We start from the raw sequence: 105,000 nt of genomic DNA on the forward strand, positions 1-105,000 counted from the left end.
GCGCTGGCGTGGCTGTATGGTAAGAAGCTTGCTTCCCGACCACATGGTTCCGGGTTCAGTCCCACTGCGTGGAACCTTGGGCAAGTGTCTTCTACTATAGCCTCGGGCCGACCAAAGCCTTGTGAGTGGATTTGGTAGACAGAAACTAAAAGAAGCCCGTCGAATATATATATGCATGTATATCTTTATGTATGTGTCTTTATGTCTATGATTGTTCCCCCACCATCGCTTGACAACCGATGTTGGTGCGCTTACGTCCCAGTAACTTAGTAGTTCGGCCAAGAAGACTGATATAATAAGTACTAAGCTTATAGATATTAAGTCCTGGGATCAATTTCCTCAACTGAAACCTTTTAATGCAGTGCTCCAGCATGGCAGCAGTCAAATTGCTGAAACAAGTAAAAGAGTAAAATATATATATATACATACCGCAGTGATGTTATACATAAAAATTAAATAACATTTTTTGTATTGCTTTATTTTTCAGAGTCTCTGATATTAGTAGGAGAAAAAGAGGAAGTAATGCACAAACCGAAAACTTAAACCCGACTGCTTGCAACAGAGTAAACTCTACTCAAGGTGTTAAGTGGCGATGTTAACGCAGACAACAGGTTAAGTTTTCCACCCAAGAACTCAGAAAGAAAAGCGTAGAAACAGGTACCGCAAGACATCTTGCTCGACGCGCTGACAATTCCTTAAATCTACTGCCTTAATGTATCGATTCCAAAAAGGATCAAGGGTAAAGTTGACCTCTACGTGATGTGAACTCAGAGGGCAGAGAACCGGAGCAAATACCGCAAGATCCTCTCCTCCAACGACTCTGCTATTACGTAGCCTAAGATTTCGAAAATTCGGGCTCGTAACTAAGACACTGAAAGTTAGTGACTCCTAGTCACAGAGTTTAAATGTTTAGAATTATAGATGTTACTTGGAATTGTCAGGCAGCTTCCTTATTCAGCTCCTTTCTTCCCTTTTTTTTTTCTTTTCTATTATTGAATACGGTAAAAAGTTCTTCCACATAAACATGGTGACAGAAATTGAATTTGCACTTGTATAGCATATGTGCTTTTAGTAAGGTACTCCATTAATTATGCAACCCCAAATTTTGTCAGTTCAACTTATTAGAATTTTTATTTTGTAAAAAATCTGTTGTAATGTATTGCTGCTTTCTTCCCGTGAAAGATTGCTTAAGTTTAACACGGCAATAATTGGGTTGTCAGCCCAATGTTGTTTTTCAATTTTAGCTGGGGAATGCAGTTATTGATTTACACATTCCAGATAAACTTTACAAAACTAAATCTTTTGTATTTTGACTAAAAAAATGTGGTAGAAAAAATATACTATGGTTCTCAAAACATTCAACATCATACCTAGCTACACGGTCACCTCAAAGTTTTAGTTGATACGTAAGTGCATTCATTTTACTTTAAACTTTCAAAACATATATTGGCACACTGCAGTTATATATATGATAGAAAATCCTTTAGTTTAGTTGAAAGTTCAAAAGGATGTTTTGATAGAAATAATACAATTTCGTCACGCAATTCAAAAAACTAAACCACACTTTTATATTCGAAAACCAGCGTTCTTCAGTATTCGGCAGTAAAGTTGCATAATGACTTCCCATATCTCTATTTGATAAAAATAACCAGTTTTACAGCAACATTTATTACTAATTTTGGATCTTACTGCATATGTTTCACTGCTTGTAACCGACGATGAAGACAGTGGATACTTTGAACGCTTTGATTTTATTTTTTATTTTTATTCTTGCTTGTGAACTGGACAATTTCCCTAGTATGGTTGTAACTCCATCAGTGTAAATAACTGGATTCAGTTTACACAATATTTAATTTTTCTTCAATAAATTATGTCTTCATTACTATCGTCATAAGAACGACTTTTGTCTCTTTCATCATTCGCATCGATAATGAACTAATTCTAATCATTGTTAGTAACAAAGAACTTCTTAAAGCTTTGACTTTTCATGAACAGATTTTGAAACTGTCCTTAGAAACCCGTATGTATTCGATATTTTTGGACATATTTTATTTTTACCATTCGTTCCATTAAATGTTGTGCTTATGGTTTTAAATGTTTTTAAGTTGTATGTGCTTCTTCCGATTTTTCTTGTTGATTGTCAATGTGACATGAAACAAGTATGGCACTTTTTTTATATTTACATAAATTACGAAAATTGGGCTTTTCTATGATTAAATTTTGAACAGTTTCTTTTAAAATATTCTGGATATTTAAAAAATTCCAAAGGTTTTTCTCTAAACGTGGCTTCAGTTTCGTTGTATTTAAGCTGATATTGCTTAACACTTTGCCACGTTCAACACACACGAACAAAAATACCACTTCGTTCTTTCTTATCACCAGCTCGAAACCGTAAGTAATTATTTTCTAACATTTTCATATTTCATTTTCATTTTAGTTTATTTTGCTATTTTGATGGTGAAATTGCTTTAAGCTCCAGCTGAGTAACACCGCTTTCGATCGTGTTGCTTGGATATGTGCTTATTAACATGACTTATTGATTATTAATAATTTATGTTGAGGGTGTAAACAGAGTGCGATATATTGATTATAGAACATTATAACTAGCCAAAACATTTATCTTCACTACGCATATACCACAGAAGTCACTAAGCTATTTAACGCTAATATTTTGCACTATTTCAACAACCACTTTATATTTATTGTAGCCTAAACTGAAAGTGATCGAAAATAATTGCGTAATATTAGTTTAAGTTGTCAAGTTTTATCAGTTCAGCAGAATATATCCTTAATTAATATTCTTACATCAAAAATAAAGTAATTATATAATTCAAGCAGAAACTACTGTGAAAATCCTGTGTAAATTTGTGGTGTGCGTGAGAGTACGTGTGTGTGTCCTAGAAGTCTATACTGAACAATTATAATACTTTCCTATACCTGTGCATGTGTTTGCGCATGTGTATATGTATGTATGTATGTATATCTGTTATTTTGAGGGGATTTGTTTAAGACGTTTTCTTTGCAGAATTCCAGTTGGTCACTAAACAAAGTAGCAAGGCTCTTTTGTTTAATACGCCTCTTGGAGTCTAATGGATATACGAACTGATTAGCACATGCATGCGAGGGGGGTACCCAAAAGAAACCGGAATTTTGCAACATTATTTCATTCACTCAGTTTTGCATCTTTACACTTTTATGCCTTCAAAGTATTCTCCATTTAAAGCAATGTAACGGTTCAGGAGTGTTTTCCCCTATTCGAAGCAGTGCTGGAACTCTTGCGAAGTGATGCCTTTTAAAACACACACCACAACCCCCGTCTTCTTTTCTTCACCTCTTTCACATCTGCAAATTCCGTAGCACCGTCTTTGGTCACCAGCGTTGACCTTCGAAAAAAGATCCGAATCAACTTTCAACTATTCTTTCAGTTCACGACTCGCATTCAGTCGTGGCTGCTTTTGATCTTCCGTGAACAAGCGAGGCACAAATTTTGCTGCAACCCTTTTCATTCGCAATTCCTCGCTCAAAATTCATTGGCAGGAGCTCCATGACACACCAGTCTTATCAATAAGTTCGTCAGTTGTTTGGTGACGGTCCTCCAAGATTAGTTCATGATGTTTTCATTCGTTCGGGCGGTCGACGGTCGCCCTGAACGAGGTTGGTCCTCAAGCGACAAGTGACTATTCCTAAAGCGTGAAAATCACTCGTAAACTTGTGTTTTGCTCATGGCAGTGGCCTTGTAAACTGTTTGAAGCATGACAACTGTTTCGGCAGCCGTGTTCCCCACCAGTAAACAGAATCTCACGGAAGCACGCTGTTCCTTCGTTTCAGCCATGGCAAAAATCGACGGGCAGGAGAGAAGCACTGCAAAACAAAAACGCAGCTGACCACTACAACAGAGCATGACTTGTTTCCTGTCCCACGGTACAATATGGTCTGTTACGTTTGCAGCAAATGTGTGTGTCACTACTGACTGATTGCTGGATGTGTGTAAAGTACTGCATGTTGTGGTAAGGGGAGATAGTGTAAAGAGAGAGAGGGTGAGTGGAGAGGGTTTTGGGGGAGGGAAATGGTATGTCCTGCAGCCCTTTTATTTTCGACTTTGTCTTGTCATGTCATGTTCATATATTCATATTTAGAGCCAATCACATGACTTTCTAACTGCAGAAGTTTGAAAGGCACATAGCTTTTAGAATCATCGGCCACGGTGATTTTTAGTAGTGAGGATTGATTTTCTGTGTGCCAACAGCTCTGGTATTCAGCCATATTTTGATATAAGATAGTGTTTAATCAAAACATTTTTAATATTCTTGCATCCAAGGCGGTGAGCTGGCAGAAACGTAAGCAGGCCGGGTGAAATGCTTAGCGGTATTTCGTCTGTCTTTACGTTCTGAGTTCAAATTCTGCTGGGGTCGATAAATTAAGTATCAGTTACGTACTGGAGTCGATCTAATCGACAGGGCCCCCCTTCCCAAAAATTTCGGGCCTTGTGCATAGAGTAGAAAAGAATATTCTCTCATCCAAGCAATTCTTGCCATAGTTTAATTTTTCCATTGTGCTATGTTTAGTTCATTTATGGAATAGATTTTCAAGGAGGTGAGCTGGCAGAATTGCCTAACAAAAGGTTCAGCGGCAATTCTTTCAGCTCAAATTCTGTCGCGGCCGACATTGCCGTTCATCCTTTTGGACGTTGATAAAAACCAGTCGAGTACTGGGGTCAATGTAATCGACTAATCCCCATTCTTAACTTAATGAGATTTTTCTACTTACGTTATCTGTAATGTTTCCACCCTAACTTTTTATTTTTACTCGGTGGCTTTTCCTCTTGTTTTGTTGCTTAGGTGGTGGAGGTGCAATCGCCCATTGGTTAGGGCATTGGAGTCGCGGTCATAGGATCGCGGTTTCGATTCCCAGACCGGGCGTTGTGAGTATTTATTGAGCAAAAACACCTAAAGCTCCACGGGGCTCCGGCAGGGGATGGTGGCGAACCCTGCTGTACTCTTTCGCCACAACTTTCTCTCACTCTTTCTTCCTGCTTCTGTTGTGCCTATTATTCAAAGGGTCAGCCTTGTCACACTGTGTCACGCTGAATATCCCCGAGAACTACGTTAAGGGTACACGTGTTTGTGGAGTGCTCAGCCACTTGCACGTTAATTTCACGAGCAGGTTGTTCCGTTGATCGGATAAACTGGAACCCTCGACGTCGTAAGCGACGGAGTGCCAACAACAACAGTTGCTTAAGTTCTTCTAAAAGCTACGTTTCATTACGAATTATTTTATTGGTGGAGGCGACTATCCAAGCATAAAGCATTTATAAAGGATTCACTGAAAAAAATAACAAAAATTAGTGTTTCAGTTAGAGTACTGATGTATTTAAGCATACTAAACATAATTTAAACAATGAATATTCTCCTTTGATTTGAGAAATATTATTTCAGTGATTACTTTATCATGCTTATTACCTAAGTTGATTTTTATATTGTTTTCATTGTCAGTTCTTTCTACTATAGGCACAAGGCTTGAAATTTGTAGGTAGGCAGCTTGTCGATTACATCGATCCCAGTGCTCGAGTGGTATTTACTTTATATCAACCCCAAAGAATATTGAGGCAAAGTTAACCTTGGCAGCACTTGAAGCCAGAACATAAAGCAGGAAGAAACGTTAGAAAGTCTTGTATCCAACGCTCTAACTATTCTACCAGTTTGCCACCATTTTTATATCTGTCATTGTTAACGAAATGAAGCGGGCCTGTGAAGTTATTTACAACGCAGGTCAGTTGTGATGAAATACAAGACTTTTTCAGATAATCTCAAAAATATCCGCATCACCCCGTTCGTATTTTATACAGACATACATACATACACACACACACACACACACACACACACACACACACACACACACACACACACACACACACACATATTTATATATATATGGGAGAATTTACGAAAACAACAGACGAAGACAAGTGGTGTAAACAACAAATGGATGTGTTAGTATAACGCTCGGGAATAGAGAAAGTATTTAACGTTTCGAGCCTACGCTCTTCAACAGAAAGGAACACACAAAGAAACAAGGAAAGAAACAAAGAGAGAAAAAAATATAAGTGTAGTGGTCATCGAGTGTGTGTAGTAGCTTCATGCAGGAATAGCATGGATTCGATCCTCAATCGCCAAATTTCACTTAACAATACAACGGACTTTTCCTATAGAGAAACATTAAGTTGACAGCAGTTACATTTGTCAGATGCCTTAGCTACATAGAAAAATGTCTTTGCTATTTGACCTCTGCTGACCTTTTTGTATGGGGTGGAGGGTTAAATTGACAGAACAATAGACCTCCCAAAATTACCCATTGTTTAGATAACGGTATGCCTTTATTGCTGGCGATCTTACGATAATTATATATACAGAAGATTACCAAGCAAAAAGTTAGTTAGTGAGAAACTAGTTGGCAAAAAGGAGATGACAAAGAGGCGACCACAGGCAAAATCCAGTTTGCGAGATAATTCAACTGAGAAAAGGCCTTCCAGTGAGAATGTCAACTATGGTACAGTGTCTTATCACCACACCACTGCTGTTTAAATGTCAGGCGCCATGAAGGTATCATTTTATCAACTCCCCTACATTTAACATTCACTCTATCTTCTTCTAATTCCCAGTTGGGCAGCTAGCAGTTGACCAAACATAACCAGCAACAACATACAAGAAAAGATAACTATTGTTTTTATATGATACAAACATCTTCCCGTCGAGTCAAGACATTATACAAAGTAACGGTAAATAAATATTTCCTTAAAACTTCGATTGCTGTTCCTCTTCCGTCTTGCATACTGGCAACCAACACCTTTACAACACAACCGTTACAATCGACGACCCTCGACTGCAACGAAGAACTAACCGTTACACACACACACACACACACACACACACACACACACACACACACGAACTGGTATCAAAAAATTCCCAAACAAGTAGTTATGCTTAATAAAAAAAATAACTTATTTACCTGAGTTTTTTAACATCAATTCCTTCGAAATAGTCACCTTGCGCAGCAATACACCGGTTCCAGCGTTCTTGCCACATTTGGAATCCGGCCTGGAAGTCGTGTTTCGTAACCGAGTCGAGGACCTTCTGCGATTCGCTCTTGATCTCGACAACGGCGTTAAAACGGCGACCATTGGGCTGCATTTTCATCTTGGGGGAAGAGATGAAAGTCCACAGGTGCTGAATCTGGTGAATAGGGTAAGTGCAGAAGCGATACCATGTTGTTTTTTGGCGAGAAACTTACGAGTATGAAGAGCTCGGTGACAGGGTGCATTGTCGTTGTGAAGAATCCAATTCTTCGCGCTCTACAGATCCGGTTGCTTTCGCCGAATGTCCTCCTTCAAACGCTTCAAAACGTCGCAGAAGAACTCACGATTGATGGTCTAGCTCTGGGGGACGAATTGTTAATGCACAATACTGCGGATGTCGGAAAAACCGATGAGCATGCTCTTGTTTGAGCTGCGACTCTATCGTGCCTTTTTCGGTCGTACAGATGAAGGCTTCTTCCATTGTGACGACTGCTGCTTCGTCTCAGAGTAGTACTCCTAGGCCCAACACTCCTCCCCAGTGATAATCTTCGACATAAAGGATGTGTTATCAGCGGCATGCTGACGGAGATTTTGACAGACTTAGACGCTATGTTCTTTCTGCCCAGTGGTCAGCAGGCGGGGGACAAACTTGGCAGAGACATGCCGCATGTTCAATTCAGAAGTTAGGATTGCCTGCACGGACGCATACGACATACCAACAACATTGGCAATGTCGTGGATTGTCCTCAGACGATGTTCACGCACAAGATGATGAGTTTTCTCCACATTTCCAGGGGTGACGCTCGTGGTAGGTCTTCCAAGGACGTTCTTCCGCTCATTGGTTAAAATTACTGCCCATATACGAATTCTAAACTTTCGTCAAAGAAATCTTTCACGAAATACGATTCTTAGAATTCGGATTTGAATTGTTGTGAACTCTAGTAGTTAGTATGAAGGATTAGCTAGAAAGCAAAACGCGGAGTAGATGAAACAGGGACAACTGACGAAGGGGTATACTCTTTATGTTGCATGTCTCGTTTCTCTGTTTGTTTTTCGTTGTTCGCAAAAAAGTTCGTTTTCTATGTTTTGTCTTTGTTTTCGTTTCTCATTGTGATCAACGTATTTTTGATTTCCTGTACCCATATATGCATGTATATATACATATATATGTAGGTATGATATCCTGCCTCCTCATGGCCTTAATAATATCGGTTTCAAATTTTAGCTCAAGGCCAACAAGTTCGGGGATTGGGCTAAATTTATTACATCAATTCAAGTGTTCAGTTGGTACTTATTTTATCGACCCAGAGAGGATGACCGACAAAGTCGATCTGTGTAAAGACGGATAAACTGCAGCTAAGCATTTTGCCCGTCGAGCTAACGATTCTGACAGCTCGCTGCCTTATATGTAATAGTAATATCAAAATAAAGTAAATATAGCTTTGTAGCATTTATTGTTCAGGTGAGATTTAAGCGTTTCCCTTATTTTCGCACGTTTCATTAGGACTAATAGCAGAGTAGTAACCTGACAACCATTTATATTAAAACACAACAGAATTAATCCTTTCTCGTTCCTTTAGCATGTTGTTAGCTCTTGGTTTCCTCCGAGAGTATACAAATTGTCTCAGCGACATAGCTTTCTTCGGTTTTCACATCCATAGGACAGACATCGAGAACACAGAACAGAATCATCGGCTGTCTTTAATTACGAGATACATAAAAGGATAATCATACTTACTGCTAAAAACACGTACGTTATCTGCTTTTCTCTTTACCTCAGGTCAATTACACTTTCCACAACACATTTTAATCAAAAAAATTTTTAAAAACTTTGTAAAACACAAATATATGTAGGAGTGGCTATGTGGTAAGTAGCTTGCTTACCAACCACATGGTCTCGGGTTCAGTCCCACTGCGTGGCATCTTGGGCAAATGTCTTCTACTATAGCCTCCGGCCGACCAAAGCCTTGTGAGTGGATTTGGTAGACGGAAACTGAAAGAAGCCTGTTGTATATATGTATGTGTAATTGTATTTGTATGTGTGTGTTTGTCCCCACAACATCGCTTGACAACCGATGCTGGTGTGTTTATGTCCCCGTAACTTAGCGGTTCGGCAAAAGAGACCGATAGAATAAGTACTAGGCTTCCAAAGAATAAGTCCTGGGGTCGATTTGCTCGACTAAAGGTGGTGCTCCAGCATGGCCGCAGTCAAATGACTGAAACAAGTAAAAGAGTAAAAGAGTATATGTATACACATTTTCTATAACAGTTTTATGTAAATTTTGCTTTGACGGATGTGGTAAATTGAAAACTGATATTATGTCTTTGAATTACTGTCCTAAACCATATTTAACTTCTGTTGAATTATGATCGTTCTACGAGTTCGACTTCTGTAACAGGAAAAGAATAGGAAACTGTTTTTGCAATATATTATCTTCAGTATATCTGAATATTCCTTAATTTTCAACAATTTTTAAAAAAATTAAGTCAAAACCTACTGATATGCTATACGATTTTGTTTCTTTTACAGACTTAACAATTTTTTTATAGCGGACTAGTCGAACTGACGCATGCAAGAGAGAAGTCTACCCATATTTTTGGTTTGCCATCATTGTCATCATTTTTCTCCACAGCTTGATCAACGCAAGATGACAAAATCAGAAGTGCAGAACTCTGTAAAACGTATCGTGCTGTGAAGCATCATCGATTATATATAAATGATGGCTGTGGAGTAAAAATTGTCAAAGAAATATACAATGACTTATTGATAGTAAAAACCATGTGGCAAAAATTAAAGCAGGAGTTCTATGTGGAAATATGTTAGTGCTGTATTTTGTACAAAAACGTGTAGGATATATTATAGAACATAGCTTACTTTTTCAATAGCCTCTGATTTTCAAAATATTTCCAAATAATTCTGAGATTGTGTCATTTAGAGAATGGAGAGCAACGCGTGTTATTTGACTTTTACAATAAAAAAATAGCAATGAATTGCCAAAGAAAATAGCATATCAACTAAAAAAGGAAGTAGAAACGTTAAGTCTGGATGAGAATAAAAGGACTGCATACACGGCTGACAATGGAAACTTAAACTATTGAAAACACAACAGTTTTTGTAAAATAAAACATTGATGAACAAGATCAAGCACAACTCGGTAGTAGGTCACGATAGGTTCCCGGCTGCTGTCTTAAAGATGTGTCGACATCAAATTGCACCTCCTCTGGCTGAGCTCTGAAGGAACTTACTTGACGCAGGCTATATTCCTGATTATTTTCTTTCTCAATCTGTCGTTCCAATTTTTAAAAAGGGAAATTAATTTCTTGCGGCGAAAGATTTCACTCACCTCCCATATCATTAAAGCATTTGAGAGGACGGTGAGATCGTGAATAACCCACTTCCTCGAAGACAACAATCTACTGAACCCCAACCAGCATAGTTTCCGTGTTGGCAGGGACGTCTGTCGCAGCTTCTGGACCGTTTTGATGACATTTTAAAAACTTTGGGACAAGGCTCCAACACTGATGTCATATACCCTGATTTCAGCAAGGCATTTGACAGAGTGGCCCACGAAATCCTGCTGAAGAAGCTGTCCAACATTGGAGTCCGTGGAAAGCTGCTGCGGTGAATAAAGTGTTTTCTGATGAACAGAACCCAACATGTTGTGGTTGAGGGGATCCGATCAAGCTCAACCAAAGTCAGTAGTGGTGTCCCACCCTGAATACTGTTGCCCACTGTGGTCTCCCCACACGAAGCAAAACATCATGAAAGGGGAAGCACTCCAGAAGTCAATAACAAGAAAGATAGACGGCATGACAGGCATTGACTACTGAAGTCGACTAAAAAACTCAATCTCTACTCTCTCCAACGCCGCCGTGAGCGCTACATCATTTGTGTGACATGGAAAATATTCCATCAATATTGTACAAATGATGTTGGCATCAATTTTAAAATCCACATAAGACTTGGCCTCCATGCTATCCGCCCACTACAAAAATCGAACTCGAGACGTATAACAACATTACGACACAACTACTTTACCTCAACCGGTCCAGCTCTCTTTAATATTATACCAAAATACATCAAAACGGAAACGAATCCCATAAAATTCAAAAGTTCTCTGGACAAATTTCTCAAAAAAAATCCGAACCAACCTCCTACACCCGGAGATGTCTCCAACAGTAATAAGTCTTTGCTGCTGCTACATTACGAAACCTCACTTCCACTGCTCCAAATGTTGAACCTCTTGTCAGGTATATTATGTCGTCCCAAATCTGCCTTAACGCCTTTTCTACTTGTTCTGCCGTGACGACATCTATTCTTCCTTTATTTATCGAAAAGGTTCGATAGTTTATCGTTTTTTTCCGTTTTTAACTTCTTGCTGAGGTGACAGCTTCACTTCGAACCCATCTCGGTTCATTTCTCCTTCGTGTCTTCCGAATTCCCCGATATTCGCTTCTGTCTCCTTACACCTTGCTGCATCAGCAAAATTCGTCTTCTCTGTTCTCAGTTTCTGGTCCATTGTCTTAACAGCCTGCAGTAACTCCTCCTCGGACGATGATATGTCTGAGTAACTATAACTGTCTTCAGACGTTCTTTAACCAGCTATCCCTTCTCTTACGAGAAGAGAAAGCACAAACAAGTACACGTAAACACCCAAACCGCTGGAAAGCAGCACAAAAAACTATTCAAACAAAAACCACCGACACAAAATTACAACTGGCACGAACTGATTAGATTTTGGAATCGATCCAGCACCGGACAAGGATTCTGGATTATTTTCTCTGCTTTTTTATTTTTTTTTTTTTTTACTTTTTGAGAGCATTCGGGTTCATTTTTAGTATTTTCGTTTGTAGGAGCAGCCGAGTTTATTTCAGATATTCTTATTTTTAAAATTATCTCTGGCTAATAGTTGAGAGGACATTGGTGTTGCCTTGGTGGAGGTTTGCGCTCTCTGAGCGCTCTTGTTTTATTATCATTTTTATAATTTGTATATATTTATTTTATTATAAATACAAAAGAACACCACAGAGGAATTGGCGTAAGCTTAAATAATAAACCGCGATAGGTGAACCCGGATATGGCGAGGGATTATTGTACTGGGAAGTCCAAAAATTTCATTCTAAGAGTCTTGGTGGGGAGGAATGTTCCTCGGTACTCTACTATAGAGATAAAGGTCATGCCTGCAAATTGTCGGAAATATATTTCTTCTTCCTCAGTCACACGCTCAAATTGTTCGCAGAAATCATTCTGTATAATCCGAATATTTAAGTCCATGGTTGAGGAGAGAAGCAAATTTTAGAGAAGAGAAAAAGACTTGTTTTTCTTGTGTGAAAGTTTTCTTTTATTTCGTTTTTGTGGAGATCTTTGGTAGGGATAGGCTCAAGTTTTGCAGTGACCACCAAGCTTAACCAGCTTACTCCTGATGTTTGTAAAAATGTGTAAAGCAGATTTCATTGTTGTCTATGAAAGACCTATAAAGTAATTGATAGGTATGATTTCTCTGAAAACAGCTTTTTGAATAAATCGTCCGAACTTAGCTTATCAAGTGTTGTACATTTTGAAGGATCTGGTGATGGATTCAAGGCCTATAACTTTTAAGATATTCATATAGATAAATTATATAAAGTGTAGGATATTATAGGGGCAATTATCAGTACTCCTGAGATAGTGATAGCCAGAGTGAAGAGTGTCATCTTAAACTATTCAGTAAATCCGATGTGTTCTTTTACAAGCCTGGCAAATGCGTATATCTTTTCTGCTCCATTCTATACCCTCACTAGAAGAGTTTTTTTTCTTTTCTTTTTCTCTTTTTTATTTTTTTCCAATAATGATGTCGACTTGGAAAAAACGAAAGAAACCGCTTGCAAATAGATTCAGTAAAAGCAGAGCCTCAAATATGAAAAACGTTCTCAGAAGAATACTCAAACCTGTACGAAATAGAAAACACCTGGAGATAGCAAGTAAAGGACAGAACAGATGTGTGTGTGTACACGACGACCACCCACACCAAATTCGCACACAAAGCATCAATCTGCCAGCAGCTATAGTAGAAAACACTTGCCTTATAGTGCCACGCAATGGGTCAGAACCCGAAACTACATGGTTGCAATATGAACTTCTTAACCGTACAGACTCGCCTGAGCCTATATCGTAATGTGGCACAATGTGACTTTAAATGCCTTCCTCATTAACATAATAATCCTTTCTACTATAGGCACAGGACCTGAGCTCTGGCGGGATGGTACTGGTCAATTGCATCAACCGCTGTTCTCCACTGATATTAAAAATATCGACTCAGAAAAGATGTAAAGCAAAATCGACCTCGACAGAATTTGAGAATTTGAACTCAGAACATACAACCGGGGGAAAAAAATGCCGCTAAGCATTTTTCTGAGGTGCTTACGATTCTGCCAGCTCAGCTCATTTCTCAGTAACTTAATAACCCTTTCTACTGTTGGCACAAAGCCTGAATTCTGTGGGCGAGGGAGTAGGTCGTTTACATTGAGCCTAGTGCTCAACTGGATAAAATGCTGCGAAGCATTTTGCACACCGGAAAATATACCCGCGAAGTATTTGGTCCGGCGTGCTGACGATTCTGTTAGTCTGTCGCCTTTCTAAGTAATCTGAAATTTTGGTAAAAGGCAAGCAATTTCGGAGGAATGGGCAAATCGACTCCAGTGCTCAACTGGTTCTTATTTTATCGACTCCGAAAGGATGAAAGGCAAAGTTGAACTCGGAGGAATCAGAACTCAGAACGTAAAAACGGACAAAATGCCGCTAAGCATTTTGCCCGGCATGCTAACGATTCTGTTTGCTTGCCGCTTTTTTCATAGTAATCTAACAATCCGGAACAATTTGGTTAAACTGGACACTTAAACAACATTGTAGTCTTTTCTTATCGGTAGCTTCCACTTGACTCTCCAGCATTCTCATAAAATGGAGGAAAGAGGTTGTTTGACATAAACAAAGAAGCACCGCACTAAATTGCTTTTTACATGTAGTGTTAGTCTAGTTTCTGAGTTCTTACTCGCTTTTCATCACTTAGTGATAAAATAAGTAATAGTAATTATGGTGAGCCAGCAAGGAGGCTCTACACCAGGTATGACCGACTTTTGCGAGAAGCGGGCCGCATAAGACATGAATCATCAGGTGGGCTGCATTACTAAAAAATTCAAGGTAATTGTTCGTTGGCGTGCCATTCAAAAGCTCTCGTAGGCCGCAGCTTGCTCATGACTGTTCTCTATGGTAGTTCGACTCGTTAGAAATAGCAGTCAAATATTCCAAAATTCCTAAAGAATACATTGGATAATGTAGTTTAAAGATTAAATAAACAGATGGTCCCGGCTGACATGTGGCTAAACGATAATATCCAGCACTTCAGAAAGGACTCTATTTAAATAGATTCTGTCCTATAATTTTTTCTGTGTACAGAAGAACGGGTCTCTTCTTTGCCGCTCGACTCACTTAAAATATCAGGCAAATCCCCGAATACTGTTATAAGGAAGAAGGTAACATTACATAATGTGACTTTGAATAAATGTTGCTTTAACAAAATACATAGAATGGTTACAGTTGCAACTCCTTTAAACACAAGTCGGTTTGACTTGAACACCCGTGATGAACAACCAATTACATTTAAGCAAAACGCTATAAGTTAAAGGGGAACAACTCCATGTAGTATTTAAAAAGTGTTTTCTTTTGTTTTTTTTTTGCTAGTTAATATAGTTTTCAAAATCTTATAAATTTGCAAAACGTTGAGAAGAAACTAATTTTAAATGATTCGTACAAAGATTTTATAACGAAAAGATACGAGATATATGCTAGAGAGATATCTTAATTCGGGTTGAAGTGTAAATAGAAGGGAGACAACTAGGTAATACAGTAAAGCTACGAAGAGAAAGACAGAGTTAAAGAATAATACGTGTATCATTTAATAGTTTTGACTCAGCTCCATAGTTTTTCTACTCAATCAAAGTGTGTGTGTGTGTGCGTGCGTGCATAGCCTAGTGGTTAGGGTGGTACTAGCAAAACCGTAGTTTCAGCTCCTAAACCGAATGATGCGTTATGCTCTTGAGCGAAACACTTCATCTCACGTTGCTCTGCAATCACTTCGACACCTGACGTACGCCACACCGTGCATACCATCATCATTAGGAGTGTAACTTAAACTCAGTGGGTGTCTTAATACAATGTCTAAAAGGAAGAATATTTTGTTGGAAATATTAAACCTGGCATGACAAATCAGTTTGTAATGCAGTCTTGGAAAAGATTCAAAGTCACTTGATCTTTGTTTGAATTCCAAATCACAGGTAGATCAAACTTCTAATAATCCCATAAAACGCTTAGATCTTACGAGTAACACACAAGTAGGGTCAATATTTCATATCACCAGCAATAGTACCTACGACAAGAAGCATTAGACGACTTTTGAAAGCTTTAAAGTGCTGAATTTTCTTCTCTAGAAATAAAGTCCCAAAAGACGTATTTAGATTTTTTTAAATTAAAAAGTAAGAAAAGAAAAAGCGAATAAAAGGGGTTAGAGTTTTCTCCCTTACATTAATAACCCCGACTTAGTCCCTTGTAAAATAAATGTAAACGAAATTAATAAGATTCTTGATATTCTACATTTCACACTGGTTGAGTTATGCAGTCTTGTGCAATATTGTGTCTTACAAGAATTTAAGAGTTAACAGACGTTATTGCCAGGGATGTGGCACCAGTAAAATCAAAGACGCAATCTTCAGTAATGTTAATAATGTTTCTAAACAACGTCAGCAATTCTGGGGGATATTAGTCAATTACACTGACCCTAGTACTTAACTGCTTTGCCGGCTCGATTGAAGGAAGGCGGCAGAGCAATCATCACTACAGACTCGGCCGACAGACGGATACGTTCCACGCGTGACAGCAGCTGTTCGACATAACCCTACGTACAGAAAAGGTGACAGCGGGTAGCCCTGATGCACCAAGCGAGCACTGTCAAATAATAAGAGCACTCAGAGAGTGCAAACGTCCACCAAGGCGACACCAGCGTCCTCTCAACTATTAGCCAGAGATGATTTTTAAAATGAGAATATCTGAAATAAACTCGATTGTTGTCACAAACGAGAATACTAAAAATGAACCCGACCATTAAGTAAAAAAAAAAAAGAAAAAGGCAGGAAAAATAATCCAGAATCCTTGTCCGTAACCAGATCGATCCCAAAATCTAATCAGTTCATGCCAGTCACAAGGCCAAACATTCCTGAAAGTTTCATCTGAATCCATCCAGCGGTTTGAGATATCTTGTCCACAGACAAACAATCAAACAAACATGACTACAAACAATACCTCCGCCTTCACTAAAGCAGAAGTAATAAAAGTGTTATCATGTACATTGTTTTGTCTTGGTATAAAAGATGGGCTACAGCAAATATTCTGCTCAATACCACAGATTTGCTTGAACTTAATAGTTGAGCATGTCCCTTAGTGGCTGACAATATGTACATCTCTGATCATGAGCAGAAGTAGTGGGGGAGCATCATAGCCGTGTGTTGAGAGGAATTCATTGGAATTTGAATAATACACCTCAGGAAACATGGGCGTTTTGTTCATCATCCTTAAACAAACTTTATTCAAGGACCTTTTGAGCAGGATGGGCTACTCAACATAAAGAAAATTCTAACTGGGCTCCACCTGCAAGGTCATGTGTTATCTTGATATCAGATTACTATGTCGTGCACATATGGTTGTGACGCATGTGCCTGGTGTACCCTTATCAGACGGGTAGTCATGATGGGTATATTGGGCTTCATATATTTTACCCCAGTGTCACTTTGATGACATGCACTGATCTCTCATTCAATAATAATAATAAATGGCACATACAAAAACCAGAAAGCATAACCTAGAATAATCAGTATAAGATCTTATGGGATTTCACAATTCAGTGAAACTCAGTGATTGATGCTAGGGACCAGGTGTTGTAGTAGATAAGAGAAAGAAAGAAACCAAGATCACAGATATTACCATACCAGGGGATGCACAAGTGGGTGACAAAAAGCTGAAAAGATTGAAAAGTACAAGCTACTAAAAGAAATTGTATGAATGTGGGCAATGAATAGAGTAACTGTCATCTTGGTAGTTGTAGAGACACTAAGAACACTAACAAGCAGGTTTGAGAAATATGTTGGAGAGATTGGAATTGACAAGAAGTTAGAACATACTTAGAAAACTGCCCTATTGAGGACAGCAATGATTTTGGGACTGGTACTTGAGTGTTATGTATTGCGGAAAGATAACCTGAGACCTTTGACAACAGGTTGCTGTCCACTCTTACAGAATTAACCAGAGCAAATGAAATCGAGAGCTCTGAGAAGTAAAATGGAAATAATAACTTAAAAGCAGAAAATGCATGCAGACTGTATAACAATGCAAAATAGAAGAAGACAAAATTCAACAAATATGAGTAACAGAAAAACAGGTGTATGTTTATTAATAACTGAATGAGTTACACATGTTTACATCCATACCACACACACACACACACACACACACACACACACACTCTTGCATCAGCCTATACTTTCATTCTTTTCATCAGCTTATACATTCACTCCTTTTCACCCACCTATACATTCATTCTTCTTACACCCACCTCTACATTCACTCCTTTACATTCAAAACTACTTTTTCTCTGGTTGATTTTTCTTTTTCTGGTTTGGAATGAATCATCCTATGTTTCTCCCTGTAAAAAAGGAAAAAAATATAAAAACAGTCATCATATGTTCAAGATCTCTTCTGCAAATAATTTTCATTAACTTCATTTGAATATTTAATAAAGTATTTTTTATATATTGCTACAAAGACCAATCTATAAGAAGCAGGGGTTTAATAAATTGATCACAGTTTATGATTTTGGAGTGAAAAGAACAAAACCATTTTCTGTGAGATTTGAATTCAAACAGTAAAGGTATGAAACTGATTATTGTGTACGCTAATATTTTTGATAGTCCACTGATGATATGACAATAATTGTTTCTAACAAAGGCAAAAGTTCTCAGATACTTGGGAGGGAGGGAAAGAGTGAGTCACTAAAACTGCACACCCAATACTTGACTGCTAATTTATTCAATTGAACCTAATGAGTTGAAAGGCAAAGCTAACTTCACTGAAATTTGAACTCAAAAACACAGCCAGAGGAAATCATGCAATGAATTATGTCTGATGCTCTAAAAATCCTGTCATTCAACCACCCTGAATTGTTTCTTTCATTGGCACATGGAAAAACATTTGGCAGAGGAACAGCATGTGGTTAAGAAACTTGCTTCTCAGCCATAAGGTTTTATGTTTGGTCCCAGTGTGCAGCACCTTGGTCAAGTTTCTTCTAACTTAGCCCTGAGCCCACCCATGACATATATATCTGTATGTATATGTATATATGTATGTGTTTCTGTGTACTGTTGTCTAAACATCACATTACAGTTGTAAATATGTATCACCATTATACAAGTAAGGTTGTTTATTTCCAGTCTTCCATGAATAACATGTCTAGCCATGAGAAAATATTGCCTTGCTTTGAAGCAAGTGAAAGTTAGTGACAGGGAAAGAATCTAGCGGTCAAAAAAAATCTGCTTCAACAAATTCCACTTGACCCATGCAAGCATGGAGAAGTGGATGTTAAATCATGATGATGAGTCTGGCAGATAAAAATAGCACCAATATTTGAACAGGGTACTTTGCTTCATCAACCCCAGATGAATGAAAGGTAAAGTTAATCTTGGTGAGATTTGAACTCATGATGTATAAAAGATTAACTAAACACTATGAGGCATTCTGTTTAAAGCTCTAATGATTCTACCAGACCTGCAAATAACGATGTTAATAATCCAGTATAATCCTGGAAACAAAAAAGGAAATAAATAAAACAATAATTTCTTAATAACACAGGCTTCAGATTCAGAGATTTAGGGAAGTGCCACGTTGGAAGGAAAACTCATCACTAGCTGGGAATCATAATGGGACAGCAAACCTTTCCACCAAAAATTCACCACTTACAACAGCACCCTTTCAGGGTTTTATTATGTAGGCACACTGTATGAAATGAGTGGGGGTTTTAACCAACATCATAGCAATTCAACTGAAACACTTCTGCCAAGGAATTTCAAATGGACTGCAGCTGTTTTGCTGTCATGAACTCACAACAATTCATTCATTTTCTAGTTCCCCTTGGAGTATTAAAGATATCACTACATGTTCCCATATCAGGTAACATGTATCATCCCCATGTTGCATGAGCATGTATCATGTCATCTGTGACATGCAGAGAAAGACTTCAACTCAAAAATACCCCAAGCTAACAGAGTGTATTAATTTTAGACCTGTCACTTCAGTAAACTATTCTACTTTGAGAAACCCTCTTTTCAGTCATCCATTTTGGTAAAAATAACAACCAAATCTCCTTCAAAACACATTCTGCAATCTTAAAAACAAACGTGTTTTTCTTAAGCCTACGACCACACCATATATACCACCCCTTCTTTCTATGAGTAGAAAGGACTAAATTATTAAATGTGTCCTCATTTCAAATTAGTAAAGATATATTGGAGAAGGTATTTAGCTGCTATTACTATGACACCAAGTCACTCTTTTGTTGGCTTGAGGAGACACTGGATAATGTGTCTAAGTTTCACTGTGTCTGAGAGAATAAGGGGATGGTCACCTGGAATGTTTTTAATCATAGGTTTACTCAATCACTCCTGACCTGGTGTAAACAACAACTATTCCAGCTAAGCAGAGTGGGTTGTCAAGCAATATATATTTGACCTTTAACCCTTTGCAGATGGATTAAACACTGACAGTCTGTGCTGCAAATCAGTATTGGGCTGTTCAGTAACTACATAATTTTTCCCACAAAGAATTTTACATAGTATCTACAGATTCTTCTCAATGTGGTATATTTAAAAACACAGTGCTGCACAAAATGAGACATTGCACGGCCACATACACAGTAATTCAATGCAGTCCGTACCACTTCCCATCAGAAAGAGGTTAGTTAGAGCCATCCATTAATATAACATAACCCCTCTTCCTTTCATATCCAGAAGATGAATATTTAGTTTATTAAATAATATCTAGTTAAATAAACACATTAATGAATGGAAAAACTGTTAACAGTGATACATACTTTCGTTTCTCAGATTCCTTCATAGTTTTAATTTCTTTACGAGCCCTGTAGATGAATTTTGGTACATGTCGATGTCGAGATATTCTCTTTATTTCTGGATGATGACCAAACTTCTCCTTTAGCTTCTCATTATAATTAAAGGCAGCTTTTTCTCTTGGTTTCAACTAATGACATGAAAATAAAACAAAATAATTACATTAATTCAAAACAGATATTTGAAGCTCAGACACTAAGCATTGGATGGGGAACTAAAAAGCCACAAATTACAGCTTTCTCCACCTATGAACTGACGAATCCATCACACTCTTATCTCATAATCTTTGGTCACCTGTCATGAAAGCCAACTCAAATCAATTCTACTGTCAAATAAGGTCAGTCTGGAAAGATAGGGAAAACTTTCAGGAAGTGGAAATCATATACCACTAAGAGATGAAACTAAACCAGACATTAAATACAAATCTACTATATAAAAGTATGAACAATCTCTGAATATTTCTCAAAACTCTAAATGTCTAAAACTACCCTTGACCAATGAGAAGCAGTAAACAACTCACTTTCAAATCACATCCAACTATCTTAAGACAAAAAAGAGCAGATAATGTAATCTTAGATACATTGGACCTGAATCAAAAACGAAATGAACATGACCTCTGCGCATAGACCTGCTCAATAGGACTCAATTGGAGTTAAATAACGGCGGCTGTCAAAATGGAGTTACGATTCCTACATCCTTTTACATAGACAAGTTTAGATTTATTCAGCAACATGAAGACATTTTTTAGAATACTGCAAGAATTATCTCCCTTCAATCCTAAATGCCTACTTTCTTTTTAATGATGAATACATTTTTTCACTTAATCAGAAATGTGTAGCAGGGCTCATAACCTTCACAAGCCCTTACAAGCTAATGAAATTGATTTGGTTGTTATACAGATTGAATATCCGTAAATTAACGTCTATAGAAAAAATGTGGGCCAGGGGAGATTCCAGTAGGTAGCTGCTGTGAGGAGTAATTATTGCTGGGCTTGGAGGCTAAGACAGTATAGCAGATGAGATAGATATATTGGACAAAGAGAAGAAACAACAAATTCGTCAGTCAGAGGTCATAGAAAATTAGAGAGTCTTTGCCAATTAGTTTGAATGTCCTTTGTTTAGGATGTGGTCTAGGATATTTGTATGCATAACAGTAGCAGCATGTCAGAGCAGGACTTTATTGAGGGTTAGCAACTGATCACAGCTCAGGTATTTTATGACACTGAAGTAGGAAAACTAATTTAGAGATGAATTCTGTACATTATTTACCTTGGACACATATCCGTCCAAGGTAAATAATGTACAGAATTCATCTCTAAAATGTAGAACAGCATAATCTAGCTTTAGCTGTTATCTGTGTTAAGCCACTAGATAATCATCATTTCAATATCCATTTTTCCATGCTTGCATGGGTTAAATTTACATTTATAAAAACAAGGCACAGGCATGGCTGTGTGGTTAAGATGCTCACCTCACAACCATCTAGTTTCAAGTTCCATCCTGCTACACAATGTCTTGGATAAGTGTTTACTATAGGCTCATGCTGACTAACACTTCATGAGTGAAATTTGGCAGATGAAAACTGCATGGAAACCCATCATGCTTGTGAGTGTGCATGTAAGTTTGTCAACACCATTTTAGTAACAGAGTTCATTTAGATCTCCCATAAAACAATACAATCTGTAGCTCAACAGTTTTACAAGAAGATCAATAGAATAAAAATACCTTACATGAAAAAGCAATAAAAGTTGGTCACAAAAATGACTTCTGGACAGCATTACCTCAATAAATCTTGTCCAATCCTTGCCAGTATGAAAAAAGAGAACAACAAGAAATGCCCCGACAAAAAGCAAATCATCATCATCATTTCATGTTTGCTTTCCATGTTGGCATGAGTTAGACGGTTTGACTGGAGCTGATAAGCTGGAGAGCTGCACCCGGTTCCAATCTGATTTGACATGGTTTCTATGGCTGGATGCTCTTCCTAATGCCAACCACTCCAAGAGTATAATGGGTGCGTTTTACATGCCATTTATATGACACCAATGATGGCCATGACTACGATTTCATGGGTGCCATTTACATGACACTGGCATCAGTCACAACTACAGTTTGACTTGGTTTGATGAATCTGCTCAAGCGCAGTGCATTGCCAAACGTCTGTCACTTGCCATTGCTTCCATGAGGTCCAAGATGAATTTTTAAAAAATAAAAATCACCAAACCCATGTTAGCATGAGCAAATGAATGCAAAGAAGGAACAGCATAAAATCAAATCACAGACATAAACAATACATGATACTTGAAATAGTGTAACCAAAACGAAAATGTATTCCCCAAAAACGAGAAATCATTAAAAAGAACTTTACTCACTGGACCAAGTTTCTCTGATGCTTGTGCTTTCCAAATTCTTATATTCATCTCATCTGAGCCAGAGAGGATGTATTTATTATCCAAAGACCATTGAACCTGCTGTACCCTCTGCATTCTTTTAGTAAAGTAGACTTCTCTGGAATAAAAAAAAAAACACATGAATACTTAATAGAAGAAATACAATGGTAGGAACCGACAGCACTCAACAGAATGGTAATCTATTGTAAAGAGCACCAAAAGTTAGTGCTAATGATGCACAACACCTAATAGACCAGTCATCATAGCTGTAAATTAGTACTATGTAAAGATATGAACATTACCACTTCCGTCAGCAGAGTTGTAGGTGGTCTGCTTAATAAGGTGACATGTAAAGAAGCATAGTATTTAGAATTAGGTTAGAAATTCAGAAAAAAGTTATACATCTAATTGACAACTTCTCTTAAACTTCACTGATCTTACTGTAGAACTAAATAGTTCACAATTTAGTAGCAGGAAGGGCACACAACATATACCTACTCCAACATGCATCTTACAATTACAAACATGGAGAGAGAGATAACGAAACATTTACACTGCATAATTATTAGAGCTCAGAGTATAAAGTATATTATTTCAGATTTCCAAAATAATATTCTGAATCAGTGTCATGGAATGCTTTTGGTTACTTTTTAGGCACAAGATATAAAATAACATTTTTTTAAAATCAATGAGATCCCTCACCTCATAAAATCTGATATCTGATCTCCCCTGTACTCACCTACTGTGACCCATGTTGCAGGCAAAAATTCGAATACATTTGTCCCATCCAGCTGAGACAAACTCACGTCCAGTTGGGCAGTAGTCAACATCAATTACTGTAACAAATAAAAAGAAAATAGTGAACATTTAAGTCCTAGTAACACAGTTCGGCAGATACATTTGATTAACTTTACACCAATCCTCTGTACAGTTTTAACACTGCAAACACCTTGATTCACTAGGCTAGCACTCCTACTATCACTCATATTTCAGTTCTACCGTTATCACGAGGACAATGCTGGTTACCGTTTGCCACTGGGTCAATGGCTAGTTCACTGTTTATAATGGCAATAGGGACAAGGAAGCCTTTGTGCAACAAACAGCATAAACACCACAGAGTATCTTTTTTACCTTTTGGTTCAAATCTTTATTTGTTAATTAGTTTTCTTACTGACATTTACATTGGCTACCTTTAAACATACTTGCCTAAGGCACCATTCAGTGGGATTGAAGCAAGAACCACAAGGTTGCAAAATACTTCCCCAAAATTCCAAAATTATCCTTATTGCTACTCTTCTTTCCAACCTTTATCATTGCAACAGTTCAAATTAGATACCAACTACTCAAGGTTATTCCCAGCACAAGTCAATAAAACAATTTTAGTCCAACCAATTTTACAGTAGTAAATAATTCTACATTCAATGGCAGTATCTATAAACATTGAGTTGCACTGGACTCACCAATGTTAGTAAAACAATACAAAATATTAACCTCATAGATAGCTGTCGATATTGAATCAATATAATAAATTGTGGCTGTTCTCATGATCATGATAGAAAAAGGATGCTATCAAGACATCCTTGCTAAATTTCCTGCTACAATTAGTTTACGCTTTCATCTTGATAAATTTTAGCATAAAATAATCCATACTCTGCAAACAGAACAAAATCACATATGGCAGAGACATCAGGAAATGTGTTAATGGCCAAGATAACTCTTACAGGCTCAATCAATTTAATTGTAGGTAGGAACCATGGATAGATACTGAACACCACAGTAACCAGTTAGAAGTATTAGATAAATGTTTCCTTAGATTGCTACGCTGAGCACAGCCCTTTTGGTAATGGGAAGTTCCTTCTGCATTCAACCTCAGAACAGAGTCTATCTAATTGTTTCATTTAATCTTGTCCACGAGTCCTCACACTTATAAACCCACAATGATCAGGCATCCACAACCAAATTTAACACCTAGAGACTCTGTTAGAACAAGGATTCAGTTTCATAAACTGTTCATAGCTGAGTTGAAGAAATGATGAAGGCACTAACATGATTCAAAGTAGTGATCTGACACAGAAACATTACAACACCAAACTATACACCATCCCAATAAATCTGTAGTTTCCTGCTGAGAGAAACGACAAATGGAATAACAATTATCAAGTTATGGACCTCCTTTTTGTGTCAGTCAAGGAAACAAGTCTATATACAAAGGACCTACCAGCATTTACATGGTCTATATGGATGTTGGTTGGTTTAGATAGATTCCTCATGTCAAAACTGTACAAACTGAAATGAGACATAAACACATTACTAAGATTTTGTTCAACTTGCACCCACAAACGCACTCATCATCATCATCACCACCACCACTTAACATTCACTTTTCCATGCTTGTATGGGACAGATAGAATAGGCAAATTTTTTACAGCCCAATACCCTTCCTGTTATCAACACTCATTCTCTTCCCGCCATTTCAAAATGTAAGCACGTGGATTGTTGTGACTTTTTTCCTCCATCTTCCTTTCTCTTGGACTTTCCTCCGTCTCCTGTTTCTAAGTAAGCTAGACAGACATGTCTTTACAGTAAAGTGGAAAGGAACAACCCCACTTATATTACAATGTTGCTCGTTTACAACCATCCCAGGATGTCTAGACAAGAGTAAACACACACATAACACACACATATATATATATATATATATACACAGGTTTGTTTCAATTTCCATCCACCAAATCCACTTTCAAGACTTTGGTCACCCCAGGGTTATAGGGCTTTCCTATAAGTAGGTTATCTCCCTTGGCTAGGCGGCGCTCCATGTAGATAATTAAACTTCCGGAGGCTACCCACGCCATTGTTATTGTTTTACGTCTTATCATGGATATAAAGCAGCTTGATGATTCAGCTATCGAAGTACTTACTGTGCCTGAGTTAAAGAAATATTTAAGATTATATGGACAGTATGTTACTGGAAGAAAGGCGGACTTGACTGAAAGGTTGAAAGGAATAAAAATTCTGTCGATGAAGAATGTCAACAAAGTAAATTCATCGGACGATAAGTCTGAAGTATCGGACGATACTTCAGACAGGAATAAGCAGAAGCTTATATCTCCTCTCGGTGAAGTATTGCCTGATCTAAAGATCTTTTTAAGTTGCCGAATTTCACAGATAATGACATAATTACCTCGTGCTACGGATGAAAGCAAAGCAACAGTTAAGGAGTGGCATATTTTACCACGACAGACACGTACACAGCATCGAATACCACGATGTGAGTGAAAGCTGCTCTCACTGTATTGTCCGGTGTCTGGTAATCCCTTCAATACCGACATCAAACCAAAAAAAGAATCCTGATCACAGAGTGTGGGTAATTATGTCAAAGGTCACTGTCAATGTGCATTCAGCTGATTGCAACTGTTAAAGCAAGTCACTGAGCATGCGTACATGTCATACGGGAGAGTTCCAATCAGGGGTGGATAACACCTTATAGGAAAGCCCTATAGTGGAAGACATTTACCTAAGGTGTTGGGTAAAAATTTAAAAACAACAAAAAAATAACATGCACCTCATAAAAATTACTTGATAATAAAATCAATGGCTGAGGAAATGAAATAATGCTTCTAACATTACAACAGTCCTTATCTTTGGAAGAAGAGATTAAATAAAGATGGCAATGATAATTTGTAAACTTGATTGGTATACTTGCTACTTACTTGTAATCTTCATTAGCAACTGTAAAAACAAAAGGTTCCATGGGGTTCCAGGCTAAGGCATTTGATTTTAGTTGAAGCAAAACCTGCAATCATTAGATCAGAAAAGTTAGACACTGCCCAATAATGAAATTTCTTTTTGATGTTGTTGTTGCTGTCGTTTAGCTCCAGGTCAGTTCTGACTGAGTAGATCTATGATCAAAGTCTTTCCAGCTACGACCATCCCAATACTCAATGCTAGTGTACTGAGAGAAAAGTTAGGCATAAGAATAATTAGATGTAATGTGCAAGAGAGAAAACTGTGATGGTTCGGTGATGTGCTGGGTATGGACAAGGGTAGTTGCATATAGCAGCAGTGATCACTTTAAGTGGATGGAACTTGTGGAAGAAGGAGACCCAGGAATACATAGGATGCAGTATTGAAGGCTGATCTCAAGATGCTGAGCCTTACAAAGAAGATGACAAAGGACCAAGATATTTGGTGCCTTACTGTGCTTGAGAAGATCCCTTCACTATGACAGAACTGATGTCCTAAGACCACCTTGGTAAATGCTTGTCCATGCAGGGGTTCTGCCCCATCAAGATTTTCTCCAACATCTCAATCCATAACACTCATCACTTCTTTATCTCAGGTATCATTTGACCTCTATAATCACCTAGGAGCAGAATAGGGACATACTACACCCACTTCCTTTCATTATCTTCCTCTTTGCTATACTCCATGCTTAACACTTCTTTTATCTGCTACCACTTCCAATGCATTCACATATCTAACATAATTCACACCCCACCTCCTGAACCGCTCCTATATCTTTTACCATCAATTACTAGTCACCACTATCCCATCTGTAACCATCTCTCCTTACAGTCTTATGAAATTTTTCCCTCTGTCCCCACTGCCCACTCATCCAGTCCAATCCTTTGTACAACTTCACTTATATTCATCCCCGAGTGTTCCTTGAGGGTATGTCCTGACACATATCTACCACCATCTCTCTCACTATCTCCATCTTTATGTTTCTTTCAAGTTTCTCTTTCAATCCCTTCTTTTCCAACAAGGATATCCTTGTATCTTTTCTGCAGCAAGACATCTACCTCTATCACTTTATTATCCTTTTAACCTCTCATCAACTGGCACAAAGCCATCTCCCTCTCAGACAAGTTACTTGGTGACACCACCAGTACTGGTGCCATAAACAAAGGACCCAGTATACTCTGCAAAATGGCTGGCATTAGAAAGGGCATCCAGCTGTAAAAGCCATGCCAAAACAGACAATAGAACTTGGCACGGTCCTCTGGTTTGCAAGCTCTTGTCAAACTGTTCAACTCATGATAACATGGGAAAAACATTAAATAATGGTGATGATGCCCTTTCTCTCTCTAACTGGTACATGCTTTTCAAGAGAAGGATCTATTCTACATATCTTTGGAAGCACAAAGCCATACACATACAAGTATGAATTGAGGAGAATGGAGAGGCAGCAGTACATAGTCATACATATATATATTATACATACAAATAAATGTTAAAACATATATGTACATATATATTGCCTAGAAGCTTAAAATCTAAATATCGCACATCATCTCAGAGAACAGCAATACCTTACCTTTCTCAGTGGGGCTGTCCCTCTCATATCATAGAGAATAATCGATCTATCACAAGCTGTTGCTCCAAGAAGGTGATGCTGGAAATAAAAATTAAGAAAATTCAATAAGCTGTTTCCCACCAGATTATTTTCAGTAATTACAATATAGAATGGGTTTAACTCAGTGTACATTCTTAGAAAGACATAAGACCAGAGATTCAGTTGTGGTGGGAGCATGTTGTTGGCATTCCATCACTTATGGCGTCGAGGGTTTCAGTTGATCCAATCAATGGAACAGCCTGCTCATGAAATTAACGTGCAAGTGGCTGAGCACTCCACAGACACGTGTACCCTTAACGTAGTTCTCAGGGATATTCAGTGTGACAAGGCTGACTCTTTGAATTACAGGCACAACAGAAACAGGACGTAAGAGTGAGAGAAAGTTGTGGTGGAAGAGTACAGCAGGGTTCGCCACCATCCCCTGCCGGAGCCTCGTGGAGCTTTAGGTGTTTTCGTTCAATAAACACCCACAACGCCCGGTCTGGGAATCGAAACCGCGATCCTATGACCGCGAGTCTGCTGCCCTAACCACTGGGCCATTGCGCCTCCGCAGAGGTTGGAGCATATGACTATACTAATCCCCAATACTTGACTGGGACTTATTTTATTGACCCCCAGATGTTAAACAGCCAAGTCAACCATAGAAAGATTTCAGTTCGAAACACAGATGCAAACTACTAGAAAAACTTTTTTGTGTAACACTTAACTGATTCTATCCTTCTATCCACTGTACTAAGTTATGGTCCAATTGTAATTTAGATTTAATTCTTTAGTTACCAAACTGCCCAATACCACACGAAACTTTACATGGGCCTATTATTATCAACCCATCAATAATTAGCATATATATTGAGGTGGTGAGGCAAGACCTTCGTACATTGGGCCTCACCGAGGCGATGACTACTGACCGAGACCTTTGGAAATGTGCTGTGCGTGAGAAGACCCGGCAAGCCAAGTAAGATCGTTGCCAGTGCCCCTGGACTGGTTCTTGTGCGGGTGGCACATGAGATGCACCATTTTGAGCGTGGCCGTTGCCAGTACCACCTGACTGGCTCCCGTAGGATTTTCGAGCGAGATCGTTGCCAGTGCCCCTGGACTGACTTGTGCGGGTGGCACATAAAAGACACCATTTCGAGCGTGGCCGTTTTCGTGCGGGTGACACGTAAAAGCACCCACTACACTCTCTGAGTGGTTGGCGTTAGGAAGGGCATCCAGCTGTAGAAACTCTGCCAAATTAAACTGGAGCCTGGTGTTGCCATCCGGTTTCACCAGACCTCAGTCAAATCGTCCAACCCATGCTAGCATGGAAAGCGGACGTTAAACGATGATGATGATGATGATGATTTAAAAGATAATATTAATATAAATTTCATTACTGTGTTAGAGCTAATGAGATTTCACTAGATAAATTCTTCCAGTACACTGTCCAACATTTTATAATATGAAATTTGATTTCTGAATGTCCAAATCATTACAGTTATCTTTCCTGTAACTTTTTACACTTAAAGCAAAAGGATGCCAGTTTCACATTCAAAGTAGCAGCAAATCGAAATGTCTTTGGTCAATAAGTGTTATTTCCTATCTAAAGATCAAAGGAAATGACTACTATTCTCTTTGAACTTTGCTTTTGTGACATGGACATCAATGTTTTGAAACTGACCTATTTTCCATTACATTTCAGACAGATTCAATGCTGAGTTGCTGAAGCAAAAATATCATTATAGCAAATATTCAGCTCAATACCATAGATTTACCTTAACCACTTCAGCACATTCCTTAGTGGCTGACAATATGTGCATCTGTGATCAAGAGCAGGAGTAGTGGGGGAATATCATAGCCATGTGTTGAGAAGGATTCTTCAATGTTTGAATAAATGTAACAAAAGCAAAATCTGAAAGAAATATTAGCCATTTTTCATACTTTCTAGGAGTAAGCAAATGGAAAATAACAGTTGCTACCCAAGGACAAAAATTGTATTACAGTGTAAATCAATATGAACAATTTTTCTATATTACAATTCTGTTACAAATATCTCAGTTAAATATTACCTGAAAAACCAATTTTATATGTTGATATCTTGTAATTTTACAGTCTAACAAATTTACCAGTTTTTATCAAAAATCCTGTTGCTAAAATCCTAAAATTTCTGTAAATTTTGTTCCAAATACCAATATTCACATATCAATAAATGAAGAAGTTAAAATTGTTTTAAATGAAACATGTCTAAGTTCTAGATTCTTTTGGAATTTAATTGAAAAACAGAGTGAATGTATCTAATTAGTTAGAAATATAGTAGTAAAATAAGTTAAGAGAAACCTTTGTTGACTCATTCAGTATTGGGGTTATTTCTTGATTGCATTTCCCCAGTCAGTTGTGCTTTCATCACTACCATTTTAACTATTAGAAGGAGTCCTTTTTTATATCACACTTCTGGAACATAGTGGGATATTAAGATATCAGACTATTAGTCACGAGTTCAAACTTGATACAGCAATTGGGTGCCTCAAGAAAGGCAAATTATTTTGGTAGCTTTCTGTTTGGATGTAGTTTGAACTTAAGACCATGTGATAAATAGTCTAGCATGTTGTCCAGTGAGCCATGAAGTTTCTTGAAAACTTCATAACAAATACACATGGCTGTGTGGTAAGAAGCTTGCTTACCAACCACATGGTTCCAAGTCCAGTCTCACTGCATGGCACCTTGGGCAAGTGTCTTCTACTATAGCCTTGGGCTGACCAAAGCCTTGTGAGCGGATTTGGTAGCTGGAAACTGAAAGAGGCCCGTAGTATATACATATACATGAGGTTTTTTCAAGCAAGATCGTTGCCAGTGCCCCTGGACTGGCTCTTGTGCTGGTGACACATGAAATTTCTTCGAGCGAGATCGATGCCAGTGCCCCTGAACTGGCTCTTGTGTGGGGTTCTGGGATTTTTTGAGCGGGATCGTTGCTGGTGCCCCTGGGCTGGCTCTTGTGCGGGTGACACATGAGGTTTCTCAAGCGAGATGAGCATGGCCTTTGCCAGTACCGCCTGACTGGCCTTCGTGCGGGTGACACGTAAAAGCACCCACTACGCTCTCTGAGTGGTTGGCTTTAGGAAGGGCATCCAGCTGTAGAAACACTGCCAAATCAGATTGGAGCCTGGTGTAGCCATCTGGTTTCACCAGTCCTCAGTCAAATCGTCCAACCCATGCAAGCATGGAAAGTGGACGTTAAACGACGACGACAATACGTACAGACATATATATATATATATATATATATATATACCACCTGACTGGCCTTTGTAGGGTTTTCGAGCGAGATCGTTGCCAGTGCCCCTGGACTGGCTCTTGTGCGGGTGGCACATAAAAGACACCATTTCGAGCGTGGCCGTTTTCGTGCAGGTGACACGTAAAAGCACCCACTACACTCTCTGAGTGGTTGGCGTTAAGAAGGGCATCCAGCTGTAGAAACTCTGCCAAATCAGATTGGAGCCTGGTGTTGCCATCCGGTTTCACCAGTCCTCAGTCAAATCGTCCAACCCATGCTAGCATGGAAGGCGGACGTTAAACGATGATGATGATGATGATATATATATATATATATATATGCATATATTTATGTGTGTGTGTGTGTGTGTCTTTGTTTCTGAGTTCATCCATCCATCACCACTTGACAACCAGTGTGGGTGTTTACATCCCTGTAACATTGCGGTTCGGCAAAAAGAGACTGATAGAATAAGTAATAGGCTTTAAAAAATAAATCCTGGAGTCAACTTGTTCAACTGGTGCTCCAGCATGGCCTCAGTCAAATGATAGAAACAAGTAAGAGAATAAATGGCCACAGCTCTTGAGTAGAAACTAATAAAAGAAAGAGTATATATAAAATTGAGACAGTAAAAAACGAAATTACCTCAACTGGGTTGAATTTTAATGACTGGACACTATCAACGCCCCAGCTGTATGAACGGATAGGCTCTGCCCGTGATTCATCCCAGATGTCAACCTGTTCTCCACAAGTAGCAAAGATATCGTCTTTCCAATGATGATCAATGGCATGAAAGAGAGTCTGGAAACAAGAAAATAATTAACTTAACATGCAATATAACTAGAGAAGACATCAGTAGAAAGTTTGAGATGTTCAAATGCACAGACAATATTGTAAGACAAAATGAGATCTAAAATTTGACGAAACTGGTAGTAGTCTTCTTGAATCCTCGTATGAGTTAATTGCTGATGACATATATCATTAGTACTTCCATGGACTTCAGATTTTATCTAATACAATTTGTATCATGAAAATAAGGTTACTTGATCATATTAAAATTTCCTATCTCTCTCTTTATTGAAAATATGAGGCAACATAAGGACAGTGCTAGTCATGCACATACTCGGCTAAGTAGCATGTCATACTCATTCACTGGTGTAGCAGTATCGTCTTCCCCTGCCATAAAAGGGCAAGAATTACCCAACAAAGAAGAAATTATACAGTGATGGAACAAATTATGAAAGTAATAAAAATAGTTTTAGGAAAAGAACCAGCTTTGATCAGTTTGAATATATGGCAAGCTAGAGTACCACTGATGAGAAAAAACAGAGACATTCTTAGCTAAGAGCAAAATACTATACCTAACACTTATTGATCTTCATAGAGTACTGTACTTTGTATCTTGATGGTTGCTTAGAAAACTAGGTATAGATGTATCGTTTGTGAGATTCAAACAAGGCATGTTAGCAAGGTAAAAATTGGCAATAAACTCAGGAACAAATTTAGCATGTAGACAAATGTCCGCCAGAGTTCGATTATCAACCTCCTCTTGCTTCTTATAGTTCTCTAGGCTAAAAGAGGAGTTTAAGACCAGCTGCCTATCTGAAAACATTGTATGTTGATCTGATTCTTATAGCTAGCTCATTTGAAGACCTAGAGAAAAAATTTCAAACTAAGAAGTAAAGCCTAGAATCAAGAGACTCCAAAGCAAAACTGACAAAAATAAAAGTTTTAGTTAGCAAGAAAGCAAATGTTCCCTTCTTATCCAGGCTGTAGATAGGAATTCCATACAGTGTATGAACACAAATTATGGCTGCACAAGAATAGTAGTGGAATCACAGATTGGATGACAGAGAAAAAAAAAATCTACATATATGGAAGCTGCACAGTAGTAGTTAGCACTCAGAGCTCCTGTGAGTGACTGCATTAAGAGGTGAGATGATGTGTTGGAAAAGACATGTTCAATCAATGGTAGAGTGGAAAAACAAACGTAAGGCTGATTCTTTAGATTTCTGCCCCATCTTATCCACGGATGATGAACATTTCCTGACAGTTTAATAATTTTTTCTACTATTAGCACAAGGCTTGAAATTTTAAGAGAGTGGAGCTAATCAATCACATCGGTCCCAGTGCTCAGCTGATACTTATTTTTATCAATAACGAAGGAAAAGGCAAAGTCGATCCGGGCAGAATTTGAACTTAGACGTAAAGACGACGAAATGCTGCTAAGCATTTTGTCTGATATGTTAACAATTCAGATAGCTCGTCAAAACAAACTTAACTGATGAACAGGCGAAGAACCTAATAAGGGAGACAACTCAGGTTACAGTTTCATTTTCTAAGTAGTCAATCCTAAACATTGATAATGGAGTTATTTGTACTTGTCTTGGAGACTGACTTGATCCGAGATCGAGTGTTGTTAGCTTTATTTCTTGATAGTATCGTAAATGATAAAAAAAATTTTCATCTATTATTTGGTCATAGATAATTCTACTGCACCTGGAATTATATCAGCGACCAAGTCGTAGATGTAGGATAACACTTTATGATGTACTATAACAAGAATAAATAAATAGGCGCAGGAGTGGCTGTGTGGTAAGAAGCTTGCTTCCCAACCACATGGTTCCAAGTTCAGTTCCATTGAAAAACTGGAAAAAGCCCGCCGTATATGTGTGCGTGTGTGTGCGCGCGCGCGTATTTGTTTGTTCCTCTGCCATCGCTTGACAACCAATGTTGATGTGTTTACGTCCCTGTAACTTAGCGGTTCAGCAAAAGACACCGATAGAATAAGTACTCGGCTTACAAAAATAAGACCTGGGATCGATTTGTTTGAATAAGGGTGGTGCTCCAGCGTGGCTACACTCAAATGACTGAAACAAAAGAACGGCATACAGACTACTTCAACTGACAATACTAATAAAAATATGAGCCAACTAGGGGACCACTAGACAAACTGATTAAAAACAACGACGAAATGCCGCTACGCAAACTTAACTGATGAACAAGTGAAGAACCTAATAAGGGAGACAACTCAGGTTACAGCTTCAGTCAATTCTAAACATCAGTCTTAGGAAAAGGAAAGACACGGATGCACATATGTAATTAAGATTTGATCAACTGTGATCATATGTTTGTTTGGTCAGAGCTGGCATGAGAATAAAGACCAAGATATACTGACAATAAAATGCGGAAATATAATTTAATATTTTATAAGTGATTATGCCAGCACTATAGGTTAAAAAATACTATAACCACTAATATAGTGAGGTGTAATAATAATTATCACTAGTATTGAACACTGTATATTTTGGACAAGGCAATCAACAATTTATTACATAATTGAGGCAATGCCTCAGTTATGTAATAAAACTGAAGCAGCTGTATGGCTAAGGAGATTATTATGCAACTGTATGGTTTGGGATTCATTCTTGCAGTATGGCATTTTGGGTAAGAATCTTCTGCCAAAGCACTGGGTTAAGAAATAGCTTGTCAGTAGATTTTGGAAGAAGCAAACTTGTATGTGCATGTGTTTTACCAATTCATATTGGTAAGGAAACTGAAAATGTGGCATTTTACAAATAAAATCCTTTGCAGTGAGTTAGTCCCTTGTCACTCCAGTGCATTAGAAATTCAGTAAAAAAAGTAACCTGTAACCAACATTGCTATTGTCCACAAATTGCAATATAGAATAAATAAGAACTGACTCAGTGGTTGTATAAATGACTAGGGAGATATGACAGCAGTGATGGTGGTTGTTGTGCTAACAGGAAATGTTAGGAAAATATAAGCAACACATCTTATTTGTGGATCATTATCTGAAAGGAGGATGGGTAATTCATCAAACTGTAGATGTATATCTACATACTTGTCCTAGAATAACATTGGTAGGGTCTTCTTCAATGTGAAATTCTTCATCTACATTCCACTGCTTGATTGTCTTGTCTCTTCCACACTGTTAATGAAAACAATTCAAAGAGAAAAGTAAAACAGACATTATGAAGTTATGATTTTCTGTAATATTAGTGAGAAATGCAAATGAAGTGAAATATTTCCACTCAATTCACATAGCAATTTTACTTCTTATACTGCACTTACATACATTTTAAATATAATGGTTTTTGTTCTTTAAAATGATAATCACAGCACAATTTGAACTTATAATGATGAGACTAAATACTACAATACATTTATCAGGTATTCTACTAATTCAACTATTTCGAATAACACCCTATTTTTTAACGAAATGATTTTGGAAGCTGTAATTAAATACTCAAATTACTTGTTGAATAAGCTTAATTGGGGAAAAAGGACTAGGCACATTGTTGAAGTAAGTGGTTGTAGTCAATCAAATGAACCCTAGAATATGATTTGGACCATGGAATGCTTTAATATTTATATAAGAATATCACTTGCCAGATAGTTGGTGTAAAACTATAGACTGATATTACTTTTTGTAAAATTAATACAAACAAATAAAAGTATGTATATTTAAAACCTGATCACAAGTATAAGCATGGCTGTGCAATTAAGACATTTGCTTTGCAACTATGAGGTTCCAGGTTCAATCCCACTGCACAGCGCTTTAAGCAAGTATCATCTACTATAGTCTCAAGTTGACAAATACTTGTGAGTGAAGTTTGGTAGGCAAAAATTGAGCAGAAGACCATTGTATATAAATGTATGAATTTTGTCTCTGTCTTTTATACAGCTTTAAAAACTTGTGCCATTTATACTTAGTCCCTTTGTTGTTTAATTTGGTGATCTGATCAATAAAACATGTACTAGTGTTGATGATTACTTAAAACCCTTCAAGGGTTCAGTGACTGAAACAACTAAAAAAATATAAATCCATAAATTATAATTCTATTTCCTTCAATTCACACTTTATTGTGAAACATAAGAATTTACTTTACCATTGTTTTATTTTTTTATCTAAATATTTATTTTACCACAGTTGATTACACAGAACAATTGGAAAATTCCTACATTTGTATCTGAACTGTTGGAGCAACTCTATGCTGTCAGTTACATCTAAACTATAATAGTTATGGACCCATCACATATACATATAAATCAGAAGCCTCCAAATGGTTGTTCAACCTGCAAAAAAAAAAGCAATAAATATCCATCAAATAACCTTAGTCTTTTAAATACTGTTGGCACTCCATCACTTATGACGATGAGGGTTCCAGTTGATCCGATCAACAGAACAGCCTGCTTGTGAAATTAACGTGCAAGTGGCTGAGCACTCCACAGACACGTGTACCCTTAACGTAGTTCTCAGGGGATATTCAGTGTGACGAGGCTGACCCTTTGAATTACAGGCACAACAGAAACAGGAAGTAAGAGTGAGAGAAAGTTGTGGTGGAAGAGTACAGCAGGGTTCGCCACCATCCCCTGCCGGAGCCTCGTGGAGCTTTAGGTGTTTCAGCTCAATGAACACTTACAACGCGCGGTCTGGGAATCGAAACCGCGAGTCCACTGCCCTAACCACTGGGCCATTGCATCTCCACAGTCTTTTAAATAAGGTAGGACACATTGAACAATGTGGTGTTAGATATCCTGTATCAGAAAATAAAACTGGATGGCCACAGATGGAACGCATTTCAATACAGATCAGAAAGATCAGATTGGAGCTAGGACTAAACAACTTACAATGAGAAAAAATATGGTATAGAAAAGTGACTTACAGTGAAAAAATATTTCCCTTTAGGATGAAAGCAAATGCTGTTAACAACTCCAGTATGGGCCTGCACTGTTGATATAGATTTTCTTGTGGGTAAATTCCATACTTTTACCTAAGCAACAAAGGAAGAGAAAACATTTTATTTGATGAGTACACAGGAAGAAGCCCCCTGCCAGCAGAGACATCTTGTCCTTGTATATACTGTGTTTATGACAGGAATCATGACAAGCTGACAGTCTCCATGTTAGACATCTCTAATCACTGGGTGAAGTCAATATTAGTTCATGGTGCCATGGTTTTATTAATTCTAGTTAGTTCAACCGATTCTATGTTAATATTGACACATCATAAATTTCCATAATGAAGACACTTAACTCTTGTAGATTCTGCCACTTACCAAAAGATAAATATTTATAGTTAGATACAAGATACAACTGTTCTTAGAGGTAACAAGGGTAACAAATAATTCTAGAGCCTTATCTTTAGCATAAATGAGTCTGGTGTAGGGCAATACAATATATATGTTGCATAATTATGGCACATAAATTGATAAATATTTTCAAATTTACATAATCTGACAGAATACGAAGGCAACATTGCAAATGATAGTTGATTCTTTGATGTGTTAATTAAAAGTGTATATTTCAACAGGAAGAACTCTGCTTAGAGCCATCCAACAAAAGCCATGTATCAAACTTAAGAATTCACCTCATGATGCACAAATTGTTAAATTTTGCAATCAACTAAGAACTGTCTGGGACTCTGATGGATCATCAAACTCATCCTGTAATGGCACACAGACGGACCCAGCCTACCACTGGGACCACCAACTCAACACATTCCATTACTATAATCACTTTGTCCCCACCCTTCTCCTTTTCCCTAATTCCTGACATTACTCTTCCTTTTCTCCTTTACTGCTACCCAACTATTCCTTCTCTCTGTTACCATCGTCTTTTGTAAGGTGATTTCCAAACTGTCCAGGTGCCACATAAAGCATAGGGTACGACCGTCCGATCGACGACTACCCTACATAGTAGTCTGGACCCCCTTGGGGTATGAGGGTCACCGCGCTAGCTAGTCGTGAGTGGTCGATCCTATTATTTTTAAATTTCAAACTTCATTTGTTTTCTATTTTGATAAATTCTCTCTGTTGAAAATTATATTTTTATATTTTAAATAATTTGCAATTTCAGGAAATATGTTTTTATATTAAATTTGTGTTTTCTACTCACGACTAGCTAGCGCGGACGCGCGAACTTTCGAGTAATAGATAGATAGAGAGAGAGAGAGACAGACAGAAGACAGACAGATAGCTCGCTCCGGCCAGTCATGGTATTAGCTGTCAGTAGCCAAAGAATCGACAGGCCCAGCAACAGGCAGACAGATACTTCACTAGCAGTGAGCACTTTCACTTCTGACAGCTAATAGCATGATAGTGCCGAATCCTGTCGTGGTAATCATATCAAAAACGAGATACTGGAGCAAGAGGAGATCCTTCTGTCGAACACTCTTATTCATAACGGCGTGGAAAACAGACATAAAATAATGGTAATGATGATGAATCAACCTACCTCTCCATCATGAGCTCCCGACAATAAAGTAGATAACGATGTTGGATGTTTCTTCAAAACACTGAGACCATCTTTATGTCCTTCGAGACAACCGATGAAAGGCTTGGCAAAAGTTCGTTCCAGTTTAGTAGCATTCAAAGCACGAACATATTCGCGTGATGCTTCAAAAGGATGGAATTTTGGATCAAAATTTCTGGCAACTGAAATGAAGTAATGGAAGAAATAAAAGTTGATGGGAGAATCAAGAAACAAACGATCTAATTCTGTAAAGTAATAGGAATGAAGAAACAGTAACTAAGGATTAACAAGCACATTTTCAAATATAAGGACAAGTGCTATTTAGTGAACACTTGCGTGAATATTTTATTGTTCGTATAGAAATTTTTTAAAATTCATTTTTGCAGAATAGTAACAAAATTTAGTAAAACATGTAGTCTTGTGGTTTATTAATTTCTAATAGACTTATCACGTTATGAATAAATTCTCATCTTAGTAGCAAAAGACTCTTTTGTTGAAAACTAGAATCAACAAATTCAGTTATATTGTTATTTCTAATTGCCAAAAAGAACATTTTGTAAATAGATATTCAAAACGTTTATCTGAATTAATGCATTTAAATACCTTTGCGTATATCATCTTTTGTTTCTCGAAGATGATCATCTGGATTTCGACTCAATAGTTTAATTTTCATCATTATTTATACCATTCCATGTGCTTCCACCAGCAGGTAACGGTGTAGAATTTAACGTTGTCCAGTTAGGAAAAATATATACTGCGATATTGTAAACTAAGAGCTATACGCAAAAGAAAAATGTAAACTTTTCTTGATTTCTCAAAAGTAATAAATAATAATTATTTCTGAGAATCATTTATTTAGATTATTATTTTTGGGATTCTTTTCTAACTTGATTTATAGGTTCCATATAAACTATTCTTTCAAAAGTAGATATTATCGTTATACACCGCTTTCATATCAACTTCCGGTGTTTGAAATATTTGCTTGCTGCTCGGTAAGATGAATTTGTCACCTTTTCATTCATTCAAGATACGTACTCTATCTTTTATTGATATATATCTTTCGTTATATTCTTGCTTAGTTATATTTTTGTGTCATATCTCTATTTGTTTTTGATTAGGAGCAATACCTTTATTTTTTATAAGATTCATACATTCTTTATTATTACAGCGTTCCTCTGGAAACTTCTGTTAATGTTTTTTTTTTCCTACGGACAGATTTACAAATCTGTAGGTTAAAAATCGAAATATGATTTCTGAACATAAAGATCTAAACTAAATACTGCAATGCATTTTGTCCCGCGCTGTATAGATTACCTTAATTAATGTCCATTGTAACTTTGCTTAAATTGATTGAGTGAAGTCATAGAAAGTAGACTCAACTAGCGTTGTTGAGACATTTTACAACGGAGAGAAACCGTTGAAGTTGTACATGTTTTAAGCATGTTTCCAGGGTACACGAAACATTTTTTTTCTAAAGGCTTTAAATTTGTTTAAAACATATATCGGGTGTTGGTCTTGCTGTAGCATAGCAGAATTTTATACACACTAGCTGACTACTCCTTCATTACCTAATTTTCATAACAGAATACCTTGGCGGACTTTCGGAAGAGCACGTCCACATAAGCTGGGTTTTCTCCGTTTTGACGGCGAGTTTTTGCATTTTTTTCACCACACCGTATCAAATTATGGGGGGGGGGGGGCTTTTTATGAATAAAATTTTTGAAAATTTAAGAATTCCCCCTCCTTTTCCTGACTGATTTTATCCTTTTATTTATCTATTTTTTTCTGCTACACACTTAAAAACAATAGACGTCGTCGGACGTAAAAAATGTGGACCGCACCCCCTTTCTTTTTTCTTTTTTTACAGAATCCCCCATTTTCGAGTACGGAAGTTCTGATTCTGCAAAAGAAAAAAAAAAAAAAAAACCGTATTTTAAAATTTTAATTACCCTCAACCCCATCAAATTCTTCGATTTTCACTTTTTTCAGAAACTTTTTCTTTTTTTACGAAATACGTAGAAAAATGCGTAGATTATGATTGTGGAAAAAAAAATAGAAAAAAGTGAAAATTGAAGAATTGGGGGGGGGGGGGGTGAAATGCCGTTTTTTTTTCCTTCTTTTTACAGAATCAGAATCTCTGTACTCGAAAATGGGGATTCTGTAAAAATGAAAGGTAATCTTCCAGTTTCGTGAGGTTAAAAAAGTAAATAAAATACAAGGGAAATAACTGAACGTCTTACCAGTATTATCCGTACTACTTTGTTTATAAATAAATCACGTGATTTGATTGACGTTAACTGTTTATATATAAATCACACACGTGATTGAATGTCATAGTTTCTTATGAGAAATTGAAAATGCCTCGCGGAAGACCGGCTGCACAACATCTTATTGTTGCTGAAAACGAAATCCTCACTCGTGAATTAATATTAGAGGAAAAATGGAAAATCTGTGATTTAAGCAGTAGCTCAAGATACAGAATGTTGGAATGGTGTGCGCGTCGTCGACTTATTAGAGATAAGTTTACCTGCGACGACTGTCTAGTACCATGCGGACTTATTACACGTGGTGACAGAATAGATGGAAAAGAATGGTACTGTAAATAGTGTAAAAAAAACCCAGAAATCTGTCCACTACAGTTCATTAAAAAAACATTTTAAACTTTTATAAAAAAAAAAAAATTCCGTCGCATGCTGTTTTAGAGAAAAAGTAGTACAGATAATTCTGGTAAATCGTTCAGTTATTTCCCTTGAATATTTTTATTTATTTCTTTTACCCATCGAAACTGGAAGATTACCAAATAAAAAAATAAAAAACAAAAGGGTCCACATTTTTTACAAGTACACCGGCACGAAAAAAGTCGACCTTTTTTGAAATTTTTTCAGCGGATTCCTATGTTTTCGATGACAGAGATTTTGAATATGACAAAAACCAGGTTTTCAAAATTTTCAATTCCCCCACCCTACCCCAAATTTTTAAATTTTAACTTTTCAAATTTACTTTTTTCAGTCTATGTGGGAAAAAATAAGGAGATTAAGAATATGGAAAAAAGAAAATGCTTAATTTCAAATTTTCTATGAAGAAACTCCAAAATTGATTCATACACCCCTCGCTGCCACCCCATCCCGCTCCCTAAAAGTGAAAATGAACGGCATGCAAATATGAATGGCTACTAAATGTGAGAGAGCTGTCCTAATGTGAACATAAGTGAGGGTCCAACTATTCTTCTTGGCAGCAGTTAAGAATATGAAAACTGTGAATGCCCCTTGTCCATCAGGAATTATTTCTAAAGTGCATAAAATATGTGACATATTAGGATACAGCCTAATTTTGGGGTGTGGAATTTCAGAAAATTCACCAGAGTCCACTTCAATTTGTCTTAATTTTCAAGAAAATAGATATTTTTTTAATGAAATTCTGTACAAATTTGGACTTGTTCAGAAACATCTGCGAGTGGAGAACGGTTCTCAAAAATAACCCCCAATTGTTTTCCCCAAAAATTCCTATAGCCTTGGAATCTACATAGTCCGAAGTATATTTGTAGAGAATTTCATTAAAAAATATCCATTTTCTTGAAAGTAAAACAAATTGAAGTGGACTCCAGTGAATGTTTTGAAATTCCCTACCCGACTGTCTCCTAAAATACTTTTCCCCCAAAATTTTGTATATTCGGAAACTACATAATATAATAATTCGGAAACTACATAATATAACACATATTCGTAGGAAATAAAGGGTTGGGTTCGAAATTCCACCAGAACACATGATGAAGGCTGGAGGGTACATCAGCCGAAATGTTGTGATAACAACAAACACGATGAGGACACCTTTCTCCATTGTGAATAATGTACAGCAACAGGGGTTATAAGCGGTGATGGGCTGTCAAACACAGACACACACAGATACATGCATACAGATAAAGGCTAAATTTGGAGTTAGGAAGTACCAACAAGTTGGAATTTCTCCATTTTGATGGAGATGTTTCAGATTTCTTTTCATGGTGCCCTTGCAAATTATCTGGAGTATCTGTTTTACAAAAAAACTTATCGTCTCTTTTCTGGAGCAATTGTAGTCAATTTTGTGGGCACTATGCATTTAAAATCCAGGCATAACTACAGAATTCTGTCCCACCGACTTTGGATGATCATAACTTTCAGAAAAATGGATATTTTGTAATGAAATTTTCTACGAGTATGTGTTATATCATGTAGATTCCGAATATACAAACTTTTGTGGGGAGGGAGGATACACATGAACGAAGTCCCAAGAAGTTTTTATTCTTTCTGAATGAAGAACACAAACATATTATGGAATATCATGTTTGTTTCTATCAGGACCGTTTACCTTTAAAGCGAAAAAGCAAAACCGGCTTAGAGAGGGGGAATTGAAAATTTTGAAAACATGGTTTTTGGTATATTCAGAATCTCTGTCAATGTAAGCATATGAATCCGCTGAAAAAATTTAAAAGAAAAAAAATGGTTGATTTTTTTTCATACTGGTGTACTGATGTCTTTTCAGTAAAAAGAAAACAAAAAGGTAAACAAATAGAAAAACTTTTTTTAAATTGGAAAATACATCATTTTTCTTTTCAACAACTTGGATACTCAGCTAGTATATAATATATTTGTTCTGACTCTTGAGTTCAAATCCTTCCAAGGCCAGCTAAGCCTTTTTTTACATTCAGAGTCAATAGAATAAAGAATCAGTTAATATAATCAACTAAGCAACATCCCTCCAAATTTCAGGCCTTGTGCCTAATTAGAATTATTATTGAAGTGTCAAGCTGGCAGAATCATTAGAATGTTGGGCAAAATGCTTAGCAGCATTTCCTCTAACCCATTATGTTCTGGGTTCAAATTCCACCAAAGCCAACTTTGCTTTACATCCATTGAGCACTGCAATTGCTGTAATTGGCTTACACACACTTCACAAATTACTGACCTTGTGCCAAAATTAGAAAGTTTATTTTTTTTTTGGTAGTTTCAATTGCATCTCTCAGTTCCTGAAGTGTATGCAACATTATGTTCTTATTTTTGTGAGGATTGGTTAGCGGGTAAACTCCTCCTGTTGGTATACTACATCAGTTTGTTTTATTATGTGGTTTAGTTTCTTTTTATATTGTTAATTCTTTCGTAGATGGGATGTATAATGTGGGTTGCATTATTCTGTTAAACCTTAATCTTGTATATGTTGCACAAGCTGTGTTGTTTATGATTATTAGTTACTTGTTGTATAAGTATGTGAAGATTGTTCTGTTTGGGTTATTCGACTAATTAGCTAATCTATGGAATTGATAGTGATTTGCACAGGATATGGGCTCTTTCTAGCAGAACTATTTGTTGTGTAGTGCTGTGAGCCTACCTAGTATGGTTTCTATGTTTCTTTTCATATCTTTTTTAATTATGCCTAATGCACCAGTTACTATTGGCATTATTTTTCATCCTCATGCTCCACTTCTTGAATATCTCAATTTCAAGGTCCTTGTATTTTGTTTTTCAGGTAATATTTTCATCAGAAGGGATTACAATGTCTATCTGTGTACATATGTTTATTTTCCACTCTTTTATTATCATATCTGGACAGTTTGCATTGATCTCTTTGTCAGTTTTGAATGGCATATTCCAGATTATTTTGGCCAGGTCATTGTTATATACCATGTTTGGTACATGCTTATATCACTTCTTATTTCACATTGCAGTGTTAGCATATTACTGAGTGTATTCAGAGTTGGTAAAGACTGGCCAGTCAAAGATGACTGTCTCATTGTGCTGGTTGCATATTCTGCATTTGGTGTTAAGATCTGTTCTTATGGTTTTATTTTTATAGTTGTTTTTGGCCAGGCATTGATTTTGTGCAGCTAGTATCAGTCGCTCTGTTTCTGTTTTTCGGTCGGAGCTTTTGAGCCGTTATTGAATTTCACTTTGGCTTCCTTCTCTATCAAACCTTGCAGGCTATTGGTCATGGGGTAGTTTTTGATATTGTCCCCAAGGCCCTAACAATAATTGATGATGATAATAATCATCATCATCATCATTAATTCTGTGAACTGGCAAAATCATTACAAAATGTCTTGCAGTATTTCTTTCAGTTCTGGTTCTGGGTTCAGATCCTGCTGAGGTCAATGTTGCCTTTCATGCTTTCAGAGTCAATAAAATATAGTACCAATCAAGTACTGAAATTAATGAAATCTTAAAATTCTGGCCTTGTGCCTTAATTAGAAACAAACAATTATCATCACCGTAGACTGGTAGGCTTTGGGTGGCAAACAAATGACATCTGATTGATTCAATACAATTTCACACCTTTGAAATTCTTAGTTATAGCTGCTTGCATGACTAACTGTCTCCCTGTACATATATCCCTTACACACACACACATTTATCTATTCATATCTATTACAGGCGCCCCATTCTTTCTTCTAGCAAATAAGTAGCTTCCATTAGTGTCATTTCCCGATTATGATATTTGATTAATGTAAGATTACATCATTTCAATACTTTTCCTCCTCCATCTTTAACTCCCTCATAGCCGTAACACTAACCATTGGCTTTCTATCTTAATAACTAACATTATACTCTTCTATACAACTGACAACAAATTACTTTTCTCCAGGTCATTCATTATTGACCTCTAACACTCTACACCTGTCCCTTTTACGACTATCTGTCCCTTGCTTTCTCTCTCTCTCTCTCTGTTATCTTCAGCTCTTAATGTCTCTTTCATTGCTTCTATACTGTCTCCCCTATTTCCTTTTTCCATGCATACCCTAATCATTCTGCTTCCTTTCATGTCCTGCAATCTCTTTTACACACTATTAACTACATTGCTCCAGACAAATGGAAACAATATAGAGCAATGAAGATTACAAGATTCAAGACAACCTCACTAGTACTGATGCCCTGATATAATGTACACTGTACACTCTGTAAAGTAGTTGGTGAATGAATAGAAACAATGTAGGATTCAGAGGAATCTTTAGTCCTGTCTTGCAGAAGAGATGACAATGTGTCTGATACTGTGATAAAGCACATTTGAGGCCTCCTATAAAGTGGTTGGTGTTAGATGGGTATGCGGCTATAGAAGCTATACCAAAATATAAACATATGAATGAAATGTGTTCTCCCAAATTATCCAAGACTATAACTCCAAATAAGATCTGGTTTGGACTATAACATTCCATTCAACCTATACCAGCATGAAACAGTCATGTTGATATACATAAGAGGTGTTCCTAAAGTCTTCAGCTAAACATTCTAATAAATCATACCTGTACGATATCTAAAATGATGGCAAACAAGTGGAGACAGTATAGGGTCATAAGGACCCTTTAGTCTTAACGATATGACAACCTCTCTGGTGCTGGTGCCATGATAAAATGTTCCCAGTACACTGTAAAATGGTCGTGATGAAGGGTATCCAGCCATAGAATTTATACTGAAAATCATAAGTGTGAGATGTAGTCCTTCAAGCCATCTAGAACACTGGCTCCAGTTTCAATGGCTCACTCAACCCATACCAGCTCATAAGGCAGAGGAAAATTATAATGATGGTTATGGTAGTGGTGGCGATGATTGTCAAACATCTCAGTAAAGATTATAACAAAGCAGTCAGTTTTGTGATGACTTGAATTTTCTTCAAAATTAATCACATTTTCATTTTTATTTATGTATTACACTACATTTTGATCCTCCCAGTCTTCTCCAATTACCTTCAAGTACTTTATTCTAATATATAGGTATATATTCCTTGACTGGCTTTCAACTCAACATTTATCAAGTGTTTTCTTGATCTTAATGAGTATGCTATAATTTCATGGGATGTTGAAATCTTAATCTTTCTGAATTCAGACCCAGTATAGGGAAATGTTCATATGTATAGGAATAAATTAGCTGAAGACTAAACCAGTTAAAACAGAGTATAGATTATGAAAGACGAGATCATAAATAATTGTTACTGCAACAGATCATTTCCAAAACGTTGTCATGTGATACTTATTCATGTTTGGATTTTAACATTTTTTTAAATTTATTTTTTTTATGCAAAATATGAAACCTGTATATTCTCAAACTTGAAAAGATTTACATATTTTTTCTGTAATTAATGTATCCACATTATTATTTTGCCTCATTAACAATAGTAAGATATATAAATTGTTGATAGCTTCCAACTATTAAAGAATTAGCTATCAAATCTCGTGAGGGAATTCCTGGATGTTATAATAAGTAAATATTAATGGTTATTGTGACACATTTTCAATTTGAGTTATTGTAATTCTTCTTTTATCTTATTTTAGGAAAATATTTAAACATTTGTTGTGGTTTCAATACCTAGAGATGCAATGGTACGCTACAAGTTTCTTTTGAAAGGGAGAGAGAAAATATAGAAAGTCCTCATTTTGAACTCAGCTCTAAATGTAACTGCAGAAGAAGACCCAGTTTTGTATTTAAATATATAGCAAGAAATGAAATGAAGACTGTTATGCAATACCTATTTAATCTCATCAAAGTGTCAGCAGCAAAAACCAGTTTATTACACATTAAATGGCATCTAACCATTGGATGCTTGATTCGGTTTGTGTTAATTGGTTATGGTATATGGCAAGACTTAAATTTCGATGTCAAATATACAGATATTGATTACAGTGTGTTTACTGATGCCGCAAAGCATGTTGTGGAGGGATTGAGTCCTTATAAGAGACACACATACCGCTATACACCTTTGTTGGCATATTTTTTGACACCAAATATTTTAATTTCATTTCATTTTGGGAAATTTGTTTTTGTAGTATTTGACTTACTTACTGCTTTTACAATTTTCAAGATAGTTCAACTAAAACATCAATCAAGAAGACTGTCTACATTGTGTTCAATGTTTTGGTTGTATAATCCACTCTCTATAACTATATGTACCCGGGGTAATGCTGAATCTATCATAACTTTCCTAGTTCTTTTTAGCTTACTAACATGCCTTAAAAGACATTTATTTTTTGCAGCTGTGTTGTATGGAATTGCTATACACACCAAAATATATCCAATCATTTATGCTCCTTCTATTTACTTAAACCTTGCATCTGAATCATTTACAAAACCTAACAAGAAGCTACAAAAGATAAAAAGACTTATTTTACCCAACTCTGATCAGATTGTATTTGCTTTAGTTTCTATCTTAACTTTAGCTTCACTGACTAGTATCTTTTACTTTGCATATGAGTGGCCATTTATACAGGAAGCATATCTCTATCACATAAGCCGTAAAGATACTCGGCATAACTTTTCTCTGTTTTTCTACCTTCTCTATCTTACAGCAGATTTGAGTCAATCAACACTGATTGGCCTCATTACTTTTCTACCACAGATCATTCTAATTTCAGCCATAACACTTGTATACTTTGCTGACTTGCCCTTCTGCTGGTTCCTTTTAACTGTAATTTTTGTGATGTTTAACAAAGTATGCACATCCCAATATTTTCTCTGGTACCTCTGTCTCCTTCCCTTACTTCTGCCTTCTCTGCAACTGACTGTAGTTCATGGATTGATTTTAATTCTAGTTTGGTTTCTTGGACAAGGCATATGGCTTCTACCTGCTTATTTCTTGGAATTTGAAGGTAGCAACACTTTTATATATATTTGTCTTGCTAGTGTCATCTTTTTCTTTATTCAAATCTTTATTCTTTATATTCTTATCAACAAGTATGTATTCAGTAAAAAGAAATCTGTAAAAAATAAATAAATTTGTTACATCTTTACTTGGTGTTTTATTTTTGTTTTTACCGTTACTATTCTTAAATAATTACTTTCTTACTTTGACAAAAGCCGCAAACATGAATGAGTTATTCAATATTTTCTCAATATTCATAGTATGGTGGTTCCTATTGGGAAACATCTTCCTAACAGTAAATTTTGCTAAGTTTTCGAATAATTGAAACTGACAATGCTCTGTAACTTTGTAGCTTACTGTTTTAAAATGTGGCTGTTTGCTTCCAAGCTGTTGTTTATAGTTAAACTCATATTACATCATATAACTGTAGTCTGTTGATGTCAGCCAGAAATCAAAACAGGTCAAAATAGAATTGTGAATTGGGTTACCTGTGGTTTACTATTCAACTTAGTATTAATTCTTATATTTAAAATTTAAAAGTATTGGAAATAGCTATTGTAATTTCAGATTGTAACTGTAACCACCTAATTTCACTTACATTGCAAGTGGGAAGTCCAGATAGGCAAGATGATGGGATACTGAACAACCTGTGAGTCACTCTATGGATCATATCAAACATGGGTATTATATTGTGCCAATATCATAAACATTTAATCCCTCCTGTTGATATAGCTTAGAGAGGAATGTTCTCTGCCAAACTGATTTATTTGAGATACTCTACATGAAGTCTTCAGTTGTACCTTTTGGATATTCAAATAAGTAAAGGAACTTTTATAAGCTGTGTCCATAACCAAAACATTTTGCTCTCAATAACCAGTTTTCTTAACAGTAAGTAGGCACTGCAGAGGAAGAAGTACAGTGTCCATAACATTCTGTTAGACAACTGGTACTGGTGAGGTTAAGAGAGGAATAATGTACAATTCAATGGTAGCAGCTGCAGAAAATTACACAACTCAAATCCTGTTATCATCACAATTGGTCTGACTGTTTAAATGTTTGCAACCAAATGACCTCTGACAAAAGCACCCAAGACCCACATAATGATGTTAAACTAGGTGACATGTAAAGTCTACAAACCAAGAACAGGTACAGTGTATCTAACTGTTTTCCATAGATCCACACAAGATTTGGGGTAACTAAAAGTTATAGTGTAAAATATTTAATGTGCCATCCAAGAGTATCAAATATGGAACAACATGATCGCTAAGTTTCTAGTCATACAGAAATACCTGCACCAGTCAGATTTTTTTTTTTTTTTTTTTGTCACCGAGATAACTGATACTGAGTGATATTTGTGATATATAAGTGTTTGTTATTGTAATCTCTGGTGTACAGATACATAATGTACCTGTACACCGTAGAGATTATAATGATGCCCAAGTACATTATGCCTCATAACTAATACTCTTTAACAATGTAGTATTTAAGGAAAAGAATCAAACGACCTGTTTTTTCTGTATTGGTTTTTCAAAGTCCTTCAGCAGTGGATGAGGTGAATTATGCAGACTTGACAATTTCAAAGATGCTTGCTGTCACATAAATGAAAGGGGATTTCTCTTGAAAAAAAAGCAGGGAAAAATCTATGAACTAAGTGAGGCTTTATGCCAGGCATTGGAAGGTCAAAGTATGACAGGGGAACAAGCACATGTGTCTTGCTATAAACGACTTACATGGTTACATCACTTTGTATAATGGTCAGTAGGAGTACCAGGAAGACGATAAAGATGGTAGTGATGAGGTGCCTCATCTTACCCATTCTCCATCCTTAACCATCTCTGACTCTGCCCATACACTCTTGCAACATCTACCTGGCTACAATTTCCACTTACTTCATACTTTGATGATCCTTACTTCATACCTTGATGATCCCCAACACCTCACACAACTATTTATGTCTCTCTCCAAATCCACCCTGGTTTTTCCTACCCTCTCTTCTATATTGTAAGTGGACATGTAGCTCTTCTACAGAAAGAAACCTATTCTGATTTGGCCCCTTCTCATACGTAAAACTACCTTCCTCTCTATTGCAATCTCACTAAGTTGAAGGAGATCTTAGTCTTATGAGCTACATGTCAATCTCACTAGTACTGATGTCAGGAAAAGAAAAGTACAATACACTCATTAAAGTGGTTGGCATTAGTAAGGGCATCCAGCAATACAAACCATGCCAAAGCAGACATTAAAGCACAACGCAGTCAAATTATCCAACCCATACCAGCATGGAACATGGACATCAAATGATGATGATATATATACATGCTTTTATTCTTTTACTTGTTTCTGTCATTTGACTGCAGCCATACTGGGGCACCGCCTTGAAATTTTAGTCAAATGTATCATCCTCAGTACTTATTTTATTAAAGCCTGGTGCTTACTCTATTAGCCTCTTTTGCTGAACTACTAAATTATGGGAAGGTAAACACACCAGAAAAACTGCTCTGTGAATGTAGAATGTTATCCATGGGACATCATGTAGTGTGTCCAAGTGCCTGGAGTTGTCTGTGCAAAAGTCCGAGGCGGTCTGTGATGTCAGCTGTCTGTTGACTGTCTGGACTCTGAGTTAAGTGCCAAACAGTTTTTGTAAGGTAACAGATGGCAAATGTTAGAAATTTGAGGATGCTGTAGCACACTACGGTGACTGGCCGATTGATGAATGAGTCCCATGAAACTGGTGGCTCACTCATGGTACCTAACTGAGTATCTAGCAATTAGGGTTCAAGTCCTCACCTTAGCGATTAGGATTCAAATTATTTTAAAAAACAAATGTTATGAAAATGAGGATGTTACTAACCTTTTTTGGGGGAAGAAGTTTTATTCTAGTGTGTGAGCACTGTCATTAATCCTTTTCAAACACCATATATATACATATATATATATAGAGAGAGAGAGAATTACATTATGGCGAAATAGTTAAGAGTCACTTCACAACTACAAGACCCCATTTTGATCACACTGCATAAATTCTTCATCAAACGTCATTTTTCCACACACACAAGGTAATCCATTCCCTGTGGATGAAATTAGGTGCATGGAAACTCTACAGAAGCTTGTAGATTGGATGGATCTTACTTGAAATTCAAACAGATGCGATCTTGTTATACACTGTGTCACACTGCTTGAGTATCTGTAGAATGCTCAGCCTTTGCTACGTTAGTCCAGAAACAGATAATTTGAGTGACTGAACAACAGAATCCTCATCGCTGAATGATGAGGAACAAATCATCTGTTCATATATGTCAGAGTGTTTGGGTGTTGGTCTCTGCATGAGTGTGTGTGTGTGTGTGTTTACATGTATGCATCCCTGGATTGATATATGTCTTAGTTCTGGTAATGTAAAATCTTGTAAAAGATTTTTATGCTATTTTGAAAGTATATATAAATATATATATATATATATATATATATAAGTTCAAAACAGAAAAACGACAAAGGAACAACAACAAAAAACAACAACGCGAGGACGTGATACAGATTGTGTTACTGGACGCTAGGGAAAGGAAAGAAAGAGAATTTGACGTTTCGAGCGGAGCTCTTCGTCGGAAACAGGAAAGTCCAAAGATGGGAAGACGGAGGAAGAAAAAAATTGCTAACGATATCCACGAGGTTACATGAGTGATGTATGAAACGTTTTGAGCCAAACCTATAAACGGGGCTGTTAGATAGCTGAAACAATTTTTTCTGGTAAGTAGTCTTTTCATAGTATTCTTGCTCATTTTCATGATTATGATATTTTTATTTTGTTTGTTGCAGATTTGTCGAGGGTACAGGGAAAATGGAGAAAACTGAGTATCGTGCTGTCATAAAGTACCTTCATTTGAAAGACATGACTCCATCAGAAATCCATGAAGATATGGTGAGAACCTTAACAGACAATGCTCCTTCATATGCAACAGTCAAACGCTGGGTAAATGAATTCAAGCGTGGCAGGGAGAGTGTGGAAGATGATCACAGACCAGGGAGACCTCTAACTGCAACCACCAAGGACAACCTTGACCTTGCTCTTGGCATGATAATGCAAGCGCCAAATATCATGTCGTCAGATAGCCAAGACAGTAGGCATCTCAGTTGAAAGAGCAGACAAGATTGTGACAAAAGAGCTTGGGTTCTCAAAGGTTTCTGCAAGGTGGGTCCCTCGCCATGGCAACAATTCGTGATTGTGGATACAAACTTGTTTCCCATCCGCCTTATTCGCCAGACTTAGCCCCCTCTGACTTTCATCTATTCCCCAAAATGATAAAAGCCCTGGCTGGTTGCCATTTTGCCAGTGACAATGACGTCATAGATGCTCTAGGAAGTTTCTCGGAGTCTCAAACAAATGAGTTCTATGCCGGGATAATGGCGCTTCAGCACCGCTGGAGAAAGTCTTCAGCCATCAAGGAGGACTATGTTGAAAAATAAATCTTCAGAAGTTTTGTACCATGTTTTGTTTTTTTGAGACTCAAAACTTTTCATACACCCCTCGTAACTTAATTTACGTGATAACATGCGCAGGGTGCAATAGGCAATATATCAGCCATACAAAAAACAGCCTATGGAAAAGGATGGCAGTACATAAATCCCAAATTAGGAATCCTCAATACGGGAAAATACCTGTCAGCGGCCACATAGACAGATGTGCATAATAATAAAGATCCAAAATTTACAACTTCCCCACTTTCCCAATTCAATAACAACGCAACCTTCACTCAATGACATAACAAAGAACTTCATTTCATTAGAAAATTAGGACCAAGTTTAAATACTCTGGGCCAGGAAACATTAAAACCATATATTGGCTATCCAAAAAGAAAAACAGAATTCTACAACTCCAACCACCACTACCACCACAATCACTACTACTACTACTACTGCTGCTATTACAGCCAACAGTCACTTCCACCACTACTACTACTACTACTACTACCAACAGTCTCTGCTACTGCTGCTATTACAGCCAAAGGTCACTTCTACTACTGCTATTACAGCCAATGAACTGCTGCTACAACCACTACCACCACAGTCACTACTACTACTACTACTACAACGACAAACGGTCTCTACTACTACTGCTATTACAGCTAACAATCACTTTCACTACTACAGCCAACGATTCTAGTCAACGCACAAGACAGCCATTATTTTCCCACACATAAAACGCTACCACATGGACTTTATGAACTTTTCTTTTATTACACTTAACTTTTTAAAATATATATTTTTGATAGGGTTCGTTTTTTCAAGTAGAACCGAAACATGTAAAATCTCTCAGAAAATTAAAATTTATCTTCTACAGTGGCGTTTTCAAACTTCTTTTTTATAAATATATATATATAAAATATATAGTTTTAGGGAAAATAACCAAGTTTCAAGAACTCATCGATGAAAATCCACTATCACATATAGAAAAATTAATAATTAAAAGCACAATAAATGAGTATAATATAAAGTAAAGTAAATATCATAAGATAAATATAATAAAAAGATTATATTATGTTATACTCATTTATTGTGCTTTTAATTATTAATTTTTCTATATGTGATAGTGGATTTTCATCGATGAGTTCTTGAAACTTGGTTATTTTCATAAAAACTATATATTTTATATATTTTATCTATAAAGCTCAATTTAATTTTAATTTTTTATAAATTGATTTTAATTGAGTTTTTACCTGTAATTTTGGATTTTGTCCCTATATATATATATATATATATATATATATATATATATATATGTGTGTGTGTGTATACTCTTTTACTTGTTTCAGTCATTTTGACTAGCCATGCTGGAGCACCGCCTTTATTCAACAAATCAACCCCAGGACTTATTCTTTGGAAGCCTAATACTTATTCTATCGGTCTCTTCTGCCGAACCGCTAAGTTACGGGGACATAAACACACCACCATCGGTTGTCAAGCGATGTTGGGGGGACAAACACAAACATATATACACACACATACATATATATATACATATATACGACAGGCTTCTTTCAGTTTCCGTCTACCAAATCCATTCACAAGGCTATAGTAGAAGACACTTGCTCAAAGTGCCATGGAGTGGGACTGAACACAGAACCATGTGGTCGGTAAGCAAGCTACATACCACACAACCACTCCTGCACCTATTGAGATATATATACGTATGTATGTATATATATATATGTATATATATATATATATACATCATAATCATCATCATTATCATCGTTTAACGTCCACTTTCCATGCTAGCATGGGTTGGACGATTTGACTGAGGACTGGCAAACCAGATGGCTACACCAGGCTCTAATCTGATCTGGCAGAGTTTCTACAGCTAAATGCCCTTCCTAACGCCAATCACCCCGAGAGTGTAGTGGGTGCTTTTACATGCCACCAGCACGAGGACCAGTCACACAGTACTGGCAACGGCCACGCTCAAAAAGGTGTTTTTTACATACCACCTGCATGGAAGCCAGACAGCTGCTCTTGCAATGAACATGCTCGACAGCGTTGTTAGTCTTCTATGGCACATATTGTGGGTTTTGTTCATTTTATTGGGTATTTACTGTATGAGTTTATTCCTGTGTGTTTTTGGAGGAGTGTTGCATTGTAGTGTGTGCGAATCATGAATCAACCATTTCATTTATTCATGGTTATCTGTCCATCGCTCATTTTTTCTGGACAGATAACCATGAATAAATCATAATTTTGGACGGATAACTATGAAGAAATTATTATCATTATTATTATTATTATTATTATCACTATTTTCGTTAGCATCCCATTCCTTGCTGAGTGTCTTACTGATACCTAGGGTAGAGAAACGTACTGTATACATTGGTATTCCATTAAAATAAACAAACCAGATTGTCACAAAGTCATGTGATAGAGAGAAAGGAGAAGAAAAAAAAAAATGTAAACAAATAAAATAAAGGGGGAAGAAGTAAAGAAAATTCACAGCAACAATACTCTTCTCAGTACGTGTGATGTACCAGTTAAGACAATCTTTCGCACTTCCTGTATGGATGGTAAACCAGGGACCATTCTTAAATAATTTTCAGTTCCTTTTTTCACCATTCTAATTGTTCCTACAATCACTGTTATTGTAACCGTCTTGAAATGCCACATCTCTTCATATTTGATTAGCAAATCTTTATATTTTCCAAGCTTATCAAATTCTTTTGCCGAGATATTTGTGGCACTCTGTCAGTTATGACAACGAGACTTCCAGTTGATCCAATCAATGGAACAGACTGCTCGTGAAATTAACGTGCAAGTGGCTGAGCACTCCACAGACACGTGTACCCTTAACGTAGTTCTCAGGGAGATTCAGCATGACACAGGGTGCAACAAGGCTGGCTCTTTGAAATACAGGTACATCAGAAACAGGAAGAAAGAGTGACAGAAAGTTGCGGTGAAAGAGTACAGCAGGGTTCGCTACCACCCCCTGCTGGAGCCTTGTGGAGCTTTAGGTGTTTCCACTCAATAAACACTCACAACACCTGGTCTAGGAATTGAAACCGCAATCCTACGACCGTGAGTCCACTGCCCTAACCACTGGGCCATTGCGCCTCCACTACCCGAGATATGGTCACAAGGTATGATCATGTCAACCAATAAACATAATTCTTTTGGCCTTTCACAACAATATCTGGTTTATTTGCTTTGATGCTTTATTACTGTTGTTGGTAGTGGTAGTAGTAGTAGTAGTAGTAAGTAGTGTCTTTGTGAGAGGAAGATTCTTAAATATTCAAAATGATTTCTTGATCAATGAGTTCAGACTGTATCCGTGCATCCAGTCGTTCACTTTGGTCCACAGTTAACCATTCCTTCCAAGTGGAAACTTTTCCTGTAAACGGAAGATAAAAGAATTTATTAACTAGTTGTATGATGTATAAATTCTGATACATGCATACATGCAAGCATGCATGCATATGCACACACACATACACACACACAAATACTCCCTTACATTCACTATTAGAAGCTGAAGCTTCTTGGATTCGTAAATGAGTTTCACATTACCAATTTAAAAGATTAAAGTAGTGAAGCAGCAAGACAATATATACGCAAAAAAAATCGAAAGCACATCAACGTGAGAGTATTCAACGATACATTGAGATTTGATTGGTTGCTGAGAACTGATAGAACTGAAATAGAATGCTGTACTTCACTGAGCCACAGAGAGCACCCCTTCTAGGGGATGCATATTTTATACTGGACCAATCTGATTTAATAATTAATAATATTACCATACTTTAAAGTTCAAATTGATTTGTTAGATGTCTTTTTGAGTATCTGAATGCATACATATGTTATCAAATTCATTATTTAAATGGCCTTTCAGTTCACTATATATAATTGTTTTGTTTCTCACCTATCTGAAGGGAAGACGTAGGCTCAACAAACTACTGCATTAGAAAGGCACATGCCAATTAGATGCAGATTTTACAGTTATTGCAATATCATAAAAGGGAAGAGGTTTTCACATTCATATAGGATATTGAGTACAGAAGCAGCAAAGTTCTTGGGTGAAACTATAAAAGCTCTGTCTTTATCTAGTGATATTCATTATCTCTGTGAAAATGTTTATTCACATTATTTAGGAAAATCCAGCAAGTTTGGATCAGACATGTAAAAGCACCTACTACACTCTCTGAGTGGTTGGCGTTAGGAAGGGCATCCAGCTGTAGAAACTCTGCCAAATTTAGATTGGAGCCTGGTGTTGCCATCCCGTTTCACCAGTTCTCAGTCAAGTCGTCCAACCCATGCTAGCATGGAAAGCGGACGTTAAATGATGATGATGATGATTGTGAAGTGGTTAGAATTTGTATAAATAAATTGTAATTTCTCACTAAGTTTACTATAAGAACAGTATTTATCAGTACCTAACTCAAAAGTTATATAAGTTTTTAAGAAATTAGTTATAGTTAGATACCTGTGGTATCTAAATCAAACTATGACTAATTTAATGAACATTTTCCAAACTGTCCCCATTGAGTAATCATTCATACTTTGAAAAATAAGTTATCCATCATCATATTAACGTTTGTGGAAGACAATCTGTTGCAAAGTAAGTCTAAGATGTATATTCCTATTAATTCCTAATGCTCAGATCCATTATATGAACTCATGACTACATCAAACACTTCAAGTCATTACTCTTAACCCCAAAATGAATTACTATAAAAATAGTGAATTTTCCAAGTTTTCAAAATGATATAACATTAGAGCCACTAATTGGAATATATTGGATTCACATATTTAATTGACTTTTCAATTAACATATGATAATATATATTGTAATACACTAGATCATATATATATTATATAATATAATTAGAAAAATACTTTATAAATTACATCTCAAACTATTTATTACTGTCTATTGATTGAAGGGTTATTAGTTGCCCTATGTTCATTGCCAAAGACATTTCATTCAGAACTGTATATTACTGATACAGTGCAATTGACGATTATTTCAATTGCTTGAAATACTAATCTCAGTTCTTACCGTGATAACAAGGAACAGAAATTATCTTAAAATTATAAGTCAAGTTGAAATTAAACAGGAATTGAAAGTGGCTCATAAACATCTAGCAGCAAATTACTTCTTGTTGTATATTAATTAAAATGTCTATTTCATCAGGATCGTTGTGTTCCAATGAACAGTTTTCTCTTCTTTATGTTGCTACCATCAGCTTTTTTCCAGCTTTGACTGGAAATATTATTTGTTATTTATATTCCAATATTAAAGTGCTGATAACATATACATGCCTATACAAAGAAACATGACTTTAAAATAATTGAAGGGTATTAGAAAACTGAAATATTTAACTTACCAGACCTATAAAAACTACAATTTTCCTTAAACGTAATTTGCAGTAGACCTTCTTTAACTACTTTCTTTTCTTTTTTCATTTTGTCAAACGAACACATATCTGCAATTTCCAGAGCAAGTTGGTCTGAAATCTTCTTGTCAAGAAATTCCGCTATGGTTAAAACAACCTTTTGAAAATCCTAAAATTGATGTCATTATAAATATAAGAGATTAAATGTTTACATGAAGATTACAAAATTGAAATATAAATTAGAAATATACCTATAATTTCCATACATTGAGAAAACTCTATTGACTATAAGTTTGCTCATCTGTTCTCTCTGAAGACATTTGATTATCGTGAAGAGACTAGCTGCTGGTCGAGGTGGGAAAAATTACCTACTGCCGGAGACCCCCTTCGGTCACAAATGACCATGGGATTGCACTTAGAAAGTCACCCTCTGAGGCACAAGTCCAGGCAAGGTTCTTTATGGAAGACCAGCAGTTGCCCATGCCTAACAGCCTCCCCTCTCCATGCCACCGGTGTTATCCACAGGAAAGACAAAGGTCGATATAGCTCGGCACCAGTGAAGTCACAACTCAATGGTGCTTTTCCCTGGCATGAACCCAAACTGCATCTCATCTAGACTGACTCTCTCCCTAATTAGTTGGGCTATGACCCTCTCCGTGACCTTCATTACCTGATTCAACAACTTGATACCTCTGTAATTATTTGTATCTAAAGCATCACCTTTACCTTTGTAGCAGTTGACTATGGTGCTGCTACACCAGTCATTCGGTATGACTCCTTCGTATATCACGTGGTTAACTATACGGGTGACTAGGCTATAGCCGACACTGCCAGATATTTTGAGCATCTCTGTGGTGATTCCTGATGGGCTGGGGGCTTTTCCTGTCTTCATCCTCTTGATCGCTTTATCTACTAAGGTACTGTCAATTAGGATAGCTGGTCCCTCTGTTGGGTCGACATGCACCAGACTCTCTTCCTCCCATTCATTATCTTTATTAAGCAGCCTTTCATAGTGGCGTCTCCAGACCTCTCTCTTTGCAGCCTCGTTTAGTGTGAGTGAGCCATCATCCAAGCGGACACATTTCTCACCCACCACATCACGATTCTCTCTCACACACTGTCTTGCAACATGAAATACTTCAAGTCTTTGGTCCTCACGGCGTAGAACAGTGGCAAATTTTTTCTTATCTGCTTCCCCTCTGGCTAAATAAACCTGTCTCCTAGCTTCCCTTCTGGCAGTCTGATACAATTCCCTGCTACCTCCGTTTTTCCAGTCCTTCCAAGCCTGTTTCTTTTGTCTAATAGCCCTGTCACCCACATTGTTCTACCACCACGTTACTTTGGGTCGAGAGGGGACTTTACACCAGCCACAGATCTGGTCGGTGACTCTCAGCAGGTTGTCCAGTAGAAACCTCCAATTGTCTTCCATATTGTGTGATGCTATATCCCCTTCTATTTCGCCAAAAGCTTTGAGTAATAAGTCTCTAAATCTCTGTCCATTTGCAGGATCTTTAAGCTTCCAAACTCTTCTCCTCCAAGCTGATCTACTTCTTGACATCCATTTTGCCTTGTTCCCGAAGTCGCTAACTACTAATCTGTGTTGAGGGTACATTCTTTGCCAGTGAAGGTTTTGGCATTTATAAGCCACCCTCTTTCCCTATTTCTGGCGAGGATGTAGTCGATTTGGCTAGAGTGTCTGCTGGATCGGTAGGTGACTAGGTGACAGGCAGGTTTCCTGAAGTTGGTATTGGAAACCATAAGATCGTTTGCATCACAGAACTCCAGCAGTCTGGTTCCCTCCTCATTTGCAGGAACCAAAGCCATAGCCTCCATGTATGCCATGGAAGCCCCTTGCATGTTGTCCAACATGACCATTGAAATCACCAGCCACAAAGAGAAGATCCTTGTCATTCGTCAATGAGGTAGTCTGCAAAAAGGTGTCATAAAATTGGTCTTTCTGCCCATTCAGTAGCTCCGGTTGAGGGGCATAGACCAAGATGACGGTAGCTAACCTATGGTGAAGTACTAGTCTAATCTCAAATACTCTGACTACCTCGATTACCTTATCAACCCATTTCTCTGCTAGAAGTATTCCCACGCCCCTGACCCCAAAAGTGTTCCCTGCCTAGAAAATCTTGTACCTGTGTTCTTTGCCTGTGAGGAACCTCACAGAACCTCCTCTCCACCTAATTTCTTGGATGCAGCACAAATCTAGGTGTCTCCGTTCAAGCATCTGAACAATCTCACTAGACCTACCTTTCAGTGTGCCAACGTTGAGAGTGCTAATTCTGACGGTGTAGGAAGTGTGGGCCTGTGAGACCCTGGGATGGAGGAAAGCAGTGTCGTGTACCCGAAAAGAAAGCTTGCATCTGGCAGAATCCATAGACAAAACAATGCCTAGAACCTGCATACACTACACCATCTTTATGCACTATAAGATCGATAAAACCCAGGGTAGGGGGGGGATGGCATTAGGCCCCTAGGAGAGTTCACGGGAGACAACCAAGGATGACAGAGGATAAGAACTTCTGGTACTGGTGGAGGGGTGGGGGTGGAGCGGGTATACCGCAAGCCAGTAAGTTTAAAGGGAGAGCCACTTCTGCACTTTTATACTATGGTAGATAGATTTAGAGAGAATGAGTGAAAGGAACGATAAACTTGAATAAAGTAAAGAGAAAATAAATAAGTGAAGCGTGGCGATTAAAAGGAATGCATGAGTTTAAGACAAAACAGAGAACGGGCGATGTTTACATGGAAAAGAAATAGATAGATAATAAAGAACGGACGGGGATGCGGTTTATGATTATATATATATATATATATATATATATATATATATATATAAACAAATAGTAAATGAGTATATGCATATATACGTACAGGTATGTGCATACCGACATCCACGTGTATGTATAGGTGCATATCTGGGTACAGGACATTGCAAACAAAACGTAGACGAGAAAACACACAAGTCACATAGAGAACATTCTTCTTCATCAGCAACCCCCGTTTTAACACCGGCGTTTCGAAGAGCTGGGCAGGACGCATCGCTAAAACGGCTCTTCCCATGGACCGCAAATTAAATTTGTATACACAAATTAAACCTTGCCATGGAGGAATGTAGTGGCGGACAAAAACAAACAGAAAAGGCTATACGGCCAGACGGGAAAAATTATGTGTACGAATCCTGTGAGGCACGAACTTAAAAGTGGGGACGAAGTAAGTTCGCGTGTTTGCTCGGCGATAGCCAAGGAAGAAAAGGATTATTGACCGGAAGCATGTGACCATGCCGGTGTAAGGGGAAGAGAGAGAGAGAGAGAGTGGTAGAAGGAGAAACAAAGGGAGGAAGTAGAAAAATAGGTGAGCAACGAGAGGAAAAGAGGAAGAGAGGAAGTACGAGGGGGAAAAGGAGATACGTAGTAGTAACAGAGGAAGAACGAGAGGGGGAAAAATTGAGGAGGAAGAGAAAGAGATAGGGTAGCGTCGGAAAATATAAGGTTACGAAAACTACTTACAGATTGGTGACGCTGCGTTCGGTCATGTAAAAACAAATAGTAAATGAGTATATGCATATATACGTACAGGTATGTGCATACCGACATCCACCTGTATGTATAGGTGCATATCTGGGTACAGGACATTGCAAACAAAACGTAGACGAGAAAACACACAAGCCACATAGAGAACATTCTTCTTCATCAGCTACCCACGTTTTAACATCGGCGTTTCGACGAGCTTCGGGCAGGACGCATCGCTAAAACGGCTCTTCCCATGGACCGCAAATTAAATTTGTATACACAAATTAAACCTTGCCATGGAGGAAGATAGATAGATAGATAGATATATACATACCTATATATGAGTGAGTGAATGTGTGTGTGATACATGGATATATATATGTGTGTGTGTGTGTGTGTTATGTATGGATATATGTGTGTGTGTTTATACTAAGTATATGATTTAAGTTATAGAACGAAGTTAGACAAATTCAATCATATTTTTCATAAATGGAGAACATTAGATGTAAATTTCGGATAAAATATCCATTCTATTCGCTAGATGATCGTTTCATACAGAAAGACAATAAATTCATTTTAAGAATCTGTGTTGTCAAAGAGCACTCACCAGTAACATAATAAGAAAAAAATAAGAACTTAATAAAGAAAAAGGAAAGGTGGATTTAAGAATTACATGGGTATTGTGTTCTTAGTGCTTTTTAATGTGTAATTATTCTAGGAGTCATGTCTATTTAAAACACAACAAACAAGTAACGGCTAGGTGATGATATATATATAACATAGAAATATAGGTAACTTTTTCTCTATAGATTAGTGTAAAAGTTCAAAACTTCATATAAGAAGTAAACAGCAAATGGGGTTGAAAAACCAAATAAGGGAGTACGGAATTTTTAAATACAGGAAACTGAAATTTATATTTGATAATCATTTCAGCTTTTTTATAAATTAGAAAAAAATGTTCAAAAGCCCTCATAAATGGTTAGTGGTATATAAACTTTATAACAGGATGTTTATGTAAATAATATGTCAGATATATAGGAGATATTTTACAGAAAATAGTTAAAGCAGTAAAATTAAGATACTAATAGGTGGTTAATACAATATAAGAAAAGTATAAAAATTATAAGGATAATAAAGAAATATATATGTATAGATGTGTGTGTGTGTGTGTGTATCTATGTACCACTAACTATTTCTCCACCCTTACAGTTAATTTTCTTAATTTTTAAAATTTAGCCATATCTGTATTTGTCCGACCTCTCAATTAATTCTTTTATGTATATGTATATATCTATGTACCTATGCATATGTGTGTGTGTGTATATATATATATATATATATATATATATATGGCCTTCGTGCTGATGGCACGTAAAAGCACCCACTACACTCTCGGAGTGGTTGGCGTTAGGAAGGGCATCCAGCTATAGAAACTCTGCCAAATCAGATTGGAGCCTGGTGTAGCCATCTGGTTTCACCAGTCAAATCGTCCAACCCATGTTAGCATGGAAAGCGGACGTTAAACAACAACGATGATGATGATGATGATTATATGTGTATATATATATATATGTATACATGTATGTATGTACACATGGATATATGTGTGCATGTGTATAACATATTTACCTCTGAAGCGTCTTCATATGTTACTATCAGAGCATTCGGCTTATCTTTTATTACTGACCACCACTGTTTTGTGTATTTAAAATAATCACCTGTAGGAACTGCAAAATGAAATAGAAAATACGTTTTACATTTACTGGCAGAGATAACCAAGTCGGTCCTTGTCCCTAGTAACATACAAAAAAAAATATAAATGTGCCATTGGGTATTACAAACTCACTTAATGCAGAAGGCTGCTTCCATTGACATGCGTATCACAAAGCTTACTGTTTTGCAAACATACTATAAGTATACACAGCTATTAACAATTACTAATACAGAATTGTATTTGTGATAATTCGATATTTTTTTCTTTTTAACATACCCTGCCACCATCCCCTGCCGGAGCCCCATGCAGCCTTAGGTGCTTTCGCTCAATAAACACTCACAACGCCCAGTCTGGGAATCGAAACCGTGATCCTATGACCACGAGTCCGCTGCCCTAACCACTGGGCCATTGCGTCTCCACTATATGCATATGAGTAACACAATATCATGTTTGACACCCTCTCTAATCATTGCTGGCTACTTTCATCTGTCAGATGAATGTATAGAATTTGATTTAATGTAAATGTTACTTCATCTTACTACATAATGTCATTAGATGAAATACTACGAAACATGCTCATTATACTGAACTTAGAAAGATGTAAGACAAATCAGTCATGGCAGAATTTGAACTCAAAACTGAGAAGTTGGTGCTTAATAGAAACCACTACTGATACGACGCATTTTGAAGAAATGATCATTTGAAGCATTGTATTAACTTCATTCATTACCTAATGTATATTGAAGTTTTCTTTGTGGTTCTCTTTAAATTCCACCTGGTTTTATCCAACTATGTGAACTTTGAGTGTCTTGAATGGCGTTCATATTTCTGCAAGTATCCAGACCAGACATCTGGATCCCTTTCTCTGCATGTTTTTCCTGCAGATATTCTGTATTGATATCAGCTGCATTAATATTACCTGTCTATGGGAGCCCGTACTGCTTCTTTTCATTAACTAACTTATTAGGAATTAAATATTTCAAAGCATCTACTTCGACTGTCATGCTTCACTCTCCTTACAAATTAGGTTTCATTTCCAGATAAATGTCATAATTAAGGTAGGACAACAATATCATTAAAGTAATTCTTTGAACTTTATCAATATCTATAAAAGAGAGGATGTTTGTGTGTGTGTGTACGTGAATGTGGTTTATGCACGTCCATAAATTAGCACGCGTGTCGCTCCAATTTTAGGAGAAGATTCGGAATGACCCTATGTGCATTTTAGTGAACTTTCTCTCTCAGAGGTACCCGCGTATACCTGTAAAAATCGATAAACTTTTACCAATTTTGAAGTTTGTTGACATGGCGAAGTCAAATCTGTGCATACGCGCATGAGAGAGAGAGAGAGAGAGAGAGAGAGAGACAGACAGACAGACAGACAGACAGAGAAAGAAAGAAATAGTGTGTTTGTGACAGGGGGGATAAAGTGTTTGCTAGCGCCCCCCCCCCCCCAAAAAAAATGAAAAAAGTGGGTAAGGCAGACAGAAATCAAAGCAACTTTTTCTAAGCAAGACAGAGTTTACTTTGCTAGCGTCTAAAAAGAAAAAGAAAGAAAAAGTGGAAAGGGAGGCAGAAAGCGTATTAGGAATGAAAATGTAGCTAAGACAGAGTAAGTGTAAAATGTATATGGCATTTTTTTTTTTCTTAAACATGAGATATAGTTTAAAATATACGATGTTTTTGAAAGACACTATATTCTATAATGAGATTATATATACTTTCTCACACAACAATTCAAATATATTTATTTTAAATCATTTATTTGTTTTAAATCGTTCATCTTTCTCCCACCTCTCACTCTCACACACACGCACATATACTACTTTGGGACCGAAATAGTTTTGTTTTTATTTCACAACAACTATGAAACAAAAATGTAACAATTTGTCAATCCCCCCACAACCCGTTTTTCTGACCACAAAAAGGGTTTGGTAATTTTTCAGATTAACACCCGAACGATTTCCACTAGGGTGTTACGGTTAGGGTTTTAGGGTTAGGGTTAGGATTAGGGTTAAGGTTAGTGTTAGGGTTAGGATTAGGGTTGGTGTTAGGGTTACGGTTAGGGTTAGGGTTTAGGATTAGAGTTAACCTAGAAGGGACAGGCCCCTTATTTTTTTGTTAAGGCTGTTGGTAAGTTTTCCTAAGTTACTCCAATTCACATCCCCAATGCAAACCTTCAGATCAACCTTTTCCTATGCAGATCTCTAATGCAACTTTAAAAAAAAAAACAGTCAATGAGTGGAAATAACCAATAAACTGATTCCTTATGGGATTTCCCAATCAAATTGCCAGCAAACCATTTTCAGCCAAACCAATTTCAACGGATTTCGCTCAAATCTGATGTCCATGTTACTTATTTTGGTTTGAAATAAAGCACTTGATCACTTAATAATCCCAGCTTAATCCCGAGCAGCGCCGGGCTATACTGCTAGTGTTTAATAATTAAAACAGCAACAGCACTATTTGCTTCCATGATACATCTCACTGCCCCTTTCCTTAAATGTAAGGTTTTGCAAGTCTGTTTATGCAAATTTAACACGATTTTATCTCTACTAAAAAAAAAAAAAGAAAAGAAAAAGAAAGAAAAATGTATCTTATATTGCTGCTTTGAAGTGAATTGGGGATCCTCTACGTGGTAACTCGACTGCTACAAATAGCAGCCAAGTCACCCTCAACACCTTACTGTTTAAAAAATAAAATGGAAAAGGATGTCACAAAGTTAAAGCCGTTAATCAAAGGTCTATAGGTCTCCTTGATCATAGTCACTCGAGGGTCAAACAGTAACAATACTATATTGAAACTTTCTGGTTTGGAAAGGTAAAGTTTGGAAAGGTAAATTTCTACTTAGTGAAAAAGAGTACTTGTATTTACCATCGCCTTTCATAAACATCTCAAAAAAGCTAGGGAAATTTCCATTGTAATGAGTTTCTGTTATGCCGAAAGTGTGTCTGTAGTAGGAGACAGCCACTGCCTTAGGATTACGTGCAACAAAGATGATTTTATTTTCCTTCAATAACTTTTCAGGAAGAAAACTTGGATAAAAATGGGAATTCAACACTCGCGGAGATTCTAATGATTCAAATTTTTCAGATTCTATAAAATCCACCATGTACTCTTCTTTAACTCTTGGAATCCTCTCGGCTTTCCCTCTGACGATCATATTAGTTGCTTCCCATATCCAATGTGTACCTGTAGCAAGGAAAGAAAGAAAGAAAAAGAAAGGAAACGCATGGTAAAAAGCTAGATATAAGCCCAGGCATAGTTGTGTGATAAAGAAACTCACTTTGCAGTCTCATGATTTCGAGTTTAGTCTTCGCAGTACCTTAAGTGTCTTCATACTACAGCACTGGATCAATGCCTTGTGAGTGAATTCGGTAGATGGAAATTGTACAGAAGCCCTTCATATATATATATATATATATATATATATATATATACACTTACATTTATTTATATATTCATTTGTATGTATACATGTATGTTTGTGTCATTGTGCTTGTATTTGTCCTCCTCTACTTGACAATCGCTGTTAGTTTACATCTCTGTAACTTAGTGGTTCGGCAAAAGTGTTCGATAGAATACGTACTAGGCTTAAGGAAGTACTAGAGTTAATCGTTCAACTAAACCAGTAAAGAGCATCCTATCATGGCTGCAGTCCAAAGACTGAAACAAGTAAAAAATAAAAAGTATAAAAGATGTACTGAGTGACGTTTAAATTAGTTTGTCATTTATTGGTGAGATCATAATCCAAGGGATTATAGACATCCGTAAAAATTTCCGCTTCATTTTGTGTACCATGGGTAAGTCAACTAGGTAGCATCATCTGTTCGAAATGCATATGCATATGTTGTTGGCACTCCGTTGCTTACGACGTCGAGGGTTCCAGCTGACCCGATCAACGGAACAGCCTGATTGTGAAATTAACGTGCAAGTGGCTGAGCACACCACAGACACGCGCACCCTTAACGTAGTTCTCGGGGATATTCAGTGTGACACAGTGTGACAAGGCAGACCCTTCGAATCACAGGCACAACAGAAACAGGAAGCAAGAGTAAGAGAAAGTTGTGGTGGAGGAGTACAGCAGGGTTCGCCACCATCCCCTGCCGGAGCCTCGTGGAGCTTAAGGTGTTTTCGCTCAATAAACACTCACAACGCCTGGTCTGGGAATCGAAACCGTGATCCTATGACCACGAGTCCGCTGCCCTAACCACTGGGCCATTGCATCTCCACTATATGCATATGAGTAACACAATATTATCATCACTTGATTTGCTAAATATAGCAGCCAAATCTCCCTCAATCACACCTAACTTCAGAAAAAAGAAACGATATATTGGCTGATGTAGTCCTCCTTACAATATGGTTGAACAGATTTATAATTTAATTGATTGAATTGACATGCGTACACCACAGGAACTTATTTCATCAATCTTGGATGGTTGAAAGACGTCAGCCACAGAAATACAAAAATTGAAGTCAATCTAGTGGAAACTGAATACAAACATATAAAAAAATAAAAATAAAAATTATCATTCTTGCCACCTCTGCCTTCGTATTTTGTTTTTATATTGTTAAATGACTTCAAATTTTGGAGGAAAGAGTGGTTCATGGTTCATTGACTCCAAGGGGATGAAAACAAAAGTCAACATCAGTAAGAATAGATCTAAAGGGACATAGCGAAATATCATAAGGTATTCAGTTAACTGCTCTATCGACAAAACTGAGAATTAATTTGAGAATTATAGGCAGTACCAGCTAACAGCGTTGGTTAGTAGTCATAGTAGTGGTAGGAGGAGGAGGAGCAGCATAAGCAATTTACAATTTGCGGAAAATTTTGCTTCTATTTTTTGTAGGTCAACTGACCACGAAGAGATCATCTTTTGCTGGCTCAAAGTAAACCTCAGATCAACTCTGATCGAAACTATGATGAAATGTCCATCCTGTCAATTGTATACCAGGAACTACGTTGTGCAATATAGCCTTTAAGGTCCTAGAATGTTATTTGAGATATGTAGTTGTTATTTACACAAGGTTAAGCAACTATATATAGAAAATCCCTTGCTGAACCCCGAGACAACCAACATACCCTGATGTTATGAGACAAGAATTGTTAAGCAGTGATACAACAGGCAGACCAGACGATATGCTTGTGTACTCTAAGTAAGGTTATCATTTCAAAATTTTAAAAAGCGCTACATTGATAGCAAAAATACACTAAAAAGCACTAAATAAAAGAGTAAAGTATAAAAGAAAGAACCTAAGCAAAAAAAAAAAAAGCATGTAAATAGGCATAATTATTAAAAGATTTATATACTGATAGGGCACAGAAAGTGTGCCAATAGCCAGCTGGAGGCGGTGTCCTCCTGGGGCTACAAGCTACAGTAGCATCCACCCTTAAGGGTTAGCCACATTTAAGTGGCAAATATACTTCACAATGTCATGCAGCTACTGTTTATACCTCGTTCAGAGATTTATTATTATTTATATAAAGATTTCAGTTCTAATTAAATTAAAATGATATTAACATACTTTCGTTTTTACTCCATAATATTTTCGAACATTTCCCAATCAGTTTCTTTTGATCTGGAAGCTGCAGTTTCACGTAATTTATAAGCATCCAAGGACCCAATTTTCTTCAACAGTTCGCAAAGTAGTTTATAATCACCACAGCATTTACCACTTAGTTTAAGTCTGTATTTGATGTTCAAAATTTCTCTTAGTGCTTCAATACTCAAACGGTTATGCTCATTTGATTTCATAACATTCATGTGGTTAAATAATCTCCCCATATCGGCATATGTAGTAAAAGTAGAAGTGTTGAAGTGAACTTTGACAGATATTCAAAGAAACTTTTCTCAATCGAATCCCTGTACGATGATACTTCAATCTAGAAAGAGATTGGGTCTGAGACCTGTGTCTATCGTCCATTTAAAAGAAAATTTCCATTGAAATTAATTTTTGTCAGAATCTCTTTTAAAGATAAAAATATTGGCTATCTTTCGATTTGATGTGAAGAATCGACAAGTAAAAGCACATGGGGGTTTTGTTTACATCTAATCGGCTAACCCTAACCCTAAACCTAACAGGCCGATTAGATGTAAACAAAACCCATGTGCTTTTACTTGACGTTTCTTCACATCAAATCGAAAGATAGCCGTTATTTTTAATATGCTGTTGAATTAGGGTAAGTTTAACTTTTATTATTAATTTTCTCTTTCAGCTTTAATTAACTTGCTTTTCCTTTTTAGTTGCTTTCCTTTTCTATTTAGTTAATTATTTAATCAGGCTAGTTTATTAATGTGTTTATATGCTTCAGATATGTGCATCTAAATTTATTGGGGCAGGTATATAGTCATTTTCAACTGTGTCTATGGGAAGACCTGAAAGCATGTAGTAAGGCTGTCCAGAAAAGACATTGGTTAAAAATGCTAAATTTACTTTTTAAATTTCAAAATTAATTAAAAGGGATTTTTCATAAATCGAATTTATATTAATGGGATGTAAGTAATTTTGACTTGTGTATCTCCGATATGCTTTTATCATTACTGTTGTATTGAATAATTTTTTTATTGATAGAGCTAGATTAGCAGTAGTCAGTGCTATTATCACCAACTGATTTTGGGGTATTGTTTGTAACTTTTGGTGAGCTCTGGTGCAACCAAAAAGATGGTAAAAATCCCTGCCATTAATTTGGTGTAGATGGGTAATATCAAATAATTCAATCACAACATATATTTAAATTAAACATGAAAAAAATAGAAATATTATCATCACTTACTTTGATTATATATATAATTATACTGACATTAGCTTCATTATAAAATTGATATTACAAAAGCAACGAGATAAATTGTCCAGTGGGCGATATCTTGTTTGGTATCTTACATTTTGCTGTATTACTATACAGAAAAATGTAAGATACACAACTTACCAGCAGTAGGATAGGCGCAGATGAAAATGTCATTATCTCTTAGAGGAAAATTCTGAATGGTTGATATCACTGATGGTATGGTCGGAACTACTGGTAGGGGGATTCCTTTATAATAATAAAGATCCGTAAAGTTGCCATCTCTGTCATATACCAAAGAGCGATTATTTTCTAACTCCGTTCTTATCTCTTCAGGACTCATTATAACTTTCTCAGATGTTTTAATTAATGCGAACAATTTGGGTAAGATTTCCTCCACGAAATATTGATCGAAATATAGATCACATGTCTATCAACTTAGAAAAAAAATATAGACATATGACTATTCAGTAAGCAAATTTGATAAATCATCGCTTATCAGTTGACATACTTTGACACGTCATTACTTGGTGAAGTCCTGATAAAATAAATAACTCGCATATTAATTTCCAAACAACATTTCAATGTGTTAGTTGTAACCAGGACAGTCTAAAATAAAACTGGTTCTAATAGTTGAAAATTGAAATCTAGACAAAGTAATTTTTACGAACAAGGTATTATATTACTTAAAGCAATTTTTCTACAATTGTATTACTTTAGCTCTCACTGCATATGTGTCATAGTGACTTTGATATTTACACTATGTTAAATCAATAGTCGAGTCTCCTGATAAAAAAGGGAGTGGGGAAGACAAGTTTTCAAAATCTTAAAATTCTTTTCAAAAGAAGCAGGTCATAACGATGTCAATATACTATATACTGTCGGCTATATGAAAGTCACAGATTTACTCGTAGAAAACTAGTTATGTCTAATCCACAACGAAAACAATTACAAGTCGCTGTTTTCTTTGTTGTTAAATTTAGCTCAATAATTCAGTTTGACAATATGATACTCAAAATGTTATAGAAATGCAAGTTAGAAAACAACTTGACAGTTTTACTATATTAAATAAAGCTAACTATATTCTCTTTCCTTAAATCTGCGGCATGTGTCTGAGTTTTTAACAGACCTAGTTTAACCTTGTCTTTCACCCTTCCGGGGTCGATAAATATGAGTACCAGTCAAGTATTGGGATGCATGATATCGATCAACCCATCTTCTCAAAGTTGCTAAAACCATTGTCGTGCAACAAAATGGGGCCAACAGCCTGGGCACCAGTACGTACATGAGTGGTGCGGTGAAATTTCAGGAAGTCAGCCGAAGGAGAATCATAAGGAAAGATGGAAAATCACGGTGGTGTTCCACCGTGGCCGCAGCCGCCTAGCTGAAACGAATAAAGGAAACTAATATATTTACATAGGAGCAAGCGTGGCTGTGCAGTAGAGAGCTCGCTTCCCAACCACATGATTCCGGGTTCAGTCCTACTGCTTGGCACTTTGAGCAAGTGTCTTCTGTTTTAGCCTCGGGCCGACCAAAGTTTTGTCAGTGGATTTTGTAGACGGAAACTGGAACAAGCCCGTCGTATATGTGTGTGTGTCCGCCATCGCTTGACAACCGATGCTGATGTGTTTATGTCCCTGAAACTTAGCGGTTCGGCAAAAGAAACAGATAGAATAAGTACTAGGTTAACAAAGAATATGTCCTGGGGTCGAGTTCTTCTACTAACACCCTTTAGGGCGGTGCTCCAGCAGGGTGGCCACAGTCAAATGACTGAAACAAGTAAAGCAATTAAAGAAAAAAAGAATTAAAAAAATGCATATATATCTATTATATTTTTGTGAAAAGGGCGGACGTTGTCTCACGTGCAGTTGTGCAGGCAAAAGTGTTAGTATATGTGGTCGGTTTGAGGTGAAAATTTGCACACCTATGGGGAACGTACTGGCGAGTATGCATAGCAAATTTCAGTTTGCTCCATTGAAAGGCGTAGCTGCTAGGGCAAAATTCATCGTCCTTAAACGGACTTTGACAAGTGTTAGTCGTTTCTCTTTCGGCTATCACCCTATCTTCCCCGATCTCTCTCTTTCCTCGCATCCATCCACTTTCTCACTATAATAACGTTTGACAGCTTCCACTCTCTCTCTCTCTTTCCCCTCTTCGTCTTTGCCGTCTCTCTCTCTCTCTCTCTCTCTCTCTCTCTCTCCCTCCTCTCTCTCTCCCTCTCCCTCCTCTCTCTCTCTCTCCCTCTCCCTCTTCTCTCTCTCCCTCTCCCTCCTCTCTCTCTCTGTACGTCTGTCTGTATCTATAGGGAGAAAGCGTTGACAACCACAAGTGTGTCTAATGGAGAGGAATAAAATAGTAAACAATTATAGTGTGTCGAAAATAAGGTTTCACTCTTTTGAACTTTAGATATTCCCACCACAAGGCTTTTAGAACGGTGAATTATTATCGCCCATCACCACTGCACAATCATGATAACATATTATTAATCAGATATTTATTGTGTTAATTTATATATATGTGTGTGTGTGTATAATGTGTATACATATTTCTATATCTATATATATATATCTATCTAAATCTCTCTCTCTCTCTATATATATATATATATGATGCACTAGCAACGATCTCGCTCGAAAGTCCTTACATAAGCTGCGGACACAAGTGCCAGAAAGGCGACGCTGGGCACAGGTGTCATCATGATTTCGCTTGCCCCAACAGGTCTTCGCAAGCTGAGTTTCGTGTCCAATGAAGGAGACGACGTTGGCATGGGTGCCAGTCGTCGAATTTAGTTCGATTTCGATTTCACTTGCTTCAACAGGTCTCGCAAGCGAAGTTTAGTGTCCAATGAAGGAAAGGTACGCATAAGTGGGCTGGCTACACCCCTGGCAGAGGCCTTAGATTTAGGTCTCACTTGGCTTGCTGAGTCTTCTCACGCACTGCATATTTCCAAAGGTCTCGGTCAGAAGTCATCACTTCGGTGAGGCCCAATGTTCGAAGATCTTGCCTCACCACCTCATCCCAGGTCTTCCTGGGCCTACCTGTTCCAAAGGTTCCCTCCACTGCTAGGGTGTGGCACTTTTTCACACAGCTATCCTCGTCTATTCTCGCCACATGACCATACCAACGCAATCGTCTCTCTTGCACACCACAACTGATGCTTCTTATGTTCAACTTTTCTCTCAAGGTACTTACACTCTGTCTAGTATGCACACTGACATTACACATCCATCGGAGCATTCTGGCTTCATTCCTTGCGAGCCTACGCATGTCTTCAGCAGTCACGGCCCATGTTTCACTGCCATGAAGCATGGCTGTTCTTACACATGCATCATACAGTCTGCCTTTTACTCTGAGCGAGAGACCCTTTGTCACCAGCAGAGGTAAGAGCTCTCTGAACTTTGCCCAGGCTATTCTTATTCTAGCAGCTACACTTTCATCTGTGCGTGAGAAGACTCAGCAAGCCAAGTGAGACCTAAATCTAAGGCCTCTGCCAGCCCACTTATGCGTACCTTTCCTTCATTGGACACTAAACTCCGAAAAAGGTAGTACCAAGTTATTCCTATGTTTCCTTTGTCTTATTATTGCACTGTTTCGTGTGCATTCATCAAGATTACGACATTTTAAGAAAATAATGTTAGTTGAAACCATGTCAAATAATGAAACAGGGGTCTTGTCTTTGTCATTCGCATTGCTTTCAATTTTGGGATATTGATGCAACTCTGAATTTTGAATTTGATCAACCAATTATTTTATCTCGTAAATGAAAGAATCTGATGTTATTTGGAATTTAAAGTTGGGAAATTTAGGTAATTTTAGCCAATCAACAGACAGCGTGGTATCAGCAGCTTGTTACCATGACAACCGCATGCTGTGTTGTGATTCACTGTTGCCTGTTGTCTATGTTGATTTTTCTGACTTGATGCTTCGCACCACGAAATTCTTTTCACCCGCATGTTTTGTTTTAATTTTCCTGTGTGTTAACATATTGCATATTTTCCTGTGCTTCTCTGTGTTTCATTGACTCAAATAGCTGGATTTATGATTTCACTAAGTTAATTCTATTCATCAAAATTTAAATTAGGAGAAGGGATATTGTGGAACAGTGAAACTATGGCTGATACAGATAATCTGACATTGTTTTTGAATTCTGCTTGCAAAAACATACAAGATACAGGTATTCTTTGGGGCAAATTCTTTGTTGACGAGTGTTATTCTTACCATAGTTTACAAATCCAAGCATGAAAACATTACTCAACTTTGGAGTTTTGGAGAAGGATGTCCCTTCTTCATACGTGCGCACACACACACACACACACACACACTTATATATTAATGATGTACACAAACACACAACAGGTATATATAATACTGAAATATGCATAAAGTAAACACATGCAACCAATTATATTGATATAACAAATTTTTTAAAAAATGATAAAAAAAATACAAGCAATAAAGAGACAAAAGAAACACTAAGATGATATGTGTTAATTTTATTAGGTTTTATGTTTATTTAGAAATCTACAATGAAATTAGGTATTTCTGTTTATTTACGAAACCTACAATGAACAGGTCAGACGTTAAACTATAAATTTTACTGGGTACAACCTTAAAGTTGACATTGCTCCGCTAAGTGCAGAAAATTTCTGTCTCACTATTGACTAAAAATACCCAGTTTTTTTTTTTGTTTTTAAACATCTGTAACATTTTTCTCCACAACATCATACCTTGAAAGCAATGTGACTGGAAGGCGACATTATTATAGGCGATTTTTAGATTTTTTACTTTTTAAAAAATGCATATTTTGAAAATGCAAAAACCTAGATCCTGAAACAGTTCAACAGACTTAGATCACTACAGAAACATTGCGATAAAAGGTATGAAAACACTTAGAGCCATCAGATAATACGTATCTATGTGTAAATTTTATTTCCTTTTTAGAGGAGTATATGAAAAAATAGTGTAATATTTATGTAGAAAAAGAACATAACTGCTCAAGCAAAATGGGTGTATGCTGCATGTGGGTTAGGAGGGAGTTCATTTGCAAAATCAGATATTACATTTTACATACAATATGTTTAGGAAAGATTCATAGGGTTCCAAATAAAAATCGAGATATAATAAATGTGTATTTTTTTCACTCAGATTTATTGAGTCATGATTACAATATCAAAATGTTGATTAAAAAAATTATCGTTGAGCCAAGAAAGAAGCATGTACTGGCAATATACGTTTTTGCATGTATTTAATTGATTTGGAGATTTCTTACATAATTGAATGAATCAAAAATTAAAAATGATTCCTTGATCCACGAATTCTGATTGGATCCTTGCATCAATTCTTTCACTTTGTTCCACTGTTAGCCATTTTTTCCATGTGTCTACTTTACCTGTAAATATGACAGAAACAGGTATTATGTGGAAAACGGGAAATATGCGTGTATACATACATATGGGAAGGTGCATGGTTTTGTGGTTAGGGCATTCGGCTCAAAATCGTAAGGTTGTCAGTTCAATTCCCAGTGACCAACAAGACACTTTATTTCATGTTGCTCCAAGCCACTCAGCTAGCAAAATGAGTTGTACCTGCATTTCAAAGGGCCAGCATTGTCAAAGTCCGTGTCATGCCGGATCTCCCTGAGAACTACGTTAAGGGTACACGTGTCAGTGGTGTGCTGAGCTACTTGCACGTTAATTTCACGAGCAGGTTGTTCCATTTATTGGATCCACTGGAACCCTCGTTGTCATAACTGACAGAGTGCCAGTTACACACACACACACACACACACACACACACACACACACATGTATATATATACATACATATGTGCGTGTGTGTGTGTGCGTGTAGTATTATTAAGTAAGAAAATGGAGAGTTTCGACATAAACTAATTCATCAATATTTTCATATTGAAGAGATATTTATCAACAATATAATATAATAAACCAGTGTATCTTTGATGAAACAATCACCATAAGTGCAACTATAAATATATATATATATATATATATAAATATATATATATATATATATATATATATATATATATATATATATATATATATATATATATATATATATATATATATATATATATATATATATATAGTTTAAATAAATACACGTACATACACATGCACACACATATATAATCATTCAAAAGAAAAGAAAATAGAGATGTAGCATTTAATAAGATTTTATTATCTACAAAAATTAAACATTGTCTCTTACAGCTGTTTCAACTAAGCCTAAAAATATTGAATAGCAATTATTAAAATCATTATACTAGACAAAATCTCTTCAGAGGAGTAGAAAAAAAAAATACTATTAGGTTTTTATGTGTTGTATTTTAGAATCATCACAACATTTAGAAGCATCACTGCAGACTGCTGTGAAGATTCTAAAATACAACACATAAAAACCTAACTTTTTCTACCCCTCTGAAGAGATTTTTGTTGTCTAATATAATGATTTTAATAATTGCTATTTAATCTTTTTAGGCTTAATTCAAACAGCTGTAAGGGACTTTTTTTGTTTTAGATTTTGCAGATCATAATATTTTATTAAATGCTATATCTCCATTTTCTTATTTTCATTTAAACAATTATAAACTATGGTTTACATATAAACCTATTGCTTTATGAATATTATTATTCACATCAAATATTAGGCATTGAACCAGTAATTCATTGGATGATACCATCCCTTAATGAGAGAGAGAGAGAGAGAGAGAGAAAATATGAGGGGTTTGGTTCACTGATGATCTAAACCAATAGGTATGCTGTGTAAGTGCTATGATTGGTCATCCGTTAGTTTCCAAGCTTACAGATGAAACTGGATTTAGGGATCCGTAGTAGGCTTTCAAGTCAACAGGTATATATTAAAGGAGAAAGAAAACAAAACTAAGGCTGGACAAGCGTCTCAGGTTCTTTAAAATATTTAATTAAAGGTGAATCAAAAAAGGAGATGCAGAATTAATTAATATTGTACAGTTGTTTCTTGGATATCCCAGGTAATGGGTCAACACCTTCATACACTGGGTATTCTGTCATCAGAGGCAGGGTATGCTGGAAAGTTCCAGACAGTGAATTCACAGTATATAGAAGAATAAAGAAAGAATAATAAAGTTCACAGCTATTCTTGTTCTGGAGCATATACTCTTTTACTCTTTTACTTGTTTCAGTCATTTGACTGCAGCCTAACCCTAACCCTAACCCTAACCACCTTTTTTTTTTAGTCGAGCAAATCGACCCCAGGACTTATTCTTTGTAGGCCTAGTACTTATTCTATCGGTCTCTTTTGCCGAACCACCAAGTTACGGGGACGTAAACACACCAGCATCGGTTGTCAAGCGATGTTGGGGGGACAAACACAGACACACAAACATACGCACACACACACACACACACACACACACACACACACACACATATTTATATATATATATATATACATATATACGACGGGCTTCTTTCAGTTTCCGTCTACCAAATCCACTCACAAGGCTTTGGTCGGCCCGAGGCTATAGTAGAAGACACTTGCCCAAGGTGCCACGCACTAGGACTGAACCCGGAACCATGTGGTTGGTAAGTAAGTTACTTGCCACACGGCCACTAGTCCGTATTTCCGTGAAGGTAAACCCAGGCAGTAATTTGAATGATGCTTTCAGATTGATGGAATAAATCTAGTAGTTAGCATGTAAGGAAAAACGATCTGCATGAGTATATAATAAAAAAGACAGTTAGATAGACCAAGGTGTCATGACAGACAGGTGGATCAGAGAGAAAATGGGATTGGGTGGGGGTTGTAAGTGAGTGAAGAGAAGAGTAAAAAGAAAAAGAAAGAGAAGATAGTAGAAATGAAAGGAAAAAAAAGAGGCATTGGAGAGGCGATGCCTACCCTATGCTCAGATAAATTTTTTTCACAAATTATAGTGTGGCTTACAATGCATTGCTTACTAGTGCTTTTTAATTGGACTGAATTATTATTTTCTTAAGTATCACCATTACAGGTATTTATACTCCAGTGAAAATAAGATGCCAATTTGTAAATAAATGAAATCCTTGAAACCATCAGTGTACACACACACACACACGCACACACACAGTCGTATATGTATGTATGTATGTACTCACACGTGGCTACTCGCATAGGTACACCATAATCTATACACACACACAGATGAGGGTTGATTCATATGAGAAAGAAAGTGAGCAAAATAATATGATCATTTGCTTATCGGGAAATTTGTAAACACAATTTTTTATTTCATTTTATTCTTTTTTAAGATAATCAAACCAAATGTTCATCATTTCGAGCCACTCACTCAATGAGTATTTCTGCCAAATATGGTGAAAATTCGTTCAGCCATTTTCCAGTCATTTGTGACTATTAAAGGGTAATTAAATAGATAAATGAATTTTTGGCTCAGCGTGGTCAGAAAGAATGTTTAACTTTAGTTCAGTGGTTGGTAAAGAGAGCTAAAATGCTAGAAATAGATGCCTAACTTTAAGAGAGGAAATATATATATATATTTGGCAGGAATGGCAACAAAAGAAAGAAAGAGACCGCGATATTATGCAAATAGAGGAATGTATCAGTAAAGATATGTGACACTTATTCAGTAGCCATGATAAAACTCCGAGTTTCCGATGCCCGGGCGGGGTTCCACTCCAACCATCTCTTCAGTTATCCATTCTACCAGCACACCGCCTTTATACTGTGACAAACAATGCTAAGAGGAAATAAAATATGGTCCTTACAGAGTTAGAAATATCGTTTGTAAATTCTTTTAAAAGTTTTATAAACCAGTGCCTGGAACTGAGTTTAATATTAGGAGCTCGAAGCAGTAACTAACCATGAGAATGGTCAATGCTTAAAAGTGTGGGTAGTGTGAAAACCAGCAACATCCCATAATGCCATTTGGGAAGGGAGTAAAACAAGGGATACTGGTGGGAACGGAAACTCAGATAGGTAGATAAATATAAGTATATATATATATATATAATTATGGGCATAGAAAAATTTTCTGGCCTGTATGCTGAAAATAGACTCTAAATCGTCTCACCACTTTAAAAATCACGAAGTTATACACGTGTTGAAATCGAGGGAGCAAGCTAACAGCAATTAATAACAATATAGATAGCCTTGAATTAGTTAATTCCTGGATTTGCCCAATGGCTTTTCCTCATTAGCCAAGTATACACAAAGAAAATAAATGAGATATTTATACATACCCACAGGAAACCAAACGCAAAGCTATAAATACATACGAATGCCCCAACAAATTTTGCAGCTTATCTCAGCACATGTGACTCCCCCCACCTCCAACCCAAGTTTGGGATAGTAGCACTTGCTGTAGACCCACCAGCAGGAGTCGACTTGCCCACAATGGGATCACCTTATGTAGCCATCTTGAGAATCGGATTTGGTCACCTGCCCAGTCACCACTAGAGACCGACGCGCTGTGGTTTCATCCCTCTTGGTGACCGTTGAGCTGTTACAGACCCGCCGCAGTCAGGGACTAACAAAAACACGTTCCTAATGTTAGCTAATTCAGGGATATCTATATTGTTATTAATTGCCGTTAGCTTACTCCCTCGATTTCAACATGTGTGTAACTTTGTGGTTTTTAAAGTGGTGAGATGATTTAGCATCTATTTTCAGTATATAGGCTAGAAATTTTTTCCATATAATTATAATTATACATATGATTTCACTTTAATCAGTTTATTTTTTATATGCTGGCCACTGATAAATTTTTTTTTTTAAGTTTTATTCTTTACCTTTATTATTATTATTATTATCATTATTATTATTATTATTATTAATATTATATAGACACACACACAAACACAGAGAAGGAAAAAGTAGGAATAACTCTACAGAGATAGAACAGAACAGGACGGGTGAAACAAAAAAGTAATTTAAAAAATGTTACAGATAAATAGATATGAACGAGTGGAAAATTCGATAGGATAAACTGATTCCAAGGAAGATGGACAGTAGAAAAAAAACTACAATGATATAAAGATAAATGAATGCTAGAATTGAAGGAGAGGTATGTGAATAGAGAAAAAGATAGAGGTAGTTATTTAAGTGATAACAGTAGACAAATAGAAAGGGTAACTTAAAGAAATAAAAATGAACATATAAGTTTATATATACACAGAGAGAGAATGATTGCTATGGAGGATAGATAGTGAGGCAGATAGGAAACAAAAAAGAACAAAAGTACGTAAGAGAGATACAGTAGAAAATAACAAAGACAAAGCAATGGAAGGAAGAAAAGACATATATCCATAAAGTATAAAATGGATTTGAATCCGAGCCGTATCCCCAGGAAGCAATTCTGCGACACTCAGCAATCAATTATATTTACATAGATGGGTTATCGTTTAGAAGAAAAACGTCCATACAAGAGTTGAAAATACTGATCAAGTATATTAAACAAAGTATGGATACAATAAACCAGTGACTGGATGTTATGGTATTATTTTTTTCTCAGGTGGCAAACTGGAAGAATCGTTAGCGCACTGGGCAAAATACTTGGTGTCATTTCGTCTGCTACTACGTTCTGAGTTCAAATTCCGGCGAGGTCGACTTTGCCTTTCATCCTGTCGGGGTCAATAAATTAAGTACCAGTCAAGTATTGGGCTTGATGTAATCGACTATCCCCCTCCCCTCAAATTGCAGGCCTTGTACCTATAATAGAAAGAAATATTTTTATCTCTTTTGCAGTTCAATACATCCAGGAGAAACACAGGCTGTGAAATTCCAGAATGGGGATATTCTGGAGAAAATGGCCAGAGCATAATGGCGAGGACAAAGCGGAAGGTTACTCGAGGTGAAAATGTACGTGCGTCTCCGATGTCTGAATGGTACAGGTGCAAAGCAATCAGCATCAAAGATCGGAAGCCATTATAAAAGTGAAAGAAAAGACAGAGAATGAAGACAGTACACCTGCTGACTAATGGTTGGAGCGTTTTGTTGTGGCTTGAATTCCATTTAGTCGAGTGACTTTTCGTTAATGTCTTCTAGGACACATATGTGCATAGCAACAGCACAATCCCAAATGTAGGAACATTTTCTATTGTGGGACTCACTCCTTCGTAATTGTGAGTCCTAGCATTTGGAGCGACAGTGAGGGTTCTAGCTGAGTGCTACTCTTGTTTAATTGGTGTGCCATGCGGTCCTGTTTCCTTCATATGAGTAGTGCTTGGATCACTATAGCATAGAGTAATAGCAAAAATTAGCTTCTACCAGGACTAGATATGTGTCTTAGACTTTATAGAAATTAAACTACTAGAAAGTTTGATCAAATAAAATATGAATATAATTACCAGAATGGAAGACAGTACCGCCATCTTTGAGTGAATCTTTGGGTAAATACGAACTAACAAGTTTTTTCTCGGATTTCATTTTATCAAATGAACACATATCAGCAATATCCTTTGTAAGTTGGTCAGGAATTGTTTTCTCCAAGAATTTAGCAACACGTGACACTGCTTTGGGTATATCCTGTTGAGGAGAAATAATAAAGTGAAATTGCGAAATTTTCAGTATTTAACATAAAAATATTTTCTTATACAAGTACAACAATCTCTCTGACTAATACGTTAAAAAAATGGGGTAGGCAGGTGAAGGAGGATATTCTTTGTGGTAATTATACTTTATTAATCGGAATTATTTAAAAGCAAAACTTCATAAGTATGATGTCATTGTTCATTTCTTTTGTGTGTGTGTGTATACTTGAGAAACTAACATATGAAATAAATTATAATAAAATTAACACAATTAAAGCAAATATTAATGTGTAATTACCGCTTTGATTTCTTCATAAGTTATGATAAGTGCATTTGGGTTATCTTTACATAGAGCATACATTTCCTGAACATATTTAAAGTAATCATCCCAAGGTACTGGAAAATTAAAAGAATAAATTGAAAACATGTCTGTGTAATAACTTTCAAAAGAATAGCCAACCTCTTTGTTAAATTAAACTATAAATACAATGCAATGTTTAAAACGAAAATATATTTAGCATCTTTTTTTTTTTTTTGTTGAAGAAGGGGGCACAAAATTTTATATTTTACAGACGATTATAGAGGGAATTTATTAAATTTATATTTTCATTAGTGTATATAAGATAGATATTTGCAAAGTCTTATTGATGGCATCTCTGTGCATACAACAGAGGTGATTGATAATAGGTAAAAAAATTTTATAAAAATATGAACTTTCAGATATAATGCATTGAAAATCTCAGAACGTTGTATTTAATTTGTCCTAAGTTAAGATGAGATCAGAATATACTTTGGTTTTCACCCTCAAAATCGATAAAATGTGCTCTAGTCACATACTTCCACTGATATAATCTAAAATATATTAATTGAAGGAAAAGACTCGACTTGATGTGTATTTTATGACCAGATAGAAAATATCAATAAGAGAATATAAAATAAAAAGTGTTGAGAGAATATGAGACAAGCATTAGAATCCACAAAGAAAAGATTCTTGGGTGTGGTGCTAAACTGAAAAGAAAAAGATTGTTGCTTTTGAATGTGAATTTCTAGTTTAAACTGAAATCGAATACATAAATATCAAAGCTGGATGCTCATTTTGTGTTTCATCTGCAGACGCTTCACTACTACATCTATGAAGGTTAGATGCAGTCCAAAAATCTTTTAATCACTATCTGAGAAGAACATCTATGTTCTAAGAAGGATGACTAGGAATATGTAAGATAAACGTCTAAGGTTGCGCTTATACATCTAGGTTGAATGTCATTATTGGTACATGACTTTGATTGTGACTAGATCTATGTTAAGATATAATGATATATTTGTAGATGCATGGCTTTGTGAGATACAGGCAAAAATAATATAGTGGGATAACTAATTTCATTTCCCTTTTACACCTGAACAAGAGTATGAAACAAACTTTCAGATATCTTTTCTTCTGAAGGCCAGTGAAGCTAATTAAGTTATCGAACCGCTTTAGTAGTACTAGCAGTAGTGGTAGTAACAATAACTTTATAGGCTTACCTTCTCCTTGCATCCAAAGGTCAAAATAGCTTAGAAAATCTCCTTTGTAGTTCAACAAATTAACGTCTAATATATGTCTGTAGAACGACACCAGCATAGCTTTCGGGTTGCGGTTGAGGAATATCATTTTATGATCCTTTAGCAATTCTTGAGGCAGAAGTTCAGGAGGAAGGTGCGTGTTCAAGAGTCGAGGGGATTCAATGGAATCTAGCTTTTCAAATGGTGACCAATCTAACAGTAAGTCTTCTTTTAGCAAGGAAACCCTTTCAGTGCTTCCTTTCAATATCATATTAACGATTTCAAACATCCAATGCGATCCTGAAATGTGATATACAATCCTAGTTATTAAAACAAATGTATAAATGGATAAATATGAATCTCTCTGACGACCTAAGACAGTAGTAAGGAATAGTTGCTTCTATTTGGTGATCAGAGATATTGGTTTACGGAAATTAAATCTAATATTTCAATAGTTAAAGAATAATTGTTGTGCGTTCGAGATTTCTCCAATTATAGAATTAAATGAATTTGTAAAATTAAAAGGTTTGCAAAATTAAGTGAGTAATAAGGCTGTGAATGCTGAAAAAGAAATCCTATGTTATTGCGAAACGTGATTTAATGTTCAGTGTCTAAATTACACTTGTCAGAAATGAAATCATGGAATTGATTTATTTGTCTATATACTTCCGTGCGCAACATGAGCACATAAAAGAGTCCTGGAGCACACACACTCACACACACACACACACACAGAACACACGCACATGCACACATGCAAGCACGTACACATACCCGACCACTCAAACATAAATGTATATGAATTCTGATGCATTACACCAGCAACACAAGTGCCTCAATGTCAGCACAAACTGTCTTTACTTTTTACCTTTCAAAAGCAGGCTAAGAAACATAGTGCAGGCATATCAATTAGGAGAAGCTGTCATCCAGACTTCTATATAATGTTTATAGCTGGAAGACTCCGGTGTATTTGACAAAAGCCATATTACAATAACAACACAGCACCTAAACTCATGATTTCACTAGATTTGTTTGTTGAGCTGGCAGTGACTTGAAAAGGTAATTTGGAGTAGAAACATGGAAGTACTACAACACATTGTTTTCAAAGACAATACATTTCATGCAGTCTTGCAACACATGATCATTGTCCACAATTATTAGAAGCAAAAAATTATTGTGTTTGTCCCTCAGTCTCTCTAATTATTAATACTAATATCAGGTGAAAGTGCTTATCCCACTTAAACATATCTCCATACCATATGTATAGGACAATTTTGAAGAGACGTTCTGTGAAAATAAGATACAGTTTCAGACCTAATATAAAAGTGATGATCTTCAGTAAACCCATCCAGCGAGTAAATCTAAATTACTCATGCAAAAATGCAGGCTCTTGTCCTTTAAATAAGGCTGTATCAAAAGTCGATAGTGTAAAAACTAGTGTTAACTCAAACATGCCAAGAGAAACGATCAAAACGAATAGAGGCAGAGGCATGTGTGTTGGAGTATTTCATCAGCATCGTCATCGTCGTTGTCGTTGTTGTTTAATGTCTGCTTTCCATTATGGCATTGGTTGGACGGTTTGAACTGAGGGCTGGTGAGCCAGGAGGCTGCACCAGGCTCCAATCTGATTTGGCAGAGTCTCTACAGCTGGATGCCCTTCCTAATGCCAACCACTCCGAGAGTGTAGTGGGTGCTTTTTACATGCCACCAGCACGAGGGCCAGTCAGGTGGTACTGGCATCGGCCACGCTTCAATGGTGCTTGTAACATGCCACCGGCACGGGCGCCAGTCAGGCGGCACTGGCAACGACCACGCTCGAATGGTGATTTTTACGTGCCACAGGCACGGGAATCAGTCAGGCAGCACTGGCATCAGCTACTATTGAATGCTGCTTTTTACATGTCACCAGCATGGGAGCCAGTCAGGTGGCACTGGCATCGGTCACGCTCGAATGGTGCTTTTTATGTGCCAACAGCATGGGTGCCAATTGGGCGGTACTGTCAACGGCCATGACAATGACTTCACTTGCTTCAACAGGTCTTCGCAAACGCAGTTTATTGCTCAATGATTGAAGGGTACTATTAAATGGGCTGGTTATGCTGCTGCGCTGGCATAGGCCACGGTTACCGTCTCACCTGGCTTGTCGGGTCTTCTTAAGCACAGCATATCTCCGAAGGTCTCCGTTACTTGTCATCGTTTCGGTGAGGCCCAATGTTCGAAGGTTGTGCTTTACCATCTCATCTCAGGTCTTCTTAGATCTACTTCTTTCACAGGCTCCCTCTACTGCTAGGGTGTGACACTCTTTCACACAGCTGTCCTCATCCATACGCAACACATGACCATATATATATATATATATATATATATATATATATATATATATATGTGTGTGTGTGTTCTTTAAAATAGATAAAATGATCATCCCGAAATACAACAATATCTGTTTCAACACACGAGTTCACATCAGGAATCTTGCAAAACGAATTGATAAACAGATATATATATAATATTAAGGATTCTGGAGAAAATCGGGTGCTCAAATGATATACACCAGGTTGGGCTGAATTAACCTGTAAGCACCATCTTTAGTTGAATAGATTTACTGGGTACTGAAGTACATTCAGCAAAATATTCAGGTTGTGCACACAGACAATTTAACCCTTATGAGTATTTAACACCCTAGGTGTGTTTGGTATACTCTAGGATGTCCCATGGGTTGTGAATACCTTTTGGTATATTATAAGCAAATATGCCCAGTATGGAACCATGCAGTTGGGAAGCAAACTTCAGCCACACCTCGCTTGCAGTGTGTACAATAGTAAAACGTAAGATCAAATTAGTTCTACAAAATAATGATTTTCATTTACGAAACGTTATGAAAGGATGCAGTCGCTGGAACTAAATTTACTGTCAGAAAAACTGTCACTGATTGGGCACCAGTTCTGCAGAGACAACTGCATATATCTTATCACACAACATCCAGTACAGTATTTTTGGTATGGACTTACAGAAGGCACTTTTTATGGTACTAAGAATAAACCGAAATCCATTTTCTTGAGAGGAAGTACAATAAAGGTAGGACAAAAATACGATCATTCTAAATAACATTCCACCAGGAATACAAATTGTATTTGATGAGTGGTGAACTTATAATGGTATACAAAATATACAGGAGGAAATATATCACCGTAGTATCTGTACTTGTACAGCACATACAACATTTTGCAGGTCCACCCGATGAAATTTATTTTATCTAATATATATTTGTAAAAAGAGTGGACGTTGTCTCATACAGTTATGCAGGCAAAAGTGTTAGTAAATGCGGTCGGATTGAGCTTGTAAAAGGTTGATAGTTGCAATAGAGACATTACAAGCTGAAAATTTGCACACCTATGAGGAACAGACTGAGGACCATGCATGGCAAATTTGAGTTTGCTCAATTGAAAGGTTTGGCTTTGACAAGTGTTTGTGGATTTTGACAGGTGTTTGCGTCCTCTCTTTCTATACACAACAGCCTTTCTTCCTCAATCTCTTTCTTTCCTCCCTTTCCTTCACTTTGTCTCTAGAACGGAATCTAACAGCTTCTACTCTCTCCGTCTTCCCTATCTCCCTGTCACTCTTCCTCTCCCCGCCTCTCTCTCTGTAAGTTTAGCTGACGTTGAGATTTAGCCACTTTTCATTTGAGTTGAATCTTCTCTTGGTGACTGCAATTTTTGCTGTTGATTTCTCTTGGATGATTTAATGCTTAATGATGCATTTTGTTTTTGTAAAGAATTGCAAATTCATGATACGTAAAAAATCACAGACTATTTTCTCTTCAATATTAGCGCTATATTTTACATGTCTGCCCTTTTATTGTGCCTTTTTAAAAATAATTTTATTTTATAAAGCATTTCAAAATCAAGAAACCTTAATAATCTCAGAACATTTTCTTTCTAACATTACCATTTAACACTCAATGAATGCATAAATTTTATATTGAGCCTCCTTATTTAAAAGACTTCTTCCTCTCAGTTATTCGGTTTTCAACCAAAAATACTTTTACATACAGTTGTTTAGTATTTAACATAAACTAATTTTATAATGCTTATATAGTATCGTTATACAATATTTCCAACTGAAAATGCCCAGTGTATTCTCTCAAAAGAAATAGAGCCCTTAAATGGCAAAGAAGGGAGACGCATGCACACGTTCGTTTTTTTACCGATTTCTTTCTTTATTTTCATTCTATTAAATGCTGAAAACTTAAATTCTGCTTGAAAAATTTTGTTGCCAAGTTAATCAATTCAGTTTCTTTTTAATTTCTTCATTAGTGATTTAAAATTATATACAAACTTTAATACTACGCAATTTTTAACTTGCACATCAATGAGAACTTTACTTTGCTGTAAATACACTGTCACCTTCTACATTTACAGCTTCTATTATTATCATTATAAATCAACTTGGATGGCAAATTTGCCTTCATATCTACGTTAAAGATAGTTTTTCCATTAGCATGCTGAATAAAATGCCCAGACACGTCTTATAGATCCCATCTATGTCGTCTATTGTTTTTTCTGCCAATCAGGCGACCTCTCTTACTAACCAGAGCAATCAAAGCCAAAGCGCATGTAGTGATTTGCAGGCACGTTTTCTACCGACATCCACTGTTATTTTCCGTCTGACAAATGTTGAAAGCCGAGTTTATCAATTCAATTTTTTAAAATTTCTCCATATTTGAGTTCAACTTTCATACAAACCCTCATGCTCTGCATTTTAAAATATTTTTGCAGTAAATAAACCATCGCGAAGCTGCAGAAAGACAGGCGGATTGCTTTAGTGGTTACCTCAAGTGGTATTGCGGCAACACTGTTACATGGCGGTCGTACGGCACACTCCGCATTCTAATTGCCTATGGACCTTGCAAAGAAGGAGAATCCTACATGCAAAATAAATCATGGCAACTCAAAAGGAAAACTTCTTTGTGATTGCTGTCTAATCATTTGGGATAAGGCTACAATGAGTTACAAAGTGACCTTTGAGGCTTTAGACCGAACTCTCGAAGACTTGCATCGAAATTAACACATAATGGGTAGAGCAACGGTAGTGATGGCTGGCAATTTTCGTCAGACACTTCCTGTAATCACTAGAGGCACTAGAGCTGACGATGTTAATAAATGCATCAAGTCATCCTACCTATGGCAATATGTCCAGAAACTAAACCTGACTACTAACATGAGAGTGCATGTGAATGGTGATACAGACTCTGTGGATTTCTCAAAACTCTTACAGGAAGTTAGTAATGGAGCTACACCTGGAATTGATGAAGAGCACATCCGTCTGCCATTTGAGAACTTTGTGTCATCTGTTTTCCCAGACTTCGAAGCATGATTCCTTGATCACAACTGGCTGCAAGAGAGAGCTATTTTAGCACCACATAATGTCACCGTTGACGCAATGAATCAACACCTGCTTGATCAGATTCTAGGAGATGATGTCTCATTCAAGTCAATTGACACCAACAAAAGCACAGACGATTCCGTCATCTACCCTATTGAATTCTTCAACAGCCAACTACCTCCATATTTTTTCCAAGGCATTGTAAGTGCAGTCGTATTATACTGTTTCAGTTTTGTGCAGAGACCTGATTTGTGTTTTGTGTTTTTTTTTTCCAGCATTTTCCCGTCATTCTTTGCTCTTCACATCTGCATCCGTGAGGTTTCTCCAATCACGTCTCAAAGACTGTTTAAACATTTGGCATGCTTTTTTTCATTACTAATTTTTAATAAAATTTTCGTTGTTTTTTTTTTTTTTGTTTGGAATTCCTCATCTTTAAAATGTGGCCCGAGTAGATACAAAAGAAATCGGGTTATAATACTGAAACAAGTAAAACAATAAAAAAAACTATGCCATTTTAATCCCGAGCAAGGATGGGTTTCTCTGTTAGTCTGAAAAGGGCGGACTTTGTCTCACACGCAGTTGTGCAGGCAAAAGTTAGTAAATGTGGTTAGATTGACCTGAAAATTTGCACAACGATGTTAAATGTGGTGAGGAGTTTACATGGCAACTTTGAGTTTGCTCAATTGAAAGGTGTGGCCTCTAGATAAAAGTCTTCATCTTTAAAATGGTTTCGATTCTCAGACCGGGCGTTGTGAGTGTTTATTGAGCGAAAACACCTAAAGCTCCGCGAGGCTCCGGCAGGGGATGGTGGCGAACCCTGCAGTACTCTTTTACCACAACTTTCTCTCACTCCTACTTCCTGTTTTTGTTGTGCCTGTAATTCAAAGGGTCATCCTTTTCACATCGTGTCACGCTGAATATCCCCGAGAACTACGTTAAGGGTACACGTGTCTGTGGAGTGCTCAGCCACTTGCACGTTAATTTCACGAGCAGGTTGTTTCGTTCATCGGATCAACTGGAACCCTTGATGTCGTAAGCGACGGAGTGCCAACAACAACAACAACAACAACAATGGTGGGTTAGTTTTGGGTAAAATGAGAAGGGTGCAATAGTATTAGTGTGAGAGAAATGAGGTGATATAGGGAGAGTGACTGATATCAGGGAGGGAGAGAACTGAGTAGTGTGAGCGACAAATATGGAATGGCAGTGTGATGATAACGTTTATAAAACTGTCATTCTGGAACATATGCGCTTTCAATCAGTTTACAAAGCCAAGTCGTAACAGACAGACGATAACTAATGAAAACAGTGTGCGCGTGCGTGCGTGTGTGTGTGTGTGTGTGTGTGTGTGTGTGTGTGTGTGTGTGTGTGTGTGTGTGTGTGTGTGTGTGTGTGTGTGTGTGTGTGTGTGTGTGTGTGTGTGTGCGTGCGTGCGTGCGTGCGTGTGTGTGTGTGTGTGTGTGTGTGTGTGTGTGTGTTTGTTACATGCTGTCTGCTTTAAGAAAGAGAATAATTGAGATCAAAGGTTCATTCAATTAACATATATACACATACATTTACGACATTACACACACGAATGGAAGTAACTTAATCCTAAAACAACTATATTTGTGATTAAACCAAACTCATTACTTTTCCTCGCCCCCTCCCTACTTACCCTTTCTTAACTCTTCGAAACCCCAGTGTTGAATGGTGGCAGCTGATGAAGGAAATGTTCTATATGTGGCCTGTGTGTTTTCTGTACTTGTTTATCATTTTGTCTACGTTTTGTTTGCAATGTCCTGTTCCCAGATATGCATCTATATATACAGGTAGATGTAAGTATGTGCATACATGTACGTATATATGCATATACTCATTTATTATTTGTATTATATATATATATATATATATATATATATATATATATATATATATATATATATATATATATAAAGACACATACACATACATCTTTCATATCACTTTATTTTCTCGGGATCTATTTTAAAACGGGGGCACCAGTTTTCATTTATGTTTAATGTAGTGTTTTTGGTACCGAAAGACTTTCAAACTTCGTATACTTATCTATTTTGTGTTATAGAGCAGAAGAAAATTTTTGTATTCGGATTTATTTCATGTAAAAAATTGTCTTATTTCGATAATTTCTACTAATCACTGACGTCTATTCAGTTGAAAACAGTTTGCGCTGTAACGGTGTATATCGTATTAATCCCCTAACCCTAACTAGACTGTTAACCGTAACCGTAACCCTAACCCTAACCCTAAAACTAACCCTAACTCGAGAATCCGAACTCTAAAATTGTTACACACATAGATACGCACATCTCTCCCCTTCTCCTCTCTCCCCTCCCCCTCTCTCCCACCCACCCCGCTTTTTTCATATTACGCTCTTTCTTGTTCTGCCGAAGGTCAGCATCTGAAGTTTGGGTTTCGTGTTAGCACTTAGGATTACAATTTTGAGTTAAGGTAGGGATTACGTCTAAGCAGAAACTGTAAAAGGATTCTAAAGATTTGAATTTTGTGTACAATTTTGTAACAGAATTGAACTTGTATACGTTTGGAATTTGTGGAACATGGTGAAGAAGATGGGGAGAAAAAAGCTGTTGGGGCTAATGATACAGTTACCGCCGTTCGAGTCGGGGGTTGGTCGAGTCAGATGTCGACTGTGTTGACGTTGAAGCGTGATGATGGCTGTATGTGTGTTGTTCGTGATGGTAATAACAAACAAATGAGTAGAAGTGAGTGCCAGAGGTGGTGTATGTGTTGGTATTGGCAACGAAGGTGTTGGTATTGAAGTCAATAATTATTATGGTTAATCTGAAAAAGTAGAACTAGCCGAGAAGGGTATAAAGCCGAAAACGATAAGTCACATGAACTCGAATACACACGCATACACTCAGGGGCATCCCAGCAGCTACACAAGACAGTTGTAAGTCAAAAGTTTCAACATATGTACAAACATCATTTATACCCATATACATACATACGCAAGTACACGCAGACACGTAAAAATCCTCACACACGCAAGGGAAGAAATAGATAAAAAGGGAATAAATAAAAATAGAGAAATATATTCATCTTTACAAAACTAAGTAAATATAGGATAACAAAGTGCATGAAGGGTACATAGAGTATGTTGAATAGAAATATGTAAATAAATTACACAAACACAAACAAATAGTACACGTATGAACGTCATACAGAGACATGCAATCATACCCTGGCTACAATGTAAAAATATTTTGCCTAACAATAAGCGATATAATAAAATCTGACCGGCTGCAGGATAGGAAAACATCAAAATATCATCTGGTCTGATTTTCACCATATGTAGTTTGGATAAAGCTGAAACTGCAATGTCGAATTTCATAATATTGTGTCCTTTATATTGATAAACTGATAAAGGTTCTCCATCTTTGCCGAAGTATTGTTTAAAATTACTTTCAATTTCCTTTTTTATTTCTTCAGGGTTCATTTCTTTACTCATTGTAGCTGTTAATATCGTTCTAGTTATTGTAACCACTTAGTTAACTCGTGAAAACAAAATCCTAATCGGTTTCTTTAGCTTTCCTTGAGCATGTGGCAAATTTGCTGCTCTGTTAAGTACTTATAATGCATAGATTTTAGGCCTGTCGATTATGCATATGAAATTTAATACTCTCGCTGTCCTAATATAGCAAATATGTTGATCCATGTAGCTAAATTTTATCAGTAAAACTTGGTTTTAGCATATCAAATTTTCTATAGATTACAAGATATTTATTTATAAGTAGCACATATTTCAAAGAGCATTCACACAAATATCAAGTGTAACAATTAGTATGTAGCATATAATGAAATAAAGTTATGGTCATCCACTCTCTCTCTCTCTCTCTCTCCACACATACACACCTCTCACATACACAAAACCACACACACACACACATACACAACACACATACACATATACACACATACACATATACACACATGCACACACACCTCTCACATACACAATACTCACACACGCACGCACGAAAACATACACATACATGCACGCACAAAAAATATACACACACGCGCACACACACACACCCGTACCTAACACTCACAATCCCACACACACACGCCCATCCACACACATACACACACACGCACACACCCACATACACACACACACGCACACACACTTCTCACCAACACTACACACTCACACAGACACGCATACAATCACACACACATGGGCATAAACAACACACGCACATACAATAGCAAACGCACGCACACACACGTACACAGCAACGCACATATACACAACATACACATACACACAAACACACACGCACGCACAAAAACATACACATACACACACGTGCACATACAAGATACACACACACACACGTACACGTACCCAACACCTACAACCCCACACAAACACGAACACACAGATACTCAAAAAAACCGCCTGTTGACCTTCCACCTAACACTGTCTATAAGCATCCACTAACCATTCCTGCTACTAATTCCTTCCACTACGTCATACACACACACACACACAAACACACTAACAGATAAACCACCAAACCATGCACACACACACACACACACACACACACACATACATACATACATACGCACACACACGTTCTGTTATCACACACACACTCGCAGACTCTCGCGCACGCACAGATTTTCATCTCCCTTTTTCACTCTCCTGTCTTAGAAAGAACTTTTCCCCCACCACCTACTCTTCCGGTCTTTTCACAATGTAACCTCGTGGGCATCGGTACCATTTTCCTCTTTCTCCGTTTTTCCATTCTCCGAACTTTCCATCTTTCCGACGAAGGGCTACGCCCGAAACGTCATGCACTCTCTCTTTCCTTTCCCGAGCGTCCAATAACACTATCCGTATCACGTCCTCACTTTGTTGCTTTTTTGTTATTGTTTTTTTTAAACTATATATATATATATATATGCATACATATGTCCGCATGTATGATGGTTCACTTGCACTAAACGTCGCTGCAAAGAGAGAGAGAGGTTTGGAGCCGCCACTACGAAAGATTGCTCAATAAAGAGAATGAATGGGAGAAAGAGAGTCTGCCGAATGTCGACCCAACAGAGGGACCAGCTATCCGAGTTGACAGTACCATGGTAGATAAAGCAATTAAGAGTATGAAGACAGGGAAAGCCCCCGGCCCATCAGAAATCACGGCAGAGATGCTCAAAATATCTGGCAGTGTCAGCTATAGCCTAGTCACCCGTACATGAAGGAGTCATACCAAATAACTGGTGTAGCACCACCATAGTCAACTGCTACAAAGGTTAAGGTGACGCTTTAGATAAAAATAATTAGAGGTATCATGTTGTTGGACCAGGTAATGAATGTCACGGAGGGGGTCATAGCCCAACTTATTATGGAGAGAGTCAATCTAGATGAGATGCATCTTGGGTTCGCGCCAGGGAAAAGCACCACTGATGCTATATTTCTGGTTAGACAGCTGCAGGAGAAATACCTAACCAAAGATAAACCTCTTTACCTGGCTTTCGTTGACATGGCGAAAGCCTTTGACAGGGTCCCCCGATCCATTATCTGGTGGTCAATGAGGAAACTAGAGATAGATGAATGGTTAGTGAGAGCTGTGCGAGCCATGTACAAGGACGCTCTCAGTAAGGTGAGGGTTGGCAACGAGTACACTGAAGAATTTCGGGTAGAGGTAGGGGTCCACTAAGGTTCAGTCCTCAGCCCCCTCCTATTTATCATAGTCCTCCAGGCAATAACACAGAAATTTAAGACAGGATGCCCCTGGAAGCTCCTCTATGCTGATGACCATGCGCTAATTGCCGAGTCACTATCAGAACTAGAGGAGAAGTTTCAGGTCTGGAAGCAAGGACTAGAATCGAAGGGCCTTAGAGTCAACCTAGCTGAAACCAAAGTCCTAATAAGTAGGAAGGTAGAAAAAACACAAACTCCTTCAGGTAGATGGCCCTACTCGATCTGTAGAAAAGGCGTAGGTAGAAACTCTATAAGATGCACTCAGTGCAAGCTATGGACACATAAGAGGTGCAGCAATATCAAAGGAAGGTTAACTAGGAAGTTAGTTTTTGTATGTGGCAGATGCTCAGGAGCAATAAACACTGAAAATGTGCAGAAAACAACTTCTACCACATTCCAGGGAGAAAAACTAGACGTAGTTGATAGCTTCCGCTATCTAGGTGATCGAGGTAGTAGTGGGGGAGGGTGCGCTCAAAGTGTAGCTGCTAGAATAAGAATAGCCTGGGCAAAGTTCAGAAAACTCTTACCTCTGCTGGTGACAGAGGGCCTCTCGCTCAGAGCAAAAGGCAGACTGTATGATGCATGTGAACGAACAGCCATGCTACATGGCAGTGAAACATGGACCGTGACTGCTGAAGACATGCGTTAGCTCGCAAGGAATAAAGGCAGTATGCTCCGATGGATGTGTAATGTTAGTGTGCATACTCGATAGAGTGCAAGTACCTTCAGACAAAAGTGGAACCTAAGAAGCATCAGTTGTGGTGTGGAAGAGAGACTATTGCGCTGGTATGGTCATGTGGCGGGAATGGATGAGGATATCTGTGTAAAAAAGTGTCACACCCTAGCAGTTGAGGGATCCTGTGGAAGAGGTAGACCCAGGAAGACCTGGGATGAGGTGGTGAAGCACGACTTTCGAACATGAGGCCTCACTGAGGCAATAACTTGTCACCGAGACCTTTGGAAATATGCAGTGCGTGAGAAGACCCGGCAAGCCAAGTGAGACCATAATCCGAGGCCTCTGCCAGGGGTGTAGCCAGCCTACTTATGCGTACCTTTCCTTCATTGGACACTAAACTCTGCTTGCGAAGACCTGTTGAGGCAAGTGAAATCGAAATCGAACCAAATTCGACGAATGGCACCCATGCCAACCTCTCCTTCATTGGACACTAAACTCGGCTTGCGAAGACCTGTTGGGGCAAGTGAAATCGAAAAAGTGATTGAACCAAATTCGATGACTGGCACCTGTGCCAGTGGAGCGTTAAGAGCACCGTCCGAGCGTGTTCATTGCCAGAGCAGCTGTCTAGCTTCCGTGCCAGTGACATGTAAATAGCACCATTTAAGCGTGATCGTTACCAGCGTCGCCTTACTGGCACTTGTGCCGGTGGCATGTGATAAAACATTCGAGCGAGGTCATTGCCACTGCCGCTGGACTAACTCCTGTTGCAGGTGGCACATAAAAAACACCACTTTGAGCGTGGCCGTTGCCAGTACCGCCTGACTGATCCTCGTGCCAGTGGCACGTAAAAGCTCCCACTACACTCTCGGAGTGGTTGGCGTTAGGAAGGGCATCCAGCTGTAGAAACTCTGCCAGATCAGGTTGGAGCCTGGTGCAGCCATCTGGTTTGCCAGTCCTCAGTCAAATCGTCCAACCTATGCTAGTATGGAAGGCAGACATTAAACGATGATGATGATGATGATGATATCGACACGATATAGGTAGAGAAATTTGAGAAATTTGAAAAGAAAATACGAAACCGGTTATTTCTTCAAAAACGATGTTACTATACGCAAAATTTTCTAACATTTTTCTAACATAACGATTTAAATATATTCTTTAACCAGATAACACAAGCCTTCTGTAGTTTTTTCACTTTGTTTTGTTTATATATATATATATATATATATATATATATATATATATATATATATATATATATACATATATATGTTAGAAATAATACATTTCTAAATCTCTCAGAGAGACTCAAGCAGTAGTGATGCGATAAAGTAGTTGTATACTGCCAACTTAACGTGACAGTCCCAATAAGGGAATATACTACTATTATTTAGCCCTAGGAAGCTGGACCACTTCCTGTCGGCCTTGACACATTTCCTGTGACCTTATGTTTGCGAGGGGGAGACAAACTCCTTCACCCAGCCCAGCCTGCATTCAGGGACATGTTTCTGAGTTTTTGCTCGTTATCAGCCTGAAGTAGCATGACTAGCTGACATTGAAGTTGTAACAACTAGAACTGCAAAGGAATTTATGGTTAACACCTCGTTATGTGCATTTCGCTCAGATTTCATAACAGCTCAAACTCTCCTATAATATTCCTTCTTGATCTTCTTTTTTATATTATTATACACAAGATGATGTCCAGGGTGTCTGGCTCAAGAATCTCCCATGTATTAGGTTGTTTGGGAAGTTCTGAGCAGTTTTTAATATGCAAAAAGGGATATAAATAACGGACCTTTTAATAAATTTTATTCGCTGAAATAATTTCCATTATTATTAATGTCCTTTACCCATCTATCAGTTTGAATATTCCATCAATATAAAATTTGATTGGTTTTGAAGAAAATGGTTACCTAGATGCATTTTGACTCCATCTAAACTGTTAAATGTTTTTCCTTGCAATGAGTTCTGTAGGGACACAAACAAGTGGTAGTCAGATGGCGCGAGATCAGAATATGGTGGATAGGGTAAGAGATCTGAGCCAAGTTCATATAACTTTGTTCGGGTAGCCAAAGACACATGTGGTCGGGAATTGTCTTGTTGGAATACTACCCACTTTCTGTTGGCAATCTTCGGCCTCAGTTCATTTATTTTTTGGTTCAAATTAACTAGCTGATGACAGTACACATCAGAATTAATGGTTTGATTTTCTGGGAGAAGCTCATAATAAATAATACCTTTATGATCCCACCAAACACAAAGCATAGCTTTTTTGGCATGGATATTCGTCTTTGTTTTCTGTTTTGGGAGATCTTTACTCAAACTCCAGGATCTTTTCGCACTTTGTTTTCGTACACAATCCATTTTTCATCTCCAGTCACAAGTTGTTTCAAAAAAGGTATACTTTCATTCTGTTTCAAAAGTGTATCACAAACAGAATACTGGTCTAAGCAATTCTTTTCTGAGAGTTTGTGAGGGACCCATACATAAATAGCAAGAAATGTATCCTAGCTTCACCCGGTCTTCAGGAGCCATACTTTTAGAAACTTCCAACTCATCTGCAAGTTCTCTGGTCGTGATATTTGAGTTTTCTTCGATTTTTGCCTTCAGAATGTCTTCATTCAATTTTGAAGGTCTTCTACTGCAACTGTCATCTTCCAAACGAAACTATCTAGCTTTAGCAAACCACCTTCGAACAGTTGATTCACCTACAGCAGCGTCACCATAAACTTCACAAATGTTTTCGCAAGTTGTTGCAGCATTTTCTTCTTTTTGTTAAAAAAAAAAGAAAAGCATTACAAAGCGAATATGAAACTTTTGGTTAAGGAAGGGCATAAACATGTAGAAGTGCTGCAAGAAGTTAGGATAATGTATGGAGAAATGAGAGAGTAAGTTACTATAGAGTACAAGAGGAGAATTAGGAAGGTGCTCGAAACAAAATTAAAAAGCGAGAAAATCATTAACGCCATAAATACAGGGACTATTCCCGCAATGAGATAATCTGCTTCTTTTCTGAAATGGACAAAGGTCGAGCTACAGAATGGGGACAGAAGAACTAGAAAGCTGCTTACAGTTACAACGACCGACTCTACCAAGAAAGGAAGGTGACAGCAGATTAATTAACGCAGAAGGCAGAATTAATACTATGATAATTGGTATAAAAATTTATGTTGTGCTAAGTAGAGAAAGGAAACTCTTGGCAGCGAGAAATACTCAAAAAGTGATTGAAAGAATAGGAGAATTCAAAGAAAAAAGGAAGCAAAACAGAACAAACACATTGAAAGAAATGGACCTACATGGCTAATTCTTGCGACAGACCGAGAATATTAGAAGTAAAGATTGCTGGCTCTGGCTGACAGACAGGAATTTGAAACGAGAGGAAGAAACTCTAATTATAACCGCTTAGGAACAAACCTTTAGGATAAATCTGATAAAGCAAAGATCGACAGAACTCAGTCAGATAGCAAATGTAAAATCTACAGGAAAGGGGACGAAAGTATCAATCACCTTTTGAGCAAGTGCAGTAAACTAACACAAAAGGTGTATAAGCGCAGACATGAATGAGGAGGCAAAAGAGCGCATTGGGATTTTCAATATTGTTTTGACTTTTTAACAATATTCGTAATGATAATATAAATATCTAGAGCCTCTTGAATAGTTACTCTGCCTTTCGTATTACAGATAATTCAAACGATGATAATAAATAGGCTCAAGTATTCGCAAACACCTTGAAATATAACTCGTGATCAAGATTTTAAAAAACAGACTAAAGTCTATTTAATAGTCATATGCAGAATACGTGTCGTATTTATATAGCCACATGCAAAAACATGTGATATTTTCATGTCTTCAGCGTCATATGTGCAACTCTCACAAAAGCATAGATTATTATAATTAATGCAGTGTTAGTGTTGATAAGTAACTGAATGTTTGTTTGATTTTTTCCAATAGGAAAAAGTCTTTCAGTCTATGTGAAGTGACATATGTGTAAAACTATTTTAAGCATTTACTATTTCGAAATTCTCCAATAAATATCATTGGAAATGTCTCTATAGATTCATTAATTCTGATTTTTATTCATTAATTCTGATTTTTTTTGTTCTGATACTGTAAACGGCTGTTATTCTACACCGAGAGGCAAAACTTGCACCTTCTGCTGGGGAAAGCATGTCTTATAATAAATTTGAGGAGTTCAGATTTGTTAATGTTATCATTCTTTAGACTCTGGATATATTTAGATGATGTGATAATGGATAATGAGATGGTGATAAGTTTTCCAAGTGTCTATATACATAATTCGAGAAGTTTTTTTTTTTTTTACGCATTTTCAGTTCACTCACACACAGCTACATGCTTTGCGATCATTTGTGAAACAGTTCGATAAATTACTGCCGAATAAATTGCCAGATAGGAGAGAGTTTATAGTATTCTATAGTTCTATAGAATTCTTTACTTAAGAATTCGATGGTTTTTGGTGGAAAGGCTTTGATCCTTTTCGGCTTTGACTTTTCTTTTCCTGGTATTGGACGTATAGTATTTACGCAATTTATATTGTTTAACCTTTCTCTTTATAACCATCTATCATTTCAGTCTTGGTTTCGTATTTATTGTATTCCTTAAGAACAGAGATTCTGCTTTTGTTTCGTTCACGTCTTGAAACTATTTACATTGTTTTCATTATTCTTAACAGGATATATTTTTTGTTCTAGAGGCATATTTTATAAATCTGCTCTGCTTGTATAACGTTACTGTCTCACTATATATTCCATCCTTTATTTCTGTTTCATTTGGTTGTTGTGCTCTCTTAGGTTCATTGATTCCTATGTATTTCTAAGCCAGTATTTGGTAGGATTCCTTTATCTTTGTTTCTTTATCTAATTTGATATTAGTTTTAATTAAGTTTCCACTCTACAGCTTTGACCTTTACACATGTTCTAATAGCAATCATTATTTTTCCTCTTGTAAATCTTTGCACCGTACTGGCCAAGCCAAAATTCATTGTGTTGAAATCAGGATTATAACGTGTGTGTGTGTTTGTGTGTGCCTGCGTGTCTTTTATATATGTACTATTTACTTATTTATGCATGGCATATACATGTGTATGAGTGTATGGATGTATGTGAATGAAAATATATGCGTACATATATACATACATACATACATACACATATATATATATATAATATAAATATATATATATATGCATATATACATACATATATTTACATACTTACACATATATGTATATACATATGCATATATGGGAACAGGACGTCACAGAATGTAAACAACATGAAATACGAAAACAATATAGATACGCCTTCAACAAAACAGTTGCTCCCGCAAAGCAAATTAAATAAAATTTGGGATTTTTGCGGAGGGTCAAAGTTGGTAACAAAAATAGGACAGTGAAAACAAACAGGAAGGGCTGCTAAGCCTAAATGAGGTGAGGTGGTGAACGCTGGTGGAACAAGCTTTGATAAAAGACAGACAAGAATGCGTTTGATCCCTGCAGCTGATCACAAGGAAAGAAAGAAATTCAAGTTAGGAAAAGAAAGATGGCTGATGGTCACGTGTGAGCAACGAAAGAGCAAAGGAGGATAAAAACATAGAGAGAGAGAATGAGAGAGAATGAGAGAGAGGGGTGAAAAACGAGGGAAGGAAAAGTGTTGGTGGTTACGTATCATATAGAATATCTAATTGAGAAGAACGAGTTTCGAGCCCTAAGAGGCATACCACTTTGATTTATTGCCTGGCGGATAGTATACTAATGAGATGATTGTATGAAATAAATACAGTTTGTCTGTTTTCCTAGTTGTTGATACGTACAAGAAGCGGTGAAAACTCATTCACATAGCCCAGCTTAATCATCGATGAAAGAAAAATGTTTTACTTACGGCTGAGAAAGGGAGCATGGCAGTTTTAACGTTGTTACAGAAGACGCCAAGGCCGACGTTTTTAAAAGAAAATTCTTCAGCTTTTTCTAGTCTGTTCGATTGGTTGCTAGAATTTTGGATTGCGAACAGAGCGTCGTCTCTATATAGACCACCGGAAATGTTACGGAAATATTCGTGGAGACTATTAAGTAGGTAATGAACTACAAGGTCCATAACTTGAGCGGAGTCGCTGGGCCCCATGGGGATATCGAAAGAGTTGGGTGTATCCTTGCGGGCCCAGCATTTCCCATGCTAATATAATATCAATATCGTCGCGAGATAGGTTGGAATGTATTTTGGCGAAAATTAGGGCGTTATTTAGAAGGATAGCAGATATGCTGGAATAGTATTGATTAATGTCGACTTGTATAAATTTAAAGGTGTGCTTAGGGCATAGAAAATTGAACCACTGGATAGTTTCAGTGGCTTGCGTTCAGAGTTCTTAATATAGATGTGATGGAAAGTTGGGGGTATTATTCGATCGAGTATAATTTTACTGAGCTTACCTATATCGGAGGTAGAAGGATAAATGAGGCGAACGGAGGGGTTGGCTGGGAATTTTTCTTTGTGATCTTTTAAGCTTATACGGGGTGGGCGAGGTGTGGAAGATTCGGTTCTATTCCGAAGTCCAAGTTTAAAAACGGGATCTCTATTTTTGCGATAGATTTCTTTTATAGCGAAATGAAGTACACTTCTGTAGTTGTTTGGGTATTAAATCTGGGTATTTGTCCAGGAGAACATTGTATAAATTACCTGTCTTAACAGCGTGGACGGGGATTCCTGGGTATATCTGAAGTTTCTTGATAATCTTATCGATTTTGGTTAGGTGGAGTTTGGTCGCTTTCATTTTGGGTTTAAATTTTATGTTTTGACCATATTGGTAACGTTTTGCTCGAAATTGTCGAGGTGTCGGTTAGGAGGTGGGTTTTTGTGGAATCTAAATTTGCGGAGTAGGGCTTGATGGCTTAGGTTAACAGAGTTGGTAGTAGAGTTGCAGAGGGAGAAGAAAGCTTTCCATCGCATCTGTCGAATCAATTCTTTCGTAGCATGAATTATGAGTTTCATGTACTCGGTTTTGTTAGTAAGATGGATATCCTTAAGCGACAAGTTTAATTTAATTTTCTCCATTTCCGTGTCTTCAACACAGTTAGCGTTCACTAGATTAGGAACAAGTGATATATAAATGTAAGATCCAGGGATCGAGGTATAGGAAGAAAGTTAGCTTTAAGCAATCCGTAGTAAATATACAACAACTTTCAGGGACAATATTAGTTTATTGATGTGGACTTTTTTCGTATCGACGTACGATAAACTGAAAAAAGTTAATTTTATATTTCCCGGTAAGCGACCAGGGTTGCCGGGTGTGCGAATAAGACTACAAGAGTTACGGAATGGAGTAGATTAGATCCGGGTTACATATGTTTCATAGCGAGCGTAATCTTGGAAGTGGTAAATATCTAAGCGAGATGTATACCGCAGGCCAAGGATATATTCAGGCCAAGGATATCTTAATTAGATGAAAGTTCACATTGTCGTAAGGAGGTACACGTTAACGCATGGAAGATTCAATCAGAATGTAAAAAGCCCAGTAGGGGAGGAGAATATAAATATAGAGAGAAATAAGTATTAAAAGGAGAAAAAAATAAAATATAAGGGAGTGAGAGGAATGAGGAATTTAAACAAGGTCAGTTGACCGGAAGTATTCAATAGGGCTATTCTGACTGAATTACAGAAATTAGGAAGGGAAATGGTATTTGAAAATAAGATAATGTGGTGGGAAGAGGGTGGGGAAATATTTTTGATCAAGGGGGAGAAAAAAGTGTACGTGAAGAAAGCAAGATTGAATAAGGAACTTAAGTACGGTCATTTGACCGGTAGTATTCAAAAGGGTTGTTTTGGCCAAATCACAGAAATCGGCAAGGGGAGTGGTATTCGGGTGTTTCTACACATGTTTGTATTTGTGATTGCACCCGTATGTCTGTGCGCATACAAAGTAGTATCAAGGAGTTTCCGGGAAAGTTATGTTTAATAAAAAAAAAATAACTTATTTACCTAAGTTTTAACATCATCACCTTCGATATAGTCACCGTGCGCAGCAATACACCGGCCCCCAGTATCCCTATCATTTCTGGAATCTGGTCTGGAAGTCATTTTCCGTAAGCGAGTCTTGGAACTTTTGTGAATCGCTCCTCATCTCCACAATAATGTTAAAACGGCGACCTTTGAGCTGCATTTTCATCTTGGGGAAGACATAGAAGTTCGCAGGTGCTAAATCTGGTGAATAGGGCAGGTGCGGAAGAGATTCTATATTGTCTTTGGCAAGAAACTCACGAGTGACAGGGTACATTACCATCATGAAGAATCCAATTCTTCGCGCTCCACAGATCCGGTCACTTTCACCGAATATCCTTATTCAAACGCTTCAAAACATCGCAGTAGAACTCTTGAATTGACGGTCTAGACCTGGGAAACGAATTCTCCATGCACAATACCGCAGATGTAAAAGAAAAACGATGGGCATGCACTTGGAGCATTGCGTACGGCCCATCGCTGTAAGCTTGCTGAAGCATATTCAATGTTTCTGCAGCAGACTTCCCAAGTTGGTTCTTTGTTCCAAGTAACAAAAATCGCAAACTACAGCACACACGTGATCACAAAAACACAAATTCCACAACTCGCAAACTAAACACAGCGATGATACTCGGCACATTGCCTTATAGAGATCACTGCTAGCTCTCACAGCGCACGCAGTCGTGTGCTGCCATCTGTTGGCGCGCTACAGAACTAGTCTGGGAACTGGTTGAAATCACCTCGAATATGTATGTGTCTGTGTGAATGTACACATATGTATGTATGAGTATGTACACATATTCACACGTGTGTATATATTCTCGTCTGGCCGTAAAGCCTTCTGTTTGTTTTCCTGTCTTGTTTTTTGTCCGCCACTACATTCCTCCATGGCTAGATTAAATTTGCGTATACAGATTTAATCTGCGATCCATGGGACGAGCCGTTTTAACGTTGCGTCCTGCCCGAAGCTCGTCGAAACGCCGGTGTTAAAACGTGGGTAGCTGAAGAAGTAGAATGTTCTCTATGTGGCTCGTGTGTTCTCGTCTACGTTTGTTTGCAATGTCCTGTACCCAGATATGCACCTATACATACAGGTGGATGTCGGTATGCACATACCTGTACGTATATATGCATATACTCATTTACTTTTGTGTATATATATATATGTATTTATATATATATATATATATATATATATATATATATATATATATATATATATATATAGTGTGTGTGTGTGTGTGTGTGTGTGTGTGTGTATTTGCGTGTGCTTGCACGGATATATGGGGGCTAACCAGACTGTGACGGCGTAGACGATTTCTATTATACTCATTTAACTTACCAGATGTTAAATTTCCCTCTTTACCCTCCACCGTCACCTTTCCCCTCCTCCGTGAATCGTCAAGTGCAGGCGACCTAATCCCTAATCCCTACCATTACGAACACCGGTCCACTGTGTGGTTATGCCGATCGGTTTAACTACCCACTCCCATCTGGCGTATCCCTTCATTGTATTTAAATTTGGATACTACTAGTGGTTAGCTTATATTTCTTTTTCAATTGTCTGACGATGTAACTGCTCTATGTTGGCCCTGTAAGTTGTATCTATTGGTTGCAACTATAATGTAACGTTATGTATTGCTGAATACTGAAACATATGTATTAATTGGAAACAAGTAGTGCTCAGTTACACCTACGTTTCCTTTCTGTTATTAGATTGTTTCGGGTGCTTTCATGAAGATTACTACATTTTACAAAAACACAAAATTCGATAAATAATGCTTGTTGAAACCACGTCTAATAGCGATACAGTTCAACAGACTAAGGAGATTACTACGGAAACATCATTTCGATAAGAGGTATGAAAACACTTTGAGCCATCTCTTAATGGATATCCATATGTAAATTTTCTTTTCTTTTTAGAGGGGTGTATAAAAAAATAATGTTAGATTTATGTAAAAACAAAACAAAAGGCATAATTGTTTGAATACGGGTGTTTGGGTTTGGAGGGAGTTCATTTGCAAAATCGGATATTACATTTTACATACAATAATTTGAGGAAACTTTCTTAGGGTTCC

General features: G+C 37.1%; 4 protein-coding genes and 1 long non-coding RNA gene across 11 annotated transcripts in view; 2 read left to right on the forward strand and 3 right to left on the reverse strand.

Moving 5' to 3' along the window:
* LOC149136468 (uncharacterized) overlaps positions 1–11,205 on the forward strand; it is a 51,679-nt gene extending 40,474 nt beyond the window's left edge. The window contains exons 2-4 of the long non-coding RNA XR_016240979.1: positions 488–2,391; positions 8,740–8,828; positions 9,609–11,205. This is a non-coding gene — a long non-coding RNA (uncharacterized LOC149136468). The remainder of the gene's footprint in view (positions 1–487; positions 2,392–8,739; positions 8,829–9,608) is intronic.
* A 6,316-nt stretch (positions 11,206–17,521) lies between these two features.
* On the reverse strand, positions 17,522–39,486 carry LOC106884085 (DDB1- and CUL4-associated factor 13). The gene is made up of 12 exons (XM_014935306.3): positions 39,152–39,486; positions 38,531–38,730; positions 36,961–37,068; positions 35,136–35,222; positions 31,916–32,071; positions 27,985–28,062; positions 26,378–26,460; positions 24,886–24,953; positions 23,407–23,503; positions 22,650–22,785; positions 20,245–20,408; positions 17,522–17,805 (listed from the first exon to the last, which is right to left on the reverse strand). Exons 1-12 carry the CDS (start codon positions 39,222–39,224, stop codon positions 17,724–17,726), a joined length of 1,332 nt encoding a protein of 443 aa, XP_014790792.1. The 5' UTR covers positions 39,225–39,486; the 3' UTR covers positions 17,522–17,723.
* On the forward strand, positions 39,423–53,476 carry LOC106884089 (GPI alpha-1,4-mannosyltransferase I, catalytic subunit). 2 transcript variants are annotated; one of them, XM_014935309.3, is made up of 2 exons: positions 39,423–39,540; positions 46,842–48,293. In XM_014935309.3, exon 2 carries the CDS (start codon positions 47,015–47,017, stop codon positions 48,275–48,277), a length of 1,263 nt encoding a protein of 420 aa, XP_014790795.1. In that variant the 5' UTR covers positions 39,423–39,540; positions 46,842–47,014; the 3' UTR covers positions 48,278–48,293. The 2 variants fall into 2 exon arrangements, with proteins under 2 accessions (XP_014790795.1, XP_089204796.1); XM_089348670.1 differs by lacking the exon at positions 46,842–48,293 and adding an exon at positions 51,956–53,476 and having other exon boundaries at positions 39,487–39,540.
* A 2,337-nt stretch (positions 53,477–55,813) lies between these two features.
* LOC106884084 (sulfotransferase 1E1) lies at positions 55,814–72,166 on the reverse strand. 6 transcript variants are annotated; one of them, XM_052966617.2, is made up of 6 exons: positions 71,961–72,099; positions 70,181–70,574; positions 66,121–66,438; positions 63,162–63,259; positions 58,006–58,183; positions 55,814–56,012 (listed from the first exon to the last, which is right to left on the reverse strand). In XM_052966617.2, the coding sequence occupies exons 2-6, from the start codon at positions 70,377–70,379 to the stop codon at positions 55,906–55,908; spliced, it is 900 nt and encodes a 299-aa protein (XP_052822577.1). In that variant the 5' UTR covers positions 70,380–70,574; positions 71,961–72,099; the 3' UTR covers positions 55,814–55,905. The 6 variants fall into 6 exon arrangements, with proteins under 6 accessions (XP_052822577.1, XP_089204797.1, XP_052822576.1 ...); XM_089348671.1 differs by lacking the exon at positions 71,961–72,099 and adding an exon at positions 71,899–71,915; XM_052966616.2 differs by lacking the exon at positions 70,181–70,574 and having other exon boundaries at positions 71,899–72,166.
* A 2,343-nt stretch (positions 72,167–74,509) lies between these two features.
* LOC106884083 (sulfotransferase 1E1) lies at positions 74,510–92,284 on the reverse strand. Its single transcript, XM_014935302.3, has 5 exons — positions 91,762–92,284; positions 83,083–83,400; positions 81,860–81,957; positions 81,379–81,556; positions 74,510–75,425 (listed from the first exon to the last, which is right to left on the reverse strand). The coding sequence occupies exons 1-5, from the start codon at positions 91,970–91,972 to the stop codon at positions 75,319–75,321; spliced, it is 912 nt and encodes a 303-aa protein (XP_014790788.1). The 5' UTR covers positions 91,973–92,284; the 3' UTR covers positions 74,510–75,318.
* Positions 92,285–105,000: the final 12,716 nt, after the last annotated feature.

Source organism: Octopus bimaculoides, chromosome 3, assembly GCF_046866305.1.
Source record: "Octopus bimaculoides isolate indiv1 chromosome 3, ASM4686630v1, whole genome shotgun sequence".
Lineage (NCBI taxonomy): Eukaryota > Metazoa > Mollusca > Cephalopoda > Octopoda > Octopodidae > Octopus > Octopus bimaculoides.

Bases quoted from the DNA above. Each gene is read 5' to 3' on its own strand.
- LOC106884085 (XM_014935306.3), bottom strand. From the start codon at position 39,224: ATGATGAAAATTAAACTATTGAGTCGAAATCCAGATGATCATCTTCGA. The intron at 35,223-36,960 runs GTAAGTCACTTT...TTTCATTAACAG, and splicing joins AAGGGAAATATTTTTTCACT to TGTGGAAGAGACAAGACAAT. The intron at 20,409-22,649 runs GTGAGTAAAGTT...TCATGTCATTAG, and splicing joins CATCAGAGAAACTTGGTCCA to TTGAAACCAAGAGAAAAAGC.
- LOC106884089 (XM_014935309.3), top strand. From the start codon at position 47,015: ATGAAGACTGTTATGCAATACCTATTTAATCTCATCAAAGTGTCAGCA.
- LOC106884084 (XM_052966616.2), bottom strand. From the start codon at position 72,127: ATGCGAGGAAAGAGAGAGATCGGGGAAGATAGGGTGATAGCCGAAAGA. The intron at 63,260-66,120 runs GTAAATACAAGT...TTCATTTTGCAG, and splicing joins GATGTTTATGAAAGGCGATG to TTCCTACAGGTGATTATTTT. The intron at 58,184-63,161 runs GTAAATATGTTA...CATCAATTTTAG, and splicing joins CATATGAAGACGCTTCAGAG to GATTTTCAAAAGGTTGTTTT.
- LOC106884083 (XM_014935302.3), bottom strand. From the start codon at position 91,972: ATGAGTAAAGAAATGAACCCTGAAGAAATAAAAAAGGAAATTGAAAGT. The intron at 81,557-81,859 runs GTAATTACACAT...TCTCCTCAACAG, and splicing joins CTTATGAAGAAATCAAAGCG to GATATACCCAAAGCAGTGTC. The intron at 75,426-81,378 runs GTAATTATATTC...TCATATTTACAG, and splicing joins CGGTACTGTCTTCCATTCTG to GTAAAGTAGACACATGGAAA.